The sequence below is a fragment of the Vipera berus genome, assembly GCF_964194415.1.
Source record: "Vipera berus genome assembly, chromosome: 15".
NCBI classification, from domain to species: domain Eukaryota; kingdom Metazoa; phylum Chordata; class Lepidosauria; order Squamata; family Viperidae; genus Vipera; species Vipera berus.
The window spans coordinates 10,679,989-10,813,869 of NC_138218.1; the positions used below are offsets into that span (position 1 = coordinate 10,679,989).

Here is a 133,881-nt window from a genome sequence, read left to right on the forward strand (position 1 = left end):
AACTTTAGACCCCCGAAAGTAAAAAAAAAAAAAGCTCTTCAATTAACTCCACCGCCCTGCAGAGGGGAAGAGGGGGCAGCAGAATGGAAATCTTGATTTTGCACCCACCAAGGTGGGGTCAGAAAAAGAGGGGTGCCCATAGTTTGTGGGAAGCAAACCACCGTTTGTTTAGTGACCATTCGCAGTTACAATGGCACTGGAAAAAAATACGACTTTTTTCCCCACTTGCATCCCCAGGGTCGCATGATCAAAATTCAGACGCTTGGCAACTGACTTGTACTTACCACCGTCACAGTATCATGTGATCTCCTTTTGTGACCATCTGACAGTCAACGGGGGAAGGCAGATTCCCTTAACCACAACCTTGTTGCTAACTTAATAACTGCAGCGATCCAATTAACAACCGGGGCAAGAAATGTAAAATGTGTGTGTGTGTGTGTGGGAACGTGACAACTGTCTCACTTAGCAACATAAATGTTGAGCCTAATTGTTGGTCCTAAGTCAAGGACTTCCTTTAACAGGTTGCACAGTCCTGGGCGATTCAGCAAAGCCAATCTTATAAATGATATGCTGTCCCTAAACAAATGAAAGCCCCAGAAAAAGAAGAGAGGGGAACAAAAGAATAAAACACGTGTTGATCTGTGTAACAAAAATAAATAAAACGTTTTATTGATCTACACTCTTCGTGTTTATGTTTCAGTGCCCCTGAAGGACAACCGGACAGCTTTGATCACCTGGGTCATTGCAAACCTGCAAGCATCCTCTCCTGACCGCCCCCCAGCACTCCCCCAAATTCGGCTTTGTTTTGTGCAAGGACACACCACAATTCCCTCGATTATTGCGTTTTATTGCACACACACACACACACATCCCTTTTGATGTAGGATGCCGCTGCTTCGTTTTTAATGCAAAAAGCCGGATTCAGATTATTAGACCTTCTCGGAGCAGGAGACAGAAGCGTCCACTAGGGGCGCAAGGGAATCGACGTTGCCCGGCGCCTGCGCCCTTTCCTCCCGCGAAGGGGCGTGGCCTCGGCGCCTCCTTTCCCCACTCTGGGCCTTTCTCCCCGCCCGCCGCTTATGGCGCCCCGGAAGCGGAAGTGCGCGTCCCCCTCCCCCGTCCCTCAAGCAGGCAGGTTACGCTTCCGGGTGCTGCTGGCTGAGAGGAATCGGCGGCGGCGCTGGCGGCGGCCGGGGGGAAAGCTGCACTCGGGCCAGGGCCGAGCTCCCTCCGGCGGTCCCGCCATGTGAGGAGACCCCGACGCCCCTCAGGTGAGGCGGCCGCTGTCAGGCGCATCCCGGCGGCTTTTCGGCGCGGGCGCTGCGGGCTGGGTCCGGTCCCGGAATGGCGCCCGAAACCCCCGTCCGGTTAGACGGGCCAGGCTCCCCTCCCGGGAGGCCCCTTTTCTTTTCTTTCTTCGCGTTTCTGTCCCGCCTTTACGGCTTTAGAAGTAACTCGAGGCAGCTAATAGAGTTGACACGGCTTCCTCCTGCTCTTTGCGGGTCCCCCCCCCAACAACAACATCAACAACGACCCTGTGAGGTGGGCCTGGCCCAAAGTCACCCAGACGGCTTCCGCGCCTAAAACGGGACTAGAACACCCAGCCTCCTGGCGATTGGCTCGAAGTCACCCAGAATGGAAGCCTGCTGATTTTCCCCCCCCCCCCCCATAAAAGCTGCATTCCTGATTTTTACAGCCGTTTATGGTGCTGGTTTTTTTTTCCAGGGTGTGGTTGGATGGCTCTGTTGGATGGCTTTCCTTATGCTTTTTAATAACGTACAGGTGGGTCCTTGACTTAGAGCCCCGGTTGAGCACCAGGTCTCTGCTGTCAAGTGAAACATTTGTTAAGTCAGCTTTGCCCCCGTTTTACGACCTTGCTTGCCGCAGTTGTTAAGTGAATCGCAGTAGTTGCTAAGTTAGTAACCCGGTTTGCTCAGCGAAACAGGGACGCGGTGGCTCGGTGGGTTAGGACGCTGAGCTTGTCGATCAGAAGGTCGGCAGTTTGGCGGGTCGAATCCCGAGTGCCGCGTAGCAGAGTGAGCGCCTGTCACGCGTCCCAGCTTCTGCCAACCTAGCAGTTCGAAAGCACATAAAAATGCAAGTAGAAAAATAGGGACCACTCCAGTGGGAAGGTAACAGCGTTCCGTGCGCCTTTGGCGTCTAGTCATGCCGGCCACATGACCACGGAGACGTCCCCAGACAAGCGCTGGCTCTTCGGCTTTGAAACGGAGATGAGCACCGGCCCCTAGAGTCGGAAACAACTAGCACGCGTGTGCAGGAGAACCTTTACCTTACTTGCTCGGCGAAACTGTCTTCCCCATTGACTTGGCTTGTCAGAAAGTTGCAAAAGGGGATCGCCCCACCCCAGGACATTGCAGCCGTCGTAAACACGAGTTGGTTGCCAAAGCGTCTGAATTTTGATCACGTGACTACGGAGACGCTGCAACGGTCGTAAAGTGTGAAAAATGCTCATGGTTCACTTTTTTCAGTGCTGCTGTAACTTAGAGCAGTAGCTAAATGAACTGTTACAAATGCTGTGGAGAGCAATTCGGTGACTGTGTTGATGTTTTCAATGTAAGAAAGTTTCAATGTATTTTTTAAGTTGATCAATATTATTAAACTTTAAACATACGTTGAATCTTATTCACATAAAAACATCAACACAGAACATGGATAATTGTGGATAAGCCATCTGGATTAATAGTGCCGGTCTCCTTTTTATGTCTTAGCCGTTTTGCAAGTGCAAAAATAACTTGTGCATATAATAGCTTACAAGAACTAGCTTCAGAAAACCCACCACCCCTTCTCCTTTGTCCTGTGGAGGTGATTCTTTTACGTGGTGACTCGCAAGTACCATTTTGAGGTTTGGTTTATGGATTCTGCCTGTACTGACGTGTGTAGCCGGGATAGGTTCTCTGTTTTATAGGCATTTCTTCAGAAAAGGTATTTACTTTTTTTTTTTTTTTTTTTTTTATTGAAAAGTTTTAAAATACAGTTTTCCTTTAAACCCCCCCCCTTCCCCCTCCCTCCTCCCCTCCCTACCTCCCCCCTATCCCCCCCCTCCCCCTCTCCCTCCTCCCTCCCCTGCCTCCCCCCCCTACTTCCCCTCCTCCCCCCCTCCCCCCCCCCCCGACTTCCCAGAGCAAAATACAAGGTATATATCTAAAAAGCAATCATGAACAATCATATACTAACAATTATAAACTCTAAAATCCATCACTCTCTAGCTTATATAGAGTAAACCAATCCTTAATAATACTAAATGTGTATAAAGAACTAAAATAAAAGAAAACTAGCGTCATTCCCATCTATGTTCTTCCACAATTCACTATTTCCTAAACATATTCTCATTTACACATCACAAACACCTATCCCTATTAACCTCTCTAGCCAAAATAGGCTATAATAGATAGTTCTTACACAAATTAACCCACATTAACCCACAAAACTTTCTTCCTCTTCCTCTGTAATAAATTGTCCATTAATTCCAAATTAAAGATTCTGTTACCATACATATCATCCCAAAACTCTTAAAAACACAACTACCACTTGACTATCAGTATGTTGTGGAAGTTCCATAGATTTCTACTAGACCTATTTTCTTTTCTTTTTTGAGCGTTTTAAGGCAGCACGCGTCACCCTCTGTTCTCTAGGATCATCCAAAAGAGTTGCATCTTGATCTCCTCCTGTACCATTCTCGTCTATCTGTCCATCTTCATCCTCTTGATGTTCTCCTTCTCCAGATCCCTCTGCAGCTTCCAAAAGTGTTGATGGGGTTACTTTTAAGACATTGTTGTAAAAATCATGCGCTTGCTTCACAGTACCCAAACAGTACCTTTTGCCTTCATACAAGAAGCTCAACCCAGCTGGGATCTCCCATCTGAACCTTATATCCCTTTGCTTGAGCTCTTGCACAAGAAATATAAAGTCCTTCCTTCTCTTTAAAATCTTTGGAGGAATTTCTTTTAGAACCAAAACTTCTTGACCAGCAATCACAACTTTAGTATCATAGGCAGTTTGTATAACTTCATCTCTAATTTCCCTTTTTACAAAATAAACCACCACATCTCTAGGCAACTTTCTCTGTTTAGCAATCCACGAGTTCACACGAAACACTTTGTCCATGCCTTGTTTTATTTCAGATGCTGGATGGTTCAAAACATCAACACAGAACATGGATAATTGTGGATAAGCCATCTGGATTAATAGTGCCGGTCTCCTTTTTATGTCTTAGCCGTTTTGCAAGTGCAAAAATAACTTGTGCATATAATAGCTTACAAGAACTAGCTTCAGAAAACCCACCACCCCTTCTCCTTTGTCCTGTGGAGGTGATTCTTTTACGTGGTGACTCGCAAGTACCATTTTGAGGTTTGGTTTATGGATTCTGCCTGTACTGACGTGTGTAGCCGGGATAGGTTCTCTGTTTTATAGGCATTTCTTCAGAAAAGGTATTTACTGACTTGTAAAATATGTGCACATTTAAATAGAAACAAGGGACATCTGTTCAAGGTTGCTTTATCTACTGTGAACCTTGATTTGTTCAGGCAGTCTCTGCAAAGCCGAAATGGCCTGTTATGAAACCCTTCCTCCACTCTAAAGTTTTATATATAAAGTTTTATATATGCTGCTTTTTAGATGTATTAAGATTCTGGGGAATTACAGTGAAAGACAGCTGGAGGCCTCCCCTTGGAGAGGCTGCTAATGTATGCTTCGTTAGAAAGCGAGGTGGCCAGAATAAAAATGAGATCATCTTTAAAAAAAAAAAAAACTCATGATTCAGATAGATGAGGGTGCACCCAACGTTGAAAGATGAGAGAAGGATTTAAATTCCATCCCAATTCGTAAGTTTCCTATCGCTGATTATCAGCAGCACGAGCCAAGTCGTATCCTCCAGTGGCTCGGCAGAGGAAATTATTGCCAATTTTTTTTTATTTATCTCTGGCACATTTTATTTTATTTTAAAGGGGTTGCTTTTTTTGTGTGAAAGGAAGCACCCTTGTTAGCGTTATGGAACGGTTTGGGAAAAACCTGTTCCTACCTGCAACACAGCGACATACGTTATACTTCTGTCAAATAAGATGGTTCAAATCGTTGAGAAATTTTGTTTTGGAGCCTCAAGAAGGAAGGAAGTTGCAAGGTTCCTTGCCTCTTAATGTTGCATGACCTGCTAGTATACATCAACAGTACTTGGGGTCAGCTGCCCGTACAGTCTTCTTTCAGATGGCAGATTCCATCCCTCCTTGTTCTCTGTTCTCTATCCATCTTTCTTTCTTTTTGGGCCATTTGTAATGTATTCCCACTGAGTTGTGCGGCCAGCGCAACTTCTAATGGGTTTAATTCCCAGTAGTTGAAGAAGAGAATGTGCTAATTTGAGGGTGTGTGAGGAGTTCTGGGTCCTGCGGGAAAACTCATGCCCATCTTCTCTGTCGGAGATTGCAGCATCAAATTGTAGCTCCTCATCCAGCCACTCGGTGTGAAGGGGATTAATCCCACCCCACTTCTCGCACTTTCAAATGTGCCTTGTCTCCTAGATGTAATTTTGCTGTTTTGAATCCTGGGTAAACTTGGTGGCTTCCCACCTCTTGTATTTTTATGCTCATCAACTTGCAGATCATATGCAGTGCAAAGTTAAAAAAAAATTCGCATCCCTGGCAACAAATGGCTGGTGGGTGGGTTGTGTGTGTTTTGTGTTGTTTTTTTCCAATCCCTCCCCAAGCGGCCTCGTGCATTTTAAACCCTGATTCGCGAATGCTCCTTTTGTGTCCTTTTCCAGGTTACATTTTGGGCCGGGCGACATGGACAGCAGCAGCTTCATCCAGTTCGACGTTCCTGAATACAGCAGCAGCGTCCTGAGCCAGCTAAATGAACTCCGCCTGCAGGGCAAGCTCTGCGACATCATCGTGCACATTCAGGGCCAGCCCTTCCGAGCTCACAAAGCTGTTTTAGCCGCCAGCTCCCCCTACTTCCGTGACCATTCGGCATTAAACACCATGAGTGGCCTGTCAATCTCCGTCATCAAAAACCCCAGCGTCTTCGAGCAGCTGCTTTCCTTTTGCTACACTGGACGGATGTCTCTGCAGCTGAAGGACGTGGTGAGTTTTCTGACGGCCGCCAGCTTCCTCCAGATGCAGTGTGTCATTGACAAATGCACCCAGATCCTGGAAAGCATCCATTCGAAAATCAGCGTCGGGGAAGTCGACTCGGTCACGATCGGGGCCGAAGATCCTCTGGAGAACCACAACGGCCTGAAGGAGAGTAGCTATTTTGCCAACCCTGTGGAGATTTCTCCTCCCTACTGTGCGCAGGGGCGTCCGCCGGTTTCAGGGAACGACCTCCGGATGGAAACGGCGCCAACCAGCGCTCTCCGCGGCCGTCTGCAAGAAGAAGGCCACTCGGACCGGGGGAGCAGCGGGAGCGTTTCGGAATACGAGATTCAAGTCGAAGGGGATCACGATCCAGCAGAGCTGATCGTTCGAGAGAGCCCGGCTGCTGAGGTGAAAGTCAAAATGGAAAAATCCGACCGGCCCAGCTGCTCAGACAGCTCTTCGCTTGGCGACGACGGCTACCACACGGAAATGGTCGACGGAGAACAAGTGGTGGCAGTGAACGTCGGGTCCTACGGCTCCGTCTTGCAAAACGCTTTCTCGTATTCCCAGGGATCCTCGCAGCCTGCTACCATCTCTGAATCCTTTGGAAGCCTGAGGAGCTCGGGCAGTTCCAGGTCTATGCTCGGCTCCTACCGAGGCCGCGGGCGACAGAAGCGGATCTCCACCAGCCACTTGCACAGCGACGTGCCCGGCCTCGTGTCGGGAGCCGACGGCGAGCCCTCTGCCCACCCGCCGGGCTACGAGAGCAGCCCCCGGGAGAGGAATTCCCGAGGCCACTGGTACGCCTACAGCGAGCGGCTGATCTGCATCTACTGCGGGAAGTCCTTCAACCAGAAGGGCAGCCTCGACCGGCACATGAGGCTGCACATGGGCATCACCCCCTTCGTGTGCAAGTATTGTGGGAAGAAGTACACCCGCAAGGATCAGCTGGAGTACCACATCCGCGGTCACACCGACGACAAGCCCTTCCGTTGCGAAGTCTGTGGGAAGTGCTTTCCTTTCCAAGGCACCTTGAATCAGCACTTGCGGAAGAACCACCCAGGCGTGGCCGAAATCCGTAGCCGGGTGGAGTCGCCCGACCGAACAGAAGTCTATATGGAGCAGAGAGAGGACGAGGCTTCCGCCGCCGAGACTCTGGATTATACCATGGATGTGCACACCCCCGATTAAAACAAAAAAAAAATGATGCTGTTTCTCCAGGCAACTCGAGCAAAGCACATGGATCAATGCATTTCCTTGTTTCTTTGATCAGTTTCACGAGAGTTATCATTATTATTGCGATTTTCTTTCCTTCCCCCCTCCTAAATTTTAGCCGTTCTCACAGGCGTGGTTGCAGAATAAAAGGCTGTTTTGTTTGCAAAGAGGCAGGGTGAGCTTTACTGCTAATTAAACCGTCTAGGGGAATTAGGTGCTTGCTGATGGTGGGGCGGGCCTTGTTAGCTAAAGATGTGATGACAACATGGATAGTGCCGGGCGATTCACCAACCGACACCTCCTGTCGTGTTTTGGGCAGCCCAGGAGCAGGCAGGCCTCCTTGGTTGCGAGTCTTCTTGTATTCAATAGGACTTATTTCAATTTGGTCGAGGTGGCAGAGCTGGAGAGCTACCAAAAGGAGCCTAACTCTGCCTCTCAAGTCTGCTCGTTTTATTGTGTCATATGACAACATGCGTTGAAGAAGCATTTTTGTTTCTTTTCTTTGTGGAATAACTATTTCAAAAGCTTTGAATTTTATATTATATATGTGTGTGTGTGTGTGTGTGTGTGTGTGTAAATTTTTTAGATTGCTAACAAAGAATTAAAGGGAGACTGATATGCATTTCAAACTTGTTTGTTTTCATCAGTCAGCCATACCCTTCTGAGATTCGAACCTGGGCTGATTGCACATTAGGCAGTTGTTTTAACCTCTAGGCCGCAAGCTATACACACACACACACACACACTTAACCTCTTCTGGTTGGGGAGGCTGAATGTAGAATATCTTAAATATTTTGTTTTTTTTTTTAAAAAAATCCTGCTGATAAGGCTTTCAAACTCGGTTTAAGTCCCCTAGCCTGAATTTTGTTCAAGAAACATTATTCTTGGTTTGTTTTTCCCTTCGTGCAAATACTATGTCCAGAATCAGGCAAAGTATAACTTTTTTTTATTATAGCTTTGCTCCATAGCGTATATAAACCAAATGCCATAAATGTATTAATTTGAAGTGGAGATTATTTGGGGGTTTTCCCCTCCCCCCCTTTGGTCTAGAATCCAAACTGGACAACCTTGGTGCTGACTCCCTTTTTTATAGGAAAAATGTTATATTAGCCAAGACAGAACATAGGATTGTGGTTTTAAATATTTTTTACTCTCCTCGGAATCTACCTTCATTTCGTACTGTAAAGGCAGACCAGGTCAATCACGTGTTACATTAATCCCTCTGGAAAGTTACAGTCAGTTTAACAGTGTATTAAAAAGGATGTTGTATCTGAATCTACAATATTTCAGTGCAGTATTTGTAATGTACCTCTTTGGGTACATCTTATCTTCATACTTAAATGTTTTCAAATGAAACAGTTGATTTTTTTTAACTTTTTTTGTAATGATATTATATGGGAAATGATGAGCAATATGTCCTATTGTATTAGAGATGCTATTTTTAGCATCTCCATAGCTTCAGTGGCTAATCAGTATTTTTCACAGAGAGCCAATAACAAATATCCTGTTTTCTCTGCTTCAGATGCTTGATAACTTTTAAAAGTGGTGCTAACTTTTCTTTTTCCCCTTAGTACAGCGTAGAAAATGTGAACTTTAACTGGTAGTAAAACTTTTTTTTTTAATCCTTCCACTCAGATTTTGCTTTCCTGAAACAGACCTCAAAGAGTATAAGCTGGCAAACTTTACTGTATTAGAAATTCTACACAGCAGGGAAAATAATGGAGCCTGTTCAGTCGTTTCAATGCATATTCCTTTTAAAGTTTGGTGGAATGAGAAGCGTTTTGACCAGGGTTTTCACAAACGCAGGAAACCCTGTGTCAGAAATTGCTCTCCTTGCTGTGTTTATTAGTGGCTGTTTCTGATATGCAGGGCTTCTTAACTAGGTTGAGCAGAACAAAAAAGTGACGTTAAGCTATTAAGGACAAGCCTAAGCAGAGGCTGGAAAAGTAAATGACTAAAACCATTGGTTGGTGCTTGGTCTGAAGGGTGCTCAGGACTCTAGGTTTCTCTCTTTATGTGCCTGTAACCCATGGCAGCACGGCCATGCTATTCCTATTCAACGAAATTAATTGTTTCTATAATCAGTCCAAAATACGCTTCTTGAAGGTGGGGTGGGGGGGGACAGGCAGATGTCTTACATCAGCACCTCTCTGCCAGACCTTGAGAATGCACGACCACTTTGCCAGTTTTCCGGATTTGTATATCCTAGTGCATACTGACATTTCAATCTGAGCCTGTCTGATTCCTTAAAAGCTTCTCGCAACTGTGAATTATTATTTTTTTTCCCCAAGGTGTGGCTTTTCTTGGTGAGGGTTCGCGATCCGCCCTCGTTCTTGCCTAAGGAGCGATGTGAATGTCGTGTGGATTCTGAAGGCTGTAAAACGCGGAAAGCTGTGGCGATGCCGAGGAAAACTAAGACAGCACGACAGGAGGCCTTGGAAATTATCTTTCAAAGGGAGTGCAGGGCAGCCGGGCAGTCTTTTTCCGAATTGCAGGTGTTGGTTGTTTTTTTTAAACAACTGCTGGTTTTGCAGCGGTCGTGAAAAATAGGAAGTTTTTTTTAGACTTTTAAGGAATATATATATATATATATATATATATTAAATGCTTGTTAACTATTTTAGATTACCTTGCTAGGCCCCAAACATGGGAGAAATCTTTATTTCCTGTTTCAGCCTAACCGAAGGCCATCGACAGGCAGTAGTCACAACAGAGAGAGCTCATATTTGTGTAATTTTTTTTAGATTGCTAACAAAGAATTATATATATGTTTTATATATATATGTTATGTTTTAAATGTTTGTTAAGCATTCAGAATACACTTGCTTTAGTCCCAGACACGGGACAAATCTTATTTCCTGTTTCAGCCTAGCCCAAGGCCATCTACAGGCAGTAGCCAAAAAATTTACATACACACACACACACATACATATATGTATATGTATATATGTATGTATATATGAAGATCTTTGGTCATTCGGGTTTTTTTCCCACGTAGAATTGAAGGTATAAGAGCAACGTTTCGACAAAATCTCATCCGTCATCCTCAGGCTGGTGGCTTCAGCTTCCTTCTTCTGGGAGAAGTGTGTGGTAGTGGCTGTTTGTTCCTCTTTTTTAAACTGCCAGAGGGGGTGTGTTCTGTGGGTGGAGGTGTGCTCTGATTGGCTGGGAGGTTAGATCTGTTTTTGTTTTTCCAAATCATTGGACATGATATTATAGAGGGTATCCAAAGCATAGCCAATTATTTCAGAATCTGAATGGTCTGTTTGGAGAACACGTATAAGATGAGACATAGCTTGAATCCCCACTTCCAAACGATATTTCTTTGAAAGAGATTTAAGGGCACGTACAGCATCTGTACGATCATCAAGTAAGGTGGAAGATGCCACTCTATCACATATTTTCTGAATCGTGCCAGCTCCGTGGGCTCTCTCTCTCCCAGCGGTCCTTAGGCCGCGACTCCCCACTAGGTATATATATGTATATGTGTGTGTGTGTATATATATGTATATATATATATATGTAACCTCTTTTAGAAATTCTTCTGTCATCATCTCAAACCAGCCCTTTTATTTCCTTTTTTCCCACTCTAGAAACAACATTGGGATCCAAAGAGCCGCCCCCCCCCCCAAATGAACTTCCATATGTTTATTTCTTTCTTCTCCCTGGGGGCACCAGGAAAAAAAACACTTTCACCCTTCCCTAGGGCTTCTTTGGATCCTAGGCTTCAGTGAGGGCGTACGCGTCCATTCATGTATCCTTTGGATGCTGGTTAAGAGCTAAGCCAATTTTCCAGCCTTTTCACTCAAAGAGCCACACCATTTTGATTGCCTAAGGTTTTCTCAACAAAAGTCCAGCCGGGCAAGTTACTCCTGAACCCTTTGGGGCAAACCTCGGCTGTGGTGCCTTTTAAGCCGGTTGGCTTTACTCCCTAGTAGTCGGGATGAAGGAGGAAAAAGAGAAGGACAATTAGCTTTCTGTTCTGCGTGTAGCCCTCTTCTCGATCTTTCAAAGGCGTAAAATACTGCTTGCTTGCTTGCTTGTTTTTAAGCTGTAAACGTGAGCTGGTTTGAGTTTACCAAAGAGTGATGTATCTAAAATGCTACCTTCTTTTTAATTATGCAGATTTCGTAATCGGAGCATAGTTAGTGGGACTGTTGACAGGCTAAGCGTTAGTTGATCTGATGACCCCCTTCGTTCAAGAGGTTTTTAAGTTCTTTGTATGTTTGCTTGTGTCGATAGCTTGTGTTCCTCTCTCAACTGCCTCCTGGGGTTAAAAATGATCAAGCCATAATATAGTACTGTATAAATCACAGAGCTTCATAGGACATGGGCAGCTGTAGAAAGCTAACCTGTATAAAGTCAACCAACTTATTTTCCAAAAGTTTCACTAGGATTTAAAAGTATGCCTGAAGGCTGCTTCGCCCAAGACCTTAGCCGCCTTGGATTGCGTTGGCAGGGCAGGGTACACATTTATAAAATGAATTATTGTGCTACTTCTGCGTCTTATGTATTGGAGGCAAACATCTTGCAAAGACCAGCTGACCCCAGAGAAGAAAAATATCTAGACGTTTCTAATATTGAGTAACTAACTTCTCACTTCTGTCATAGCGTTGTCCATACCCCCCTTTCCACCCTCCTTACACTGATGTTTCTCGATCTTGGCTGTTTTAAGATGCCTGGACTTCAACTCCCATTATCCCTAGTCAGCATGAATTCTAGGAGTTGAAGTCCAGGCACTTTAAAATGGTCAAGGTTAGAGAAACGCTGCCTTAGAGATGCTTCAGAAACTGTGCCAGCGTCGTTGCATTCAGGGCTGACTATGGTGGCTGCCGTTTGAACCATTCTTGAAGGATTTCAAGAATTTCCAGCTGCTGAAAATTTAAAGACAAACGATTCTACTGATAGAAAAAGAGAATTTTTGTCGCTCAGGGTTGAACTGTGGGGTCGTTGGTGCTCTCCGAGCTTAGTTGTTTCTTTGCAGACGTTTCACCACCCAACTAGGTAACACCATCAGTGCAAGAAGGGACGGACTGTTCTGCGCGAAGCCTCAGCAGCAAAGTAGTCAGAGTGTTGAGCTTTCCAGACACCTGTGATTTTGCCTTTGCATAAAAGGTCAAACCTATTGCGTGAAGCAGCCCTAATGCGTCTTCCTCAGATTTTGCTTTACTTGGAATACTGCACAAACGACAGGCATCAAATCTAGCAGCAGCCCCTAAATTGTGCCTTTTTGCACCGTGTTTTCTTTATAATGGGGGTGCGTACACCTTCTTGCTCTTTTGAAGCTCAGACCTTATCCTCCTCACCTAGGCGCAAAAGCGTGCAGTCAGTTATTTCTTGTGCTGCTGACTTTACAACGTTAAGTTAATCCAGAACTGCAAATTCATTTCACTTATAATAACGTAGAAATTAAGGAAGTCAGTGAGACAGCTGTGTGAAACATTGGGTTACCTGCGTGAAATCATGCAAACTGCTTCACGATTGAGTCTCAATCTACCTTTTTAGCTACATAGACAATGTGAAGAAAATAAACAGTGACGATGTCCTTTGTTTATATATGTTTTAACCTATTTACATACTGTGAAAACAAATTTTTATACTTTTGCTAACCTCGTGGTTTTAAATAGCAACTGAATTTTTGTTTTTCCTAACCAGTTAACTCTTCCATATAATTTCTATTGAGCTTGTAAATAAATTAAGGGAGGGGGGGGAAAAGCTTTGTAAATAAGTGGTTGTTTTTTGTTTGTTTTTTTAAGCAACAGAGCACCTCACAATTGGTTCTGTATTCAAGAATGAATGCTTTTTAGTGACAGGAAGGATAGTTTTAGAAATTTGTCATAAGAAAAGGAGACTTGGGGAATTGCAATAGTCTTCAACCGTTCATGTCTGTCATGCGCGTGTTTCACAGTACAAATTAACTTAGACGTCCTGGCCAAAAAAGGAGATCAGGTTGGCCAAACCTAATCTCATCCTGGACCTCTTCTCTGCTCCATTCTGAAGTGGGACAGAGAAGGAGCTAACAAGTCATACCAGGTATTACCCAACTGCCCAGATTTATTGGGGGTAAAATTCCCCCCATCCCCACCAAGCTTGTACTTGATTGGCTGTGAATCAAGGAAATTGAAGTCCAACACATGGTTGGGGAAGGCTGAGTGTTATCGAGGGCCTTATGTCAGCCTTCTCTTGGTTTGATTTTTTTCCCCCCAAGTCTCTTACAAATTCCCAGGCTAAACGGAATGCGTTAAGAAGACTTTTTTCCCTTCATTCTTAGGTGGAATTACGTTATCCGAAACAGCTTGATCCTGGCTACCATGTAGGAAGACCGCAGGAATATTTTTAGAACAAGGGCTGGGGGAAAAAGTGGTGTGTTTGAGCTTTATCTTTAGACAGATTTCTCTTATTTGAAATAGGCGTTAAGTTTACTGTGACTTCTTTTGTCGTCGTTAATCGGAAGGGCGGGGGGGGTTTCACATTGAAGCCACTGCAAAGGGACTCAGAAATATGCAACACCTAATCTATTTTCTAAGGGAACTCTACCCTTGAATGGTGCTTTTAGACTGGTCAGGGTTATTTATTAAATTTTTTATATATTTTAAAAGTATTTGGGAATTGTGTAAATCCTTTATATAAATATAAATATAAATAAATAAATATATATATGAATCTATATTAGTTCCTAAACTGTATAAACAGCGGAGCAATGCTCGGCCACTGAACCCAGGGTTCGGTGGAGTCATTCAGGATGTTCAGGATCCGTCGTTCATTTAGTTGCTCTGCAGCGATCAGACATCTGCAAAAATTGTATTATGCAAATTTACGGAAGAGGAACATCCCTTGGAGATGTGCTCTCCAGGTAGTCCTTGTCTTACAACCACACTTGGAGGCAGAATTGCCTTCGCTGAACAAGGCGGTTAAGCGCGGCGCGCCCCATTTTATGACCTTTTCCTGGCAGAGTTATTAAGTGACTCACACCGTGGTTAAGAGAATTTGGCTTCCCCCATTGGCTTGTCGGAAGCAAGCTGGGAAGGTCTTAAATGGCGACCACTTGACGACCCAGGGGCTCTGCAACCGTCACGAAAGCATCCTGGTTGCCAGGCACCTGGATTTTAATCACAGGACCCTGGGGACACTGTGACGGTCGTAGGTGGGAGGATCAGTCACCTTTTTTCGGTACCCAAAGGTGTTTTTTTTCAAGAGGCAACTGGACTTTCTTGTTTTTACTTGGAAGATGTTTTGCTTCCCACCCAGGACGGTGGGGAGTCGAAAGATTTATGCTCCCTGCAGACTGCTGGTCATTTGCATTCTTTTAGAAGGCCATTGAAGCCACTTGGAGCTTAGAAATCCTTCCATTCCCCGCCATCCAGTCAGAGCTGAAGAAGCTTCTTGGAGGAGAAGCAAAACGTCTGCAAAGATAAACACCAAAGTCTGGTTGTCCCCTGTGGGACAACCACGACCTGGATGACTTGAGAATCTCCCTCGACATTTTTCTCGCCACCATTGTAATGTCAAGTTGGGTCACTAAGCGAAGGTTGTAAGTCAAGGACTCCCTGTGATTTCTGGTTGTTTTGAAGAGGCAAGGTATGGTAGTATGGTTGGGTCTGTTGGTGGGAATTCGAAAGGGCTCTGGAAGAGAAGCTCCTTGGTTTGAGCATTTTTAAGCAAGCTTTTCTCGAGCCCCGTCAACTGTGCCAACACAACAGATCCCTGGCCTTGTGCAGCTCATCCTGTCCCTTCTCAGAGCCGTTCTAGAACCTGAGCCACACGTTCTAGAACAGGTCAGCAGGCTTGCATGATGTTGGCGCCCTGGCAAGGGTATTTTTTAAGGAAATGCCTATCGGGAACCGCCAGCTTTTGATCTCCTCTTCAGTATTTGAACACTTTGAATGACTTACCTCAGTGTCAATATTTTGCAATATTAAGCCGGTAACCTCACAAACTCCACCACACTTCATCGGTAACATGAAGTAAATGAAGCAGATTGCTCTTAAAGCAACTTAAAACTTGCCATTAAGGATTATTTTATAGCATGAGATATTTTAGAATATTTATTCAAATGATATTTTACTCTTATACTCGGATATACTTCTTTTTTTTTTCTTTTTCTTTTTTTTTGGTTGGTTGGTTGGTTGGTTGATCGGTTGTTTTGTTTTGGGTTTGTCTGGTTTTTTTCCAACTTTGTGACATGAATATTTCAGTGCTGCTTTATTTTATTCTAATGGGTTTTTCGTTCGTTCGTTTCCTTGCTTGTAAATTGCCTTTTTACGGTATAAATAAAAGTCAATGGGAATTGCCGTTTATAAATTAAAATGCTTCTGAAGCGCACATGCTGTCTCCGAGTTTGGATTTATTTTTCAAGAGATGCAGTCTCGATGGGCGGCTCCGTTTAAATCACCCTGGATTCACATGATGGTGTCCTTCTACCTCCACCTGTAGCTAAACCGTGATGGGGCTTGGTTTGGCCTTAGCATGTGGTTTATAAATGCAACTTGGGTGCATGTGCATTATGAGTTCAGTTTGAGACACCCGTTCCCAAATTGGAACACACACACACAGAGAGACAGACAGACAGACAGACATTCCCCATACAGATCTTGGTCACTTGGGGTCAGCTTTATTACATGTTTGGTGATTCAGATCACCCAGTGTTCGTGACCTGGAGAGAAAGGGGTCATATGGCCCAAGCTAAATTCAATTCAGAATTATTTCAAGCATGGATTGGCATTTTTAATGGCGCCTCCTCCAGAACACGATCCATTTAACCCCATTGCCACTTACTCATATTTCTGAGGTCATTTGGCACCAGCTAAGAAGCCTTGCAGGTCCTTTCTTGATTTGCAAAAGGGAAGGGTCTTAACCCTTGTGTCCCTAAATAAAAGCAAGCCCCTTTTAACAGGTGGGGGTTTTCAAATGTCCATCACGGTGGCCCTGATCTCTTCCGGCCAGAGTTGAATAAACCCCGTTTCTGCGTATTTCATTAATTCTTTATCCTAGCTTGTTCAAGGATATGAACTCTAGGCCAAAGGGGAAAGCAAACTTTCCAACTTCAAAGGCTCAGGTTTGGGGGTGGGGGAACTTGGATTTGCAGCTGAACTGATCAGAGGCTTGTTCATAAACCAGTTTAAAAACAAGGCAAAGCCAAGACCTGGATGAATCGTGGAATGGTAGTTTGATTTAGCTGCCATTTGAGAACTTATACAGGAGGGGAAAATCATCCTTTCTCCAGTTAACAAATACTGTGTTTAATTGGATAAATAATAATAATAATAATAATAATTTTATTTATATACCGCCCTTCTCCCGAAGGACTCAGGGCGGTGAACAGGGCAAATGTATAAAATACAAAATGGCCTAGATATTATTATACAGAACACTTATTCTATTCTTAAGCATCAACGTATTTTAAAACGTAGCCTATAACATGTATATAATGGTTTGAATACCTCAAAATGGACTGCATATTTCCATCACACGTGTACCATCGTATTACGTGCTCCTGTACAATTTTATTACTGTTATCCATGTGCTCTAAGCCATAGGCTAAATAAATATGGTAGTTTAATCTGTCTGAAAGGGGTTGCAGACGTATACATGAGTTAGTATATTTTTAATATGAGGATCCATGTGATATTTTTTTTAAAAAAAACTCCCCATGAAAAACATCAGCTTCTAAAGTTGCCCACCTTTTCCCCATCATGGGCACATTTTAAGGGCCAGTGAAGATCCTTTAAACATGGACAAACTCTTATTCTGGGCTTAGGAGATTTCCAGACAGGCCAAATGTCTCTTTTTTTCAAAAGGCAATTGGACATTCTTGGTGGGGGTTTTTTCCTTGAAAACCGCTTCTCATCCAAGACGCTGAAGCACTGCACCGAAGAAGCTTCTTGGATAAGAAGCGACACGTTTTCAAGGTGGGGGGGGGGGAAACAAGAACATCCAGCAGAGATGGCGAAGATTTCGGCTTATTTGAAAGATCATTCGCAAGAACGCTATATTATGGAATGGAGAAAATGGATTGAGTTTATCCAGAACAAGTATAGGGTTAAGAAGTTTTATGTAGCATTCGAATAAGTCTTCTTTCGTTTTTTTTTTCTTTTTTTTTATTCTAGTTTTTTATATATATTTAATATTGTTAAGGTGTGTCTTATCCTATATAAGCTAGAGAGTGATGGATTTTAGAACTTATAGTTGTTAGTATATGGTTGTTTATGGTTGCCTTTTTATATGTATATACCTTGTATTTAGCTCTGGGAAGTCGGGGGGGGGGGGGGAGGGGGAGGGTGGAGGGAGGGAGGTTGGGGGGAGGTAGGGGGGGAGCAGGGAGGGGGAAGGGGGGTTTCTTAAGGGAAAACTGTATTTTAAAACTTTTCAATAAAAAAAGAACATCCAGCTGCTTTTTGAAAAAAAATTAATAGCCTGGCAGGCTATTAATAAACGCCATTCATCACCCGTGTTCTCCCCGGAGGTGGTAGCCTTGCTCAAATTGGCAATCGGGGGTGGGGGTGGGGGGAAACAGGGCCTATTCAAACCCTGAAGGATTGCCAAGTCGGTTGGTGGTTTCCATTTCGTGAATGAGGTTTTAGCCTGGTGCTGTCAGAAGAGCGGGTGACAGGTGACTTAAAAGCAAGGGCACACCTCTGTGTGCTGCTGCCTCAGTGGTAAAGTCATCCGGGATTTATCTCTGGATGCTTTTGAGTTGGCAGGGTTAATGCAACATCTGCGAGTTTGCAGAACCACCATCTCGTGGTGCAAAACGTTTGGTCTTTCATCTCTCCAAGCAAAGCTTTCGTTTGCCCTGAGAAAATGCTGTTTTCCTTTGCTCAGGTGGTGACAAGGCCTAATTTGTTTGTCTTTCTCTTCCGGCCAGGATACGTTTGGGGGGGGAAGAGTGCTGATGTGCCTTCCAAGGAACCACCACCCGCTCTCGGAGACGATCTAGGCCGGACGCATCGTGTTCTGGCTTACCCTTTTTTTTAAGGCTGCGGTTTGGTTAATTTCTCCGCGTTCCCCTAAGAGCTTTCTTATCAGAGGGAGAATCCTGGAGGTTGGGTCCACTGGGTACAAATTGAGTTTAAACCACCGTGTTAGCTTTTCCCATCCTGAGTTGTTCAGACCACAACTTTTATCTCCACAGGATTCAAGACTGGAAAAGAGGTACTGACTCTTTTAAGAGGATTAGAAGATCTTTCTCAGAGAGAGAAAAAATGGTTCCAGATATTGTGAGCGTTTTGCCAATTGAGAACTGTCTTCTCCTCCTCCTCCTCTCTCTTCTCCCCTCCCCTCCTTTCCCCTCCCCTTCTCTCCTTTCCCCTCCTCCCCTCCTCTTCCCTCCCTTCTCTTTTCCCCTGCCCTCCTCTCCCCTTCCCTCCCCTCCCCTTCTTTCCCCTCCCCTTCTCTCCTCTCCTCTCCCCTCCCCTCGAATGATAATCTTCCTTTACATTTTAATTGCACTGACCCAAAAGAAGAATCGGTGGATGGTAATATATATATATATATATATATATATATATATATATATATATATATATATATATATATATATATATATATGTATATATATATATGTATATATATATATGTATATATATATATGTATATGATGTATATGTATATGTATATGTATATGTATATGTATATATATATATATATATATATATATATATATTCATTTTTCCCCTCATGTACCACTAGAGGGAGTAGAGAAATCTACTTCCCCCCCCCCTTCAACCTAATTGCACAGAATTTCACATGGCAACAACCTCATAGGGTATGGGTTGCAAATGGTTTTGTAGCAGTCATCTGCAAAAAAAAACAACAACCCAACAAAAAATGCTTTTTCTCAGCTGCTGAAAAACATGCATTGTTCAGGCAGGAAGCTTGTTTGTCTGCAATTGTTAACGTATAAAGATGTCCTCTGCAATTACATTTGGTTTTCCCTCCCTCCCCTCTTTACAGTAACAGAGAAATAGGTTGGAGATATTTCTTCTTTCCCTCTCTCCCTCCCTCTCCCTCTTCCTCTCTTCCCCCCCCTCTCTCTCCCTCTCCTCCCTGCCTCTCTCCCTATCCCTCTCCCTTCCCTCCCCCCCTTCTTTTTTCTACCAAAAGCTATTTTTCACCCCAGGGTGTGATGGAGGTGAATCGCATAGCTAAAACGCTCATATTTCTTTTCTCAAAATACCTCATTTTGATTGAAAAAAGGATAGCCACTGAGATCCTATTTACTAGGAATGATTGATAGAAGGCATTAAGAGTTTCTTCTGGCTGCTTCCAGAGATGACAGGTGTCCGTAGATGTCCAAGGTACATAAACTGAAAATGGTAACGTCAGATTTTCAATACAACAAACATAACATTGAGCAGACCTATCTCTTCAATAATGGCTCGTGTGAATTATATGATTGTATCAGGGCCCCCTCCCAGTTCTATATTTCACATAACGTGCCCTGAATTTTGAGTACAACTTAAGGATCTCCTTACGGATGGTCAAGAAGACCGTTACACGGATAAAGGTGTCTTCACTAATCAGTCCTCAGTGCAAAACGTCCTACTAAGTGTCTCTCATCTTGTTCCTAGGTCAAAACCTGGATTGGGATCCATCCAAACCATCCGCTTCCCCCTGAAGAGAGAGAACAGCTGAAGAACCAAAACATTTTGCATAGAAAGTGAACATTCAATGGTAGTCATCAGTTGTTCAACTTAAAATAGCTTTATTTCAGTGTCTTGAAGAAGCGTCACCCTACTGCTACATCATGGGTTCTAGGGATCGCTTGCTCTTAATAGAAATTCGTCATAACAGCTAATGAGCTGGCATCTGGTACCTATTGTTGAGGGAACAATACAGCCATGGACTGAAGATCCATTACTTACTTGGCCCTTTATATCAGGGGTGTCCAATCTTGGCAACTTTCAAACTTGTGGACTTCAACTCTCAGAATTCTTCTGCCAGCCACACTGGCTGGGGAATTCTGGGACTTGAAGTCCACAAGTCTTAAAGTTGCCGAGGTAGGACACCCCTGTTTTATATTATGCTGTTTGTCTCAATTTTATCCCGGGAATATAAGCCATACTACATGCCATTCACCAACAGGATGCTTCAATGTGTAGACTTACTCTGAGCCCTTTCAGAATAATGCTGCTACACCCCACAAAATCAGTACAATTATATTTGTACTTTGGGCCCTCATTTAATCCCTTGCCATGTTTGGCAAAAGTTTTGTTGTTTTCAAGCCTTTTCTTATTGTCAAAAAAGGAAAAAAAATCCATTGAGGCACCATTTTTAGGTGTTAACACAGTTCTTGAAATAAGTGTCACTGATCTCATATCACTGTTCTCATTGCACAACATGAAGGCTGTAAAGGTGTTGCTAAAATGGGACAGTTACTAAGAGAGTCTTTTTAACAAGTTCAGAGTCGGGTTCTGTTCTAAGAGTATATAAAGCATCGAGACTCTAATTGATTCACAGCCCTGATTGGGACCGAGACAACCAGGAAGGTGAAAAAGCTAATTAAAAGAGTCCCTCTTTGCAGGTTTCTGTGCAAATCTGAAAAAAATGCATGGCTGCTTTAAAGAGTTGACTCATTGAAGTTAATGTGATTCTTTCCCCCCCCCCCCTTGGCCTGAAAAAAAAAAGATATTTCACTTGATTTTCCTGAATTTGCTCCTTATCACATGGGTAAAGGTTGAAGATAAGAATTGTAATCTGCTGATATTTCATTAAATTATGGATGATCACGTTTTCTTGTTTAACTGCTACCCACGGCGATTTTTATCATATACCAGTCATTAGAGCCACGGTGCTTATTGTTTTATGTCTTCCAAGGTCTTGAAAGGAACACTGGGCCCAATCCAATAAAATGCAGGTCAGTAGCGAGTAAGTAAGTAAGGTTTGACACTTGGGCAAAAAAAAACCAAATGCACAGACAGAGAATAGGTGGGACCTGGCACAGCAGCAGTAATAATAATAATGAGTTGGAAGGGACCTTGGAGGTCATCTAGTCCAACCCCCTGCTCAGGCAGGAAACCCTATACCATTTCAGGCAAATGGCTGTCCAGTCTCTTCTTAAAAACCTCCAGTGTTAGAGCATTCACCGCTTCTGGAGGCAGGTTGTCCCACTGGTTAGTTGTTCTCACTGTCAGGAAGTTTCTCCTTAGTTCCAGGTTGCTTCTCTCCTTGACTAGTTTCCATCTGTTGCTTCTTGTCCTGCTTTCAGGCGCTTTGGAGAATAGCTGGACTCCCTCTTCTTTGGGGCAGCCCCTGAGATATTGGAAGACTGCTATCATGTCACCCCTCACCAGTAACTGAGCCAGGAGTCGTAATGGGCAACCACTTACGTGTGAGACAGCAGTGTGGTGCAGCTGCCAACAGATAACAGATTTGGAAAGGGACCTTGGAGGTCTTCTAGTCCAACCCCGTCAGGGAGAACAATTAATCAGTGGAACGGCTCACCTCCAGAAGTTGTGGGTGCTCCCTCACTGGACGTTTCTAAGAAGAGATTGGATAGGCATTATCCAGAACGGTATAGGACCCACCAACCCTGTTATTTTGTTCCATTGTGTGTGTGTTTGTGTCTGTCCGTTAGTTAATCACCAGTGTCTGAATTGTTACCACCCTGGATCTAACATATCCTTAAGGGGAAAACAAGCAAAAACACAATTAGCTGCACCCTAAAGTCTTTTGGGTTCGATTCACCCTATATTTGGAAGGTTTGGGAACGATTGCACCCAGTGTCTTAGGTTATCCAAGCACACCTTGTCCCCGGAGCTAGGGATGGGTTCGTGGTTATAACTGTAAACTTATAAAAAAAAAGTTGCAAGTTCTCCTCCGCCGGCCTTGTGGCTTCGAAGAGTCTAGCCAAGCGGGAGAGACTTGACAACAGCAGCCCAGCTCCCCTCGACAACATTGTGTGAACCGATAGGGACCTCATTTGTTTTGGGGAAAACATCCTCGGCTCAGATGGAACAATGAGAGGCTTCAGCAGCAAGCAGCGTAAACACAAACCAAGGCAGCGGTGCCAGCTTTCTGCGCAAACCAAACGATAGTGAATACATTTCTGCGCAAGCCAAATTGTAATAAATATGTTCTGCAGGTCGAAGACTTGAAAAAGAATTTGCCCAAACCTGTCAATGAAAAACAAAAAGAAAGAGAAGCACTCGGGGACATAGAAGCAGCTCCTCCCCAAAGATTTCTAAAGCTTCAGTAGAGTGAAGAGATGGGTGGGTATTACATTATTATTATTATTATTATTAATAATAATAATAATAATAATAATAATAATAATAATAATAATAATAATTGTGTGTCTGTGTGTGTAAGTCCCAAAAGATAGTCCCATCCTATCCCAAGCACTCTTGAAGGTATCAGCAGCAACGATGGTATACAGTTGGAAGATCTTTTCACGTGTGATATTATATCATCCGGTTTTTGATCCAGGAACTCTTAATAATATGGTTTGGAAAGCAAAGGCAGAGTTTCAAATCGAAAAGTATGTTCTGGTCAATTGCAAGGCTTAGAAAGTCCATGGTCGTAATGAAATTGAATGAGATAAGAGTAGCAGAGAATCCCAGGTTTCGTGACGTTTTATTATCCATCCTTCTCTCTCTCTCTCTCTCTCTCTCTCTCTCTCTCTCTCTCTCTCTCTCTCTCTCTCTCTCTCTGTCTTTCTCTCTCTCTTTCTCTCTCTCTCTCTCCCCCCTTCTCTCTGTCTGTTTTTCTCTCTCTTTCTCTCTCTCTCTCTCTCTCTCTCTCTCTCTCTCTCTCTCTCTCTCTCTCTCTCTCTCCCTCCCTCCCTCCCTCCCTCTCTCTCCCCACCCCAACCTCCATGAGTAGGAAGGGAATTCCCAGAAATTTCAGGTCTGTGTACTTTAAACCATTCTGCTTTATTATTGCTAATCACATTTCCTGTTTGCTTTATGATAAATAAACGTTCAGCACCTCCCGTCACTGTGTACCTGCCCCAAAGCAGGAAGTATACGTGAATTCCCAGTGAATTCTAGACACAATATTCCTCCATGTTTTATTTTGGTTATATTTTTAATGTTTACTCTCGCCTGAACTATAAGACTTTTTAACATTCAGTTCCCGTGGTTTGATCGTTCCAGATTTTTAATAGTGACCTCTTTCAGTATTGGCTTATTTCTTCATTTTGGTAAAAAGAGCAGCTTTGGGATGGTGAAGGATATTCTATTTATTTATACCAACAGAAACCAACCAACCGAGGTTCATCTGTCATGTGCTGAAAATATATTCAATACAGGAGATGTAGTTGAACAGGATGTCAACACGAAACTAATCTTGGCCATTTGCCCAGGAGATGTCTGCGATTTTATCTGCTCGATGCAAGCAAATCATGTCATTTTTAAGTCAACATTCAGGATTTTGACATTTGTAGATTTCTTTTAAAAAATAATTCTGGGCTACTGACTAATGTCAAAAAAAAAATGTGCACCTATGCTTTGCTTGTTCTTGAACTGGCTCTGCCGACCCTTTTGCTGATTGCCTTCTTCTTCCTTCCTTCCTTCCAGCCTTCCGACCAAGGGGGCCTTCTCCAGAAACCCGGATCTTTGCATCTGGGTTTCTGGAGACAAGGAATGACGGATGGAAGCTGATCAAGGAGAGATTCAACCCAGAAAGACAGTGACAACAATCAACCAATGGAACAGAAGTCGCCTTCAGAAGTTGTGGGAGCTTCTTCACTGGAAGCCTTCAAGAAAAGACTGGACTGCCACCTGTCAGAAATGGTGTAGGTAGGATCTCCTACTTGGGCAGGGGGTTGGACTAGATGACCTCCAAGGTCCCTTCCAACTCTGTTTATTCTATTCTATTCTTCAATTCTATTCTGTTCTATTCCGTATTTTCCTTTCTTTTCTTTTCTATTCCTCCTATTCTATTCTATAATTCTATTCTATATTAAATTCTGTTCTATTCCATTATTTCTATTCTATTCTATTTCTAAATTCTATTCCATTCTGTTCCCTATTTTCTTTTCTATTCCTAAATTCTATTTTCTATCTTCTATTCTATTCTCTCTTCTCTTCTATATCCTATCCTATTTCTATATTCCAATATATTTCTGTATTCTATTCTATTCTGTTGTTGTTGTTGTTGTTAGTTGCGAAGTCGTGTCTGACCCATTGCGACCCTATGGACAATGTTCCTCCAGGCTATTCTATTCTATTCCATAATTCTATTCTATTCTATTCCATAATTCTATTCTATTCTATTCTATTCTATTCTATTCTATTCTATTCTATTCTATTCTATTCTATTCTATTCCATAATTCTATTCCATTCCTTAATTCTATTCTATTCTATTCTATTCTATTCTATTCTATTCTATTCTATTCTATTCTATTCCATTCCTTAATTCTATTCTATTCTATTCTATTCTATTCTATTCTATTCCATTCCATTCCATTCCATTCCATTCCATTCCATTCCATTCCATTCCATTGTTGTTAGTTGCGAAGTCGTGTCCAACCCATCGCGACCCCATGGACAACGTTCCTCCATGCTTTCCTGTCCTCTACCAATTCCATTCCATAATTCTATTCTATTCCATTCCATAATTCTATTCTATTCTATTCCATAATTCTATTCTATTCTATTCTATTCTATTCCATAATTCTATTCTATTCTATTCCATAATTCTATTCTATTCTATTCTATTCTATTCTATTCTATTCTATTCTATTCCATAATTCTATTCTATTGCATTCCATAATTCTATTCTATTCTATTCTATTCCATTCCATAATTCTATTCTATTCTATTCCATAATTCTATTCTATTCTATTCTATTCTATTCTATTCTATTCTATTCCATAATTCTATTCTATTCTATTCTATTCTATTCTATTCTATTCTATTCTATTCTATTCTATTCTATTCTATTCTATTCTATTCCATAATTCTATTCTATTCTATTCTATTCTATTCTATTCCATAATTCTATTCTATTGCATTCCATAATTCTATTCTATTCTATTCTATTCCATTCCATAATTCTATTCTATTCTATTCCATAATTCTATTCTATTCTATTCTATTCTATTCTATTCTATTCTATTCTATTCTATTCTATTCCATAATTCTATTCTATTCTATTCTATTCTATTCTATTCTATTCTATTCCATAATTCTATTCTATTCTATTCTATTCTATTCCATAATTCTATTCTATTCTATTCTATTCTATTCTATTCTATTCTATTCTATTCTATTCCATAATTCTATTCTATTCTATTCTATTCTATTCTATTCTATTCTATTCTATTCTATTCTATTCTATTCTATTCCATAATTCTATTCTATTCTATTCTATTCTATTCTATTCTATTCTATTCTATTCCATAATTCTATTCTATTCTATTCTATTCTATTCTATTCTATTCTATTCTATTCTATTCTATTCCATATTTCTTTCCTATTCTATTCCATCTTCTCTTCTGATTCGACCAACCTCTCAAGAGCGTCTCTCCCTGGCTCGCTGCTCCCCGTCTTCCCGGAGACCCTGGGCATCCCCCCAGCCACCTTGCGCGGAGGACCAGAGCCCCAAGCAGCCCCGCAATCCGCCCAGCCCCTCCCTCCAGCCGCTGCCCACCTGCCCACCCCCCCTCCCCCGCCCCAGCCGGGGCTCAGCAGCCGTGCACCCGAGCCTGGCTGCTGCAAACTGCACGGGGGTGCGCGTGTGCGTGTGCGTGTTGTCCGCGTGGCGCGTGTTTGCGCGCGGGTCCGCGCCTTCCTCCCTCCGCGCCCCCTCCCTCCGCGCCAACGGCCGCCGCTCGCTCGCTCGCTCTTCCGTTCCGTTCCCCCCCTCCCCCGCCAAAGGTTTCTCTCTTGCGCATTCGGGCCTCATTTGCCTCCGCCCGCCCCCCGCGCGCCGCCATTGGCCGGCGCCGGCCGAGCCCGCGCGGGGACTGGGGGGCGGCGCTGTCGCTCCGCGCAGCTGGCGCTTCAAAGCCTCGCCGCCGCCGCCGCCGATTCTCCCCTCCCGAGAGCAGCGCGGGCGGCCTGGGGGCGGCGGCGGCGGCGGCGGAGAAGCCGGCTCCGTCCTTCCCGGGAGGGGCCCGCGCCGGTGGGGGCGGGCAGGGGGCTTCCCTGCCCCGGCCGCCCCTCCCGACCTCCCTCCCTCCGGCAGGTGAGCCGCCTCCCCCTCCCTCCCTGCCTCCCTCCCTCCTGCCCCGCGCTTGACTGACAGGTGGGGAAGGGGGCAATCCCCGCGCGCGGCCCTGCCCCTCCCCGGAGCAGCCTCTTCCCCCCCCCCAGCCACCCCGCCCGGTTGCTCGCCGTCGCTCTCCCCTTCCTGGTTTGCGCGCAGCTTTTGCAGGCGTCTTCGCTGCAGGTCTGTCTCCGCTCGCCCCGGTCCTTCCTCCCCCCCCCGGCCTTCTCTTGCAACCCCCACCCCCACCCGGGACATCCCCTTCCCCTGCTGCCCTCCCGGGGTGGCTCTGCCTTCCCTTTGGCATCCCCGGGATGGAGGGGGGGGAGGAAGACGTCCCACCTCCCTGGAGGAGGGCGCCCCTGGTGGGTTTGAACACTCCCCCCCTCCCCAATGTTTGGAGAGTGGCTTCTGGGTGGGGGAGGGAGGGTATGTGTGGGGAGGGCGGGGGGCGTCACTGGTGGGCTACCTTCTGGATTGCTGTTGTGTGGCGTTGGGTTGGGTTGGGTTGGGTTGGGTTGGGTTGGGTTGGGTTGGCCACACATCTCATCCAAGAGACTCTGGGTGGCTGACAACAGGCCTAATTCCTATTACAGTTATTCTATATTCCAGGGGTTCTCAACCTGTGGTCCACCGACCCCGGGTGGGGGCCCCAATATCATCACAGGGGATCCCCCAGGAAATGTGTTTGAAATCTTGAGTCAAGTCTTGGTGGTCCGTGGCCACACAAGGTTTTTAAAGGGGGTCCGGGGTGAAGAGAAGTTTAGATTGTATTCTTTCTGTTTTTCTTATTTCGGTATTGTGTTGTGAATATTATTTGGCCTTTACGTGTGCTGCATCTGTCTAGGCAGCCAGATCATATGCTTTATTGCTAAGCAGCGCTTGGGGTTCTCAATTTCACCTCTGGCCTTTCTATGCAGCGTTTGGATTATTATTACTTTTTAATTTTTTTTTTTTTAAATGTGATGCATCTAGCTGCCCCATTTACACAAGTGACTCTGGATTCTCGATTTGTGCCTGTATAATAGTTGTATAATAGTTGCAAGCGCAGACTTTGTAGATTTCAAATTAAAGTTTGGGCGGGCAAGGCGTGTTGGTTTAGCTCACTTGGGTTGGTGGGCTTCTGTAGAAAGTGGTCGTGCTGTTTCCTTTGCTTTGATTGGTCCCCCCCCAGCCCGCTCATCCAAACGAGTTTAGTTGGCTTGAATAGCCATAAATGTTATTCTTGCTTTACAGCTAATCCTCGACTTATAACAAGTCATTCAAACTTACAGTGACACTGTCAATTTCATCTGTGGCCTCTCTATGCCGGCTCTTTCTTTCTTTCTTTCTTTCTTTCTTTCTTTCTTTCTTTCTTTCTTTCTTTCTTTCTTTCTTTCTTTCTTTCTTTCTTTCTTTCTTTCTTTCTTTCTTTCTTTCTTTCTTTCTTTCTTTCTTATGTTTATGATTTATATAGCCATCTATTTCCTACAAGTGGCTGTGGGGAGGCTCAGCCAGATGATCTATTTATGTCTGCACGTGTGTAATGTTTGTAATGCAGACTTTCGAGATTTCTGTTGAAAGTCTGGGTAGGTCAGGCATGTTGGCAACTCCCTCTTCTTGGTGGGCTTCTCCAGACAATGGCATTGTTTGTTGGTGTGTTTGTTTGATTTGTGCAGCTCCCCATTTCATCCCAGTGGGTGGTTCACAAAAAGTATTCATGTGATTATTTTCTTTCCCTCTGTTATCTTCGTTTCATCTGTCCAGGCAGCAAGATAGTCTAGAGTCCAATGATTTACAAAGGATTCATATACATGTACATATGTTTACACGTGTTGGTATAGTATTTGCCAGGCATACCACCTAGAGTTCTGTTTAAAGTTTGCGTGGCTGGGGCCCTTGTATAAGACTCTTGGCTTTGTGGATATCTGTCTGGCATCTTTGCAAACCCCAATATCAAATAGACCAGCAAGAAATGTAGCACCCGTTTCCTTTATTAATAAAGAAGCCTTTCTAGATTGTTAATATCGCATGTGGCTTTTGTATGCCCTGTTTTATTTATTTATTTTGGTGATTTACATGGCTGCCCATTTCGTACAAGAGACTGTGGCTGCATAGAACAATATAATACATACAAGCAAGCACTGCGGCACAGTTTCCCAATATTATTATTATTATTATTATTATTATTATTATTATTATTATTATTATTATTATTATTATTATTATTATTATTATTATTTATTATTTATTATTTCTCTATAAACTATATAAGTCTATATCTCCCATAAGAGTTTCTGGCTTCTCAACATCAAATGTGGCCTTCACATCTGCTATTATATATTCACGTGTGGATGCAATGTTGATAACACACATGTTACAGCTGCTTTTGTGCCTTTCTGTATTGTGTGTGTCTCATCTATATATAGAACTCTGTAATAGATGCAGGAAAGCTTCGTAGCACACATCTTTTTTCCTAATTAGCAATTCTGGTTTGTCAATACCAGGCACTGCTTTTATAGGTGGTATTGTGTATTTGTGTGTGTGATGTGGTGCAGACTTTTATAGACTTGTGTGGTGAATTGTTTGCTGTTCTCTTTTATGGGTGCTGCCCCTGTGCATGTAGCACTATTATACACACAAGCAAGGTTTGTGGCACGTGCTTCAAATATCTCCAATTAGTCTTTCCGACTTGTCAACGTGTGCAGCTATACAGGAAATCCTCGGCTTATGCGCACTGTCTAGCCCAAAATTCATGTTGCTAAGTGAGGCATGTGCTATGTGAACGTTGCCCCATTTTACAACCTTTTCTGGCCACACTTTTTAAGTGAATCACTGCACTTCTTACGTTAGTAACACGGTTGTTAAATGAATAAATGGTTCCCCCATTGATTTTGTTTGTCAGATGGTCACCGGTTTTAGTTCTGCTTTAGACATGACAGCTGACTGGGTGACTTTGGGCCAATCGCCCAGAGGTTGGGCGTTCTAGTCCCGCCTTAAGTATGACAGCCAGCTGGATGAGTTTGTCTCAGCCCGGCCCACCTCACAGGGTTGTTGTGAGGAAAACAGGAAGAGGAAGGTGTATTGGATATGTTCCCTGCCTTGAGTTATTTGTAAAAACAATAAAGGCGGAATACAAGTAGATATGTTACAGGTAAACAGATTAGATCATAATATATGATCTAGGCCGCACCTCGTTCCCTGTCCATCCCAATGAGCCCATTTGCCTCCTGGGAACTTTAAAGCTTAAATTGCTTGTTATACGCTTCCTTAGGTGTCCTTTAACTCCATCTCTGTGTGTGGGGGGGGAAAACCCCATTATTTGTTATCTTTTTCTACATTCATGGCTATAGAAAGAGCATCAAGTCAGTTTGCATCTGTTTTATGCACCGGATGCATGGATTTGCATTTTCCTATTTGTTTTCTAACATGACTCTGCAGAGTGCAGGATTGTTATTTCTGCACAATGTTTGCCAGTCAGTCATCTTGACTGTGATACCTTAACTTTTGTATCATTCCGGTGACTAATAGCAATACTGTGTTTCAGCTATTGTTTTCAAGAAGTTTGGGAACAATCTAGAGACAAGCCTAGGAAACAAAAACACAAGATATTTGTTAGGGGGACCGGCAACCTTTTAAAGTGTCAGCTTGAATTCTTTGTTTAGACTAGCGCATAGGAGATCTCTGCTGTTGTACTTACATTTTTATTCCCCTTTCAAGAGTGAAAAATGTGTATGTTGATTAGCGGCATATTCTTAACGGAGGCCTAGAATCAAAGTCACGTGAAGTATTAGTACCGCTTTATAAAGCCTTGGTAAGACCCAACCTGGAATCCTGCATCCAGTTTTGGACACCACATTATAAAAAAAAGATGTTGAGACTTTGGAAAAAGTGCAGAGAAGAGCAACTAAGATGATTAAAGGCCTGGAGACTAAAACATATGAAGAACGGCTGCAGGATTTGGGAATGCAGGGGGAACATGATAGCAATATTCCAATATTTGAGGGGCTGTCACAAAGACGAGGGGGTCAAATTATTCTCCAAAGCACCTGAAGGTAGAACAAGAAACAACGGATGGAAACCAGTTAAGGAGAGAAGCAACCTAGAACTAAGGAGGAATTTCCTGACAGTGAGAACAATTAATCAGTGGAACGACTTGCCACCAGAAATTGTGGGGGCTCTTATCACTGGAGGTGTTTAAGGAGAGATGGGACAGCTATTTGTTCTGAAATGGTTTAGGGTCTTCTGCTTGAGCAGGGGGCTGGACTAGAAGACCTCCACGGTCCCTTCCAAATTTGTTCCAGTTGATTGATTGATTGATTGATTGATTGATTAAGAGGAGCATTTGGAAACAGTAGATCTAGCTGCTTCAACTTGTACTGTTGTTCTGCGATTAATTTTGTGCACATAGATTGCCCTTGACTTACAACGTTCCTTTAGTAACGGCGCTGAAAAATGTGATTTAAAACCGGTCCTCACAACTTAACAACCCCCGTAGCGTCCCATGGTCACCTGATCAAAGTCTGGGCACTTGGCAACTTGCATGGATTTGTAACAGTTGTACCATCCCAGGGTGTCTCATGATCCCCATTTGCAACCTTCCCATCCAATTTCAATGGAGGAAGTTGGATTTGCTGAACAACCACATTGTCCGCTTAACAACCGCAGTGACTCCCTTAACGGCCATGGCAAGAGGGTTGTAAAATTGGGCCCCACTCGCTTCGCATTTGCCCTGTTTAACAGCAGGGCTTCTGATCCCAGTGATGGCCATAAGCCAAGGGCTACTCCCCAGATCACTTTAAAGCATTGAACCTTTTGATGTGTTTCCTTAAGGCAACAGAAATAATTCGAATTTTATTGAATGTGCAGCGGTAGGCTGGTAATGGCTCTAATGGCTGGAATTTAACAGTATTGGACGGTTTGCATGTTTGTGTGTCTGTCGACTGCAGGTTTGAAAAGAAGAAACTCTGGCAGAGCTTCAGTTGTGTTCATTCTTAAGAGACCCAACTGGATGAATCTGTGATGGAAGATGCACTTTCCAGCGTGCTAGAATTCGAATTCAGAACATCCTGAATTCGACTCATCCAAATAACACTTCTTTTACCTTATTTATCGCAAAGCATCTGGAATCGGTTCAGGACAATAGTTTTATATTTCAAATAATAATAATAAAACAAAAAGCAATGGGAGGCAGGGTGTGATAACACATTTCGTTCCAGTGCTTGCTTACAAGAAAGGCTACCTAAGTACAGTTTTTGAAGGGAGCCTTTAATTTAGGGTTTTGTCAATTGCGTGTTTTTTAAGTTGAATGCTTAGCAGTTTGCAGTGGAGGGTCGCTGCCTAAAATAGCATCAGTAGGAGTTACACTGCAGAGCTTCAAATAATCACAACCAGCATTTTGAAATGTGTCTATGCATGAATATATATTTTCTCCTGAGATGGGAGGAAGAGAGGGAGGGAGGGAGGGAAGAAGGAAGGAAGGAAGAAAGGAAGGAAGGAAGGAAGGAAGGAAGGAAGGAGAGGGAGGGAGGGAGGGAGGGAGGGAGGGAGGAAGAAAATGTATATATACTAGTAGGCTTTGATATGTGAAAGAATGGTTGATGTTTGTTGACAAGGCACCTATTTTATAAATGGGGATATTTTATGAATATGAATATCATTATGAATTAATAGTTGTGAATGCAAGGGTGCTAAAACAAGGTGGGGAAGCTGAACATTGTAGATTTTTGCCTGCATTTTGTTTTGTGTACTCTTCCTGTTGTGAGGCAGTGGAATGACGTCAAGATTATCTGTCTTTGAATATAGAGAGTGCTAACTAGAGGCATTGGAGCTGTAAATTTAATACTGGCACGACTGTGATTTGTGAAATAAATTGCCTGCCATGTTGAAGATAAGTTACTTGGTTTGAGTCTGATTGGGAGGCGGGGGGGGGGGGGAGAAAAGGTCCCACATTTGTGCTTTCAGGGTAATGTCTAACATCAAAACAAAACGATGAGTAACCATCACTCATATTACAGAGTGATTGTGCCATTATACACTTTGTATTTGGTTCTGAAGAATTGAGCACATGAAAGGCTAATTATGCGTAGATGGCTCCCTGTTGCAAATATTCTATATTGTGAAATATGAGTACTATCCGGGGAGGTTCACGGTCTGCAGAGCGAGCAAATAAAACAACATGTTATAGCACGATAAATTTTGCAACGGGCAAATGTTATCTCGTGTAAAGGAGCGCCTAAAATACAATGGATCCTAGAACTGTGAAATCTGTCGTTTTGTAAGCAAATATCCGTAAGGCTGAAATTTGAGATAATCTCCCTTGCAGCTGAGTTCGTTTACTTGGAAATCACCAAGGGATTTCGCTTAAGTTTTTCTCAGATAGAGTCGGGACTGCTGTGAGTCAAAACTGGCTTTAAATCGACAGAAATCTACTCATTGGAAAATTCCAGTGGAATTGAGGAGAGTTGTTTAGTTGTGTTTAGAACCAGAATGTAGGAAAGCTCTGTACGACAGCAGTCTTATTTCTTTTGCGGGGAGCTTGTTAAGTTAAACAATGTACAGGTAGTCCCCGACTTACGACAGTTCATTTAGCAACCGTTCAAAGTTACAATGGCACTTGAGAGCTTTTTTTTCACACTTACGACTGTTCCGGCATCCTCCCGGTTACGTTATCAAAATTTGGACGTTTGGCAACTGGCATGTACTTATGTCGGTTGCGGTGTCCTGGGGGGGTGTCACGTGATCCCCTTTTGCTAAGTCGAGGACTATCTGGACTGCAAACGGTGGTGGTTTCCACTCTTCCCCTTCTTTACTATTGACATTCTCAGAGCTCCGGGTGTTACCCTAGCTAGCGCTATAATAATAAAAGGAGATATTGATCATATAGGCTCTTCCTTATGGGATCAATACTTCAAATGCAGCCATTCAGAGTAGTTAGATAGATGGTGCTATCCCTTTGGGTAATATAAATGTAAATTAATTGTCATTTATGGCCGTACGTTACTACACACGTGAGCTTTGCCGCTGCCGTTAAATCAGCCGCAAAATACACAAAGAATGGGTTATACAGATCCAGACATACTTTGCTGAAATTGGTGACTGAGCCCGCCTGGGTTTTTGGTACCCGGTCACCAATGGATGACCTTGGGGGTGAGAAATCAAAGAAGGCCACACCTGGAATCACATGACCCCGGGACACAGCAACGGTCATAAGTATGAACCAGTGGCCAAGCATCTGAACTTTGATCACATGAGCGTCGGAATGCCGCAGAGGCCATAAGCGTGAAAAACAGTGACAAGCCCCTTTTTCCCCCAGTGCCGTCGTAACTTTGAACGATCGCGAGGACTATCTGTGAAGGGTGCCTCAATCTTCCCCTGAAAGTTAAAAATAGGGTAAATGGAATAATAAACTGAAAGGCACCGAGTGTAACATTTTCACAGCCCTGGTTACCCAAAAAAACAACAACCCGCCAGATGTCTGCAGATCAGGCGATTCAGTTCGGCTCGACTAAATAGGAAGATTAGAGAGGATTATTTGAAACCTTTACGCAAGTAAACCATTATTCGGGCACCTGTGCAGCTCGGAAAAGGAGAAACTACTCATGGCTCAGAAGGACTGCCCTTTCTTTGCAGCTGCTCCCACTGTGCTATTCATAGAGAGCTGCTGACACGGGCTGTTGTCATAAATCTCTATTTTTCAAGCTGCGACTGGCGGGCCTGAGGTTGCATTTTTACAGGGGAAAATGCCATACATCAACCCCATCTTATTACCCCGGCCTTAATAATTCCTCAGAAAGCCATTGTGAAAGCAATTGCTTTCTTTTTTTTTTAATTTGGCTGGCTCGCTACGTCATAAATTCTCGCTCGCTCTGACTTCCTTGGCGTTCGAAGCCCAGGTAAGCTGCCAGTTTTTCGATCTCTTCCCAACCTCTGCAAATGTTAAAAACATCCACCTCTAACAACACCGTTACAGATGCCCTCAAACAGCTCTCTTCCCTTTGGACGATGATAGTATACCTATCGGACAATAGATATGTGGCTTGATTAATTAGGCGATTGCTGGCGTAATGTTCGACGCCGGCCTTCTGCAGGAAAAATTCCATAGTTGCGTTTTCTCGTTCCTCGGTTTGCAAATCTAGGCGAAGATGGGCCTCCAGGTAGGCCGTGATCTCACTCTTGCCCACCAGCTCTGTGAAGGCAGAACTAGAATTTGGACCTTCAGATTCTGAATCTGCTGTCTTCCCGTCGAGCTGTTGATCCTGGTGACTGGGGAGAGATTCCAGCTCTTTTGGATCTGATTTGAAGAGCTCCCTACAGACATCAGAAGTGTCCCGCTGGACAACGTTGGTCATCTTCTGGCATAAAGGTTCCCGTGGTTCAGGGACTGGATTGGCGGCATCTCCCTGACTTTGCTCCTCAAGCTTTTCTTGGCTTCCTTCCTTCTGAGATTCTACTATGAGAAACCATTCTTGGTCCCTTTGACTTAGCCATAATCCGGCCATTGCTAGATCATCCGAAGCCGTGTCATAATAATGGTCCGTCTGAGTGACTGTCTCCACGATCTTGGCACCGACCATCAGTAGTTTAGCTATGCTGTCTTCTGTTACCCAAAATTTTTGCTTCAGCTGGACTTTGGGCATCTGGAGAAATTCCTGCCTTGCTTCCATGTTCCTGGAAAACAGCAACATTCTGAAATAAGGTTTTTAATTTTTTTAAGGATTGGGGTTGCTATAGTAAGCAGCCAAGAATGAGGAGAACCAGAGGTTGGTTTTTAGGGATCTTTTTTTGTTACCTTTCCGGCATATGAATGTGTATATATGTATTTAAAATATTTTGTATAGCTGCCCGTTGTGTGTTACTCTCTGGAAGTCTCAAAAACTAATTGAAACAATGGGCAACGAAGGAATACATTTTCGTTTACATTTCTTGGAGTTTTTCTAGCCCTCTATGAAATTTTGGGGGTTTTTTTGCGGAAGTTTCATTACCCAACTAGGGAACATCATCAGTGATATATGAAAGGGAATTAGGCTTTAATTAAGCCTGCTAAGGAAACAACATTTTGTTTTTTTGTTTTTTTGTTTTTTAATGAGAAATCCATAAAAGTACTTGCCAATGGCCACCGTCTTTCCCAAAGCTGACATGCTTCTTTTGTCAGGCAAATTATAAAGTTTACTGACGGTAGTAGCATCATAAGAACAGTTTCTAAGCACGTGAAAAGGAAGACAGCCAGACAAGTGAAAAATGTTGGGCAGATGGATCTTCCAGACACTGAGAAGACAAACAAACTTTGGAGGCCTTAACAAGACTAGATAAGATACAGGACTTTATTTAGATTGGCTTTGCTAAATCTATATTGGCATATTCCTTCAAGTGAGAAGGACTTGTCGAGTGGGCTATAAAGATCAGCCATCAAATCAAGGAACCTTTCAGAAAATAGGTGATATCGGGCTGTTAGAAAAGCTAATTCTCCTTTATAAACATTGAGAAACAAAGTACATAACTGACTAATTTTTATGTCATGGTTATTTTGTCGTGTTTATTCTTCCTGTTCCTGTTGGCCACAAGTTGAGAGCGGGGCTAGGTTCCCATTGAAATAAATATATGAACAAATGGTTTTAAAGTCACCTTACCTTGTCTCTCTCTTCCCAAGATTCAAGAAGGAAGACAACCTTTCGTAATTGTTATTTTTCTTGCCTTAATTCGGGTTTTGTAACTTTTCTTGCTAATGGTCTCCTTCAAAGCAACTTCCGTGTGCCTCGCTTTGTTTACCATGAATGACTGCTTTGAATGACCATGACAACAATGGATGTAGCAACAGCTTGTAACTACTATTAGTAGAAAAGTCATGGGCGATTGAGGTTCTGCCAAGAGTTTTAGACTTCTATAGTTTCCGGTAACTATGCCTTGCTCAATTGGGATGTCACAACAAGCAAAAGCACGCAGGGCCGAACTATTGATTCTTTCGATTTTCAGAGCAGTCGGTATTTAATTCCGGCATTGAGAGCCCAGGTTTCCATAAAATATGCTGATCCCTCAGCGTTATTCCCAACAGATCTGAAGATTGTGAAGAATTCACCCAGGATTCTGAATAGTTATTTTTCTCGCGGAATGTCTGGTAAATAACTCAGCTCCATTCTTACTGATAAATGGGAGACGAAAAATTAATGTGCGTTCCGTGTTTATTCGCACAGACCTTGCAATGTGGTTTGCTAAAAATGTGTTAAGGGAACAAACTTGATGTTCTATTTTTTTTCAGAAAAATCTCCAACCAGGATTGCTTTTTTTTTTTTTGCCCCCCTATGACTGTTCAGCAGCTTCACAAACAGATGGTTGGTAATGTGTTTCTGGCTTGGATTGCTGCAGTTAATGATTGTGAGGATTGACTTGCAAATTATCAATTGTTTACCAAGTAGTCAAGGAGATGGGAACATTAAGGCAGGAAATCTGATCCCGGTTATCGTCCGGTTTTTATAGCAAATTAATAATTTGGTTGGAAAATTTAGTTAAATGCTCTCCTATTGCAGGTGATATTGGGTTAGGCGGTTCTAAGGTGGGAAAACCTAGACCAGGTGTAGCAACAGTTTGATTCCCTATGAAGCGAGTCTTTAATTAATGTGCTGTAGAATTAATTTAAAAGGATGGGTACTTCGTTTCTATGTGTGTGACTTTGAACTGTTTCAGAAAGGCTCGTCCTTCAATTAGAACATAGAATACCAGAGTGGGAAGGGACCTTGGAGGTCATCTAGTCCAACCCCCTGCTCAGGCAGGAAACCCTATAGCGTTTCAGACAAATGGCTATCCAATCTCTTCTTAAAAACTTCCAGTGTTGGAGCATTCGCAACTTCTGGAGGCAGGTTGTTCCACTGGTTAATTGTTCTCACTTTCAGGAAATTTCTCCTTAGTTCTAGGTTGCTTCTCTCATTAATTAGTTTCCATCTGTTGTTTCTTGTCTTGCCTTTTGCTGCTTTGGAAAATAGGTTGACCACCACCCCTTTCTTTGTAGGAGCCCCTCAAATATTGAAAGACTGCTATCATATCTCCCCTAGTCCTTCTTTTCATTAGACTGGACATACCCAATTCCTGTATCCGTTCCTTGTATGCTCATGTAAGTCCAAATTAAAGAATAGCGCAGTTAAAGAAAAAAAGATGCCTCTTTTCTTTAATTCCAAAGCTCAAAAGCATCCATTAAATGTGACTGACTTCTTGTCACTGAATCCATTTTAAAAACAGAGCAGAAGAGTCTTAATACCCAGTAACAGGCGCAAACTGTTCGCACGCTTCTCATAAATTCAGTTTCCAGGAAACCGATGGATCGAGGGAAAAGTTAACTCAGCTTAATAATCAACCGCCTTTATGGTTTGCGCACTCGGCTTCAAATTAAAAGCAAATAAATAAAAGGCACGTCGTTTAAATCAATTTTTCTACGTGGCTGCTAAGAAGCTGAAAAAGATGCAGTTCATCTTCTAGCTTTGGGATATATTTGGAAAAGGGGGTGGTGGTGAAAATAAGGCATGGGCATATCCCCTGAGAGGGACAATAATCTGTTTTGTCTCTAAATTCTGAAAACAAGTGGAGGAATTTTGAAAGAGCGTCTCTGGTGTTGATTCCGTAAGACGTAAACAAGCGTAAAACTCCTTGTACACACAAAGTTTGGAGCAAAAAGCCGATTACACAAGACCTTCAAAGAATTTCGTAGATAGTTGCGCGGGTCCAGGGCGTAGCGGTTCGAAGTGTGTGAGTACGTGCGTATGTTTTCATGTCTTGGTTCTAGAGGAGTGAGAGTTAGCGGCCTTCAATTAATACAGGCAGTCCTCTACTTACAAAAGTTCGTTTAGTGAACGCTCAAAGTTACAACGGCACACTTACAACTGTCGCAGCATCCCCGTGGTCCCGAGTTCAAAACTCGGAGACTTGGCAACTTTTTTCCCCCTCCCCCACTGAAGTGAATATTATTCGGTCTGCCTCTGAGAATTAAGAAGGAAGTGATTTGAATTCCACCAGAGATTGGCTTGTGATGTTAGATGTATATGATAGATAAGCTCTTTGTAGGGTGTCACTTTGCTCAGATGTATAAGAAATATTATAGGCGCCATGTTCTTTCTACAAATACGTCTGATTTTTTTTAAAGAGCCAGTTTTTAAAAAAACACACACAAGCCATGCACACAATAGTTGATGGCGCGTACAATGGTTTACAGAGTATTTTAGGGACAAACAGATATCTGTCCTCTAGGCAACTCACAATGGATGTTGTTGTCTTTTCAGTGCCATTTATAGCTGGCTGCCTGTCTCCAAAAATCCGATATAGTAGTCTTGTTATCCCAGATATTCAGGGGAAGAAAGAAAAAAAAACCTTCTAAGTCGTTTTCTTCTTCTAGTGCCAGTAGACAGCAAAATTTTCACTGCAAGTGATTTATTAAAGACTGAGGTTCAGCAATAATCAGTTATGTTAATTTTGTATCTTGAATTTACTTAATAAATCTGTGCTTCAGGCCAAGTGTTGTTACTGATTTCTTCCTACAACCCAAAGAGAACAGAATAGAAATTCTTTATTGGCCAAGTGTGATTGGACACACAAGGAATTTGTCTCCGTTGCAGAAGCTCTCACTGTACATAGAAACAACAAGAGTAGAGTAGAGTAGAGTAGAGTAGAATAGAATAGAATAGAATAGAATAGAATAGAATAGAATAGAATAGAATAATAATTTATTATCATAAAGCTGGAACTTATGAAAAACTCTTTCAACTTTGCTGCGAACGGCTGTTCTTCTGCCTTTGCAATCTAAGCAAGAGAAAAATGACAGCTCTGTGTTGCATCTTAATTGTCTTTTTCAGAAAAGCCACTTCTGAAAGATGTGCTGCAATGTCTCGCTGGCGTTTAATTGCCCGTACTTAAAACTGAGAAGGAAAATTCATTATGGGTAAGTTTGATTTGTCATGAACGGAAGCAGGAAAGATTTATGAATGTGTAACAAAATCATATAGGGAAGGATTGGAATCTTCCTGAAATAAAGAAACAGTCCTTGACAGACAACTTACTACTTATGGTTTGGTGACTGTTCAAAGTTACAACAACAACTTACTTAACAATTGTCTTGCTTAGCAGTGGAAGCTTTGGGCTCCACTGTGGTCTCAAGTGCAAGCACTTACCTATATCAATATCTGAAATATTTGAATAATGTGTACCTTTTCATATGGGGATCTATATTTTTACATTAATTACTTTAGAAAAATCTACAGACGGAGATCCTTCGCAGCATAGAAAAAGGAAGGATATTTTCAAATTTCATTCTTCTGTGGGTCATTATTAATGACCTTTCTTTGTCAGAAAAGACAATTAAAATTTTGCTCCCAGTGTTTGACCTTGGAGAATAGGGTGTGTTACATTCATGTTTTCTGTTTTACACATCGTTGAAATGTCACAATATTTCTCAGAGAGTGGATTCAGTGGGGCAGGGATGATACGAACGGTCAAGTTCATGAAATGATTTTGAGTTCTGGTATTTTTTGCATTTTCTATTCACTAGATGGCACTGCTGAATAGGTTATGATTCTAGGAACACTGGTACTTTGTATTAATCTTGTAAAATACGGCAAGGATTTGTAAAAACAGATTGGAATTGATTGACTGTGTCAAGAAATGGAAAATGTATGTCTCAAATACTCTATCCTTAGTCACGCTTCCAAAAATCCTTCATATTGTATATCAATATCAATATCTGCCTGTCTGTCTGTCTGTCTGTCTGTCTGTCTATCTATCTATCTATCTATCTATCTATCTATCTATCTATCTATCTATCTATCTATCTATCTATCTATCTATCTATCTGAACATCCAATCTTAGTTGCTACGAGTCTTCTATACTATTTGTCTGAAATGGTATAGGGTTACCTGTCTGAGCAGGGGGTTGGACTAGAAGACCTCCAAGGTCCCTTCCAACTCTATCATTATCATTATTATTCTCTGGGACTGACCAAAAGTTAATGCAAACCCCGGGGGAACTGATAGATATAGCTAAGCAGGCACTCTTGCAAAATTCTGGTAATTATTTGGCAAGGTGTCTGTTTGAATAAACTTCTTTAAAGAAGAAAGAAAAGAGACAAGGTTTGCGTTATGTCGACATTTTCTTTTACCCCCAGATTTTTGTTTATTTTTTTTTAAGAGAAAGACTGGTTTAATCTGGTATCTCGTCAAGGTTTCTCTGCGTATAGGATCCTGCCCTGAAAACAATTGCTTTATCGGGGCGTTTTTCAAAGAAGGCTTATCCCAACAATCCAGAGAAGGCCGTTTTTCAAACAATACCAATTTTGAAGCTTGCGTGACAGATAAGGTGGATATCCTTGCGACTCTCCAGGAGTTGAGCCTTTTAAAAAGCTTTCTGCCGAACGCTGGGGAAAATTTTGTTTGTTCTTGTGCAAACTGGTGCAGTCATTAAGTCCCCTTTGTACTTCCTGGGTTAATTTTATCTTTGGAAGCTACAAGGCTGCATATGGAATTTTCTTTGGCGTTCATGGGATGCCCTATTTGTGAGCCCTCCTGCACCAAAAATGAAAAGGGGAAAAAAAAGCAGACATCCGGGAGCCAAAGGAATACTTAGTAAAGCGGTGATAGAAAATCCATATTTTAAGTTTTTCCATCCTTCCGCTAAGCCAGCTCCAACTTGCCTTCCTATGTCTCCACCATCTCATCAATACGCAGATCCCCAACCTTCCTCCTCCCCTTCATCTCCTCCTCCCCAAATTCGCAACTGTTTGCTCCCTCCTCCGTAATTATTGTTATCGTCCGATGGGTGGACTTTCTAAAGCCAACTTCTTCTCATCCTTGCAGCAGTTCTCCCTTCAACCTATAACATCAGCAGTGGTGGCTGAACTGAAGCTCTTGTATTCCGAGAAGAGAATGTATAAATGGAATGGCCTCATGGCCAACCTGACCGTGACCTCCCCCACTCCAGAGGTACCGTTTCCATTCCGACTCGAAACAAACCATAGTTTAGCTGGGCATCTCTAGCAGACGGTCTAACTATTTAATTTCCTCAGCGGATGTAAGAAGCAGTGCTATCCATGCAACGATTCCATTTGTAAACTTAAAACGGTCTTTAATAGGCCAGTCACAGATTTGGGTGGGAAACATCTCGTTTTTCTTGCCCTGGCAAAGGAGTGTGTGGTCCTTGATGCTCTCTGAGCTTGGTGGATTTATTGCAGACATGTCATTACCAACCTAGGTCAGTGCTGGTAAGGAGTGCAAAGTGCCTACTACACTGATGATGTTACCTAGTTTGGTAATGAAATGTCTGCAAGAAGCTCAGAGAGCACCAAGGACCCCATAGTTACAATTCCTTAAAGTTGAGAAGACGTGTTTTCACTAAAATAAAAATTAGGGACTAGAAGAATTTAACCTCCTGATTTAGCCGGATCCCAGCCGTGTTCCTGAAGTGATGGGTCAGATCCTCTGTAACAGTTTCCTTGAAAGTTCACTATTTAATGTCTTCTGCAATGAAGAATAGATTTTTCTCATGTACTTAGAATATTTCCTCCTAAGTGAACAGGATCTATCCAAGGACGAAGACAGGATTTCCTGCCTTCTCATGTCCTGTCAAAAAGGCTTTTTCGGTGACAGATTTAAAGGCCAAATTGCAAACACTTTTCAGATTAGCTAACTAACAGAACCACACAGCTATGAAACAATTCCAGATGTTGCGGGCGGGGGGGGGGTTGGAGGGAATTCTGTGGTGGTTCTCAGGAGCTGACTTCATGGAGGAAGGCATGTTCCTCATCTGGGCAGCTTGATCCCTTTCATGGGTAGCACTGTGGGAATTAAAACAAACATTTATTTAATCAACACATTTACACATACTGCTTGCTGATCGTTTCTTAAACGTTTAAGAGCGGAAAGGATTTTAAGGAAAATTCTTTTTCATATTATGATTATGATCATGGTCATGGTTTGTTTCATCTATGCCAGGCATGTCAAACTGCCGGCCCGCGGGCCGGATGCATCACGACGAAACCGCGCCCTCCCCATTGCTGGCAATGGGGAAAAAGTAACGATACATTGCGTGACGTTGCGAGTTTGACATGCCTGATCTATGCAAATTTGTAAGTCTTGTAAAATATGTTGGTTTCTTCTTCCTCCTTCTCTTTCTCCTCCTCCTCCTCCTCCTCCTGATAGTTAAGGTCATATGGTGTCCAGTCTTTTAGGCCACAAATTAGGTTAGGAAATTTCTACTGGTTGTCTTTACACACTCAAGTTATAGCAATTAACATCTAATGTCTTGCAGATGGAAATAATTTACTGGGCTCATTTTCTCAAGACAGAGAAATTCTTCACATGTTTGTTCAAAAATAGATGCTGTTGCACACCAGCAGTTCAAAGATAAAGTTCCTAGGACTGCAGGCTGGGTCTGGTTTGAACATCAGTTTTGAATATCTTGGTTTCAAAACAGGACAGAATTATTCTGCATACATATTCACACCGTTATGATTTCTTTCCAATCCGTTTCACTGTGTGATTTTTCAGACAATACATTTAAATAGCTGGGATTTTTTTTATGCATTTCTACATTTAGAAGTAGAAGAAGAAGTTGTTTCTGGGCTGGTTGAACACTGTACAATCTTTAGGAGATCTGATATTTAAAGTACAGCTTCTCCTTAGTAAACCTGTCTAGGATTGCAACCTTGCTTTTTAAATACGTCTAGTTAGATTTGCACATAGCACCATCCAATTCTTCTGCCCTTATTTAATAGTACTGTTGTAAATAAATCTTGCATTGTTAGCGTTTAAATAATCATGTTATCCCTGATATTTTCAACCAAACTCCTTAAGCCTGAACAGCTGCAAAATGGACACAATTTGTCAGCAACTCTGTGGATTTTCTTCTCCCGCCATGGAGAGAAATTGCACAGAACAGATTACGGGATTACCTCCAGCTCCATTTTCTAACCTTCGAGCGCAGATACCTCCGGTAGTGAGTTGAGATTCTTTCTCCCCCTCCTCCTCCTAGGGCAGTAGCAGTTCTGATTCTCTGGAAGGACGGAGTTCAGATTATGCACATAAAAGCTACGATGCTGTCGTGTTTGACGTGCTAAAAGTAACTCCAGAGGAGTTTGCGGTAAGTAAAACGGCCGCTTTTCGATGTATACCAAATAGTAGTAGCCATGAGGGCCAGAATAAGTTCCCATTCAGTGGTTAAAGGAATCGCTGCAGCTGGTTGTAAAAATGGGGCAAAACTCACTTAATAAACGTCTCACTTAGCAACAGAAGCTTTGAGCTCAATTGTGGTCCTAAGAATAGAATAGAATAGAATAGAATAGAATAGAATAGAATAGAATAGAATAGAATAGAATAGAATAGAATAGAATAGAATAGAATAGAATAGAATAGAATAGAATAGAATAGAATAGAGATGAAAGGGACCTTGGAGGTCTTCTAGTCCAGCCCCCTGCTCAAGGGGAGTCGAGGACTGCCTGTACAGAGTTCCAAAAATATTGTAATAATTCCTAAATTAAGTAATTTGGCATGCCCTTTGCCTCCTAGGCAGCCGTAAATAAAGGACATTGTCAGCTGCATTTGAGGATAGGTGAGGAAAATCAAAATGTGCCCTCTTGCCAATTGGTGTCAACTCAAGTTCCTTATTCGGTGCATCACAACAGGCTATGAATTTAGATACCAGAATGGACTTGCCAGTCTTCAGTTTTTTCCCCCCCCAAAGTGTATAATTGTTCTTCCTTTCATTTTTGTCACAGAGTCAGATTACGCTGATGGATATGCCAGTATTTAAAGCTATACAGCCAGAGGTAAGTGCCCTTTTAACACAAGATGCTGCTCTTCGTAAAGAAGAACCCTTAGGCTCCAGTTTGTTAGGTTCTGGGTTTCTTTAAAAAAAGAACAACAGAGGTTCACTCATATCCTAGCACATTATATTCTGATGGAAGAGAATATTTATAGTTGAACGGTGGGGTCCTTAGCGCTCTCTAAGCTTGGTGGTTTTCCTGCAGACGTTCCATTACCCAACTAGGTAACATCCTCAGTGCTAGAAGAGAGTGGAAAGTGCTAGTAGAGAGAGCAAACCTCACTCCCTGCTAGCTCTGATGATGTTACATAGTTTGGTAATGAAACGTCTGCAAGAAAAACAGAGGTGGGGGAAGGAGTCATCCTTGGCGCTCTCTGAGCTGGGTGGTTTTCCTGCAGACGTTTCATTACCCAACTAGGTAACCTCCTCAATCTGCAAGGAAGCCACCAAGGTCGGAGAGCGCCAAGGACACCACATTACATCCTTCGGTTTCACGGAAGTCTCTCTGCCTTCCATTCTTAACATTGCTGCCCTCACAAGCAATTCTCTGGGGCTGACTTTTCATAAACAGCTGCAAGAATTCCAGTTCTCTCCACTGATCCCACCTGGATGATAACGTCTAAATACCAGTTGATTAAGGAGGGACCTTGAGACGGTTCAATTTTCTTGGTTCTCTTCAGAGAGAAAGCTTCATAACCTCGCTGGGTTTGCGTGTGACGTGAAGCTGTCCCAGCATACTTCATTTCACGTGATCTCCAGCCCTGTTCAAAACCGAGTCCTCATCTCTGTCCGATTGTGTGTTGTATACAGTAGCTGTGTTGACTTCACTTATATAATTGCTGGGCTGAAGCGAGCCGGAAAGCAGATGCCACATTTATTTCAACCTCCGCTAGGAGAGCAAGGACTGTATGCCTGTCAAAACATTTGTTATCCAAGCTTCCTAAAATACCCTTTCTATAGGTCCCATATGTTTGACCGCTCAACTAAAATTTGGCAGAAGACAAGGGAAAAAAAGTGGCAGATGTTGTAATACACAAAGGCTGGGTTTTTTTAAAAAAAAATTCACTGAGAAATAGAAGAAATGGTGTTTTTTTTCCTTTCAAATTTCTGGTAAATGTAGCCAGAACATTTGATATATAATTGTTTATCTGTAGTTTAATAGGCAACATATGTACTGTGTCCCCAGACTAATTAGACTGGGGATGATTATGTTGCTCACTTTTCCAGCTGGCTGTTTTAAAACTCTGCCTTGAGTAAAAGCTCTAATCTTCTCGGAAGTATTATTCTTGAGATTGGGTTTTCAGTAGTGATAATCTTGTTGGTCAAACCATGTGATCGAGTGTCAGCAATGTTTGCGAGGAGGAGGAGGAGGAGGAGGAGGAGGAGGAGGAGGAAGAGGTCGTCCTTGGTGCTCTCTGAGCTGGGTTGTTTTCTTGCAGACCTTTCATGACCCAACTAGGTAACATCGTCAGTGCTAGAAGGGCTTGGGGTTTTTCTGTCTGTTTATATTCTACTGGCTTGCTAGGATTGAATTGAATTTAAATTTTATTGAATTTATATACCGCCCTTTCCCGTAGGACTCAGGGCGGTTTACAGGGTACTTAAAACAACAATACAAAAATTAAAAACCATTAAAAAAGATTAAATTAAATCCCTGAAGAAATATAAAAGCCCCAATTAAAACTCTCAGCCTGGGCCAGAAAGCTCGAAGAGCCAGGTCTTCAGGTCCCGGCGAAATGAACGAAGGTCGGGGGCAGTCCTAAGCTCCACGGGCAGCTGGTTCCAAAGGGCAGGCGCACCCACAGAGAAGGCCCTCCCTGTGGGAGCGCACAGGACGATGGGAAATTGACGCTGGCAGCAGGTGTTCCCTTAGATAATCCGGGCCCACGCCATTTAGGGCTTTATAGGTCATCACCAGCACCTTGAATCTCACCCGGAGGGCAACCGGAAGCCAATGCAGCTCGCGGAGTAGAGGTGTTACATGGGAGTATCGGGGAACCCCCATCACAACTTGCGCGGCCACATTCTGCACCAGCTGAAGCCTCTGAGTGGTCCTCAAGGGCAGCCCCATGTAGAGAGCGTTGCAGTAGTCTAAACAGGAGGTCACGAGCGCATGAGTGACTGTGCATAGGGCATCTCGGTCCAGGTAGGGTCGCAACTGGCGCACCAGGCGAACCTGGGCAAAAGCCCCCCTGGTCACGGCTCCTATGTGATCCTTCGTTAGGCTGTGTACTGTTGGCAGTTCCTTGATTGGGGTATGTTTACTTCTTGATTGTCGGTCTGATGTTAATCTTGATGTTAATCTATGCTCATCTGGGTGTTGATTGCTGGCAGGGAGATGTTCTGGTCTTTTTGTTCCCTCTTTGGCTTGCTGTTCGTCTCTTGCACAGGGCGTAGATACTGTTTATGTCTACGTGTCTATTGATGGGCAATTGTCAGAGTGCCAGGCTTCTAGAAATTCCCTAGCATTTTTGGAATTGTAACGTTTGGTGTCTACCAAAGACTTGCTATGACTTCTTGAAGGAATGGCTTGGAAGAAGCTCCTCGTTCTTAAAAGCCGTGATCTTCACATTAAGTTGTGACCTAACTAACTGAAAAAGGGAGAGGACATATTCTTAGATGCTCCTGAATAAATGGCTAAGTTAAGAGAGATCACCTCAAAGTAAACTCTGCAGAATTTATGGAGAATTTAGGGTTGCATCAGCTAAGCTTAGCCACAGAACTACTGTTGATTGAGCCATTTCCAAGGCTTACCCTCGTCTGAATCCATCTGGATCATAATTTGAGCTCCTTGTGTAGTGAAGTGGCTTAGTCCACTCAGAAGATGCTTCCAGTATGACCCTGCTCTTCTGTTTGCCATGTGTGCGGAGACATTTCCCTAGATTTTACCGTCCTCTTCTTTAGCTTTTCCAGTCTTCTACCCTTGTTTATGCAGGCTGGATTAGAGTCTTGGTGGTTCAGAATAGAGAGAATAGAATGGAATGGAATGGAATAGAAGTAGGAATAGAAATAGGAATAGAATAGATGTAGGAGTAGGGACGCAGTGGCTGAGCTTGTCGATCAGATGGTCAGCAGTTTGGCGGGTTGAATCCCGAGTGCCGCGTAGCAGAGTGAGCGCCTGTTACTCGTCCCAGCTTCTGCCAACCTAGCAGTTTGAAAGCACGTAAAAACGCAAGTAGAAAAATAGTCGACTGAACATCTGGCTGTAGCCAAAGAACTGAAATATTGTCATCTTCTTGACCAACAGCCATTTGCCCCTTTCCTTCCCTTTTTCGAAGGATAAGTCAAAATCAGCAGTTTTCACTCAGGCCTTTGACATTTTCTAACGCTTGAACCTACCGACATTCCAAAGAACATAAAACTATGAAGCCCTTTGGGATGTTTTATGACTTTAATGAGTCCAATATGTGCAAACGTGAAGAGATTTCTCTTTGAACCCAAGAAAGCGAACGATGGCAAATTTGTCGGGATTTAATTCCGTGACCCACACTGGCTGCGTTTTGGAGATGACCAACTGCTTAATACAGTTCCTGATTTTTCCCCCCCAGCACAAATAGGTCCAGTTTAACACAGGTTGGTTCTGTCGTACTTTATTCTGAAATACAGTAGATTAAGACGGAAATGTTCTAGATTCGCGGTTCTCAACCTTTTCTTCACCACGGATCTTCTTTAAATACCTTTTGTGGCCATGGACCACCAAGACTTAACTCAAGATTTAAATCATAACATTTCTTCAAGCCTTCGCAGACGCCCCCCCCCAAACCAGTTCAGGCCCACGGGACTAGATGATCAATTTTTAGAACCGAAAAAGTTTTTCCTAGGGCCCTAGGCTGTTCCATGGGATTTGAAAGAGACTCTTTTTGCTTACATAACTCAAATATGTTATTTTAAAATAAACTAATCACCCTCATTGGAAGGAACACAATTGCTGTGATTATTCTTGGACATTTGCTGCTGTTAAAACTGTTGCATTAATCATTGGTAACTCCTGCTATTGTTCACGGGAGAATAATCAGAATAATACACTAAATCTTACTTGGGAAACACGGTCCAACTTCAAAAAAAAAATAAGGATGAAACTTCCAAAGAGAACAACTAGAAAGTGAAAAATCGGCTTTCGTATATATGGGAAGGAAGAGGTTGCTACATTAATAGGTAGTGAAGCAAAGTATCTGTGAAGATCTCGTGTTCATTGACTCAAATAATATTGCTGTGTTAGATGCTCAGGTTGTCTGCCAATCCTCATTCTTTAAAAGAGCACTGGGAAAATTAAAAGCAACTTTGTATGCATTTCCTACGGTAGCGTAATAAGGCTTAAGACCAGATGGCATATACATAAATATACAGCTTTTGTATGTATGTGTGGTTGCATGCGAAGATGATAGATAGATAGATAGATAGATAGATAGATAGATAGATAGATAGATAGGTAGATAGATAGATATGGATGGATGGATGGAGAGACAGGTTGAGTGCATGATAGATAGAATAGATAGATGATAGATGAATAGATAGATGATAGATAGATAGATAGATAGATAGATAGATAGATAGATAGATAGATAGATGATGGTGGGTAGGTGTGTAGATAGATAAATAGATGATAAATCAATAGATGACAGGATGGATGGATGGATGGATGGATGGATAGATGGATATTGTCCTTAACACAGAATAAGGAACTCCCTTTCTTACACATATTGGTAGGTTCTATTAAAATATTAAGAATAATATTAATATTATTGTTCCATTAAAACCTCTTCCTCGTCAATTTAAAATGCATTTTCTGGGCAGAAATACGATTTTTTTTCTTAGTTCATACGGATTGAAATGATCGATGCTTTAACCGATAACTTACATGTTTTTTGTTTCCCCCCCCCCTATTTCTGCTCCTTCTGATTTCATTGACATTGTCACATATAGCAGAAGTAACAATCAATATGCTGTAGAAATGTTTAATGTTTCTTACTTTAATTTTATGAGTATCTTTCCACCTTATATGCTGGGCAGCATATCAATATAATACATGATTATGGTTGTTGGCGGATTCAGCCAGATGTTTAGGCTGGATATGGCATTTTTATCAACATATTATCTTCATCATCATCACCAGCACCAGCACCATTAACTTGGGGAAATTTAGCAGCTTTGTACAGAACGTGTGTTCAGTAAAGCATTTTCTTGCCACTGAAGCTGAGAGAAGAATTATTACCCTGACGGTATCCTAATAAAAACTACAAATCTAATTTCTGTGTCTGTCAGAGGCTTCTCCTTATCTCTGTTTCAGAATAAATAAATGTTTGCAAAAAGATTGTTTGCCACTGCACTCTAATACGAAGCGTAGTACCGGAATACACATCAGAGGCTTTATAGAGTGAAAAATAGCTGAATGGATTTTACAGATATTATTTCTGTTTACTTTCAGCCTCAGCGCATTCAGACCTCGGCAAATTTATTCTCATTACCCTTGTCTTGTTTAGTGAGTGTTTATATAACAAATATTATAGAGTACAAAAAAGACTATAGTGGGCTAAATAAAAATAAACTCATTTAAGTTGCTCGCCTTGTGGCAGTGAATTGCTTAGCTCAGGGGGGCGATAGAAGCAATAAATCTCTTTTCTCATGAGATATCTTTCTTGCAGTAAGTAAGAGGGAGAAGTCGGTCAGTGAAATTTCCCTGGCAAAGCACACAGCAGAGGCACTGTGGGCAAACTGGGTTAGCACCAGCATCAACCTTCAAAGCCAGCTTATTGTAAATTATATGTCAGAGGCAGCAGAAGTAGCTGGTTCTTGGCTACGTCAAGAAATGGCTGGCCAGAAAGATTAGACATTTTATTTGTTTCTTGATTTATAAAGCCCTCCATCTCACAGCTGCGCTTCTTGGCGTGTACGACAACCTGGTCGGTGTGAGTTTGTTCTGTAGTTCTCCACCTCTGGCTTTCAATTGTGGCTCCCACAAACACATCCCCGTATTCTCTTTCTTAGATTCAGGCTGTTAGTAGACATTTTAAGTTTTTTGAAATAAATGGAAGAGCCCATTTTGACTCAACTTTTTACTAAACTCGGTCAATTGAGGCTCAATCCAATCTGATGAAGTTACCTAGTTGGGCAATGAAACGTCCGCAAGAAAACCACCCAGCTCAGAGAGCACCCAGGACCCCACAGTTCAACCCTGAGCTACAAATATTCTCTTTTAAGTCTTTCTTTTCTTCAAAAAACTGACTACAGGTTCTAGGAAGCAGCGAAATGTTTTGTATGCAAGTTCTCATTTTGTTCGGATTATGCAAATTCAGCGCCCTTCCTGTACCGATTCTTCACTGTCTAATAGGGAAGTGAGCCAAAGCAGAACTCATGTCTGTATTGCAGACTTAACTAAACTTAAGTGCCTTTAGCATCACCGTTTAAATTCCACAGGATGGTGCGGAGGAATTTTTTTTATTTCTCTTGGTCTGTCTGTTGTCTCTGACACTGTCAAATGAAATACGTTATTTCTTTTCTTTTTTGGCCGGGGGGGGGAGCCACGAGCATTTTTTTTTAAATTAACACCATGTCGTTATATATATATATATATTTTAGGAACTTGCAAGCTGTGGCTGGAATAAGAAAGAAAAACACATCCTCGCCCCAAATGTTGTTGCCTTTACGAGGAGATTCAACCAGGTAACAGGAATTTTGTTTTGTTTCGAAACGCCCATTGAAAAGAACGTTGCCCCTCCAACAAAAAGCCTTGCCTGTTTGTAAGTTTTGTTTTTTGTTTTGCTTTTAAAAAGGAAAAAAAAAGGAGTATCCGAGGCAATTACTGACATTCTTGTTGTCTGTAAGTTGTCGGAACACTTTCTCCCTTGCTCACACAACCGTGTGTCTGTTTGAAATTTACAGGTGTAGATATTTTTTTTTTTAAAGTAGAGTTTCCTGGCCGGGCTTGAGAATTCTGCAGACTTGTCCTTATTTACGAAATCTGCAGATTTGTGATCAATTATTCAGTTCACTAAAAATCCCAGAAAAGGAAGGAAGGAAGGAAGGAAGGAAGGAAGGAAGGAAGGAAGGAAGGAAGGAAGGAAGGAAGAAAGAAAGAAAGAAAGAAAGAAAGAAAGAAAGAAAGAAAGAAAGAAAGAAAGAAAGAAAGAAAGAAAGAAAGAAAGAAAGAAAGAAAGAAGAAAGGAAGAAGAAAGGAAGAAGAAAGGAAGAAGAAAGGAAGAAAGGAAGGAAGGAAGGAAGGAAGGAAGGAAGGAAGGAAGGAAGGAAGGGCTGAAGTGGTACTGAATCCAGCTGAGCAAACTAATATGAACAGCTATTTTTAATGAGCAGAGGGATATAAATACTGACTTGAAATAGCTCCATTTGTAACTAATTTACATTCTGCATTAGGCACTTAAAGAGCAGTGGGTTTACATTGGTGCTTGTAGTGAACCTAAACAATTAGGATTTGTAGAGGAGTTTGGTATTTTCCCAGGCTGCAAAGCACTTGCATCTCACCTTATTATAAGAAGGCATGCTATTAGGCAGATCAGCTGCCTGAACTATTTAGCGCTGTATTTAATCCACAATTTGCACTTTAAATTGATGCAACCATGCTAGATAATATAACGGCACTCTCCATCCCTGATGATACACAGTTAGTCCTCGGCTTACAACAATTTGTTTAGTGACCGTTTGAAGTTGCAACGGCACCGAAAAAGCGAGTTAACAACCGATCAGAATTCAGGCGCTTGGCAACTGACTCGTATTTATGATGGTTGCAGAAACTTGGGGCTCAAGCGTGGCTGTAAATTGAAGACTGCGCCCATATCACTCTGGCCCCTTTAATTTGGGTTAATTTGGCTACGATTCTCTCTCTCTCTCTCTCTCTCTCTATATATATATATATATATATTTGGTTATTCGGGTTTTTCCCCGCGTAGAACTAAAGGTGTAGGGGCGACGTTTCGACGGAATCCCATCCGTCATCATCAGGCTGGTGGCTTCTGCTTCCTTCTTCTGGGAGAAGCATGTGGCTGTTTGTTCCTCTTTTTTTAAACTGCCAGAGGGGGTGTGTTCTGTGGGTGGAGGTGTGCTCTGATTGGGTGGGGGAGTAAGTGTGTTCTGATTGGGTGGGAGTGTATATATACCAATTTATGCTACCTGCTTTGCCTGTTTTGTTCCATCATCTTAAACAAGGTTTTAGTTTTTTAACTCTTTGAAATTGTCTCATTATTTTAGGTCAGTTTCTGGGTGGTACGAGAAATTTTAACAGCACAGACCTTAAAAATAAGGGCGGAGATCCTCAGCCACTTTGTCAAAATAGCAAAGGTGAGTTTGGGATGTTACATCTTATTCTTTCTCGAAATGTTTTTTCCCCTCTTTTTGGCATCAATCCTGCCTTCTTTGATACTCCTGGGTGGGGGGGGGCGGAGTATATTTTTAGGAACTAGGGAGGATTTATTTCTCTCTTTATGGTGTCCCACCTCAACGCAACCTGATAGGAACTTGACGTGAGGTAAGTTGAGCAGAGAGACAGCAGCTCTTCCAAACTCACCGTTAAAATCTTCCCAGGTCCCAAACTTTACATCAGAGCCACCACACGCACTTTGTTTTTTAAAAAGAATAGAATAGAATAGAATAGAATAGAATAGAATAGAATAGAATAGAATAGAATAGAAGAATAGAATAATAACTTTATTCTCACTTTGAATGTACACTAATCGGCATACATTAAGCCTGGAGATGCTTAAATACCTGAGATGGGAATGCTGAGTTTTCTAATTTGCTTAAAACTCTCTTGAAAAGTCTTCGAAATGAACCGAGTAACGTGATCCTCCGGTTGCTGACATCTGGTCTTTACATTTTGTAAGTTTCACATCAAACTAAGGTCGAGTCTTTTGACTGTTCTGTAATTTACAGTAGGAATCGCAAGCGTCTGGAACAGCAATTATTTTCTTGAATGGTCTGCAGCATTCCCAACCCAGATGGAAAACTGATGGCATTTTGGTCTTTTTTTTCTTCCTTCCCCCCCTCCCTTTCCTCAGAAACTTCTAGAACTGAACAACCTTCATTCTCTCATGTCTGTGGTATCAGCTCTGCAAAGTGCGCCCATTTTCAGGTTGACGAAAACCTGGGCAGTAAGTTATTCTGAATTTTATTTATCTATTTATTTATTTATTGTGCCTATCGCCCCGTCCTAAAAACCCTGCATCTGGGATAGCATCCAAAAAGATCCTTTTATTTTTTTCGCTACATCAGAAATGGGCTAGTGCCAGGTAGTCCTTGACTTACGACCACAGTTGACCCCTTAAAATGCTAAGCAAGACATTTGTTAAGTTAACTTTGCCACATTTTTTAAGTGAATCCCTGCAGTTGTCAAATCAGCAACCTGGTTGTTATCTGACTTCCCCCCCATTGACTTGGCTTGTCAGAAGGATGCCAAAGGGGATCACGTGACCCACCCAGGGCCTGCGACCGTCATAAATATGAATCGGTTGCCAGGTGTCTGAATTTTGATCATGTGACCCTGGGGCTGCTGTAACGGTCATAAGAGTGAAAAACAGTCATAAGTTCCTTTTCCCAGTGCTGTTGTAACTTCAAACAGTCCCTAAACAAACGGTGTTCAGTTGAGAACCACCCGGATAGAAGAAATGTGTATATAAAACGGTCCCTAAATGAAATTTTGTAAGTCGAGGATGACCTGAATTCTGTTTTTCTAAAAGAAGAGCTTCACCTTAGCTTCAGTTCTGGGAGTTGTGACAGAAGCTGAGTTGGAGAACTTTGCCTGCGGTGTTTACAAATACATAAAAATTACGTCCTAATGTTTCATAACCGGCTGGTGGAAACAGCAGCCGTGATTTAAGACAGGATTCGTAAAGCTACTTGCAATCCAGCTGCGCTGAGGAGGTCTTAAGTATTTCATAAATAAAATGAAAATAAATAGAGCCTAGCTCCCTGTTTAATTGCTGTTGCTCAAGGCATGTATATTTGCTTTCGGTCACATTTTCCACTAAACATTACTCACTGTGTTTCTTTGCACAACTCCTCCTGCAGTTTAATTAAATCTCTGCCATGTGACGTAAGTTTGCTTCCCTGCTCCCGGCATTCCAGCTGCTCACGTTAGGGAAAAAAAAAAAAGCTACTGTTGGGGGAAAATGCGTTTTTGTAAGTTCTTGCTGTTTGAAAGACCCACTTCACCTTTAAGTCCCATTTTTCAGAGCCGTTGTAACGTTGAATGGCCTCTCCGTGAACTGATATAAGTCGGGGACCAGTCTGGGACGAATTTGACATCGGCTGACTTGCGGGAATAAGCTCTCTTTAGATGCTTCCTTTAGATGCATCCCACTTTATGTCCATTACTATAGGGAGCCCCTACCGAAAGAGGTTGGGGGTTTAACTATATACACCCACATTTGCTTTTGGTTTTTATTTTTTCTTTGAACCAGTAGCGCACCCTTTGTAACGTGGGAGAAATGTGGTTGCGTTGACAAGATTGACTTCAGGGCTCCGTCGCCCATGCAGGTTAAATTATGTAACTTCTTGCATCCCGGCTAATAGTGACTTACCACTTTATTTAATACACAGGATGGGCACATTAAAAGCCATTGTATAGATAATTACGAGCCATACTGGAAGAGGCGGTGCTGCCTGTTTCCATCCATTGCTTCTTCTCCTTCCCTCAGGTGCTTTGGGGTATAGGTTGACCCCCTCTTCTTCTCTAGGGCAGCTTCCCAAATATTCCTGCAACCGTCTTCCATAGGTTTTAGCCCCCAGACCCCGAATCATCTTTCTTGTTCTTCTCTGCACTCTTTCCAGAGTCTCAACCTCTTTTTTGTATCCTGGTGGCCAGAATTGGACATCAATCAACATGTCAGACTTGAGTCCAATATTTTGGTCACTGCAGTTGGAAGGGACATTCCTTCCTTCCTTCCTTCCTTCCTTCCTTCCTTCCTTCCTTCCTTCCTTCCTTCCTTCCTTCCATAATACACCGTTTAAACTTACAGGATGCTAAACACATCTCGTTTGATTTTTTTGCTAGCCAGGAAGGGGGTTGCGTAAAGAGGGATTTGGGAGCAATTCGGAGTTGGCTAATCTTTTATCTGCATTTTATATTTTCTCAGGGCAGGAAACAATAGATTAGAAGCAAAGTTTCTGTACTTGAAACTGCAGTGTCGGATTTTTATTTTATTTTCTTATTTTTTTTAGTTCTAAGAAATACTGCCCAAAATAGTAAATAAAGAATACGTTTATTGAGTCTGCCGTGGGAGTTTCAAAGTTTTCAGAATCTTTGGAGCAGAATCGTCCCGTTCTTCACTTTGGTGGATTTTGCTTCTGCATCTGTAAACCTACGTTTCTGCAGATCGTATTGTAGGAATTGCATTAAAAAAAAAAGAAGAAGAAGAATGCATCGGGATCATCATGTGCAAATTGGCACAGTAGAGGCAGTTCAAAGTTATAACGGCTCTGGAAAAAAGTGGCTTAAGACCGTTTTTCTAAGTTACCACCTTTGCAGCATCCCCCATGATCACGTGATCAGAATTCAGACGATTGGCAACTGACTCACATTTATGACAGTCACAGCATCCCTGGGTCACATGATCCCTTTTTGCAACCTTCTGTCAAGCCAAGTCAACGGGGAAGCCGGATCCACTTAACAACCTTATTAGCTATCTTAAAAACTGCAGTGATTCACTTAATAGTGGTGGGAAGTGTCATAAAGTGGGGCAAAACTCACTTAACAACATAAATTTTGGGCTCAGTTGTGGTCGTAAGTCAAGGACCATCTGCCCCATCTCTGGCAGCTCTGGTTGAGCTTTTTTTTTTTTCCTTTAAAGGAAAATCCTTCTAACATCTTATGAAATGCATGCTGTTATTGGTTTCCCGAACATTTTTCCAAATGTATACAAAATTAATGCAACATAAGCCATTGATTCAGTTCTGTTTTTAGCTGCGGTGAGTCGTTGTTGCAAAACATTTTCCTAGCGGAAATAAATGGATGCAGCATCAGAAACTTGAGTTAGATTCCTATTATTATTATTCCTTTATTGCAAAACATCAGAAAAGGAAAAATTTCTCTCTTATTGCCATCTATAAAATAGAAAAGTCTGGGAAATGGTTTTTTGTCCGGAAAATTGACTTAACTAATAAGAGCTCTAAGAAAACCCTAAAGTGGTAGTTAGCTGGTCATCGTTTATTGGTTATATTAGCAATATTTTCCCTCACACATTGCAGAAATATTATTTTGGAGAGGACTATCGTAAAAAGATTGTTTAATGTGGTTGCGTTTCTCTTCAAGATGCATTAGGGTATCTTTTCATTTTTCTGTCCTTTTTTTAAACTTTTTTAAAGTCCTAGTGGCCCAGAGGGAGTCCACAAGAGATGTGTTGCTATGGAGTCCTAGTTGCCCTTTCGAGAACCGGTCTAATCGAGGTTAGATACGTTGAGGTCCTGCTTATGTGGACTTGGCCTTAAAAGCTGAGCTCTCGCTGAACCGTTCAAGCCATGGTTTTGACAGCGTGTTGCAGATCCAGCCAAACTTATTTGATAACAGCTTTTTGCGCGGAGAGGGAAAATTGCCTCAACTTAACTGCTGATCATCGGAAACATTCCATTCTTATGACATGAGGTAGCCTTTTTTTAAAAAAAAAAAGAAAAAAAAGAGAGAGAGAGAGATACTTTCCAAGTATAATAAGATGGAGCCCATTCTTCACATCTGGAACCCAGCGAACGATGGCCTCAATTACGGAGAATAAAGAGCTAATAGCATCTTCGGTACAAGGGATAGTTTAATATTTTCCATTGGGTTTCTTAACAGTGTTTGGAAGGAGTTAGATTTATCTGGAAGGGAATAGCTGGCCTGTGGCAGGAAAGAATGACGTCTCCATGCAAGTAATGAATCGGAGTGGCACCTCCTTGGCTAGAAATGTCCATAGCTTGGCAGAATAACAGAATGACAGAGTTGGAAGGGACCTCGGAGGTCTTCTAGTCCAACCCCTCCCCCTCAAGCAGGAGACCCTACTCCATTTCAGACAAAAGGCTGAGCAGTCTTCTTGAAGACCTCCAGCGATGCAGCACCCACAACTTCTGGAGGCAGGTTGTTCCACTGATTAATTGTCCTCAGGATCAGGAAGTTTCTCCTTAATTCCAGGTTGCTTCTCTCCTTGGTTAGTTTCCATCCGTCGCTTCTTGTCCTGCCTTCAGGGGCTTTGGAGAAGAGCTTGACCCCCCCTCTTCTTTGGGGCAGCCCCTCAGATATTGGAAGACTGCTATCATGTTCACCCCCTGGTCCTTCTTTTCACTAGACTGGACACGCCCAATTCCTGCAACCGTTCTTCCTGCGTTTTACCCCCGTCATCTTTGTTGCAAGTTGACATTTCAGTTCGAATCCTAGGCAGTTCGATCAAAACTGTGTGAGAATAAGAACATGGGCCCAGATCTCTCCCCTCTCTTTCTAATCCAGTCTATCTTTTCTCCACCTGTTTCTTTCCCAGGCTCCTGGGCCCTCTTTTCCCCTTTAGCTTCCAGGTCTTTAATTTATGCATATATATATATATATATATTTAAAAAGAATGTTGTTCAGAAGTATCCTAAAGGAACTTGCTCCCTTGCATAAACATTGCCTGACTTCATTGGGAGCCCAGTCAGTGTTCAGCCTCCATTGAAAATTCAGTAGGATTTTGCTAATCTGCAAGCAAGGACCCAATTCTAGCCATTACTGGACTCCTTCCCATCTTATTACTTCATCTCAAGACAATAATAAGAAAAAAACACTCTTCTGTCTCTGTTATTAGCGACAAGGAGCTCAACTGCGTGTCATCTTTTGTTAACAAGGGACGGGAATGGCAACCTTTCAAGTATTTCTCAAAATTAAGTTGGGCGTCACTTTACTCAGAAGGCAACCATCCGACTTTTTCTTTCTTCTCCGATTAGGAAAGAGGATTGAATTAGGGAAGGCGTTCCTTAACTAGGAGCACATGGGACATTTCTCATGCTTTCAACATGTGCGTAACCCGTTTCAGGGCTGGAAAAAAAATATCATTGAAATGAGAGACGTAAACCAATTTTGATTGATCAGGTGTGTAAACTCACCGGGAAGGTTTTCAAGGCAATCTATGTTTTGTTTGGTTTTTCTCGGATTTGTGAGACTGCGCTACAAAGGGAACAAAAGCTCACGTGGCCCCAGGTTTATGTTGTTCAGGGAGACAGTTTTTAAGAGTTTTGGTCCATTTTACGACATTCCTTGCCAGGGTACTTTAACCGAATCATTGCAGTTGTTAAGCTAGCAGTTGTTCAGCGAATCGGGCTTCGCCATTGGCTTTGCTTGTCAGAAGTTTGCAAAAGAATGATCACGTGTCCCCTGGGACACACCGCCACCGTCATAAATACGAGCGTCTGAATTTCGATCACATGACCACAGGGATGCTGCAACGGTCGCTAAGTGTGAAAAAGGGTCCCTTCCAACTCTGATATTCTGTTCTAAATCTCTCGATTGCTTTGCACGGCTCTAGCACGTTGCAAAGAAATAAAATGTAAAGGCAGGTAGGGATGTTTCCCTGCACTTTTAACCCTGTCTAAGGTGTAAACCTCATCCCCCTCTTTGCTTTTATTTCGTCTTCAGCTCTTGAATCGCAAGGACAAGACCACTTTTGAGAAGCTGGACTATTTAATGTCGAAGGAAGACAACTACAAGAGGATGCGGGAATACATCCGATGCTTGAAGATGGTGCCTTGCATTCCTTATTTGGGTAAGCTTTTAAATTGGGGTTTCTCCCCTGCCCCCTTATCTGATTCACTTGAGAACTGTCTTTAAACGGGACAAAGCTCCCTTAACCAATCTCTCACTTAGCAACGTAAAGTCTGGGCCGAGAACTATCTATACCATCCTCGGGATTCTTCCCAGAGAGAGCACAGCACAGGGCATTTAAATGTGTGGGAGGTGATGGCTTGGGTGAGTAAAAATGGGCCTTTGAGATTGTGGATCCATGTTTTTTTTAGCGTATCTTCTCCGTGAAGATCTGTTTGCAAGCTGAATGATTTAAAGTGATATTATCCATTAGACTTTATCGCTGAAAATGGGCAAGGGGGCCTTTGTTAGTTCGTTTCCTGCTGTTTGGCCTGTACGCGATGCTGGCACGTCTCTTAACATGCCGTAGGTGTCTGTGTTTGTTTTGTGCTTTTCTGAACAACTGTTTTTAAGAAATGCTTCCTTTTCTTTACGAAAGCCGCGTCCTTTGAAGATAAAATCCTCATGTTCGTGGTTCAGTGCTCCAATTAAGAGATTTGCTTTCCACCTGAGTGTAAATGGAAAGAAGCGTTGATTTCATTTGAGAAAAATTCGCTTTGCAGCCATCTTCGATTACTTTGCCGCTTTGGGTCGAAAGGAAGCGTAAGGTTCAAGGAAAGCTGGGGGGAACAGTCAGGGTCCACCTACTGCTCCCTTCCTGAAAACCAGTCGGAGATGTGTTGACTTAATTGTTTAATTCTGCTGTTGCATTGATCATGGCAAGGGACAAGAAGAATTCCTGGATTTGCAACAGGAATGGGTTTTTTTTTTTGTTTTAATGCAGAAATCGCAAGGAGAATGTTTAGGAGTCGTTCTGGATAGCAAGATGGGTGGCTTATAAATTTAATAAATAAGGAAGGACTGAGGGGGGTCCTTGGTGCTCTCAGAGCTTGGTTGTTTTCTTGCAGATGTTTCATTACCCAACTAGATAGATAGATAGATAGATAGATAGATAGATAGATAGATAGATTTTTTTTCTGATTTATTAACTTTATTATTTTGAGGGTTTAAGAAGAAGGGAAGATACAGGACAAAAGGCAGAAGCATTTCTTTTCCCACGGATGTATTCTTTACCTCAGCTTCTCCATGTCTTCTATTTGACCTTGACAAAACTCAAGACTTTGAGTTTACCTTTCACCTCTCGCCTGAGCACCTGGTTAACATTTTGTTCCCATTTCCCGGTTTCCCATAATCTTATCTTTTAAAAAAAAAACACACCACGGTCTTCCTTCCCTCAATCGCACTGCAACGTCTTTATTTCAAACACGCCCAAGATTCCGAGTGTTCATCCCTTAGAAAGCCTGTGACACGTTTCAGGTCTTCCTTTGTTTCGACAGGATCTGCTAACAGACATGGCCTGCAGATGTACAGTATGCCAGAAACGCAACAATGCTCCGTCGCTTCTTTCATTTTCGAGGGCTTGTTTGTTTGTCTTTGCGAACTTTCCTTTTAATATCGTTTTTCACTTAAAAGTTGGCCAGGTGCCTCCTCCAGTTATTTGAAAAGCTGAAGAGGTAAATAAATCGGTTTCCAAGAATCACAGTTCAAGCCAGTAGTTGCTTCAGTTTGGGATGGCAGGCTTTGGAAAAATGAACCGGTCTGGAATTAATGAAATAGTAGTCACATCAAAGGATCCCTCCCCCCCTCCCCCTTTTAAGGGGTCTTTTCTGCCTACAGTTTTTACAGTTGGAAGACACAAAAGGGCGGAGAAGCGCTTGACTTTCGTCAAGATTACAAGGTTCACGTTTAGTTGAGTGCAGCACAAATTGTGTGGTTTTAAGGAAGCAGCAATCTCTGGGCATTTTTTTAAATGATGCCAGAAGCTTTTTCAACACCACTAGATAGATAGATAGATAGATAGATAGATAGATAGATAGATAGATAGATAGATAGATAGATAGATAGATAGATAGATAGATAGATAGATAGATAGAATGGATAGTTGGATGGATGGATAGTTGAATGGATAGATGGATGAGATAGATAGAGAGATGATAGATAGATAGATAGATAGATAGATAGATAGATAGATAGATAGATAGATAGATAGATAGATAGATAGATAGATAGATAGATGATAGATAGATGATAGATAGATATAGACAGACAGACAACCATTGTTATTCCATTGATTAAATAATAATGGTAATTATCCATCTCTATCATCTATATCTATCATCTTATCTGTCATCTGTCATCTATCATCTATCAATCTATATCATCTGACATCTATCATATCTATTTATCCATCCATCCATCCATCCATCCATCCATCTCTATAGATCTATTTGTCTGTTTCTCTCTCTGTGTCTCATAATAAAATAATGCATGTTTATATCCAAGTAGCATTTGTTGCTTTTATTACTCATTTGGAGCATTACAGGGTAATCTGATGATATATTAAAATCCCTACTTTCATCTACGTACAAGACAGGCTACCTCATTCCAAAATGTTAATGCACATCGTCCATCAGGAATGAAATAATGAGGTAATAATAACAGTTTTAAAACTTTATGCTTTCCACTGTTCCTAGGAAGTAACGTCTTAAAACAATAAATTTTTGGTGTTTACCTCAGCAGAGTACTAGAATGCAGAAGTTCAAGTTTCTACAATGGACATTACAGAGGGATTTGCATAATTCTCTTTTAATATGTGCATTTGTCCATTATAGCAAAATACAGTGAATAGTGCTGTGTATCATATATCCCTCCAAAGAGTTACAGTCTAATGGCTAATTAAATGAGTTCTGTTCCAGGAGCTATTATTGGCCTTCAATTTAAGGAAGCAGTAAACTTTTAACCCTTTTCTTTTGTTTTTAACGATACCAGAATCTTTTTCACCAGCAGCCCTCCCAAGTTTTTATTCCATTGTCTAGGAAACTCTGTCAGTTGCATGACTGCTCTTTTTATTAGAGAGTGGAGAGTCGTCAAGGGCAACTTAGCTCAGAATCCAGAATTGTCATTTATATTATGAAAACATTTCTGCGGATGATAAAAGTCAGATCTAAGTTATTCCCAAAAGTCTAGGGAGGGAAAAAAACACATTGATACTGCTGAGATAATTGAAAAAAAATAATAATACAAGTTTAGTCAATGTTTGGAGAACGGCCAACGCGTTAAGGAGGAAGAGCAAAGAATTGTTTGTATAAACCACTCGAAATAGTTCATTGCGAAGTTGTGACACTGCCTGCCATCCAGGCAGAGGTGGAAGAATTCCCGATTTGGCATTCCCTTTGCGCAAGACACAGTGGTAGACACAGGCGCCAAGTCTCTGCCACGGATTAAATTAAGAACCGTCCCTTTTAACAGCCTAAGATACCCGCACGGGCTACATAGCTTCAAAGGATATAATTTCCTGTGTCAAATGGCTCTATTATTTACTGTGCAGTTTTGAATATGTGCAGGATTGGAGAGTATAGATAACATAAGTATGTCGATGGCAGGGCGGCTTTCCTTACGCTCTCCGTTTATCTACGGTCCGTGTCATCTGAAAGCGATGGGTGAGTTTCTTTTCCCCCCCTTTTTTCCCCACACAAAGAACGATGACAAACCCCCCCCCTTCCCAAAAAAGCTGCTTGTTTTGGTTCTAGATTGATTCTGGAATAGGACAGCATCCAGGTCTCCTTGTCTAGCAGTCGGTGGTACAATATCTCACATTCTTTGTTGCTGCGTTCCGGAAAACCCACCTAAACAATCGGCACCTCTTGAGAGGACGCTGTCTCCTTCAGTGGAAGGTGTTAGGGTTCGGCCTGATCATCATCACCACTTTTTTCAGGGAGTAGGAGCCCCCCCGGAATTCCGCCCAATAAACGCCATCTTGATAGCGACTCCGGTAGTGGCCTCCTCGGTACCAGACGCCATTGAGGTTGGAGTGTGCGCATGCATTGTACCACCAGCCCCCTTTCTGATAGTGGGCGCAGTTGCCTGAAACAGAAATAAAAGACACCCCGTTTTGAACGGATGGATTTCTCTTACTCTGGCTTTTCAACCAGGTGTACTTTTCCCCTTGCGTCCGTTCTGCTGAATCAAGCCCAGCTCAGAAAACTTGGAAATAGAGACAAGGACTAAATTCTATTCTATTCTGTTCTGTTCTGTTCTGTTCTATTCCTTATTCTATTCCTTATTCTATTCCTTATTCTATTCCATTCCAGATAGTTTCAATGCACATTCTCCCAGAATTCAGTGCAGATTTTTGTACCTGTGTATACATCGTGGTCTCTATCCAGTGTGGTGAATTGTTTTCCATTGTGCCATGTAAAGGAATCTCCCGCATTGCCATTGTATCGGCCCAGTCGCAGCTTGTAGAATTCACTTTCCGGTTCCAGACGGAAGCTGGCATATTCCGCGAAAACTTTCCGTCCCGACCAGTCCTCCATGGTTATCAACAACTTGTAGTTTCCTTGGTTTGTCAGCCAGTAAATGTTTTCCAGCCCCAGCCAATACTCTCCATCGATGTTACCAAACCCTTGCTACATGAAAAAAGAGAGCAATGAATTATCCTCTTAGTACTGATTTTGCCTCTGTCAATACCTTAAGCATTATGGTGTTAGGTGCAAAAGATCAGGATTATACATTACGTTGCAGCACAGAAGTTTTATTCAAGCCTACCACCTACACAGGAATCTTGTCAACTAACTATCAACACTAAACTGGCATTAGATAAGAGTCAATAATAAAACTCAAGAGAGATTGGATTTGGATCGTTTGTGGCAACGTAAGGATTCTAAGCTGATAGCACGTTTAACTCCACCTCCCAGCTCTGCCTGCTCTTCTCTTACATCTGGTGTTCTTTCACTATGAGAAGCAGACCTACAAAATCGAATGCTGAAAGACACCATTATTTGGCCTCACCTTATACGTTTCCCAATTCCTGAAGAAATTGACTGAGCCATCCAAACGCCTTTGAATTACTGTCCAGCCACCGGGATCTTGCCTCTGATCACACCAGACTTGCATCAATCGGTTTGTGTTTTCAGGCTTGACAAGATATATGGAACTGGTCCCGTGGCCATCTTCTAAAGCTTGTAAACAGTCTCGCCAAGGACCTGGTGGAATATAAGAGACACCATATTTCTTTCTTGTAAAGTGCCAGGTCTCAATTCTAGACAGAGTCAAATACGTTTTCTGGCTGATTCTTGTTTCATGAGAACTAAACTTCATTTTACCTTACTAAATTCTGGCATGCTGGTCTCTAAACGTAGACATACAGTCTTGTATTTTATTGTACCCACAACCAGTCGTTCCACTGGTTAATTGTTCTAATTGTCAGGAAGTTTCTCCTTAATTCCAGGTTGCTTCTCTCCTTGATTAGTTTCCATCCATTGTTTCTTGTCTTGCCTGCTGGTTTCTTTGAAAAATAGTTTGATCGCCCTCTTCTCTGTGGCAGCCCCTCAAATACTGGAAGATTGTTATATGTCACCTCAAGTCCTTCTCTTTGTTAGACTAGGCCAGGGGTAGGCAACCTTGGCTCTTTTATGACTCATGGACTTCAACTCCCAGAATTCCTGGGAGTTGAAGTCCATGAGTCATAAAAGAGCTGAGGTTGCCTACCCCTGGACTAGGCGTACCCAATTTCTGCAACCGTTCTTCATCTGTTTTAGCCTTCAGTCCCTAATCATCTTAGTTGCTCTTCTCTGCGCTCTTAACAACCAAGCTCAGAGAGCACCAAAGACCCCACAAACATAATTTTACTGTATATTAAAAAACAAAAAAAAAACCCAAAACAACATGCAACGATTAATCTTCTTAAAAATGTTTCCGAGACGTGTTTTGCTAGCAGTGTAGAAAAGCTGCATTGACGCCGGCTAATTTTACTGTACAGTCAGATGAAGTGTGCAAACATATTTCCTATTTCCTCCTCCCATCGTCCCTCTGTAGAGACCCATTGAGTTGATTTTGGCTCCCGTTATTGCAATTGACAGTTAAACGGCTTTGCCAAAAACAGCATTGGAATAAGAGTTGGCGTAAGACAGTGGTCCCCAACCTTCATGGCTTGGCAGCCCGGAGAGGGGAGGGGGGGGTAGAGGGGAATCGGCCCACCACATGTGCAAATTGAGCTGGGCACGTGTGCACAGGCCTGCCACTTGTGCAAGTTAAGCTGTGTGCATGCGTACCGGCCCGCCAACGGCGCATGTCGAGCTGCACAAGTTCACACTGGCCCGCCGCTTGCACGGCCCGGGGGTTGGGGACCCTTGCCGTAAGGCCCACTCTTGTTCAGAAAGGGAATCTGTTTATGTTTTTGCTCCAAATCTGCTGGTTTTTTATATTTAACTTTTAATCATTTCCCTGTGTGTTTGTGTTAGCTTTATAGACCTTGGTGACAGCTTCAGTGTAAAAAGTCTTCTACTTACGTTCAGATAAATATCCACTTTTCGTTTTTGGAATTTTAGAAGAAAGGCTATAGCTGGCTGGCCAACTAGTGGGAGACCTTCGAATCTTCCCTTTTCTTAAACAATTTGTGTTTGTGTGTGTGTGTTGTGTGTGTGTCTGTCCTTCTGCACATGCTTAAGTTACGCCTTGTACGTAATAAGCTACGCACCACGGGCAGAAGGAAGACCAGGCTGCACATAACAAACATCTTTTTTAAAAAAACCAAAACAAAACATCGTTTCATATATTAATCGTATCTGACTAGATCTGGCAACTGGAGCTGTGGAATCCCTTCTCCGGTCCTGAAGTATTTCTTAAAGACAGAGTTTTCCATCCTTTAAAAAAAACAAACCAGGGGAGAACTGAACTCTTTTTCAGTCTGAAAAAGTTAATTTGTCCTGCTGGTTGAACAAATCGCAAATCAAAGCATGCTTTTTTTTTTAAATCTCCGGAGAGTTTCTCTAATTAAGAAAAAAAAGGCTGTTGATGATTTCATGTAGAAGTTTTGTTTGACTAAGAGTCCTGTTCTCTTTCATCGTCTTTTTAAAAGTGTCTTAGGTAGGGGAGGGGGAAAAAGGGGGGCTTTTAATAGTTGTTTTTTAAGAACTCCACCTCTTTTAAGAATTCTCTCGCATGAGCTTCTCCCACTGTGAATCCCACTTGCCATTCCTTTGGGCTTATTAATTTAATTGTTCAGATTCAATAAAGAGGGCTTGTTTATTTTTCTGAACTGTAATAACCCTTTCTCCTTCCCCCTGACAAGCCCCGTGCAGATTTACTTTTCCCAGATTTAAAAAACTTATGGCAAAACAGCCGATTAAACTATCAGACGGAGGGATGCGGAGGTGTGCTGTGCATGACATTAGAAGAGTAGCTGAGAGGGCTTTTTTTTGTCTTTTCTGGCTGACGAAACGTTCCCAGCGTAGCCTTTAGCTCCAAGGAAGTTTTCCATAATTGAATAAAGGAAAGTACAGCGCTCCATGTATTCCCATCCAAGAGTGGGAGGTAGGCTTCCCCAAGGAGAGGCCAATTACTGCTCATGCTAAGGAGAATGGGAGGTAGACTCAAGGAGGGGAGGGGAGGGAAAGAGGGAGGGAGGGAGGAAGGAAGGAAGGAAGGAAGGAAGGAAGGAAGGACATACAGGTAATCCTCAACTTACAGCAGATGGTTTAGGGACTGTTCAAAGTTACAACAGCACTGAAAGAGGAGACTTATGACCATTTTTCACATTTACAACCATTGCTACGTCCCCAGGGTCACCTGATCAGAATTCAGCCATGTGGCAAATAACTCGTATTTATGACGGTCGCAGCCTCCCCGGGTCACGCGATCCCCTTTTTGCCATTCCCCTGACGAGCAAAGTCAACGGGGAAGAAGCCAGGTTCACGTAACCGCCGTCTGATTAACAACAACCGTAGCGATTCCTTAAAAGAGAGATGGTAAAAGGGGGCAAAACTCATTTCAGCAACCGTCTCGCTTAGCCACGGAAATTGTTGCCAGGGACCACCGTAACGCCAATATCCCCGCAAAACATGCTGGCAACTTTCTGATGTCGTAAGCCAAGGACTAACCTCTACCGTGTACGGTCCGTGCCCGTACTAAAAACCAATGGATTGGCGTACCTGAGGGCTTATCGGTGGACGTCGGGACACTGGTGACGGGCGGCATGGTGGGGAGAGTCGGCGGTAGGACCTTTAAGTTCTGATCGCTCTGGATTTCGTTGGTGGAGATTTGGTTGGTGATGCGGTTGTACGTGGGTGGCTGGTAGACGCGGTTCGGTGGCGGCAGCGGCAGCACCGGCTTGACGGCCGGCATCCTTTGGCAGTGCTCCTCCAGCTGGGCGATCATGATGGACTGGTTGTTGGCGATGGTGACCAGGTGCTGGTATTTGTGCTCCAGGTCTTTGTACTTGTTGGCCAGCTGCAGCATGTCGGCCGTCTGGTTGAGGATCTTGTTCTCCAGCTGGGACAGCTCCAGCGCGTTGTCCCGTTTCCGGATGATCTCGTGCAGCAGCTGCATGTACAGCTGGGTGACGCGAGAGTTCATGTTGCGGCTTTCCTTGCGCAGGAGCTTGACCTCGTTCACGATCCCGCCGTCCACCTCCACCAGCTGCTGCAGGGTCTCTATCTGCCTCTTTTGCTTCAAGAGTTCGTGGTTGAGAAGTTCCAGCTCTTGCTTGTTCACCCTGTGGTCCAGCACGGGGTCGGGCTCTTTGGAGTTGACACAAATGGCCCCGGTTACTTTTTGCTGGGGCACAATGAAGGTGTAAGTGCATTTGTCCTGGGCCTCGCCGGAACGCTTGTATCTGTTTCGGTAAATGAATTCTTGCGTCTTTCCCGCTGCGCGGCTTTCGGCCTCTTCGGGCTTCTGCGCCTTGATTCCCACAGCGGCCATTAGCAGCAAGCAGATGGCCGCCTTCATTGTCCTTATTTCAGAAGGGAAGGTTTTTATTCTCTACCGTAAACACAAAACAAATGGAAGATGGTGAATATCCAGTAGCACCAGACCGAACAGAACAGAACAGTTGGAAGGGACCTTGGAGGTCCCTTGCACAAGCAAGAGACCCTTTACCATTCCAGGCAAATGGTTGTCCAATTTCCTCTTAAAAACCAATCTCTCTCTCTCTCTCTCTCTCTCTCTCTCCCTCTCTCTCTCTCTCTCTCTCTCTCCCTCTCTCTCTCTCTCTCTCTCTCCCTCTCTCCCTCTCTCTCTCTCTCTCTCTCTCTCTCCCTCTCTCTCTCTCTCTCTCTCTCTCTCCCTCTCCCTCTCCCTCTCCCTCTCCCTCTCCCTCCCTCCCTCCCTCCCTCCCTCCCTCTCTCTCTCTCTCTCTCTCTCTCTCCCTCTCCCTCTCCCTCTCCCTCTCTCTCCCTCTCTCTCCCTCTCTCTCTCTCTCTCTCTCTGTCTCTCAAAAAAGGAGAATTTCTGCTCCCAAGTTGTCTTTCCAAAACTCAATGCAAATCTCTCACTCAGCTTCAGATATTAGTGAGAGCCAGCCAAGTTTCACTATGCACATTAAACGGCCTATGAACAAGTAGTCCTTGACCACAATTGAGCCCAAAATTGTATATATTTTTTATTCCTTCAGTGGTGGCTCCAAAGACGCAAAAAACCAAAACAGATAGAAAGTACAGGTTTGTTGAGCCTCCAGGAAAAGTAAATGACTTTCACTAAACTGAAATAGGGGAAGATTCCTGCCTGAGCAGGGGGTTGGACTAGATGATCTCCAAGGTCCCTTCCAACAACATCATTATTATTATTATTATTATTATTATTATTATTATTATTATTATTATTATTATTATTATTATTATTATTATTATTATTAAGATCTGGTGGGTCATAACAAAAACGGTTTCTGGGAAAAATCTCGCCTTTTATAGAGAAGAGGCCTCTTTGCATTCAGTCATTGCTGAATTCTAAAGGCAGTATTTTTCAAATTTGGCCCCATTAGATCTAAACTCCTAGAATTCCCCTAGCTAGCTGGCTGGGCAATTCTGGGAGTTGAAGTCCAGGCAGCTTAAGATTGCCAGGCTTGGGAAAAACACTGTTGTAGATGCTTCGAAGTGCGTTACAATCCTATCTCAGCTTCAAGCTTTGAGGGCTGCCCTTGTCAACCTCTCCAGTTCCCCATCTAATAAGACCGGATGGATGGATGGCATTTTGCGGTTAAATGCAGGAGGTCAGCTCTCCCAAAACTCTGGAGAACAGGGAGGGGAAAAGGCTTGGGCTATGGCAGAGGAAGTCCACTTTTAATGTGCAAGAGGGAACAGAGTAGCCTCACAAGAAACCTTTCTCCCACATCCAACCAGTTAGAGATTGTATAAACAGGAAAAGGAAGCAGAGAGATCACAGCATCCTTTGCCCCAAGGAAGGAGAAATCCCTCTTTTGCTTTGCTTCAGAGAGGCGGTTGGGGTCCACTCTGAACCAGGAGCTTCATTCAACTCTCGTTCTTTCTTTCTTTCTTTTTCTTTCTTTCTTTCTTTCTTTCTTTCTTTCTTTCTTTCTTTCTTTCTTTCTTTCTTTCTTTCTTTCTTTCTTTCTTTCTTTCTTTCTTTCTTCTTCTTTCTTTCTTTCTTTCTTTCTTTCTTTCTTTCTTTCTTTCCTTCCTTCCTTCCTCCTTCCTTTCTTTCTTTCTTTCTTTCTTTCTTTCTTTCTTTCTTTCTTTCTTTCTTTCTTTCTTTCTTTCTTCCTTCCTTCCTTCCTCCTTCCTTTCTTTCTTTTCTTTCTTTCTTTCTTTCTTTCTTTCTTTCTTTCTTTCTTTCTTTCTTTCTTTCTTTCTTTCTTTCTTTCTTTCTTTCTTTCTTTCTTCCTTTCTTCTCTCTCTCTCTCTCTCTCTCTTTCCTTCCTTCCTTCCTTCCTTCCTTCCTTCCTTCCTTTCTTTCTTTCTTTCTTTCTTTCTTTCTTTCTTTCTTTCTTTCTTTCTTTCTTTCTTTCCTCTCTCTCTCTCTTTCCTTCCTTCCTTTCTTTCTTTCTTTCTTTCTTTCTTTCTTTCTTTCTTTCTTTCCTTTCTTCCTTTCTTTCTTCTCCTTCTTTCCTTCTCTCCTCCCTTTCCTCCTTCATCCCATCCTTTCTTTTCCTTCACTTCCTCTTCCCCTTCCCTAGCTTTCCTTTCCTTTTTCTTTCTCTTCCCCTTTCCTTTCCCTTTATCCTTACCCTTCCTTGCTTTTCTACTTTCCTACCTACCTACCTACCTACCTACCTACTGCTCTTCTTGGAGGCTTTTGAAAGCTTTTGCCAATCCTGTGTGAGAGAGCTGGCATGACAGAAAGATTTTTAGAAAACTTTTAAGCCCGCAAGCTGCCTTAACCTGCTCATACGTTCCCATGCTTCTGGTTTATTTTACTTGCTCCGTGGTTTTATATATCCTGCTGCACACATTTATGCATTAAACGTTATTTTTATTCTCCTTGTGCTCTGCCTCCATCATCCTAACGGGAAAGCCAGTTTAAACCGACTCAGAGTATATTAATAAGGCAACAGCCTTCTGCAGTTTTCCCGTTTACAAAAATGTCTTTTTAATCCCCTTCAGCCCTCTAGACAATTCTTCCCCTCACCTTTTTTTAACCCAAGATAATAATCTTTTCTGTAACTTTCCAAAGGGAAATCTGCCCCTTTTCTTTTATTGGGATGAGTATTTTTATTTTTTTTTAGTGATCTCTGCCTGGGTAATTTGGCATCAAAAAATGTTTCGCAATTGCCAGACAGGATCCCAAATGGCTTCCTTAAGTCTTTTGGGTTTTTTCCAGGGCTTTGAACAAAGGCACACAGTTCTTAAAGAAACAGGAATTGCAGCAGAACCCAACAGTCAATAAATCTACTGTATAGAAACTAGAATTCCCAATTTGTGATTAATCTCCAAAGGGGGAAATAATTCCTAATATAAGGTTTTATAAGGTTATAATAAAAGGTTTTTACATTAGGTTCAGGAAGTTCCAGGAAGGACTAGAAGACCTCCAGGGTCCCAGCCCTATTAGTCTATGTTCTATAAATCTGATTACAAGGCGTTCCTTTTCGACACAGGAGAATATGAGCGATACAGGTCCTTTTAACAAGAAGCGCTTACCAAGAAGTCCCGTGTCACCTTTTAAAGCATCAGCATTCAAAACTCTTGAAGACAGCTTGAGCATTTATGGCTAACATTTGGTGCCCCTGGCAGTCTTCCAGATTTCACACTTTACAACTTGTTACACAGACTGTTCAGCCTCAACCTGAAGGTGTCATAAAACGAAAATAGAGTTGTCAGGTCTTTTGTGTTTTTTTTTTGGTCTCCAGACGCTTTTATTTATCCTGGCTGCAATCTCAAGCTGTTCTTATTAAAATTCTTGGACTCACGGTTTTGTCATTTGGGAATGTGATTTTTTAAAAGGTTACAAGGGAAAATCTTCTCCAGCAAAGAGGAATGACCTTTCCATTCAGGAAGATAAAGCACAAAGCTGAGCAGCGTGAGACGAGAAGTGTATACTGTTGGATGCACAGGCAACACAACCACACATGGTGTCCATAGTTGAGTTACAGGACTTTGGCCAAATCCTCCAGATCAGATTCCATTCGCAGTAACCCTGGACGCTGCTTGCTCTCTTGAACAATTCTCTTTCTCATTATGCTTTGGCTCTCTTTATTTAAAGCACATTCGAAAATAACGAATAACAGAATAACAGAGCTGGGAGGGACCTTGGAGGTCATCTAGTCCAACCCACTCCTCAAGCAGGAAGCTCTGTGCCATTCCAGACAAATGGCTGTCCAATCTCTTCTTAAAAAAACTTCCAGCGATGGAGCACCCGCATTTTTAGCTTTTTGAAATAATCCAGAGGATAAACAAGACTACCAAGATCCCTTGGCAGCAAAAGCTTCATGTCCCAATGAATGAAAATATATAAAAGGCCTAGTCTCCAACCATGTGGTATTTCTTCCTGGGGCGTGGGGAAATGAACCAGGGTCTGTATCCATATGTCAACATGCCACATTATAAGACATGTTTTATTTGGGGGAAGGAATGCAAAGTCACAATACTGTAAGATTTCCCGGACAGTGGGGAGAGCCCACAAGTTTCTCTGAAGTTTTAAAACTCATGTATTATACTTGCCTCCTAGTCCTGGATTCTTATCGCCTATATAAACTGATGGTGTTTGGATAACATCTTTTTAGTTTTGGGGGAGAAAAAAGATATTTTAAATGACACCTGGCTGGGGGCTTGGCGACTCTAGTGTAGATTTTGATGGAGCTGCTCTTCCATCCCGCTCAGAAAGATTATATTTATTTATTTGGTTTTGATTACTTATTTATAATTTTTTATAAGCAGCTCAAGGTGGCAAACACCTTCCTGCTTCCATTTTCCCCACAGCAACAACCCTGCGAGGCGGGTTCTGCTGAGAGAAAGGGAAGCTGGTCCAAAGTAACCCAGCCAGCTTCAGATGCTACCTGGCATCAGAATGGTTCAGGATGAATCCTTTGTCCTACCAATTTCTGCTTGCTGAAGATGACACTGATGCTTTGAATTTTTCCTAAGTGACTTTCAGATCTATCCTAAACCTCCCATCGCTGGGAAGTTTGTGAGCAGTCTTTGTTTCTAGACCGAACAAAAATTCCCCAGGGGGGGAAACATCATCATCATCATCATCATCATCATCATCATCATCATCATTATTATTATTATTATTATTATTATTATTATTATTATTATTATTATTATTATTATTATTTTAAAAAAGATAAATTTTCTTGGAATTTGAACTGGAATATTAGATTTGCTCTTTTTTCCCTTCAACCGTGGCCTCATTTTGTTGTCTCTTAAGCTAGCCCTGCTGAAAAGGTCTTAAAAGTTTTTGCATGTATTAGGAGCAGTCATACAGTGTTAGCCTTAAACTTCACCCTTGGCATCTCATGTTAAGACTGTTCCATAAATCATTTCCCAAATATTCAACTCTGCTTAGCTTAGACATGTATTTTGTAAGGCATGGTCACCTGTACAGACAAACACTCTGATTTTTGTTAAATGTTTTCTTAGAGGAACTTTAAGAAAAGCGTGTCAGAGGAAAGTCAAAGCCAGTTTCCTGGACTGTAATGCAATAGTCCTTTCCAAGGAGAGACACATGTTTTAAAGTTTAGTAGCATTTAGAAAAGCAATGCACATTTTATACATCCCACGAAGTAGAACTTCAGAGCTTCAATGTCTTAGGCTGCATTTATAAACAGCAAAACTCATTTTATAGATCCGGTGATTCAGGACTTTGGCATTTCAAAGGCTAAAATTTATAAGCATACGTTCTGAAGTTTTTAAAAAAACGAAACACGAAAGCTAACCGTGCAGAAATCTTAGCATTTGAAAATTCGCCTGGATTTATTTTGCTAAAGAATTCCTCCTCAACCTCCTCCTGTAACCGTTGATGACCCCGAAGGAGAACTTCAGCTCACTGAAAGGCAGCCTTTGTTTTCTAAAGCTATCGTTCCACTGTGCAAAATATTTCAGGACCAACCTGTAACGCCCGATTATCCTGTCGAATGCAGCAGCATTATTATTTAGTTATTTATTTATTTTCATATCCTTACCCTATTTCCCCCTCGGGCGTCTTTCTTCCAGCTTCAAAGTTGCATGTTGCTTGATGGTTGTTGTTGTTGTTTTTTCCCCTTTAAAAATAATAATCAAGAATCCACTGCTAGGTTCATCCCTAGAAATAAGCAATATCACCGGTGCCAAATAAACATAGTCTCCGGCGAGGCGGACCGACTAAGCTTCTCCTGCAGGAAAGGAAAAAAAAAAGTCTGGCATGGGGTGCCGTGTTGGAAAGCAGCACAACACTAACAGGCTGCTGAGGGTTTGCTGACTTCCTTATTGTGGCACTTCGTGTCCCTTTAATCTGGTCGCCGGATCCATCCGTCGCCTCCCAGGCTCTCGGTAGGAGCTGAGGAACAAAAGGCTGCTTTGCTTTTTGCCAGCCTACCAGCTCTTCTTCTGCGCTTCAGGGCTTGAAGTCTCTCAGGCCGTCCTTTCCAGAGGAGCCTGCACAGCTTCCTATATAGCGGCTGCTTTTCTGGCGGAGGATGTAGACAACCCGGAGGAGGGAAGAGATGACAAGCAAGCATGCAGTGTGCAGGCACCAGTTCTGGTTGGGCAACCTCCCTTCAGACCACTACGCCCCCCCCCCTCCGCCTCCCGTCAAGTCAAAGGAGCCACACCGTCAAGGAGAGACCCCCGCAGGCCTCCTTCCAGCAGGGCTGGCTGAAGAAACGAATTTTGCCCAGTGAGGTCACAGCTCAGGAAAAAATTCAAACCGTGTCCGTAGACGCCCTCCACGGCTAGAGTTCGTCAGGGCTGAGAAACTAGAGATGATGACTTAAGGCAGGAGTTTTTGCTAAGGCTTTTTTTTTTTCCCCTCTACCTTCCCTCCCCCCCCACTTTTTTTTTTTTTTTTTTTTGGTGCGGCTTTTGTTCAAGGCAGGATGCAGCAGTTGTGCCGGATGGAGGGTGGGTGGTGGGAGGGAGGGAAGGGGGTTATGTAAGACTTGTTTAAGGACCTGCCTTCCCAAAATCTGGGGGTGAGAGAGAGAGGGGTCCCTGTTTGGCACGCTTGGCATCTGTTTCCCTGAAGGTTTGCAAAAGATGCAGCTTTCCGTTTAAATTGGAAGGTATATATATATATATGGAAGACAGAGAGAGGGAGGGAGGAGGGAGGAAATATAACAGAATAACAGTTGGAAGGGACTTTGGAGGATGGATAGGTAGGTAGGTAGAGAGGTAGGTAGGTAGAGAGGTAGGTAGGATAGATAGACAGATGGATAGACAGATAGACGGGTAGGTGGGGTGGATGGATAGATAGAGAGATAGAGGTAGACAAAGACAGACAGACAGATGATAGCTAGAGTGGATGAATAAAATGGATAGAGAGATGGATGGATAGAGACATAGGATAGATGGATACATGGAAGAGATATTGGCACATGTGGAGATGGAAATATAAAGGTCCTTATAACGATGAGCGTTTATTACAGGCTAAGTCATTGATCCCGTGCTAGAACACGAGCTGATACAAGAAGATACGGATTGGTTGATCTTCGAACAGAAAGCAGACAGTGGGAAAACGATGCCAAATAGTTACTATTTTTTTTCTGAATAAAACCCAAGAAACTAGCGAGTTTCTGCACTTTTGGAATCAACCTGGGGGGCGGGGAGGAAATTATAGTTGAGAACGTTTGGGACATGCAGACTATGTACATAGATAGGTTCCTATGAAACAGGGCGAAGATCTTATAAGGCCATTTTTATAGATTGCTGGCCTATTTTGAAGAATGTCAGGATTAATCATGGAAGGAGAAGGTCCAGCCATTTGGGGGTAGGAAAGAGCCGTCTGCCAAGCAGATGGAATTAATTTTAAACATGCTCAGGAGTCAAATTTGTAGGGTTTACTTTCTAGTAAATCTAGCTAAGCATGGATTATTGTCACGGCGTTCCTGATCTATGGGTACCGGATTCCATCTCCAACAGAAGCTCCAGTTCGCAAGCCGCGAAGAAGACGGGACACCAGGCGAAAAACATTTTTCTTTGGTCTGTTTCGTTCAGGGTCTGCCTTGTGCCAGCTTCTCTTTCCCAAGCGCTGAGCATGAAGCAGACGTTATGCAAGCGTGTCTATTTTCTGAAATAATCTCCAATTGTTTATGTCTTTAACGGTGCTGGCTGGCTAAAGGAATGTATTCGGCGATCCTCACAGAGGTAGAAACTAGAAAAAGGTTTTCAATAGCAATAGCACTTAGAGATAGATAGATAGATAGGCAGAGAGACAGAGAGATAGATGATAGATTGATGATAGATAGATAGATAGATAGATAGATAGATAGATAGATAGATGATAGATAGATAGATAGATAGATGATAGATGGAAGGATGGATGGATGGATGGATGGATGGATGGATGGACGGAGACAGAGATAGATAGATAGATAGATAGATAGATAGATAGATAGGGAGTTTATTGTCATTTTTTACTGTGGGCACAATGGCACACACATTAAAAATGAAATCTAGTTGCTTGCTCTCAAACTGTAAACATACATAACATACATTTAAACATACTATATACCGCTTCACAGTGCTTTACAGCCCTCTCTAAGCGGTTTTGCAGAGTCAACCTATTGCCCCCGACAATCTGGGTCCTCATTTTACCCGACCTTGGAAGGATGGAAGGCTGAATCAACCTTGAGTCAGTCAGGATCGAACTGCCGGCAGCGGGCAATCAGCAGAAGTAGCTTGCAGTACCGCATTCTAACCACTGGGCCACCAGGGCTCAGTAGGTGGCAGTGGTTAAACACGGAGTCAGAGAACATAGAATTATAAGGCTGGAAAGGACCTCGGAAGTCACTGCAGTTGTTAAGTTAGGAGCTCGGTTGTTAAGTGAATCTGGCTTCCCCGTTGATTTTGGTCGCAAAAAGGGATCACATAATCCCAGGACACTGCAATGGTCATAAATGTGATGGTAATATATGAATAACTTATTTTAATTAGACTGAGAATTTTAAGTCTGATTTTTAAGATTTAAATGTTTAATTCTAAGCCTTTAATTAGAGTTGGAATTAAAATGTACGTTAAATGGAATGGCTCTTAAACCTTCTCCAAAGCCAAAGTTCATGTAGCACTAGTTACACTCATACCAAAGTCATTCTTTTGTTCTTTCCATGATGAAATGATGGATCCAAAAAGATATATATGCCCATTCCCACCCACCCACCCCCCCTTTATACAAAATGTCCTTTCAAGCATAATTATTGCCCTGGAAGTGACTCTGGCTTTACTGAAGTTCCTGCAGCTGTTTTGGAACAAAACCCACAGCTAAACAAATGAGGTAAATATAAGTCACCGATGTGCAGATTAAACTACGAAAACTAACTTCAGCTTTATGTTTATATGAAGCATTCTTTTGACATTGTCTAATTGCAAGTACGCAGGGATTATAGTGGTGACTAAGAAGCATATTAATTTTCCCAAACCTTTTAGGGATAGAAAAAAAAATTCCTCCGTGGATGAAGGTTGCTTAAGGCTGATGGAAGTCTTTGAATAGAGTACATTAATTTCTAAAAGGGTGGGGTGGAAAAATGTGAGGTTTTTTTTTTACAGTGGTATCTAGGCACTATTGACAATAGGAGGTATGTAACCATTGGAAGAGGTGAGATTACAAGCCACCCCATTTAAACCATCCTAGTTGTGCTAAACTCAAAAGGGTGGTAGCCAGGCAGATGTTCTAAGATGTATATAAAAAAATTGTGCTTTATAAATGTGGTTGTTGGCCATTTGGGTGTGGATAAATCCAAGGAAAAGCATTTCTTATCCAGATCATTGGAAAATTGAATTCCTGACATGCATATGGTTTCAGATATGACTGCTAATATAATACTATATAACCCCCTCTTATTGTATCATTATTATAATTAATATTATTCTGTTGCTTTGCACATACACTCAGAGCTTCTGCACCGGAGACAAAAGTATTCCTAAGACTTTTGAAAAAGCAAGAACTATTTACACAAGGAGCCGCTTTAAATATACGAAAACGGTCTTCTGCACTTTTTTCCTTCCTAAAGGATGTTGGTTTGTTTTAATTGGCTCCTGCTCTACATAATTCCAGTGTGGTTCATTGAAACTGGAATAACGACCATGTGGTTTCTAGAATAAATTATCTGTACCTTGAAAATAATGTTGGAAGGTAAGATCTGTTGATGTTAAGGCCATTAAAAAAAATTAGCCTTTTCTTCTCTATAGAAGAAAGAGTCCCACTAGCTTAAGATGCTTGAATACGAAGCCGAAATTGGGTGAAATAACCAATACAATTCATTAAAAAGTCAGCCAGTATGAGAGGGTACCAATTTAAATATTATATGGAAAGCAAAGATGGGACTGAAGGATGCTGAATGATCAGCATTTTCCTATATCAACTATCTGCCTTTTTTTTTAAATATTGGCACTCGAAATAGCTATAAAACTGTGGTTGCTTAAACCAAGCTCACATTTTAATGTATGTGAGAAAATGTTTGGAAATAGGAATTAGCATTAGCAATGCCAACCATACACAAAATATTGTGGAAAATATGTCCCATGACCGCAGAGCGTTTCAGTTTGTTGGTTCTGGAGTTTGATTTACTTTTGCCATTCAGAATCACAGAACAGCAGGGCTGGAAGGGACCTTGGAGGTCCTCTAGTCCAACCCCCTGTTCAAGCAGGAGACCCCGTACCATTCCAGAGAAAGGGCTGCCCAATTTCTTCTTGAAAACCTCCAGTGATGGAGCAGCCACAACGTTCCACTGGTTAATTATTCTCACTGGCAGGAAATTTCTCCTTAATTCCAGGTCGCTTCTCTCCTTGATTGGTTTCCATCCATCCATTCATCTTTTCTCTTTCTTTCTGCAGGCCTTTCAAACAGGACCTCAAGAAAAAAGGCAGATGAGATGATAGATAGATGGATGGGTAGACAGACAGACTGACAGACAGACAGACACAGACAGAGATAGAGAAAGACAGACAGAGATAGATGGAGATGGATGGATGGATGGAGATAGACAAGCAGATAGACGGATGGACAGATGGAAATTTTATTAAGTCAATTGACCATAGAAAATAATACCTTCAAAGAAATCCAGTAAACCATATCTATCTATCTATCTATCTATCTATCTATCTATCTATCTATCTATCTATCTATCTATCTCCATCCATCATTCATCCATCAAATCTATCATCTTGTCTGTCTACCCATCCATTATCTATCTATCTATCTATCTATCTATCTATCTATCTATCTATCTATCTATCTATCTATCTCCATCCATCATTCATCCATCAAATCTATCATCTTGTCTGTCTACCCATCCATTATCTATCTATCTATCTATCTATCTATCTATCTATCTATCTATCTATCTCCATCCATCATTCATCCATCAAATCTATCATCTTGTCTGTCTACCCATCCATTATCTATCTATCTATCTATCTATCTATCTATCTATCTATCTATCTATCTATCTATCTATCTATCTATCTATCTCCATCCATCATTCATCCATCAAATCTATCATCTTGTCTGTCTACCCATCCATTATCTATCTATCTATCTATCTATCTATCTATCTATCTATCTATCTATCTATCTATCTATCTCCATCCATCATTCATCCATCAAATCTATCATCTTGTCTGTCTACCCATCCATTATCTATCTATCTATCTATCTATCTATCTATCTATCTATCTATCTATCTATCTATCTATCTATCTATCTCCATCCATCATTCATCCATCAAATCTATCATCTTGTCTGTCTACCCATCCATTATCTATCTATCTATCTATCTATCTATCTATCTATCTATCTATCTATCTATCTATCTATCTATCTATCTATCTATCTATCTCCATCCATCCATTATCTTCTTTCCTTTACATACGTAGTTGCTTCTCTTTACCCTTTTCTAGTTGGGTGCCAGTAGATTAAAGGGAAAAAAAATCCCATCTATTCAAGCTTTTCCAACTTCATTCCATCTGACTACTGGGGTGTCCCTCTGGATCCCACCTTACAGATTCTTGTCAGCTTTGGCAAAACTCCCCCATTAATTTGCCCCCCCCAAAATATCCCCCAATCCTACCAAGATTAATAAGGCTGTTGATTCTTCTCCGCAGGAAAAATTTGCCTTAATCTATGGAACCCTTCATCTAAATTTCTAAATTTCATCTAAAGACAGAGGAGACCACAGAGTTCTTGGCTTCGTATTCTGACTCTTTGCTAAACCTTTGAAGCCTCTGGTTTTGGCAAACTGTTGATGGAGGGCATTTTTGGGGTGGGGGGCTGTGCCGGTCAATCGGAGATTGATAAATGATTCTTTTTTCGGATTCAGCCCTCTTCGAAGTTGCAACCCAACGTGGAAAAGCTTTTAATGAATAATATGCGTTTGAGCCAAAGCTATTCTCAAAGTTATGGTGTTTTTTTCTCATTCTTCTATTAAAACACTAATTTTTTTAAAAAAAAAATTGCTCAAAGAGGGGAATAATTGGCAAAAGGATCACTTTTCCCCCCAGCGGTTTGACTGCATCAATTAGAATACGTCAACTGGATATGTTGGTTAGAGAATTCCAAAGAATGTAGGCCGTTGTAACTTTGAACGGTCACTAAAGTTGAGGACTGCCTGTATTTCGGGGACTGAACAGCATTCAAGCCATTCGTTGTTTAAGGCAGATACGCTGACAGCCCCCAAACCCTAATCACACCTGTTCGGATTTTTGGAGTATGACTAGCCAGCGGCCCAAATTATAAATCGGAGCGAAGCCAGCACTGTTTTCTTCAAGCATTGTAGCCAAGAAAAGAATATTTTTGGCTCATTGGGGCAGCCTCCCTCTTTCAAGTTATGGCTTTCGTGGCAGGTTTTTAACAGGTTTGGAGATTTGCATATTTACCTGGGCACGCATTTCCAGGAGCAGAGAAAAAATAGATTGGGATTATGAGATGGGCCAGTCTAAGAAACCAAAGTCCTACAGTTCAGGATTATTTTTATGCTACAGTAAGAGATGCTTTGCAAGTCTGAATGCGCGTCCCTCTTTCATCTCCAGGCAAACAAAGGAAAGGTTTGTCGGAGATAGTTTTTCCGAATTATTTCCTTGCCCCAGGCTCAAACTTCCCTCCCTCCCTCCTCCTCCTCCTCCTCCTCCTCCTCCACCGCCTCTAACGAGATCACTTTTATGAGAGATCCTGGACTCAAGTGCCCAACCTACAGTGATTCTGGGAAGCTTTAGTGATCATCCCATTGAGAATGTGACGGTCCAGCTACATCCTCCTAGCAGGCTACAAACCCTTCCCTGTTTTGTGGTCATAGATGAAGGCCAATGTCTTGAGTCGTCATGCCTTACCCCCACCCCCACCCCTTCTCAGACACATCAGCCTCTTATCGGATGGAAGTAGAGAAGGGCAGGGATGCGTCCTGGGGTCCCCTCCGGCTGAGAATCGCCTTTAGCAGCCGCCATCTCTGTCTGCGCTCCAGCAACTCCCTCCGTAAGAAGGAAGGCAATTGGTGGGGCCACAGAGGGCCCGAGCCCCCGGCTTCCTTCCTATGAGCCTCGCTCACTAACAAAGACTCACGGGCTGCCCATCCGATAGCCTGGGCGAAGAGTCGTGTCTTGAGCAATCACGGAAAAGGATTTGCCTCGATGGAAAATATTTCTGTCTGTGGAGGCAGCTGCCCGTGAGCTCACTTTCTGGAAAGGTTCCCGGTGGCTTTTTCATCTTAAGGGAATTCTCTCCCTCGCCCACCCCCAAGTCCCGCCCGTTTCCCCACACAGTAGCATGCTGAAGAGCCAGGAGTTCAGAAACCACCCGTGCCAGGCTTTCTTTGGCAGCCCGGCAGGCTCGGCTTTGGCCAAGGCTCCGCGTCAAGCCATTCTGTCTTTCCGAGGGGAACGTAAGAGTTGACACGGCATGTTCTCCTTTTTCAAAACTTCCTCTTTCTGCAAAGTAAACGTGCCTGGCTTAACAGATTCCCCACAGGACAGATCTTCTTGTGGCAAACCCAAGTTAGCAGAAGGACAGAGCTGGGAGGGACCTTGGAGGTCTTCTAGTCCAACCCCTTGCTCAAGCAGGACGGCGGTCCAGTCTCTTCTTAAAAACCTCCAGTGTTGGAGCATTCGCAACTCCTGGAGGCAGGCTGTCCCACTGGTTAACTGTGAGGACTTTTCTCCTTAGTTCTTGGTTGCTTCTCTCCTTGAGTAGTTTCCATCCATTGTTTCTTGGCCTGCCTTCTGGTGCTTTGGAAAATAGCTTGACACCCCACTTCTGTGGGGCAGCCCCTCAAATATTGGAACATTACTATCTTCTGGAAAACAGACCATCATCGGTCTGCCTGAAGTATGTGTTAGTTTGGGTTTTTAAAAGAAAATCTGATCCGCCTTGTTGTGCCCTTTAAGTGGTATCCCTCGTTTGAAGCCATTTCCATCTGTCGACATTTTAGACATTTTAACCGTGCAAACCTCCGATTAAGGCACCTCCCTTTATGGCAGAGCAGTGGAGAGACAAACTCAGCCTTTCCTTTGGAAATGAACCGGAGTTAATTGGTTCAGCTTGGGGAAGCTAATGAAAGCTTCTCAGTGTTTTGACATCGGTGTGGTTTTCGGTCTGGAATCGTTGCCGGTGGAAAGGACCACCGCCCCCTCCCCTATTAAAGGTTGGTGGTTGTGGGCTGCAAAAACGTACGAGAATGTGGAAAAAGGGACTCGGTTAAGATCAGCTGGTAAACCACACAGATGTGCGAATCTGGGTGTTTCCTATCAAAGCCACTATGTCATTTAACAGCAGTAATAAGAAATGCATGTGTATCTGGAAGAGTTAGTAAAAAAAATGTTTAGATGCTTTATTCTGATTTGACTGGACACTTCTTTCTATAGCCAAATTGTTGCAGCCTCACTCTGAATCTTGTAGACAAAAAAGAAGGGGTCAGCCTATTCTCCAAAGCACCTGAAGGCAGGACAAGAAGCAACGGATGGAAACTAAGGAGAAACTTCCTGACAGTTAGAACAATTAACCAGTGGAACAACCTGCCTCCAGAGGTGGTGAATGCTCCAACACTGGAGGTTTTTAGGAAGAGACTGGACAGCCATTTGCCTGAAATGGTATAAGGTTTCCTGCCTGAGCAGGGGGTTGGACTAGATGACCTCCAAGGTCCCTTCCAACTCTGTTATTCCGTATTAGCAAGAAGCTTTGAGGGTGAGGCTGAAAATGTGGGTGTTCCTTGCCTTCCCACTCACTTGGTATGAATTTTTGCCCGCTGTATTCCCAAGCAATGCCATTGTGTGGCACCCACCCACCCCCACCCCCGTTTGAAAGAATACAAGCCTTAATTATGAAAGGTTTAAAAATAGGGATGGCAGCCAGGTTCCAAAAGAGCTGCTCCTTTCATCGCTGTGCATGAAGAGGGCACAGTTCCAATTTGGCAAAAGCATAACGCACCACCAAGCGGGGTGGGGGGGGGACATCCAGAAAAAGCAACAATACAGAAGATTTTCTTAGAGCAAAAACAGCTTAGGGGTGAAAGGAAATTTTACTGATGCAAGGCACACGGAGAAGAGCCCTCACTCTGAATGGAGAAATTTGCCGAAGAATTAAAATGATACTGCGTGGTGATATAAGGCAGAACACGATTGAAGTAGATGAAGCAAACATAGTGTATATAGTTTTATTTTCCTGTTTGGAATGCAAAATTACTTTCTTTTCTTTGAGGCTATAGATAGAGAACCCGAATTGTCATTTTTATTTTAAGATTTATTTCAAGCACTTAGTTATAGGCTGTTCCAGAATGATGTAAGTCCTCAACTTACAACAGTCTGTTTAGTGACCATTCAGAATAACAAACACTGACTTGGGGTCATTTTTTTTACTCTTACCAACGTTGTAGCGCCTTCACGGCAAGAAAGTTGTAAAATGGAGAAGAACTCACTTAACAATTCTCTTATTTAGCAACAGTATGTTGTAGATGACTCCTGTTTTTTTCCCCCCTCCTTGGGAAGTTTTGCAGAACTTTCTTTTACTTACTGCTTTAAGGAGAGAGAGAGAGAGAGAGAGAGAGAGAGAGAGAGAGAGAGAGAGAGAGAGAAAATTCTCCTGTAAAAGGGGGTGTTGGGGGGAAACAACGTAGTTCTGTAAGTCAGCAGAAGATCGGGCAAGATTTAACTTGAGCAAGTCTTGAGCTTGATTGACATCTCCAAATGAGGATGAGTTAACATCCATCCAATAAGGTTTCCAGAAATGTTACTAATAATACTAAATACCGATACCGTAAATGTGGGCTGTTTAGCAACTGTAGCTTCATCTGTTTGGGATTCTGCATTTACTGAAATTTCCTTTTAACGACAGCTGCCTCCAGAACTGGCTACCAATCCTTTCGTTCCCAAATTGTCGGTGCTCAGATTACGTTTCGTCAGGAAGAACGGAGGTTTAAAGACAAGTGTTTAATACTGAGGGTCCTCGATTTGCAGCAGCTTGTTTAGTGACCGTTCAAAGTTGCAGTGGCACCGGGGGAAAAAGGGGACTTGTGACCATTTTTCATACTTATGACAGTTGCAACTTCCCCATGGCCAAGGGATCAAAATCCAGACACTTGGCAACTGACTCATATTTATGACAGTCACAGTGATCCCCTTTTTGCAACCTGCTGACAAGCAAAGTCACTAAGGATGCCTTCAGAGATTTTTTAAGAAGAGATTGGACAGCCATTGGCCCAGGGGGTTGGACTAGAAGACCTCCAAGGTCCCTTCCAACTCTATTAATCTGTTAAATTGGTTGCAACTCTATCGACCAATCTCTCTCTTTCATTTTAGGGATTTATCTGTTGGACTTAATCTACATTGATTCAGCCTATCCAGCTTCCGGCAGCATCATGGAGAACGAACAAAGATCCAATCAAATGAACAACATCCTTCGAATAATTGCTGATTTGCAAGTCTCTTGTAGCTACGGTTGGTAAACCCACCTCCTCACCTGGGCTAACCAACTTAGTAAAATAGTATCAGATGTCTCCCATGTGTAAAAGCTGGCCTTGAGGGTCAATGTTCTAAGACATTTCATTTCCGCCATCTTTTATATGTCATTAGTTTTGTTGACTAGGGATGGGGTGGCTCAGTGGGTTAGGACGCTGAGCTTGTCGATCAGAAGGTCGGCAGTTTGGCGGGTCGAATCCCGAGTGCCGCGTAACAGAGTGAGCGCCTGTTACTCATCCCAGCTTCTGCCAACCTAGCAGTTCGAAAGCACGTAAAAATGCAAGTAGAAAAATAGGGACCACTACGGTGGGAAGGTAACAGCGTTCCGTGTGCCTTTGGCGTCTAGTCATGCCGGCCACGTGACCACGGAGACATCCTCGGACAAGCGCTGGCTCTTCGGCTTTGAAACAGAGATGAGCACCGGCCCCTAGAGTCGGAAACGACTAGCACGCATGTGCGGGGGAACCTTTACCTTTACCTTAGTTTTGTTGACTAGGTTTGCAGATGTTCATATGTGGGTCAGTGGTGAAGGGATATGCTTTCCTTCTCATTTTATGGATAAATTCCGTTGCAGATATTGGATATAACTTTATCAACTATATAAACTTGGCTCTAACATTATCAACTCTATCAACTGTGCAGGCCATTGGTGTAGGCTTCTGTTCTGATTTTAGGAGACTCCATTCATTTTTTCCCAAGTTATATGCTCACCCAGCTGTGAGTTGTTTTACTTTCCCAGACTGATGGGTTTTTTTTAATTTCCACTTAATAACAACAGCACTTAGACTTATCTACCGCTTCACTGGGCTTTACAGCCCTCTCAAAGCGGTTTACAAAGTCAGCGTGTTGCCCCCAACAATCTGGGCCCTCATTTTACCCACCTCAGAAAGATGGAAGGCTGAGTCAACCTTGAGCCGGTCAGGATCGAACTGCTGGCAGTGGGCAGAGTTTAGGTATATAATAGATGGGGGGGAGTTTCAGCTTGTTGCTGCAAAAAATTGCTTTTCTTCGTAACAGTTTTGAGATTTACATACATTTTTTTTTCTTTTTGCTACTGCAGATCACCTTGTAATGTTACCCCACGTGCAAAAATACTTGAAGTCCGTCCGGTATATTGAAGAGCTCCAAAAATTTGTGGAAGACGACAACTACAAGTAAGTACGCTCTCTGCTTGCTTCACTTCAGCTGACTTTATGAGGGGAGGGGGGAATAATCTAGCCATCAACTTGGCGGGGGTTGGGGGACACTTTAAAAAAAATATTTTTGGCAAGGAAATGAGAAGGTGAGTTGTTGTTTTTTAAAAAAAACAAAACAAAAGGTGTCAGAGATCTAAGTGAAATTTCGGTCGGAACTCAATCCGTAAAAGCCAACTTCATTTCCGAAACGAAACTGCGATTATTTCTAAAGGCTTGACATAAAAACAGAGAAGCTTGCTGCTGCATTGACGCTTCGTTTAATTGAAAGTAATCTTGTCAATGAGACAGCTAGGCTAGACCAAAAAAAATCCTTTTTTTTTTTGTTTTAAATTCACCACTAGCTGAATTTTCTGTAGTCATCACATATGGTGTTGTAAGTGATTCATCCTGTCTCACAGTTGTGAGCTGATCTTCATTAAGTTAACTAGAAAAACAAAACAACAAAAAAATCTGGATGGCTTTGTGAGTGGGTGGCTGATGTGTGTGGATGTACATGACACATTTTCACAACCATGGTAAAATTCTCATCACTGGAAATGGAAGCTGTGGCACAAAAACGCTTGGGAAAAGAAAAAAGGCTTGCTCTAAATCCCAGCACAGAAACACTTTGGTGCTTGTCATTTCCTTGGAAAAGAGATGGTCCTCGACATACGACTGCGGTTGGACCCCCAATTTCTGTGGCTAAGTGAGAACAGCTGCCAAGGGACTTTTGCCCCATTTTACAACCACTCTCGCCACCGTTGGGTTTCCTTGTCAGAAGGTCATAAAAGGGGTCCACGTAACCCACCCAGGAACACTGCAACTGTCGTAAGTACCTGCCAGTTGCTAAGCCTCCGAATTTTGATCATGTGACCCTGGGGATGCTGCAGCGGTCATAAGTGGAAAAACAGGAGTTTTCTTCCAGTGCTGCGGTAAGTTTGAATGGTCACTTCAGTGAACTGTTGTAAGTCAAGGACTTCCACTCTGTAATTGTCCCCTACTTTTGAACACTAGTCAAGTTATCACAATTGTGTCCTTCTCTCACCCCCTACCCCCTTTTAATTCTTGGCAAACAGCACAAAACATTGCAAAGTTTTCGCAGAATCTCTCCCCATCTTCATACTTTTCACAGCTGAAACAAACCAAACCAAACCAAACTCAGGCCTTCAGCAGTGAGGTGCCTGTACCAGAATGGCCTGCAATATATCATGTACTCGTCTGGAAGATGAAGAAAATGTAGCCTCAGATGATTTTCAGTGCAGCTCATCGCACGTGGGGGAGGAGGAAGGGCTTAAAATTGCAATTTTTATCAGCATGCTCAGTGGCAGGATGTGCATTTGTCTAACACGTATGTAGACTCTTGTTTCCTTTTTTCCCATCTGTTATATCAATTACTGTGGAGAAGGAGTCTGTGGTTTTATACTCTGAAAAGCTAGACTGCAGACCTTAAGAGGTTTACATCACTTTGAGCCTGATCTGCTGAGCCTGAGATAGATAGATAGATAGATAGATAGATAGATAGATAGATAGATAGATAGATAGATAGATAGATAGATAGATAGATAGATAGATGGATGGATGGATGGATGGATGGATGGATGGATGGATGGATGGACGGACGGACGGACGGACGGACGGACGGACGGACGGACGGACAGACAGACAGACAGATGGATAGTTGTATAGATAGATGATAGATAGATGGATGGATGGATGGATGGATGGATGGATGGATGGATAGTTGGATAGATAGACAGACAAGTTGAGTGCATGATAGATAGATGGATGGATAGATAGATGGATGGATGGATGGTTGGATAGACAGACAGACAGACAGACAGATGGATAGTTGTATAGATAGATGATAGATAGATAGATAGATAGATAGATAGATAGATAGATAGATAGATGGATAGTTGGATAGTTGGATAGATAGATAGACAAGTTGAGTGCATGATAGATAGATAGATAGATGGATAGATAGATGGATAGATGGATGGATGGATGGATAGATAGATAGATAGATAGATAGATAGATAGATAGATAGATAGATAGATAGATGATAGATAGATAGATAGATAGATAGATAGATAGATAGATAGATAGGAGAGAGAAGAGAGATGATTGAAAGAGAGAGAGACTATTTTGCTTTCTCTTCCCGTCTCCTCCAACTATTCCCTTCTTAAGGCACATTTTTTTATTTTTTTCTAGTTTGTTTTTTTTTTAATCTAACTTCTCATTTGTTTGCTTATTTGAGACTGTTGGTTTATCTGTCGGTTATGTTGGCTTGTCATGTTATTGTGGGTGGCGTGCAGGGTCTTACCTGTTGTCAACTTTGCAAGGTGTTGTGTCGGGTTTTTTTAAAAAATTTTCCCTCACAAGGCTTTGTAGGCCTTGCAAGCATTCTTGAGGCCAATAGTGAAATGTGTATAATTGCAGCCGGTGTGAATCTGTGCCTTTTGTGTTGAGGTCTCTAGGCAGAATGCCAGAAGCCACATTGCTTAATTTAATTCTTGGACCGGATTGCACATTCATGCGCGATGTTAAGATTATATATACAGTAGTTTTTCATTAGCTTGGATATTCTGTGTGGAACAGATCATAACAAAGGGGGTTCTCTAAATATTTAGGGCCATGACATAATTCTTGGAAATGAGACAGAACATGAGTAATTTTTTTTCTGTCTGTCTCTCTCTCTCTCTCTCTCTCTCAAACACATTTTAAACCCCGCAGAGGCAATTGCTAGCAACACTGATCTCTGTTTACATGTATTTTCCTAGAGGTCATCCAGCAGTCTTCCTTTTGATCTGAAAGTCCATGTCTCGATTAAATGTGCGCTGATTTCTTTTTTTTTTAAGCAAGATAGAAAGCCGTACATAGGCTCTTAGGAAGTACACAGGGAAGTTTTACAAAAGAGAGAGAGAGAGAGAGAGAGAAAGAATAAGAAAGACAAAAGATAATTTGTCTTGTTTTAACTGCAGGTAGTCCTCCCGTGTCGGAGCACCCACAATTCCTGGTGGCAAGCTGTTCCACTGGCTAACTGTCCTCACAGTTAGGAAGTTTCTCCTTAATTCCAGGTTGCTTCTCTCCTTGATGAGTTTCCATCCATTGCTTTTGTCTTTTTTTGACTTCCTTCTCATCTCCAGCGCTGGGCAAGATATACAGGTGGTCCTCACCTTATGACCACCGATGAGATATGTGCAGATGAGGCTTCAGTAAAGAGATTGTGGCTTATTGTTATTTTCAGAAATCTGACTTGATTTCTAAGACTGGCTTATATACTAAATGTAGCTGGCCGGTTCTGTTTGAGAAGCTTTAGTTTCTCCCTTTCCACCTTAACTGCCCCCTGAACATCTGCAGGACCAATTATCTAGTCCTGCCTATGTAAGCATTGCCTTTTTAAAAAAAAAAATTTTTTGCAATTGTGCTGATCTTGGACCAACCACATCTTTCTTTCCATTGCTTCCACCTTCAGATTCCCAGTTGGACTCCTTTCTTCCCAGCTCTCTAAGATTACCAAGACTCCTTTCCCAAACTAACAACTTCCCTTTGGCTAAGGGCAGGGATCTGCCTCCTTGCAGACCGTTTTCTCAGCAGTCTAGCACTGTCTCAGGTTTCCCACAAGCAAAAGTTGTAATTATTATTATTATTTTTTAAAAAAGTATTGTTATTATTACGGCTTTGCGGTGCGTTCGAGATAACCCAGATGGTTTTGTGTCTAAAGAAGGACTGGAACTCACTGTCTTCTGGTGAATGTCCCAAACTCACCCAGCCAGCTTTTACGCCTACAGAGGAACTAGAACTCACCGTCTCCTGGTGATTAGCCCAGAATCCTCCCAGCTGGCTTTCATGGCTAAGGTGGGACTAGAATTCACTGTCTTCTGGTGATTGACCCAAAGTCACCCAGCTGGCTTTCTTGGCTAAAGCAGGACTAGAATTCACCATCTCCTGGTGAATGGCTCAAAGTCACCCAGCCATCTTTCATGCCTAAGGCAGAACTTAGAACTCGCCATCTCCTGGTTTCTAACCTGGTACCTTAACCACTAGGCATTGAAATAAGCAGAACGTTTTCTGGTCATCACAGCTGTGTGTAGAAGGGATGAATAGTTTATTTATGACGGTCGCAGAGTCCCGGGGTCACGTGATCCCCTTTTGGGACCCTCTGAGAAGCAAAGTGCTAAGCACATTTGATTTGTGCTTAGATTGTAAGCCGCCCTGAGTCTTCGGAGAAGGGCGGGATATAAATGGGATTAAAATAAATTATAAATAAATAAAATAAAGTCAAAGTGGAAGCCGGCTTCCATTAACAACTGGGTTACTCACTGAACAACTGCAGTGATTTGCTTAACAACAATGGCAAGAAGGGTTAAAATGGGGGCAAAACTCACCTAACAACTGTCTTGCTTAGCGACGGGAATTTTGGGGTCAGCTGTGGTTGTAAAGCGAGGACTGTTTGAGGGGAGGAAGACCAGAATGTTAGGATCAACTACAGACTGGTAAAAATTGCCAAACGGTTATTAAGCCGCATGGAAAAAGTTGTTGAATTAATTTCAGGTTGCCAAAATAGAAATGCCCTTTTCCCACCGGTGAGATTGCTTCACACTGAGTATTAATTTCATTTGAAAAGGGGGGTATTTGCCTCGTACGTCTGTGAGTCACGCCGTGTAACTTTTATTTGGTTTGACTGAAATGTCAAACTTACTTTTACTTGAACTCAACACAAGAGTGTGTTTTCCCCTCTTGTAGTTTAAAAATATTCAATTTGAAAAGGGGTTGCTAAAGTCAATCACGGGAGGGGATTTAAAAATACACTCTGATTTCCAAAGCCATACTCTTTCTCTTTCTCTTTCTCTCTCCTTTCTCTCTCTTTTTTTTCTTCTTTCTCTTTTCTTTCTCTTCTCTCTTTTCTTTTTCTCTCTCTTTCTCTTTTCTTTCTCTCTTCCTCTCTCTTGCCTTCCTTCCTGTTTGAGAGGAATGATGAGAATTTATCAGTTCAGACCTCAGCAAATGTGATGTGCTTTATTTAAAGCACACATGCCAGGCGGAGAATCCGGTATGCCATTCTGCTCCACCACGGCAGCTGTCGGGAACCATATTTTACTTCCTTAGCTCTGCAAGTTCGAATGAGTCGAGCCAAATCAAAAATCAGCCTTCTCCATAGGATATTTATTTTTAAAGAGGGTGTGAAGTATGTCCTAAGGCTTTTGAGTGCCATAGGATTTTCTTTTTATGGATCTCAACTTTGGGTGTGCAGTTGCCAAAACGGAACAAAATCAAATAAGTGGAACCAAAGCAGACAAACTTTTATGGCTGCGAGTTCCTTTAAGCCAGATGAACATTTTTTTTTCAGGTTTTTTTTTTCCTTCCAGAAAATGTTGCAGCAGAAATCAAAATGAATGTTTGGCACGCTCTGAACTTTCACTGTTGTTGTTTTGGCTTCTACTCTGGCCAATATATGAGCGATTGTGTGCAATGAATTTTTTTTTTTTAAAAAAAAAGGGAAAAAAGGCGACTGTAAATTCCTTAAATTTCAGGTATTTATTTATTTATTTATTTAATTAAATTTTTATACCGCCCTTCTCCCGAAGGACTCAGGGCGGTGAACAGGGCGTATCTTAAAACTACAAAAGTACAAAAGTTAAAAAAGAATTAAATTATTGCCCACGATAAAAACAATAAAATATATATATAAATATTAAAACCCTAAGTAATTCCCCATCAGGCCAGGCCAGCTTGTTCAAATAAATGGGTCTTTAACCCAAGGTAGCACCTTGAAACAGCTCAGAGCAGCCAAGAATGTGTTCCCGTAAGGGGCCAGAGAGTCGATCTGTAAAATCTGTCTGTGAAGAAAAATCATGGGGTTTTTTTGGGGGGGTGGAAGGATAAATACAAGTCTGGAGTAGAATAGGATAAAAAATATTCCAAAACCAAATGAAGTTAAAAGAGGACCGCGTAACAATCGACTAACAGCCGCTGGCATTAGGAGGAAATTTATCCTTTGAGATTGCGGATTAAAACATTAATGTGAGCCAGCATGAAGACCCTATATACCATGTGCCTCAAAACAGGTTGGGAAAAGTTTTTTAAAAAACCTGTTTGTGTGTGTGTTTGTGTGAAAAACAGTCATAAGTCCCTTTTCTTCCAGTGCTTTTGTAAGTTTGAACGAGCGTGTCCAGGAATAATTCTTCCTATCAGCGGGCGATGAACCGTGGTTCAGATGATGCATAATGCACGTGGGTGAAGGAAAATAAAGCCCGACGCATATTCTATTAAAAACCTTTAATCAAAAGAAAAATATACTGTATATAAACAAAGAAAGCTAACCAACTACATCCTCTCTCAGAGCAGAACAGAAGGAAATGTCCAATTAGAATTGAGCTTTTCGGACGAACTAAAAAAACATGCAGTGACAGATCGCTAAGGGAACTGCTGTAAGTCGAGGACTTGCCTATATTTAGGACTTGGAAACTGATGATTCGTACATTTTAAATGCTGAAACTGACCGGCCAAAGAGCAGCCTTCCTTGCGTGCCTTGCCGCTTGTTAAAATGGCTTCGTAAATAAAGATAAGTTGCTCTGCGACGTTGCGAGAACTCTGCTTAGCTTCACGGAACGAAACTGTCCATAACTTCAGTGAAAATCTATTGTACCCAAAGAATTCCTGAACACATCCAGGCTAAGCTGTATTTCCTGCTTTTCCGCGATAACGCACGAGAGATAAGACGCCTTGTCCCTTTGGCCTCCGCTTAAGCCGGCTGCCGACTTTTCACGCTGTCGTTTTTCTGTTTTTCCAGATTGTCCCTAAGAATCGAGCCGGGAAATAGCTCCCCACGGCTGGTCTCCTCGAAAGAAGACCTGGCAGGTGAGTTTCCAGACGTCGCCCTGCTCTGCCGTTCAGTTTCACAAACTTCCTTCCATCGGGATTCTGGGACGTTTCATTGGGGTTTTCTGCTTTGCGATCACCATCCTGGTTTTTGGTTTTTTGTTTCCCCCCCTACCAAACCATCCAGATGTCTGCTCGGCATGGTTCATTTGGCGACCGTTCGGGGTTGCAACGTCACTGGGAAAAATCACATAGGACCCATAGGACTTTAAGTTTTTCACACTTAAAGACCGTTGCAACGTCCCTGTGGTCGCCATCATCAACCTTCAGGTGCTTGGCAACTGTTTCATATTTGTGACCGTTGCAGTGTCCCAGCGTCATGTGATTTTGGAGGATGGATGGTTTCCACAGACCTTTAGAACAGGACTTCAAGAAAATGGCAGATGATGGGTGGATGGGTAGATAGATTTATATATTTATATATTCTGGAAAAGCAGAGGTTCCCTGATTCCAATATGTTTTAAATGGTATTCCTGGACGAGGAACAAGACCTTCCAAACCAGCAGTTAGAAAAACAGAGGTTCTGCCAATAGGCTTGACACAGTAGGAAAAAGGGATAGGAAAGGGGGGGGGAGAAAACCCCCAGCGAGGTTAGCCACCTCTTTTTGAAAATCCTGGGAGTTGAAGTCCATGAGTCGAGGTTGCCTACCCTTGGGGCCCTAGGCAGTCAGAATAATATATGCACGACTCTTCAGGATTTCTGCTCCTGTTGGAGAGCCTTTTGCGGAGGGCGATAAGTGCAGATCAGACCTTGAATCCCTTCCCACCACCTAGCTCTCACGTACAGCTGTGTAGACACACGCACACCACACTTGAAATGCGTTACAGTCCCAAATGTTTCTGAGACCCTGGGCTCAACCAGAAATAGTTTGGCACCGATATGCATTTTGCAAGCCAAGCCAAGCCTGCCTTCATTCCTGGCCCGCTGACCACGTTGAAATAACCTTGGGTGGCATCCTTTCAGAGCCTCTTTTGTTAGGCTGAATTCTCTGTAACCCACTGACCTGGCCTGGCTACTCTTTAACCACAGCTACATAAAAAGAGCGTAATCCTGGGGCTTAAAAATCCGCTCTTTCACCCACCCACCCCAGACTGCGTGGGGCGCATACATTACCCAGAATATGCAAAACGAATCGATCTTGGCCTCTGGCATTCCAGCAAATACTCGGATTCCTCTGATGGAGGCCGTCTGGACGGCTGCCCCGTGGAAAAATCAATGTTGGCTTGGCCTGCTGTCTAAATCTAGGCCTGCCAGCATGCCAACACTGATCCCACGGTTCATTCCTTCCATCAATTTAATCGAGCAAAAGCTAGCTAGTCTTTGTCGCCCCACAGGTGCTTTAACATTTCGCTTCCCATCCAAGAAGCTTCTTCGGTTCTGAGTGACGTTCAGTCAGAACTGAAGAAGCTTCTTGGGAGAGAAGTGAAATGTTTTCAAAGAACCCCCCCCCCCCCAAAAAGCCTGCCCCATTTTGTTGGTCTGTCAACTACCTACCAGTACTAGGGTAAGCTGTTGCGTCTTGACCTCAACATGCATGAGCCATTTGCAGTAGGGTGAAATATTTGAAATATCTTCTAAAACAATCATAGTAAACACAGTTCAAGATGAGCTTTGCAAGGATGTCTCCATAAAGGTTATTGATTTTATGAGGATATGCTTAAGTGGGCGGGTAACCACACAGTGCAAATATGGGGAGATACAGAGTCTGCCCCATTTGTTGGTCTGTCAACTACTTATTTATACCATAGAATGTACTGGCTTCTTTCTGGCCAATGACAAAGCCAAAAAGTTTTGGCAGTTTAAGGTTTGATCCGGACACAAAATAACTAAAATAAAATGTATGAGGATCTGGGTAGACAGCAATAGCTTCTAAGAAGAAGAATTTGGGGCCCTTGTAGATTAAAACCAGAATCGGTATCAGGTCTGGGTTTGAAAAATTAGCTTTTTTTCTTTCTCAATATTATCCATTCTGCCGGTTTGCTCATAACCAAGTCTTCTTACTCTAGACTTCATATAAATTACCCCTATCATCTACATTGCTGTAGCTGTGTAGTATCCTGCTCCTGTACGTGTGGCAAACCAAACGTAACATACTCTGAGCTCCTGATTTTGTCCTCACTCAGAAGCTTAACGTGGAGCGAGAGAAATCTGTGTAAATATGTCTCTAGAGCAGGCTAAACAAAGCAGAACATGCAAACTGATACGGTTAGCCATGATTCCGAAGGCATTTTTCTCCTTACGTCCAGTTTTGCCACGTTGACAGAAAAAGAGCTATCTTCAAAGGCTGGCGCAATGTAGGGGAAGGGATTTTGATGGATGCTTTGAGATTTAAGAGGCCGTTTATATGATTTGCTCCTAGCTGAGTAGAAATATTTGGACTATGTTCCTTGCATGGCTGATTTTAGGAAGCAATTCTGCATTGCTACGGTGTTTCTCTCCCCACCCCCATTTTTCCCCCCTGTATTGCCGGAGCTATTGTCCGATTGTAATTACTTCGAAGCAAGAAGTCTCACCAATGCCAGCTTTACACTCTCTTCTCCTAGGTCGTCGTCCTTTTGCTTCCTAGATCTGCTTCTTCTGCCCTTCACGGCCTTTGCAAAGGATTCTGTCCTTTCCTCTCCTTACCCAGTTTGTCCCTTTGAAGCTGGCTCTTACATGTAATTTGGGGTTTGCCCTGCTTGACCAGATAATGAATGCATGGAGAGTCAGCGTGTTCAGTGGCCATGAAATGACCAGCAGTTACAGGACCATAAAAATATTGGTTAATTGAATTCAGGACTGCGCATTGCTGTAGATTAAAATGCATCAGCTGTTCAGGCAGAGCGTGATGTGCAACCTGTTGCTGAAAAGAACCAATTCCATAAAAAAGGATTTGACAATCCTTAACAGCAACCCTGTGATTGTTATTTTAGAGTTAGTGGGAGCAGCTTTTGTTGATGTTGTTATACGTTTCATAGACACGTCAGTTCAGTTAACCAATGCAAGGTTAACCAACCAACTGCAACCAATGCAGTTCAGTTAACCAATGCAAGGACTTGCCTTCAGAAGTTGTGGCTTTATCACTGGAGGTTTGTAAGAAAAGACTGGGTCTCCTGAGCAGGGGGTTGGACTAGAAGACCTCCAAGGTCCCTTTCAACTCTATTCTGATTAATTGATTGATTGATTGATTGAAATGGGGTTATATCCTGTTAAATGGGGTTATATCCACGTCTTGAGCAGACAAAAGTGATTCTTAAATCTCTTTATTTTTTAAAAAAAATGTATCTCATCAGTATTATGGAAATAATATGTTTCAGTTAGAAACTTGTAAAATGTAACATTATAGTAGGAAGTCCCCATCCACTGTAGGAGGGTTTGAAACACACACTTTTTCTATTTATGCATGGCTTAATACACGAGTACAAAATTTGTAAATCTGTTTTCCCCTGTCGTTAAAGAGTTTTCTTAGTTACAGAAACGTCAGAAAAAGCTATAATCATTTTTGGAATACAATGTTTTTTGCAATGTTTTTTTTAATCCCTTAAAATAGAAAGCCCTAGCAAGTACCATGACCTTTAATTTTTATACATAAACGGAAAAATATGTTTTGCTCTCCCTCTTAAATTGAATTCAGGAACAGCCAGCAATTATTCCAGTAGCAATTGATTTTGTAACTTCGGTTCCATTCTTGGGGGGGGGGGGGAGAGAGAGAGAGAGAACGGGACGGTAAAATACAAAATTCTTGATATTAAAAATATCTCACTCTGCCAAGGGTGTCCAACTCTGGTAACTATCTTCAACCCAAACCAGCATCCAGCTCACTAAATTGGATCTGGCTGGAAGTATCTCCAAGTATCCAATGCCAATGTCCAAGGATGGGAACCGTTTTGCCCTCTGGCAATTCTGCCTTTCACATCTTGGAGAAAACCCGATGTTTGTCAGCAAGCTGTCCATAAATCAGTCTGGGTGATGAAGCAAGGATACCAGTATTTTTTTTTCAAGCAGCATAATTTGTATTAAGGATGGCTGAGATTTCTTTACCCCATCATCCCCTCGTACTAACTGCTAGTAGAAGTCAGATAACTTGAGGGTCATTTACAGCCCCAGAGGTTTGAAGGCCAGGGGGAAAGGTATATGTCGACCTTATTTAAACTATTCCAGCTGTTCACATTTTCCAGTCAGGATGAGTTCTGTAACGGTTGTTTGGGAACACATACTTCAGCCCTGCTTTCCTTCCCCTGAAAATATTTCACATCCTAATTTAAACCAGAGCAGAAATTGTATAAGATCTTACTTACCCTCTGGAAGTCTTTCGGTTAAGAGGAGTGTTAAAAGACTTTGCCTCACAGCTAACACTTTTTATTTTTATTTTTTATTCTTTCTTTTTTTTTTCTTGGGCGGCGCACAAGAGCTGAAACAATGTGGATTGTATATGCACATCAGTGTAATTCTCGTTGAGGGTTTGGAAAGAGGGGGGGGGAAATAAGCAGTGAAAATAAGGCTAAAGAAGTCATCTCAGGGCTGTGAGTTCGCTTCATCCTAAGTGAAATGAATTGGACAGCCCTTTGTCCTGGAATGGTATAAAGTCCCCTGCATGAGCAGGAGGTTGGACTGGATGACCTCCAAGGTCCCTTCCAACTCAGCTATTCTGTATTCTGTTACTTCCCCCCCCCCCGCCAAAGCCGCAGGCAAGTCTGCAGCCATAAACACATTCTTGTGTTTCCTGGTTCTCTCGGGCGAAACCGTGTGAAACCACACCGCTGTTGAGGCCCCGTAACATCTGCAAGAAAAAGCTTCTTCCCATTGTCCCTTTGTGAATGTTGACAATCAAATTCTTCTCGTCAAGAGAGAGTCAGGAGTGGTTGCAATGAGATGGATGTTGTCCTTGGTATGTCTGGCTCTGTTCTAAAGTTCAAACTAAATCAGAAGTGACTGTTGTTGTTGTTTTTTTGTCTTTGTTTTTTTCCCCAAGGAATTGGGGAAGAATCTTTTCAAAAGAGACAAGAAGTCTCTTTTTGGCCAGTTGGGGGTATTTACTACCCCGATGACGTAATCTGGATGGAACTTCCTTCACTTTGGACCGAAAGGAGAGCGGAGAGCACCCTTTTTCCGTACAAACAATTAGTCTGACATTTAACTCTGCCGTTTACTTTAGAGGTAGCCATGGTTACTGATAAATAGCTTTGTTCTGGGAATGTTTAGTTGCCGATCCTTGACCCAAAGCCAGAATTGTCTCATTCTCTCTTCACATCCTTGATAGCTTCTTCTCAGCTCATTCTCAAATCTCCACCACAAATTTTTCTTCTCCTGCTCCAGGACGCGCGATAGAACAACAAATGGCTTTTGTCATTCTGTCTGGTTTTCTAATCCTGCCCCTTGCAGGTGCCAAACGCTCCTTCCTAGGTCGGCTTACCTTTGTTTTAACTCTGCTCACAAATCAACACTTGCAGAACTGAAGGGAAAGGAGGAAGAGGAGGGCAGATTTGACGTCCTTGGTGCTCTCTGAGATTGACTGTTTTCTTGCAGGAGTTTCGTGACCCAACTAGGTAACATCATCCGTGCTAGAAGTGGGGGCAGTGGGGAATTGTTCTCTTGGTCGTTCCTTGATAGGGTTGGAAGGAAGTCGGTAGGAAGAACTACCAATTCAGCCAAGGCACCAAAACTTCGAACAAACCGAATGGAGCAGAGAAGAGTTGGAATTGGGGAGTCCTTGGTGCTCTCCAGTCTTGGTTGTCTTCTTGCAGACATTTCATGACCCAGCTAGGTGACATCCTCAGTGTTAGAAGTGGGGAGGTTTCGCTCTCTCTGTGACTTGCTCTGTTAGTTTAGGTTGGAGTTGCTTGGTGTTGGCCTAGTATTAATCCTGGTGTTAACCTCTGCTCAGCAATTTCCTTGTAATCCTCCGTTTCATTTTATTAGGGGAAAAAACCTATTGAATTCATCCTTTTCCTACTTTGGTGTTCTGCTAAAGAATTACGCTTTGCTTAAAGCCCGTGAATGATTCTTGCATGGGAAAATGATGCAAAGGAAAGTAACCAAAAGGATCCTTTGGGATGGCCAAACTTCAGGGTCAGCTTTTTCAAATGTTCCTGCCACAATTTTTAAAGTGCAAGCATCAGCTTTTCTGGGTTCCTCTCAAGTCCCCCAATATAAGCCCTTCATAATAATGTTTTGCCTTCTCTGCGTTATTATTTTTTTTTCCACATTTACGTCAGCTCTGTCCTGACAGTAACACGGAGGGCTGATGAAAAGCAAACTGGCTTTTTTTTTTGTATGTAAAAATGATTGAAAAATCATGTGTTCGCGGTAATCATGTCTCCTAGAAGAAGACGAGAGTGGGGGGAAATGTTCCTGGTTTATGCAAAGTATTTTTCCTCTCCGTTCAAACGAAGTGGTTCCCAGAACAATTTACATACAATGTGTAAAAAACGAAAAAGACATGGGGAATTACAGACTTGGGGACAAAAGGGATGAAAGAACAAAAGAAAATATAATCCCCATTGTTTAATGGAGACAGGGCATCCTAGGATGAGCAAGTAGAAAGGAGAAAAAAAAAGTCTTTTGCTTGGGTGGGGTCCTGGCTTTGGTCTCCTTGCTTCTTTTCTTGCAGACGTTTCATTACCCAATTAGGTAACATCAGTTATTTTTACAAATAATTCCAAGTGGAGAAAACTTATCCAATACATCTTCCTCCTATTTTTCCTACGCTAACAACCCCATGAGGGTTTACTTAGCTAAGCCAGGACTAAAACTCACCGTCTCCTGGTGATTGGCCCCAAAGTCACCCAGCTGGCTTTCATGCCTATGGGAGGACTAGAACTCACCGTCTCCTGGTGATTGGCCCCAAAGTCACCCAGCCGGCTTTCATGACTAAGGTAGGAGTAGAACTCACCATCTCCTGGTGATTGGCCCAAAGTCACCCAGCTGGCTTTCATGCCTATGGGAGGACTAGAACTCACCATCTCCTGGTGATTGGCCCAAAGTCACCCGGCTGGCTTTCATGCCTATGGGAGGACTAGAACTCACCGTCTCCTGGTGACTAGTCCAAAATCATCTGGCTGGCTTTCATGCCTAGGGTGAGACTAGAACTCACCGCCTCCTGCTTTCCATCCTGGTGTCTTAACCCCTAGAGTAGACCAAACCAACTCTCCCAAGAATTGTGCAAGAGTCTTCATTTATCCATGGCTCATGCTTGGTCCACAGGGAATGGGCTGAATCGAATCGAACCAAAGAAATTCATTTCCCAAACTTGAAGAAATTACTTCTACTGCAAGAAAAAAAAACCCCACCCATTTCCAATATGTCCTTCGGGTTACACCCCGATCGAGGGGGGACGACCCAGAGCTGCATATTTTGGAAACATATGTGACCTTCTCAGCAGCTACCTCACGCCAAAGTGACTCACGCCTTGTCTTAAATGCTTATTGTTAACCGGGATCAACCGCTCCTTTGATCCCATCCGCACCTGTGTGCGTGAAGGGAGGACGAAAACCGTAGGAGAGCACAGGTCCGTTTGTCTGGCGTCACCCAGGATCTGCAGAATGAGAGGTGCCCCCATTTTTCCCCTCCTGTTTTTCCTCTAGAACCAGCTCCGCGTCTCCCTTCCAAGGGATCTCCTGTTTAGCTTCAGCGTTGATTAAGTCCTACAGACGCAACGGGTCGCTTGGCGGGCGCCCCTGAGCCAAGCGAAGCAGAAAGTTATGAGGAATAAAAAGTGGAAAATATGCTTTTAACAGAAGCCCGTTCCTTCGTTCCCTATTACTATCAACTCAAAACGAAGGCCGGGCTTTTGGCTTCCTACGTATAATATAATATGTTTTTCCTCAACGAGAGGCTAGAAGCTTTCCAGTAGATTCCTGATTCTGCACTAAATGAGTTAATGCTTTCTTGCTTGGTGGACCTGCCTGGGATGAAATAAAAACCTTTTTGAGAAGCAGGCTTGCTGCTGCTTTTCCGGCAGAATCGAACTGAAATTAGGTATCCAGAATATAGATCTCATGAACGGAGGGGGCTGTAAAGGCAGTCCTCGACTTACGACCACAATGGAGCCTGCCCATTCTCGTTGTAAAATGAGGACCACCCGGTACTGCCTTTCTGAATGCTCAAACATCACTTAGTCTTCTCCACAAGCTGAATGTGACAGCATGATTATTTTTCAGAGGTTTGTTTGTTTGTTTTTTACTCAGGAAGAAATCGTATTATGACTGGGTTATTCTATTTTACTTATAGCCATAACACACACACACACACACACACACACACACACGCACGACCTTATAAAGCAAAGTTTTGATGATTAAAAACAATAACTGATTAAAGTAAGAAGCAAAATAGCCTCCAACTTTGGGGGGGCATCATTGGTTAAGCGAAACGTGTTCAGATGTAGACACACACACACACACACACACACACAGACACCCCGCAACCTTCTTAATGCAATCACAACAAAACCAAATGTGGCAGCTTACCTGGAGCTTTTTGTAGAGCAGACCAAAACCGAAGCAGTTTGTGGAATTGGGGAGTTGTGAAATCAGAACGCCAAGATGGACGCCACGTCAGAGGGGTCTGACGTGGCGTCCATCCAAGCGGTCAATCTCCCCACTTCTAAACTCCCTCCACAAAAGGCAGGACCTGGCTTGGGTGGAAGTTTCCTTCTGCCAGCAGAAAAGAAAGTTGGGGAAGTAATTAGAACGAAGAAGCTCTGCTCCTATCGCTCCGCAAATCCAGATCAAAATCTCTCTTCCTAACCTCTAAAATTGTCAACCTCAAGCAGTCACAGTTGCACTGAGGTGGAGACCGTGCTCTCTTCCTCCTCAGCCCCATCTTCTAACTGTTCATTGCACAGCCAGCCAGATGTTCAGAGTGACCATCTGTTGAGTCCTTCCCAAAGACCTGGGATAGGCAGATGTGAATGTGTTAAATTATCGTCACAAGATGTAAGCTGTTCTGAGTAAAGCTGCCTTCCGCAATTGACTGAGGGAGGTTTTGTCAATGACGGTGGTGTTCATTATTAAGTTATTGGTTGCTTTAACGTTTTGTTGGCTTTTAACGCTTGTAAGCCACCCAGAATCACCTGTAGCCGGGATGGGCAGCAAAAGCAAGCAAATTCTAATACATAAACAAATTAAATCAGCCAAAGTGGAGACCAGGACTTTCTTCTAAGAGGAAACAAACGCCAGCAAGAATTTTGAGGAGCCAAATGAGTTTTTGTCAGTATTTCAATTGGCAGCTTGTCACATGAGCCGAGCCAAGTTCCAGCATTTTGCACACAGTGGGAAACATGAAGTATAATTCTCAGGAATTTAGATCAAACTGCATTTCAAACTCTTGTGCCTGTATAGACAGCTGCACCCATTGAGTGAAAGCTTCAGTCTGTTGGCCCCTGGATAAATTGGCTTCAGCAGAGATGATCTTCGGTGGAAGATTCAAAACAAACTCAAACAACACCTAAATATTTAAAAAAATCCTCCGTCTCTTCAAGCTGGATGCCATTAATCTTCTAATTGGGAAGGCAGCTAAACATGCCACTTGGTAAACGAAGCCACTCTTGTTTCATTGCAGTTCATTTCCTTTGCAAGAGGACATTGCTAAGGGTTGTGAGGCTCCATCGAAAGCTGGGCTGTGTCAGGCAGAGAATAACAGTCTGATGGGATTTGAATTTGATGTCTAGCATCGGGTAACCAAACTCACATTTGGAAAGGTGAAAATATTTTTTTTTTAAAAAAACTGACTAAACAGGGGCAACGATGTACCCTTGACTCTCTTTAAAATGGAAATTGAAGCAGAATATCTTCCAGTGGTGACACGTGTCTTCCTCATTTGTGTGTTTACGTGACGCAGTAATTGAACGTGTAGCCCATTGGCACTGAAACCGCCTTCAATTTCCAGAATTGTCATCTGATATTTGAGGGAACACCTGCTGCCAGCATCAAGTTCCCTTTGTCCAGTGCGCTCCCACAGGGAGGGTCTCCTCAGGGTGCCGCCGGTTAAAGACTGCCGGCGGGTAACACCCAGGGGTAGGGCCTTCTCAGTGGGTGCGCCTGCCCTGTGGAACCAGCTGCCTGCGGAGCTTAGGACTGCCCCCACCCTCCGTTCTTTCCGCCGGGACCTGAAGACCTGGCTCTTCGAGCTCTCGGGCCCAGGCTGAGAATATTTTTAATTTTAATTTTAACTGGGTTTTAATTTTCTCAGGGTTCTATTTAATCTCTTTTAATTTGTTTTAACGTTTGTATTGACTGTTTTTTAAATGCCCTGTAAACCGCCCTGAGTCCTTCGGGAAAGGGCGGTATATAAATCTAAATAAAATAAATAAATAAATAAATAAATCTGTCTGGCTCAAATTCCTAGAAAACCTCCTCTCGTTTCCCTCGAGAAGCTGATGCTATGAATTGTTGACTAGCCAGTCGGCTTGCAAATAAACTCAAAGCATATGTTTTTTTTGGGTTTTTTGGTTCAACACCGACGGTCACACCTGAAACCCTGCTTTGTCCGGCCTCGGCATCGTTGGTTTTTTTTTTCCCCATTTATTTTTTTTCTGGATTTGGGGGGCAGGCTATTGCTATCCAAGTGATATGTAACGTAGCTTTCAAGATTGCCGTATATTTCAGTTAATTCAAAGAGATTCTGGAGGCTTTTAAGAAGAGTTTGCACAACTATTTATCTTAAATGTTCTAGGGTTTTCCTGCTTGAGCAGGGGGGTTGGACTGGAAGACCTCAAAGGTCCCTTCCAACTCTGCTATGCTGTAGATATTTCAGGAATAAGAGCGGGGATCCTTCTGGTGGTAGGAAGCAGTGCGAGAACCCCGTGGCCAACTGTGAAACTCCTGGCCCACGCTTGAAACTAAGGGCTTCTTCCAGTTCCCTGCCTGCAAGGTTTAAAAAAAGCCGAGCCTGACGTAAACTGGAAGGAGTCAAACGGGGACCTAGCTTGGAATCGTCAGGCAGCTGCAAAGGGCAGAAGCTTGACTTCCTGAAAAACTTTATTGTCTTCTGCCTGCGTTACAAGAATCTTACCAGACTGCTTGCCTTCCCTGGAAACAACCAGATAAGGCTTCATGGATCTTTGAAGAAGTCAGGCTTCTGCCCTTTGCAGCTGCCTGATGATTCCAAGCTAGGTCCCCGTTTGACTCCTTCCAGTTTCCCAACGTCAACTGCCCTTCTTCTCCATATCATCTTTATCTGTCTCCAGGGATAAGAGAAAGAAAGCAACGGGTCCCTAGCGACGGGCTTCCCGATAACTTAGTTTAGCATTAATTGGTGTCTATTTTGTAGGTCCGTCCGAAGTGTCAGCAGCTGTGAGGTTCAGCAGGAGGCCCACCTGTCCTGACGCCTCGGTAGCAGCCGGCTTGCACACCCCTCCTGTCCCACGACACAGGAAGAGCCACAGCCTCGGAAACAAGTGGGTGCTGCAGTCTGCATTGAAACACGCAGCTTAGTTAGGTCTTTTTAAGGCAGCCATTGAAAACTTGCTGCCACCAGCCACCCCCTCCTTAAGGAAGCTGCCTCCTTTCTCTAAAGACAGTCCTCAGTTTACAACGGCGCCTTTTGGTGACCATTCAGCACTGAAATAGTGGCTTACGACCATTTTTCATGCTTACGATCGTGTGATCAGAATTCAGATCCTTGGGCAATGGGCATGTACCTGTGACGGTTGCAGCATCCCGGGGTTCACATGATCCCCTTTTGCGGCCTTCTGACAAGCAAAGTCAAAGGGGAAGCCAGTTCCACTTACTGACACAACCCCTGCAGTGATTCACTTAACAACTGTGACAAGGAAGGTCATTAAACGGGGCAAAACTCACTGAGCAAAGGTCTCACTCAATAACAGAAATTTTGGCCTCCAATTGTGGGCGTAAGCCGAGGACTGCCTGTAGTTACTTGGCAAGGCTTCTTGTTCCTAGGAACACATTTGTCCCAGAATCCCCTTGTCTGGCCTGGCAGATGTAGTGGCACTTTTTCCCAGGGAAATTTGGCAGAGGCCAGAAGGAACCTCAACTGTCTTTACCACCCCAGTCAGGCCAAGGTTCATCCCACCTTACGGGCGCCATGTTGGCCTAAAAGACGTCAGCCTTTCAGTTAGGAGTTTACGCTGTCAGCTTCGTCTTGCTTCCCCAGCCTTCTTTAGTGATTCCACTCGGATATGAATTCAGGCGGCGGAGCCTTGCAACGTCCACCTCTGTCGAAGTTTGCAATAGTGGCCAATATCTGTAGCTCGGGTGGAGGACGTGGTTGGAGGTTTGTTTCCCGAGCTTGTGGGTCGGGTTTCCGAACGTTTTGTTGCCGGGCTAGGTTGACCTCTTCAGCGGAGATTAGGAGATCCCAACCCACAAGCTCGGAGAACGCAACTTTGCCCTCATTTGTAGAAGTGTTAGAATTTCTGTCATTGGAAGGCTTTCAAGGAGAGATTGGACAACTGTTTGTCCAAGAATGATGGGGGTGGTGGTCTCCTGCTTGAGCTGGGGGTTGGATTAGGAGAGACCTCCAAGGTCCCTTCCAACTCCATTATTCTTTTAGGCAAAGGCCAAAATCTCCCTCTAGATTTGACTTAATATGGGCTAAAAACCAACGTTGGGGGCGACAGATCATTAGAACGGAGTTCTAAGAAGGACTTCGCGACCCTTAAGAACCCCATAAGGTCCGCTGTCCAGGCGGGCAAAAATTGAGCATGAATGGCTGTTACCAGATGACCTAAAAAAATGTTGCCTCTTTTCTCCCCCCCTTCCTTCCTTCCTTCCTTCCTTCCTTCCTTCCTTCCTTCCTTCCTTCCTTCCTTCCTTCTTTTCTCCGTTTTTCCAGTATGATGTGTCAGTTCAGTGTAGTAGAGAGTAAAAGCGCCACGTTCCCAACAGAGAAACAGCGCCACCTGCTGGATGACAGTGTGTTAGAATCTCAGAGCCCCGTCAGGAGCCATCTGTTAAATTCTGTTTTCACCAATGGGGTTTCTCTAGGTAAGTATCCCATATAGTGGCTTTGGGACCTCGGCTTGCCCCTCTTTTCTTTCTTTGGAATCCACAGAGGTGCTCAGAATGGCCACATTGGGAAAATTCAGGTAGCCCTTTGAGTTTGGCAGTTCAATTCTCGCCGGCTCGAGCGTTGTTTAGCGGGCAAGGTGAACGCTTCTAAGAACGATACTCTTAGCAGGAAGGTGTTCTTCAATACTGAATGAAAACACAGAGCTGGCTAGAGATACCTTGTGAAAAAGAGATCCATCCTAGAAGTAAGGAGAAATTTCCTGACAGGGAGAACAGTTAATCAGTGCCACCACTGGAGGTTTTCAACAGATCGAATAACCATTTGTCCAGAATGGTATCAGGTTTCCTGTCTTGAGTAGGGGGTTGGACTAGAGGATCTCTGAGGTCCCTTCCAGCCCTAGGATTCTACATTCTAGAAGGTAGAATTAGCAGGCGAGACCGCCAAGGGAGCTAGGGGTTGAGAGGTCCTTGGGGGGCTTTCATGGCACGCAGTTGGTCTACTGTCGTGTGTGAGTTTCTGATTAAACTACTTGGGAAACACGGAGCGGCCCAAAATGTGGAAATGCGCTATCCTTCCATATCATCTAGTCCATCCATCAATCAATCAATCCCGAATGATGGTCGTGTAGAAAATCCCCTAGACACGCCACATTAACATTTTGGATTAATTTAGCCTTCCTGAACAGGGGTGGCTACCACTGAACAATACATCTAAGCGATAGACAAGCCAAAAATCTAAATTACTCCATTTGAAAAAGAAAAAAAAACATTTGATCGTCCAAGACTCAACTTTAAATTCCCTTCTGGTGAATTTGATGGGATTGCATTGATTTTTTAAAAGACCCTCATTCCATATTCAGATAATCATGGGTGCAAGTAGGACATCTCCTTAATTTTCTGTGACAACAGCCTGTCAGTTCATGTTCTCCATCTCATTTAAAGGAAAATCTAACATCTCTCTGTGGTCTCCTTTTTCTGTGGCCGGAGGGGGTGTGTGTGGATTTTACTGGAAGCCAGATCCAGTTGCGTTAAACTGCAAATTTATTTATTTTCAGTTAGCAGAATTGCCGGAGAACAATCTCCTTCTCTGTGCAAGGCGGCGAAAATAAGGACAACTTTAAAGCTTCCTTAAAATATTTGCCCGCAACTGCAACCTTATGTGGCTCAGCGTTTCATCAGCATGAAACCAAAGATCAGTTCCTAACACAAATCTTTTGGCTTCTGTAAGGGACGTGGAGCGTTTTGAATTGTTTTGAATATTTGCTTTTTGTTTGTTTTGCAGAAAGCAGCGAAAGCTCAGAATTCAGCGAAGAACCCTCATTGGGACTGGAAAGGTGAGGACATAGTTGCATTTCAATTCAGGCTACTGAAGTCCTGGCTAATCTGAATTACGTGAATTCGGATTGTGGGTTTATGCAGATCTAGTTATTGGGAAGAAATGCTGTCCCTCCCAAACCATTTTATTTATCTGTGGCTGTGAATGTACTGTGAATTTCTCAAGGGTTTCTTACGTACATTGCATCCGGCAACAGACTAGATTGTCAAGCGGCATCAAACTTTAGAATAAATATTTCCAAATCTGCTTTAACCAGGGCGCACAATTTCTCATTTACTAGCACCAAAGGTAGTACTGGATTGTCGACAAGAACCCACAATCGCACTCTGCTTCCTTCTCCATCTGTATCTGGGCTCCGGGTGAATCCCCTTTGAGCAGGGTTTTTTTTTGTCATTCTAGATTCATTTCTTATACCAGAATCTCTTTTTTCTGCCCTCTAAAATCTTGACTTCTTCACCGGGATCGACAGGCCTGAATTTGTTGCTGCTGTTGTTGTTTTTTATTAAAATATTGAAATAAAATACCTTTTCGAATTTGAAGACAGGAACCCCATTTTCTGAGACATTTGGAGCCAAAGGTCTGGATTCAAACCTCAGAGGAGAATTAATTGAACTCAAAATATCTGCCTGGTTTATTTTATTTGGCAAGGAATCAGAACTGTGCATGTTTTATATGCAGCATTTGGGCATTTCCAGCAAGGGAGCTAAGTTGGACTGGCATGTCCAGGATTTGGAGGAGAGATTTTTATATGTTTACATTCTCTCGGTTTTCTATTAGGGATTATTGCATTTCTGTACCTATTCGTGTCCATAAGAAATGTACACCTGGTGATATAATCTATCTTGCCACGTATATCCCGTTGTACATGCAAGTGTTAAAGTATTCTTTTTGCCTCTGAACAACGTGCTCCCCTCGTCCAGTTAACAAACACTGTCTTGTCTGCCTTGGCCAGATGTTGCCCGAAGTTGTTTCGATCTCAACAACTGGGCTGGACTTCATTTATTCTTCAAATGCCACACGGTCAAGGCTGGGTGGAGAATAATATTAAAGAACAGTATCATTTGTGGATCAGAGTCTTGATTTCTTCAAAGGGAGGAACCGGTTCTGCTTACGATCAAGGCCGTTGACTGTCCTGGGTTTATTCAGCTATAATCAAACCACTCTTTGCTTTCAATGGGAGATCCCACCCATTGAAACCGATTCTGAACACTCACAATTGTTCTTCTGATTTCTGGTGTGTTTGTTTCCAGGATATTGTTCTCAGCTTTGCACCTGACCTGACCGGGCAAATTTTCTTTCCCACCCTAACTCTAACCCCCAAAAGCTCTCTTATTCCCAAGCTGCTCTTCAAAGTCCTTGTGAAGCTTAGAAAATATTTTTTTTAAAAAAAAAAGAAGGCAAGTCACCAAGAAACAGCTTTCTTCCTTTCTTATGGACATCTGATTCCAATTCCGAATCGAATGCTCGTCTTAGTTCACACCTAGGTGCAAACCGTGAGAACGTGGAACCCGTCGTGAAAGCCGTGATTCTTTTCTTGTGGGTTTAAATTTTTTTTGGGGGGGAGCTGTTGCGATTTTGCATGCTAACTAAAGAACTTAACGTGTGAATTCGTAAACAGGGGTCGGCTGTACGCCACGCTGGGGCCCAACTGGAGGGTGCCAATTCGGAATTCTCCCAGAAGTCGGAGCTGTGTGTACAGGTACAATTAGGTGGTGGGTCTCTCACTCTCTGGACAATGGTGCCAAATCTTATTTTCATCCTCTCTTTTCCCCTTGCTAATTCAGACCTTATTTTCAAAAGCATGGCCATTTTTGTTTTCCCATCTGCACAGTGACTTCCTTCTCATGTTAGCAAGGGGGGGTTGCATTTTTACTCACCTCTGTGCTTTTTACTTCCACGCCTCCAGAGAAGTTTGAATGGCCCTATTTACGTGCAACGTTACACATAAACGTGCTGAGTAGAAATGAAAAGAAAACATCATCGTATTTGAACGAGGCATGGACAGTAAAGATGTGCAGAATCGCTCAGATTTAAGCACACTTAAAACCCTGATGGGTTTTACTCTAGTAGTGGATGCTTTGAATAGCAAACAGTTGCCTTGCAGGTCCAAAGAAACCACAAAGAAACATCTCTCTAAAAGATGGAAGCTACCTACATTAAATTGAAACTCTCATGCTTGGAGGGAGCTTAAGTTTAATTTAGACAGCTTCACCTTTCCGTTTGGATAGGTTTAACTCTCTCGGGAGTACAAGATAATCAACTCGGCCTCAAGTTGATCCTTCTCAGATGCTAAATCAGATCACTAAAACAGGGATCATGTCCCTGCGATGCATTTCGGTCAGCAAAAGCCAGATCTAAAACGTCTCAGTGTGCAATCCCTTCACGCAACAGGAAAGCGAAATAATTTGTTTTTCGCCGGAGTTGAGGCAAGGTGGCGTGCCAGGGCCTTACTTAAATGCTTCCCAAATTGGCATGAAGCTCAGAAATACCGGTATATCTGAATGAAGAATAAAAATGGTAGATGTTGCAATCGTTTGTTCTCCACAACGCCAGTTTGCATATCTTCTTCTATTCCTCTTCTTCTTCTTCATCATCATCCTCATCATCAACAACATTTAATTCTTTGGCTAAACTCCGTTGTTGGCACGGCTTTGAAAATTCCTCAGGGAAGACTTGTGAACTACGTGGAGGAGAAAAGGTCCCCCACCTTTCAAAGGATCCCTCGCTCAAGTCCATTTTCCATTTCAGCCCTTATTTTCTCTACCTTTCCTTCATTCTCTTTTTATCTTTTGAGTAAATATTTTCAAGCCTCTTTGCCAACTTGTATGCGTATTCCTCCCCTTGGCTAGCGTGCTAAAAAATATGATTACTGTTTTACTAATGCAACCACCCACCCGCATTTACGCCGCCCACTGAATTTTGAATCTGCGCTAATGTGTTTAGAAAAATGCGGAGTTTCCCCATCTCACTCGGAATAAATCTTTCAGGGTTTTGGCAAAAGCATGTTGCCGTAAGCGCAAGTTGTTCATCTTTTGGACATCAAAGGACAACCTAGTTGGGTTATGAAATGACTGCAAGGAAACCGCCAAGTTCAAAGAGCAGTAAGGATCCCAGAGGCACTAAAATACCAGTCTTAGAATTCAAAGGCAGTTCTTCAACTGTCCCCGCTTAGAAGAAGACTGATTGCACAAGCCAAAGGTCCCATCAATATCCATTTTGCACGCCATTGTAATGGAAGAATCGTCTAGTCTCCGCTGCTCTTACACACCTGTGTGTTTTTCTTGCTTCAGCCCAGCAGGTGCCTGCAGTTGCAGATCAGGGGCGTCCGTGGGGGTGGTGACCATGGAAGGCCCCCTGAGAAGGAAGACGATGTTGAAGGAAGGCCGGAAACCTACGGTAAGCCCCTCAAGTGTTCTGCCATGGTAGCAAAGCGTGGATGCCCATCGTTTGCCAGGGCAGAAGCGTCCATGGAGGCTACGTTTCCGTTTCAATCAATGGAGCAATGTGGCGGCTCTCCTCCCCTCCTTAATTAAGTTAATGAGACTGAGAAGCTCGATTGTGGGTGGAACCAAAAAATAGCTGCACCAACAGAGGAGAATTTTTGTAGCTCCGGGTTGAAATGAGGAGTCCTTTAGTGCACCACTTGGCTGTTTTCTTGCAGAGCTTCATGGCCAACTTAGGGGACACCATCAGCGCTACCATCTCTGCTAGCACTGATGGTGTTGTCTAGTTGGGTAAGGAAACGTCTGTGAGGAACCAGCCAACCTCAAAGAGGAGCCCTCAAACGTAACCTGTCCTCCTAATGGTACATGAACTTAAGGAGGCTAATGCCTCCTTAAGTAACCCCAGCTGCCTGCAATTAGTGCAGGTTCGAGTCCCACCAGGCTCAAGGTTGACTCAGCCTTCCATCCTTCTGAGGTAGGTAAAATGAGGACCCAGATTGTGTTGGGGGGCAATAAGCTGACTTTGTAATAATGCCGCTTGGGGGGTGTATGAAAGCCCTAATAAGCAGGCATATACATAGAATGAAGGCTACTGCTAAGCACATTGGTTTGTGCTTCTTAGATTGTAAGCCGCCCTGAGTCTTCGGAGAAGGGCGGGATATAAATGGGATTTAAAAAAACAAAAAAACAAACAAACTGAACTTTGATTGACACCCACATGGAGTAAAGCTCTTTCTCTGATAAGCCGTGAGCAAAGACACAGGGACTCTCTCTTTTGTTCCACGTTTCCACTCACAAAAGGAGCGATGGGGACAAGGAGGCCATTGGTGGCTCTTTCCCAACCTTTTGTGTGGTGGGGAACAAACACTCAAAGGGCGTAGAAAAAGCCCCGAAAAATAAAACTCTTAACACACTTTTGGCTGTTTGGCTTTCTCTCTAGGCGTTTCCTTCGTGGCTTCGTTTTGGCCTTGAAGGTTCAAAAATTCCAAAATGGAACTTTTTTTTTTTAATCATTTCCCAGTTTCCGCTTTGAACAGTCACTAAACAAAGCGATGTTAAGTCGAGGACCATCGGTAAGGGGAAAGCTTCCTCTCTTACGGCTCCCTTCTTTCCTTTTCCCAGCTCTCTTCCTGGACCAGATATTGGATTACTCTCTCGGGATCCACTCTGATCTATTTCGGAGCCAAGTCCTTAAGGGGGAGCGAGAGGAAGCACGTAAGCAAAACGAGGCTCATGACGTTATGGGGTGCATACGCTGGAGAGGCTTTCTGCCTCTTCCGGTGGGCGAGACGCCGCGTTGCAGCATCTCCTAGGGCAGGGGTAGGCAACCTCGGCTCTTTTATGACTCGTGGACTCCAACTCCCAGAATTCCTGCTGACTCAGGAACTCTGGGAGTTGAAGTCCATGAGTCATAAAAGAGCCGAGGCTCCCTACCCCTGCCCTAGGGGAAATTCCGACTTCCTGGAGCCCTCTCACCATCTATTCTTCTTTGACTTTCCATTTTGCAGTATAAGTCAACTCCCGGGAAAAAGGTTTCCATCGTGGGCTGGATGGTAGCCCTTCCTGACGATCCTGAACATCCGGATATTTTTCAGCTAAACAACCCGGATAAAGGTAAGCATGTTTAAAGTGGGACTTTATTGCTGAGCAATAAATAAAGTGAAGACCGCGTTTTTGTATTTTATTTTATTTTGAAGAGTCCTAGAAGTTGAGCTGTGGATGAAAGCTCCATGAAAACTTTTCATGAAAGTTAAGCCTCAGTTAAAAGAGGAATGCCTACAGCATATTTTGTAGCTCAGGGTTGAACTGGGGGGGGGGGTCCTTGGTGCTTTTTGAGCTTGGCTGATAACCAACCAAGCTCAGAAAGAAAAGAAGAACTAGGGCAGGGGTAGGCAACCTCGGCTCTTTTATGACTCATGGACTTCAACTCCCAGAATTCCTGAGCCAGCTTGGCTGGCTCAGGAATTCTGGGAGTTGAAGTCCATGAGTCATAAAAGAGCCGAGGTTGCCTACCCCTGGACTAGAGGGTGACATGATAACAGTATTCTAGTATTTGAGGGGCTGCCACAGAGAGGAGGGGGTCACCCTATCCTCCAAAGCACCTGGAAGGCAGGACAAGAAGCAACGGATGGAAACTAATCAAAGAGAGAAGCAACCTGGAACTAAGGAGAAACTTCCTGAAAGTGAGAACAATTAACCAGTGGGACAACCTGCCTCCAGAAGCTCTGAATGCTCCAACACTGGAGGTTTTCAAGAAGAGACTGGACAGCCATTTTGTCTGAAATGGTATACTTGAGCAGGGGTTGGACTAGAAGACCTCCAAGGTCCCTTCCAACTCTTATCATTTTGTTCTTCTGACTTAGGTTCTGAGATCGTCATTGTAAAGATGGGGATATATTTTTACATTTAAGATGCTGTTCTTTATTGCTGTTGTTATCAAATCACAAGGACACTGGTTCTTCTTTTTCTTTTTTTAAACTCTGCAGGCAATGTTTACAAGTTCCAGACCGGCTCCAGGTTTCACGCAATATTGTGGCACAAGCATTTGGATGATGCCTGCAGAAGCAACAGGCCTCAGGTAAGGCCATCTTCTGCTTGGTTTTAGTTTGTAAGCGAAACGGTGGAGATGTGTTATCATTTAACTGGGTTAGAGTGTCTACAAAACCTCCTGAGAAATTTTTTTTACCCAGGTTCATTTGTGCCCATTTCCCAAGGTTGTTAGTGTAGGCTAGGGGTAGGCAACCTCGGCTCTTTTATGACTCATGGACTTCGACTCCCAGAATTCCTGAGTCAGCTCAGGAGTTGAAGTCCATGAGTCATAAAAGAGCCGAGGTTGCCTACCCCTGGTGTAGGCCAATCTCCTCCCAGAAGTAGAGAGGAAAATGAGAAAGAGAATCTAAAACACTGTGGTGTCTCCTGGATGTAGGTGAAGTCCAGGAGATACATGATGTAAACTTTGGATTCTTCACCTTTACAGTAATTAGATATGTTGTTGTTTTCTTCCCTTTCCCAATAACAATTTTTGGGAGTTTCTCTTTTTTAATTCTACTCTTTTTTAATGTAAAGAGTGGTCAAAGCTGTAATAAATAGATTTGATTTTACTTGACTTCTACTTGACATGAGTTAGTTGATTTTTAGTTGACTTGATGTGACTTTGACTTGACTTGATGTGACTTTGACTTGACTTGAGGAGGCTTCTTGCAAGGATCTTCCATCCGCGGACCATTTATCCAGAACTTTTCATTGACCGTTTGCTCTTTCAGGTACCTGCCAACCTTATGTCATTTGAGTAACCGGCTCCGGTGTGCGGTATAACGTCCAGTGCCAAACTTCAAGATGGGAAGATGGGTTCCCATTGAAGCAAGGAGGAAAGAGACTTCAGAGCAAACCAGCTGTCTCCCACAGCGACTTCAGCACTTTTCTACATAACTTGAAAGTAATTATGACACAGCTTCTAGAAACAGAAAGATGAATGTCATCCCTGGGACAGGATCTAACTCACTGCACTGGCGAAGAGAGAGAAAACTTAAGAGATGCAGCCCTCCCCATCACGGGATCCTTGGGTCCTTAACTCTAGATATGGGGGGTCCCAGACAGCTGTGGATCTTTGTCCTGCCACAAACTGTATCTGTCACATCTCTGCAGATTTTTTTTTAACTGCTCTTTTTACAGCCAAGCTGCTTTATGTGACTCAAGAACTTTTAGCCCATGTTGGGTTTACAGTTATTTCTAATGCACAAAACAACAAATGTTTGACAGTGTTAACTTGCTGCAGAGTGTCAATTAGAATAGAACATTGTGAAACAACATTTTTATAACCTTAAGTGCACTGAGCTGCTTTGGCTGCCTCAGAATTATTATTATTATTTTTTGTATCAAACGTAGGGACGCCACCAACGTCCTGACCGAAGCTATTTGGGAAATGTGTATTTTGGCACAAGAAAAACACACACACACACACACACACACACACACACACACAAAAACAAAACTCACCTGTAATTTTTCTGTTTGTATCTCATAATTAATTGTGCTGTATTTTGTGGTGGATGTTTTTGTTTGTTTTTTATTAACTGGAGGTACCCCTAGCAATGAAGGGACTAATTGCTGCTGAAATACACACGATAATTAAGGCTTCTTCTGGATTTACTTCATCCCAAAGGAAAGATCTGCCTTAAATCGTGTGGCTTGGGGGGGCTGACAGGGTCCTGTTTATCCAAAATGTCCCACCGTGCAACCTTCTCCTACATCCCCTAGGGCTGGTTTTAGAACTTCCCAATCCCAGAGAGCATTTGTTGAGGGAAAAGTACTGGTATGGGCTCCAGTTTCTCCTAAAAGGGGGAAAGCCAGTCCCTTTTAACTTGGCCAGAAAGTCAGTGTTCTTTTAAGCGAGGTAGAATAGCTAAAAATGTCCTCATTTCTGGATTCCCCAGCAGCCTTGAGCTGCTTCGTGGCAGCTGAATGAGCCAGCTTCTTAATACAGATGTGGCCAGCCAGCGGTCATTTTGGATAAACAGCGCTCTGCGTGCTCTCAGGGGCAAGCTTGGCTCCCCATCTGGCTGTATCTTGGTTCTCTTCTAAGCCGTGTTTACTTTAAACGTATGCTCAATGTCTCCGCCGTCAACGATTGTAACGTGTTTTGTTTTTTGAAAGTGTCACGCCGTATTGTCTGTCTCCTGTTCCGAAGAGTGAAGGAAGGTAAAGAAACTCTTGGATTTGGACAGGAAATGAAAAAAAAAACAGAAACAACAACAACAAAAAACACACAAAACCACGTCTCAGCCCACCCACCCCCCATATGTTCCCTTCTTCTTTTTTTTTTCCTCATGGTGAAATTGTTGGAAAACTGTGCAGCCAGTTGTGGGTGACAAGTTAGGCAGTTGCCGTAGAATTTCAGGATGGGCAAATAGGTAGGTTGATCATCCCGATGTAGCGTCTGTGATCTGTGCATGCCTGAAAGGTTATTCCTGAGAAGGCATCCTTTGTCTGGATTTTCTATCAGACGTGAAGACCTGTGGATTAATAGCGCCTCGGTATAGGACGGTGTGCCATTCACCTGGAGCCTTTAAAAAGGGCTTTCTCTTACACAATGAGAATTTTTTAAAACAAATCTGGCTTCCAACGCAATTAACCCAGCTAGGGAATTAATTGAGCCCAAATTGCATAAAACACCCCCACCCCCCACCCTTTTACAAGGGTGCTAAATTTCAATATCTTCCTTTATTTTTAAAATAACCTGCGTCAAACGTGCCGAAAAGACAGACAGCAGTCATGCCAAGCAGAAACTTTTCTCTTTTTAAAAAAAAATGACTTGCAACAAAAGGGAATCCTAATTTTTATAACCGAGGGATGAGACTGTTAGCAAGATGCTGGAGGGTGTGGCAGTAGCATTCAAGAAGGAAAAAGAATCGGTACCAAAACGGAAGCTGTTGCAAATCAGGTTTTCAATTGCCCAGAATGAATCCAAGGAGTGGACGAGTGCAATAAAATTAACCTCCCCGTTCCTCTCTTAGAATAAGCACCCTGGTCTGACATGGTAACGAAGAAGTAAATGAAAGTTAAGTGATTAATGGCATCACAGTCCCTTTTCAGTTCAAGAAAGTTTTTTTTTTTAATGAAATCCTTTAGGGAAGGATGCAGTTCCCGTGTTCGTCCCCAATCACACAAAGGCTAAGCAAGTTTGTAATTTGAGTTAGTCTGGACAGAAAGTTCAGGATTTGATTCTCAAATGCTTTGAGAACAAAAAATTGGTTATTGGCTTACTGGGTGAGAAAAAAAAGGGGGGGGACCCACTCTGAAAAATAGCCCTGCTTTAAAGTCTCTTGTTTCCACCAACCTCCCATCGTTTTAGTTCGTCCCTTCCTGTCAAAAGTTTGGAAATCACCAGGGTTGTTTTTTTTATGACTTTGGGAAACATGCGTGTTACGGCACGCCCAGGCAGAGACGCCTGTCTGTGCGTAACGAAAGAGACGTGCAGGTGTTTGCAGAGAGAATGCCCAAACCTTGAAACGTCCCTCTGCAAATCTGCATTTTTGGAATGTAGGAGATTGTTTTCACTTAACTTTCTTTCTTTTTGTTTTTTTTAAGAAAAAAATAATAATAATACAACCAGTGCCACAAAGGCCTGCCACAGCTTTTTGACTTTGGTAGAGCTATAAGCACTGTAGCCCACAGCCCGGGAAAAATGTACAGTAAGGATTTGCGTAATGATGGAGCTTCATTCAGCAATACAAGTAGCTTTGCTGCAAGGTGGTTTGAAAAAGTGAAATAAATGAGTAATAGAACAGTCTCCTCCTCCTCCTCCTCTTCTTCCTTCTTCTCCAGGTTTAAATGGTTAATTGTCCTATGAAAAGCGTGAGGATCCTATTTAGCTGCCTTTTTGTTTTTGTTTTAATTTTGGGTGCATCTTTGACTGAATTAAGGGGTGCATATCGGTAACTGTTTAAAATAGGCTCTCCGCCAGAGAAGACGCCACGCCCTCATCCCCTCGGAGGATGATACGTTCTCGCACGCTCGGTCCAATGATGGCAGGGCCAGTGTATACACAAAAAGAGACTTTGCAGCATCCAGTTCACACTGCACCTCCCTAAAGGTTTGTCTTCTTCACCATCCAGCGAAGTGAAATAGCTCTGGGCAAAGATGCCTTTGGTTGAAGGAGTGCAGGGTGGTGTACGTCTGAACATGTCCATGCTCCAAGGAAGGCTTTTGCCTTTGAAGCCTTGCCCTGTCCAGCCCAGAATAGGTCGCTCTGTGGAACTGACCGCCGTTTAACCATTTTTTTTAAATTTTTTTGAGAATATGGTCCCCGTCGATTTCCACAATGACAATTCGTGTAGTTGTATCGAGGCAACGTTATTTATTCTTAATTTATTCGCTTATGTAAACCTAGTGCCAAAATGCATGGTGGATTGTGTTGTTTTTTTCTCCAAGTAGCACTCGATGGAAGCAGAAACAATAGTATCTGGATTTTCAGCCGTTTTTGCCTTTGTGGTTTAAACTCATTTCTAGACTTCGATTTTGTTTTGTTTGTCCTTTGGTGAGACCTGTTGCACAATTTTAATTTCTCACATCCCTTTTTAGCCATATTCCCAGCAGTCCACTGCATGGCATTTTACTGTATAGGCCTTTTATCTCTCACTCCTTGTGAATTGTCCCCTTCCAAATAAACTACTGAAGTTTTCACCCTCCTGTGGAAGTCTTTTAAGTTCTCTTTATTTGTATTTTTCTTATTTGGCGAAGTATTTTGTTACCTCAGTCTTCTATCGGGTTGCTGTATTTTTCAGCTTGTTACATTGATGATGATTGATAACTGTTTCACTAATTAAAACAAAAACTTTAATGTACAAAAAAGGCTACTTTTTTCCCTTCTTTGTTGTGATCTGGGTGCTCAGTCGTCAAGGTGTACGCTACAGGTAATTCTCACTTTAACGACCGTCAATCCTGGTTCCCAGGCTCCCACGGCTGGTTACGTTGGACTCCGACTGGTTCTTCAAAGTTCCGATTTCGACACTCCACCTGGGACAAACGGTGCAAGGACGGTGCAAGGACGGTGCGAAAGGTCCCTACAGAAAGCCTAATGTAAAGCCTGCGCCCCGAGCTGGTTCTGCCTACAGCATTAGGTCGCCCTGGCATGCTGCCAGGTAATTTTCTAGTTAGAAAAGAGTCAAGGTCGACATAATGCTGCATTCTGATGACTTTATTTATTATTTATTTATTTTTATTACATTTATATCCCGCCCTGAGTCTTCCCCAAAGTGACCTAAATAGCCTGAACTTTTTTTGCCCTCTTTGGGCTAAGGAAATATTAGGGCCTAAAGCCCACTTTGCGGGTTAGAAAAGAGTAAGGTTAAGGTAAGGTGGCATTCAACGGGACTTTAAGGTGATTCTTCTGCATCTTTATTATTAGAAGCCCTGTTATTAATATTAATGCAACAATGGGAGGCCCAGGGGCTGCAGAACAGGCACAGATTTAGGCAAAAAGGCTCTTCGAAATGGGTTTCCTCCTTCTGTGCCTGTTCTGCAGCCCCTGGGCCTCCCATTGTTCCTTTAATATTAATAACAAGGCGTCTAATAATAAAGATGCAGAAGAATCACCTTAAAATCCCATTGAAAAGGTTTATTTCCTGGTCTGGTTGCGGTTCTTACTGCGACCACAGGAGGGCACTCTTTCCAGTCTCATAGATGGCCTCAGTACTATTTGCTAAGGAATCCCTGAAATTTATGTTGCGAATTTGTTGTTATTGTTAGCTGCGTAGTCGTGTCCGACCCATCGCGACCACGCCTCCTGCTCCAGCCAGCCACCTCCTTCTCCGTCGTCCCCTTCTTCTCCTCTCGCCCTCCACCTTTCCCAGCAACCACCGGCATCCAGCCGCCCCCTTAGGGACAGGAAGTCGGCCATGCCGGGAAGGTCGGTACGTAGGGCAGTGGAAGACTACTGCGCATGTCTGACCGGAAGTCGGCCATACCGGGAAGGTCGTTCTGAACAGAAGTGGAAGGACGGCCACGGAGACGGACAGGAAGTTAGCCATGCCGGGGAGGTCGGTGGGGAGGGCAGTGGAGGACTACTACGCATGTCTGACCGGAAGTCGGCCATGCCGGGAAGGTCGTTCTGAACTAAAGTGGAAGGACGGCGACGGAAACGGACAGGAAGTTGGACACGCCGGGGAGTTCAGTGCGTAGGGCAGTGGAGGACTACTGCGCATGTCTGACCGGAAGTCGGCCATGCCGAGAAGGTCGTTCTGAATAGAAGTGGAAGGACGGCGACGGAGACGGACAGGAAGTTAGCCATGCTGGGGAGGTCGGTGGGGAGGGCAGTGGAGGACTACTGCGCATGTCTGACCGGAAGTCGGCCATACCGGGAAGTGTACTCCCCGGGGTGGTTTTTTTTTGTAAACAATAGAACAGTATTTGTAAAAGAGTATTTTGATCTGTTGTGGTCTTTTCTTTTCATCAAGGGGGGAAACTTCTGCTTTCTGTCCTTTACTATATGCTAGACAGCTGGGAATAAGCTTCTTTGGCTCGCTTTAAGCCCTTTCACTAAGTTTCCTTCGGCGGCTCTTCTGCAGCCCCAGCGCCTCTTGGACCAATGTTAATTTTGATAACAAAGCTATTAAAGCAGATAATGAATAACAAGGCTAAAAGGCTCTAAAAAGGCGTTTGTGTGTGTGTGTGTGTGTGTGTGTGTTCGCTATTCCCGTCCCTTAGCGTTAGCACTGCAGTCATCGTAGGCCTTTTTGATGGCCTCAATAAGGGACAGAAAACTCTGCCATCCTGTGGTCAGAGCGTGTATTGCAGCCACGAAAAGAAATAAAACCTTTTAATGGCATTTTCAGATTATTATTCCGCATCTATTCAAGCCATCATCATAGGGCTTTTTAACTCAATTTAAGGCTTCTTCTCTGCCTGTTCTGCAGCCCACGGGCCTCCCATTGCCCTATTAATACTAATAGCAAGGCTTCTAATAATAAAGGTACAGAATCCCATTGAAAAGGTGTATTTCCTTGCGTGGTTGCGATTTATACTTTGACCACTGGAGGGCACACTTTCCTTGCGCCATAGCGTTAGCCTTTGCGATGGCCTCAATACTATTGCTAAAAGACGGGAAACTGTGCCGTCCTGTGGCCGGAGCAGGTATTGCAGCCACAAAAGAAAATAAACCATTTTAATGGTTTTAAGGTTATTATTGTTTATCTTTGTTATTAAAACACTTATTAATAACTCTAGAAGGGCAACGGGAGCCCCAGGGTCTGCAGAATAGGCACAAATGTAGGAAACCTGCTTCAAAAGCCTTAAACCGTGTTAAAAAGGCCTATGGTAGCTTCAAAAGATACAGAAGAATAATGTTCAAATGCTATTAAAAGCTTTATTTCTTTTTGTGGCTGTAATACCGGATGTCACAACAGGACTGCACAGTTTCCCCGTCCCTTAGCAAAAGTGCCCTCCTGTGGTCAAGGCCGGAATAGTGGCCACATAAGGAAACAAACCTTGCCCCAAAGAGGGCAAAAAAGTCAGCCTTTCCCAAGGTATGAAAATTCTGTTGGTTATTTTGGGGCAAAGTCATCAGAATGCAGCCTTACGCCCACCGAACTCTTTTCTAACCCCAAAGTGGGTCAAAAGTCAGGCCCTAGTGTTCTCCTACCCAAAAGAGGGCAAAAAAGTCAGGCTTTACCAAGATAGAACCGGCTATTTTGTTCACTTTGGGCCACTTGAAAAGCCTCTTTTCTTCCTCAAAGAGAACCTGAACAAGCCCTGGTTTGTCCTGAAATCCCAGCGTGAGTTTCTCCCTCCCTCCTCCTCTTCCTTCTTCCCTCAATGCCTGGCTTTCTTCTTTTCCTTTTCCTTCCTTCCTCCTTTCTGCTTCCTTCCTTCTCTTTCCTTTATTCCTCCTTCCTCTCATTCATTCCTTTCTTCCCTCCCTTCATCTTCTTTTTTCTTTTCCTTTCACCCTCAACCATTGTTTGTTTTTTCCTCTTAGTCCCTTTCTTTCTTTCTTTCTTTCTTTCTTTCTTTCTTTCTTTCTTTCTTTCTTTCTTTCTTTCTTTCTTTCTTTCTCTCTTTCTTTCCTCCTTCCCTTCTTAACTTTTTTCTCTCTTTCTTTCTTCCTTTTTACATTTTCTTTCTTTCTTTCTTTCCTTCCTATCATCTTTCTTTTTTCTTTCTTTCTTCCTTTCCTTCCTATCATCTTTCTATTTTTTTTCTTTCCTTCCTTCTCTTTCTATCTTCCCTTTCTTTTCTGTTACTCTTTCCCTCCTTCCTTCCCTGTTTTCTTTTTCTTTCTTTCTATTTCTTTCTTTCCTTCCTTCCATCTCTTCCTTTTTTCTTTCTTTCCTTCTGTCTCCCTTTCTTTCTTTCTTTCTTTCTTTCTTTCTTTCTTTCTTTCTTTCTTTCTTTCTCTCTTTCTTTCCTTCTTCCCTTCTTAACTTTTTTCTCTTTCTTTCTTCCTTTTTACATTTTCTTTCTTTCTTTCCTTCCTATCATATTTCTTTTTTCTTTCTTTCTTCCTTTCCTTCCTATCATCTTTCTATTTTTTTTTCTTTCCTTCCTTCTCTTTCTATCTTCCCTTTCTTTTCTCTTACTTTCTTTCCCTCCTTCCTTCCCTGTTTTCTTTTTCTTTCTTTCTATTTCTTTCTTTCCTTCCTTCCATCTCTTCCTTTTTTCTTTCTTTCCTTCTGTCTCCCTTCCTTTCTTTCTTTCTTTCTTTCTTTCTTTCTTTCTTTCTTTCTTTCTTTCTTTCTTTCTTTCTTTCTTTCTTTCTTTCTTTCTTTCTTTCTTTCTTTCTTTCTTTCTTTCTTTCTTTCTCTCTCTCTCTCTCTCTCTCTCTCTCTCTCTCTTTCTTTCTTTCTTTCTTTCTTTCTTTCTTTATCTTTTTTCTTAATCTTTCTTTCTTTCCTTCCTTCCTTCCTTGAAACAATGCCAGGCAAAAGGCACAAAGGCCAGACTTTCCCCTGGCATAAAGAGGTGATGTCATCCCCTTTGGGGGTAATGCTAACTTGCAATGACATCGCCCCCAAAGGGGACGACATCGCCCCTTTATGCCAAGGGAAAGCCTGGGCTTTCTGCCTTTTGCCTGGCACTCTGCCAAGTATGACGTAATGCTAACTTGCAATGACATCGCCCCCAAAGGGTGATGTCGCCATTTTTAGGGGCGATGTCATTAGAATAAGGCATTACGTCGTCCTTGGCACGGTGCCAAGGTGAAAATACTGGAAATAAAAGGTGATGTCGCCCTCTTTAGGGGCGATGTCATTGGAATAAAGCATTACGTCATCCTTGGCACGGTGCCAAGGGGAAAACCTGGAAATAAAAGGTGATGTCGCCCTCTTTAGCGACGATGTCATTGGAATAAGGCATTACGTCATCCTTGGCACGGTGCCAAGGGGAAAACCTGGAAATAAAAGGTGATGTCGCCCTCTTTAGCGACGATGTCATTGGAATAAGGCATTATGTCATCCTTGGCACGGTGCCAAGGGGAAAATATTGGAAATAAAAGGTGATGTCGCCCTCTTTAGGGGCGATGTCATTGGAATAAAGCATTACGTCATCCTTGGCATGGTGCCAAGTGGAAAACCCTGGAAATAAAAGGTGATGTCGCCATTTTTAGGGGCGATGTCATTGGAATAAGGCATTACGTCATCTTTGGCACGGTGCCAAGGTGAAAATATTGGAAATAAAAGGTGATGTCGCCCACTTTAGGGGCGATGTCATTGAAATAAGGCATTACGTCATCTTTGGCACGGTGCCAAGGTGAAAATATTGGAAATAAAAGGTGATGTCGCCCACTTTAGGGGCGATGTCATTGAAATAAGGCATTACGTCATCTTTGGCACGGTGCCAAGGTGAAAATATTGGAAATAAAAGGTGATGTCGCCCTCTTTAGGTGCGATGTCATTGAAATAAGGCATTACGTCATCTTTGGCACGGTGCCAAGGGGAAAACCAGGAAATAAAAGGTGATGTCGCTCTCTTTAGGGGCGATGTCATTCAAATAAGGCATTACGTAGTCCTTGGCATGGTGCCAAGGTGAAAATATTGGAAATAAAAGGTGATGTCGCCCACTTTAGGGGCGATGTCATTGAAATAAGGCATTACGTCATCTTTGGCACGGTGCCAAGGAGAAAACCTGGAAATAAAAGGCGATGTCGCCCTCTTTAGGGGCGATGTCATTGGAATAAGGCATTACGTCGTCCTTGGCACGGTGCCAAGGTGAAAATATTGGAAATAAAAGGTGATGTCGCCCTCTTTAGGGGCGATGTCATTGATATAAGGCATTACGTCGTCTTTGGCACGGTGCCAAGGGGAAAACCAGGAAATAAAAGGCGATGTCGCCCACTTTAGGGGCGATGTCATTGAAATAAGCATTACGTCATCTTTGGCACGGTGCCAAGGTGAAAATATTGGAAATAAAAGGTGATGTCGCCCTCTTTAGGGGCGATGTCATTGAAATAAGGCATTACGTCATTTTTGGCACGGTGCCAAGGGGAAAACCAGGAAATAAAAGGTGATGTCGCTCTCTTTAGGGGCGATGTCATTCGAATAAGGCATTACGTCGTCCTTGGCACGGTGCCAAGGTGAAAATATTGGAAATAAAAGGTGATGTCGCCCACTTTAGGGGCGATGTCATTCGAATAAGGCATTACGTCGTCCTTGGCACGGTGCCAAGGTGAAAATATTGGAAATAAAAGGTGATGTCGCCCACTTTAGGGGCGATGTCATTGAAATAAGGCATTACGTCATCTTTGGCACGGTGCCAAGGTGAAAATATTGGAAATAAAAGGTGATGTCGCCCACTTTAGGGGCGATGTCATTGAAATAAGCATTACGTCATCTTTGGCACGGTGCCAAGGTGAAAATATTGGAAATAAAAGGTGATGTCGCCCTCTTTAGGGGCGATGTCATTGAAATAAGGCATTACGTCATTTTTGGCACGGTGCCAAGGGGAAAACCAGGAAATAAAAGGTGATGTCGCCTACTTTAGGGGCGATGTCATTGAAATAAGGCATTACGTCGTCTTTGGCACGGTGCCAAGGGGAAAACCAGGAAATAAAAGGTGATGTCGCTCTCTTTAGGGGCGATGTCATTCGAATAAGGCATTACGTCGTCCTTGGCACGGTGCCAAGGTGAAAATATTGGAAATAAAAGGTGATGTCGCCCACTTTAGGGGCGATGTCATTCGAATAAGGCATTACGTCGTCCTTGGCACGGTGCCAAGGTGAAAATATTGGAAATAAAAGGTGATGTCGCCCACTTTAGGGGCGATGTCATTGAAATAAGGCATTACGTCATCTTTGGCACGGTGCCAAGGTGAAAATATTGGAAATAAAAGGTGATGTCGCCCACTTTAGGGGCGATGTCATTGAAATAAGCATTACGTCATCTTTGGCACGGTGCCAAGGTGAAAATATTGGAAATAAAAGGTGATGTCGCCCTCTTTAGGGGCGATGTCATTCGAATAAGGCATTACGTCGTCCTTGGCACGGTGCCAAGGTGAAAATATTGGAAATAAAAGGTGATGTCGCTCTCTTTAGGGGCGATGTCATTGAAATAAGGCATTACGTCATCTTTGGCACGGTGCCAAGGTGAAAATATTGGAAATAAAAGGTGATGTCGCCCTCTTTAGGGGCGATGTCATTGAAATAAGGCATTACGTCATCTTTGGCACGGTGCCAAGGTGAAAATATTGGAAATAAAAGGTGATGTCGCCCTCTTTAGGGGCGATGTCATTGAAATAAGGCATTACGTCATCTTTGGCACGGTGCCAAGGGGAAAATATTGGAAATAAAAGGTGATGTCGCCCACTTTAGGGGCGATGTCATTGAAATAAGGCATTACGTCATCTTTGGCACGGTGCCAAGGTGAAAATATTGGAAATAAAAGGTGATGTCGCCCTCTTTAGGGGCGATGTCATTGAAATAAGGCATTACGTCATTTTTGGCACGGTGCCAAGGGGAAAACCAGGAAATAAAAGGTGATGTCGCCTACTTTAGGGGCGATGTCATTGAAATAAGGCATTACGTCATCTTTGGCACGGTGCCAAGGTGAAAATATTGGAAATAAAAGGTGATGTCGCCCACTTTAGGGGCGATGTCATTGAAATAAGGCATTACGTCGTCTTTGGCACGGTGCCAAGGTGAAAATATTGGAAATAAAAGGTGATGTCGCCCACTTTAGGGGCGATGTCATTGAAATAAGGCATTACGTCATCTTTGGCACGGTGCCAAGGTGAAAATATTGGAAATAAAAGGTGATGTCGCCCTCTTTAGGTGCGATGTCATTGAAATAAGGCATTACGTCATCTTTGGCACGGTGCCAAGGGGAAAACCAGGAAATAAAAGGTGATGTCGCTCTCTTTAGGGGCGATGTCATTCAAATAAGGCATTACGTCGTCCTTGGCATGGTGCCAAGGTGAAAATATTGGAAATAAAAGGTGATGTCGCCCACTTTAGGGGCGATGTCATTGAAATAAGGCATTACGTCATCTTTGGCACGGTGCCAAGGAGAAAACCTGGAAATAAAAGGCGATGTCGCCCTCTTTAGGGGCGATGTCATTGGAATAAGGCATTACGTCGTCCTTGGCACGGTGCCAAGGTGAAAATATTGGAAATAAAAGGTGATGTCGCCCTCTTTAGGGGCGATGTCATTGATATAAGGCATTACGTCGTCTTTGGCACGGTGCCAAGGGGAAAACCAGGAAATAAAAGGCGATGTCGCCCACTTTAGGGGCGATGTCATTGAAATAAGCATTACGTCATCTTTGGCACGGTGCCAAGGTGAAAATATTGGAAATAAAAGGTGATGTCGCCCTCTTTAGGCGACATCACCTTTTATTTCCAATATTTTCACCTTGGCACCGTGCCAAGGACGACGTAATGCCTTATTTCAATGACATCGCCCCTAAAGAGAGCGACATCACCTTTTATTTCCTGGTTTTCCCCTTGGCACCGTGCCAAAGATGACGTAATGCCTTATTTCAATGACATCGCCCCTAAAGAGGGCGACATCACCTTTTATTTCCAATATTTTCACCTTGGCACCGTGCCAAAGATGACGTAATGCCTTATTTCAATGACATCGTCCCTAAAGTGGGCGACATCACCTTTTATTTCCAATATTTTCACCTTGGCACCGTGCCAAAGATGACATAATGCCTTATTTCAATGACATCACCCCTAAAGAGGGTGACATCACCTTTTATTTCCAATATTTTCACCTTGGCACCGTGCCAAAGATGACGTAATGCCTTATTTCAATGACATCGCCCCTAAAGAGGGCGACATCACCTTTTATTTCCAATATTTTCACCTTGGCACCGTGCCAAAGATGACGTAATGCCTTATTTCAATGACATCGCCCCTAAAGTGGGCGACATCACCTTTTATTTCCAATATTTTCACCTTGGCACCGTGCCAAGGACGACGTAATGCCTTATTCGAATGACATCGCCCCTAAAGAGAGCGACATCACCTTTTATTTCCAGGTTTTCCCCTTGGCACCGTGCCAAAGACGACATAATGCCTTATTTCAATGACATCGCCCCTAAAGAGGGCGACATCACCTTTTATTTCCAATATTTTCACCTTGGCACCGTGCCAAGGATGACGTAATGCCTTATTCGAATGACATCGCCCCTAAAGAGAGCGACATCACCTTTTATTTCCAGGTTTTCCCCTTGGCACCGTGCCAAAGACGACATAATGCCTTATTTCAATGACATCGCCCCTAAAGAGGGCGACATCACCTTTTATTTCCAATATTTTCACCTTGGCACCGTGCCAAAGAGGACGTAATGCCTTATTTCAATGACATCGCCCCTAAAGAGGGCGACATCACCTTTTATTTCCAATATTTTCACCTTGGCACCGTGCCAAGGATGACGTAATGCCTTATTCCAATGACATCGCCCCTAAAGAGGGCGACATCACCTTTTATTTCCAATATTTTCACCTTGGCACCGTGCCAAGGACGACGTAATGCAATATTCGAATGACATCACCCCTAAAGAGGGCGACATCACCTTTTATTTCCTGGTTTTCCCCTTGGCACCGTGCCAAGGACGACGTAATGCCTTATTCCAATGACATCGCCCCTAAAGTAGGCGACATCACCTTTTATTTCCTGGTTTTCCCCTTGGCACCGTGCCAAAAATGACGTAATGCCTTATTTCAATGACATCGCCCCTAAAGAGGGCGACATCACCTTTTATTTCCAATATTTTCACCTTGGCACCGTGCCAAAGATGACGTAATGCCTTATTTCAATGACATCGCCCCTAAAGAGGGCGACATCACCTTTTATTTCCAATATTTTCACCTTGGCACCATGCCAAAGATGACGTAATGCCTTATTTCAATGACATCGCCCCTAAAGTGGGCGACATCACCTTTTATTTCCAATATTTTCACCTTGGCACCGTGCCAAGGACGACGTAATGCCTTATTCGAATGACATCGCCCCTAAAGAGAGCGACATCACCTTTTATTTCCTGGTTTTCCCCTTGGCACCGTGCCAAAGACATCGCCTTTTATTTCCTGGTTTTCCTCTTGGCACCGTGCCAAAGATGACGTAATGCCTTATTTCAATGACATCGCCCCTAAAGTGGGCGACATCACCTTTCATTTCCAATATTTTCACCTTGGCACCGTGCCAAGGACGACGTAATGCCTTATTCGAATGACATCGCCCCTAAAGAGAGCGACATCACCTTTTATTTCCTGGTTTTCCCCTTGGCACCGTGCCAAAGATGACGTAATGCCTTATTTCAATGACATCGCCCCTAAAGAGGGCGACATCACCTTTTATTTCCAATATTTTCACCTGGGCACCGTGCCAAAGATGATGTAATGCCTTATTTCAATGACATCGCCCCTAAAGTGGGCAACATCACCTTTTATTTCCAATATTTTCACCTTGGCACCGTGCCAAAGATGACGTAATGCCTTCTTTCAATGACATCGCCCCTAAAGTGGGGGACATCACCTTTTATTTCCAATATTTTCACCTTGGCACCGTGCCAAGGATGACGTAATGCCTTATTCGAATGACATCGCCCCTAAAGAGAGCGACATCACCTTTTATTTCCAGGGTTTTCCACTTGGCACCGTGCCAAGGATGACGTAATGCCTTATTCCAATGACATCGCCCCTAAAGAGGGCGACATCACCTTTTATTTCCAGGTTTTCCCCTTGGCACCGTGCCAAAGACGACGTAATGCCTTATTTCAATGACATCGCCCCTAAAGAGGGCGACATCACCTTTTATTTCCAAGTTTTTCCCTTGGCACCGTGCCAAGGACGACATAATGCCTTATTCGAATGACATCGCCCCTAAAGAGGGCGACATCACCTTTTATTTCCTGGTTTTCCCCTTGGCACCGTTCCAAAGACGACATAATGCCTTATTTCAATGACATCGCCCCTAAAGAGAGCGACATCACCTTTTATTTCCAATATTTTCCCCTTGGCACCGTGCCAAGGACGACGTAATGCCTTATTCCAATGACATCGCCCCTAAAGTAGGCGACATCACCTTTTATTTCCTGGTTTTCCCCTTGGCACCGTGCCAAAAATGACGTAATGCCTTATTTCAATGACATCGCCCCTAAAGAGGGCGACATCACCTTTTATTTCCAATATTTTCACCTTGGCACCGTGCCAAAGATGACGTAATGCCTTATTTCAATGACATCGCCCCTAAAGAGGGCGACATCACCTTTTATTTCCAATATTTTCACCTTGGCACCATGCCAAAGATGACGTAATGCCTTATTTCAATGACATCGCCCCTAAAGTGGGCGACATCACCTTTTATTTCCAATATTTTCACCTTGGCACCGTGCCAAGGACGACGTAATGCCTTATTCGAATGACATCGCCCCTAAAGAGAGCGACATCACCTTTTATTTCCTGGTTTTCCCCTTGGCACCGTGCCAAAGACATCGCCTTTTATTTCCTGGTTTTCCTCTTGGCACCGTGCCAAAGATGACGTAATGCCTTATTTCAATGACATCGCCCCTAAAGTGGGCGACATCACCTTTCATTTCCAATATTTTCACCTTGGCACCGTGCCAAGGACGATGTAATGCCTTATTCGAATGACATCGCCCCTAAAGAGAGCGACATCACCTTTTATTTCCTGGTTTTCCCCTTGGCACCGTGCCAAAGATGACGTAATGCCTTATTTCAATGACATCGCCCCTAAAGAGGGCGACATCACCTTTTATTTCCAATATTTTCACCTGGGCACCGTGCCAAAGATGATGTAATGCCTTATTTCAATGACATCGCCCCTAAAGTGGGCAACATCACCTTTTATTTCCAATATTTTCACCTTGGCACCGTGCCAAAGATGACGTAATGCCTTCTTTCAATGACATCGCCCCTAAAGTGGGGGACATCACCTTTTATTTCCAATATTTTCACCTTGGCACCGTGCCAAGGATGACGTAATGCCTTATTCGAATGACATCGCCCCTAAAGAGAGCGACATCACCTTTTATTTCCAGGGTTTTCCACTTGGCACCGTGCCAAGGATGACGTAATGCCTTATTCCAATGACATCGCCCCTAAAGAGGGCGACATCACCTTTTATTTCCAGGTTTTCCCCTTGGCACCGTGCCAAAGACGACGTAATGCCTTATTTCAATGACATCGCCCCTAAAGAGGGCGACATCACCTTTTATTTCCAAGTTTTTCCCTTGGCACCGTGCCAAGGACGACATAATGCCTTATTCGAATGACATCGCCCCTAAAGAGGGCGACATCACCTTTTATTTCCTGGTTTTCCCCTTGGCACCGTTCCAAAGACGACATAATGCCTTATTTCAATGACATCGCCCCTAAAGAGAGCGACATCACCTTTTATTTCCAATATTTTCCCCTTGGCACCGTGCCAAGGATGACGTAATGCCTTATTCGAATGACATCGCCCCTAAAGAGGGCGACATCACCTTTTATTTCCAGGTTTTCCCCTTGGCACCGTGCCAAGCACGACGTAATGCCTTATTCAAATGACATCGCCCATAAAGAGGGCGACATCACCTTTTATTTCCAATATTTTCACCTTGGCACCGTGCCAAGGACGACGTAATGCCTTATTCCAATGACATCGCCCCTAAAGAGGGCGACATCGCCTTTTATTTCCAGGTTTTCCCCTTGGCACCGTGCCAAAGATGACATAATGCCTTATTTCAATGACATCGCCTCTAAAGAGGGCGACATCACCTTTTATTTCCAATATTTTCACCTTGGCACCATGCCAAAGATGACATAATGCCTTATTTCAATGACATCGCCCCTAAAGTGGGCGACATCACCTTTTATTTCCAATATTTTCACCTTGGCACCGTGACAAGGACGACATAATGCCTTATTTCAATGACATCGCCCCTAAAGAGGGCGACATCACCTTTTATTTCCAATATTTTCACCTTGGCACCGTGCCAAAGACGACGTAATGCCTTATTCGAATGACATCGCCCCTAAAGAGGGCGACATCACCTTTTATTTCCAATATTTTCACCTTGGCACCGTGCCAAGGACGACGTAATGCCTTATTCGAATGACATCGCCCCTAAAGAGGGCGACATCACCTTTTATTTCCAATATTTTCACCTTGGCACCGTGCCAAGGACGACGTAATGCAATATTCGAATGACATCACCCCTAAAGAGGGCGACATCACCTTTTATTTCCTGGTTTTCCCCTTGGCACCGTGCCAAGGACGACGTAATGCCTTATTCCAATGAGATCGCCCCTAAAGTAGGCGACATCACCTTTTATTTCCTGGTTTTCCCCTTGGCACCGTGCCAAAAATGACGTAATGCCTTATTTCAATGACATCGCCCCTAAAGAGGGCGACATCACCTTTTATTTCCAATATTTTCACCTTGGCACCGTGCCAAGGACGACGTAATGCCTTATTCGAATGACATCGCCCCTAAAGAGAGCGACATCACCTTTTATTTCCTGGTTTTCCTCTTGGCACCGTGCCAAAGATGACGTAATGCCTTATTTCAATGACATCGCCCCTAAAGAGGGCGACATCACCTTTTATTTCCAATATTTTCACCTTGGCACCGTGCCAAAGATGACGTAATGCCTTATTTCAATGACATCGCCCCTAAAGAGGGCGACATCACCTTTTATTTCCAATATTTTCACCTTGGCACCATGCCAAAGATGACGTAATGCCTTATTTCAATGACATCGCCCCTAAAGAGGGCGACATCACCTTTTATTTCCAATATTTTCACCTTGGCACCGTGCCAAAGACGACGTAATGCCTTATTTCAATGACATCGCCCCTAAAGTGGGCGACATCACCTTTTATTTCCAATATTTTCACCTTGGCACCGTGCCAAAGATGACGTAATGCCTTCTTTCAATGACATCGCCCCTAAAGTGGGGGACATCACCTTTTATTTCCAATATTTTCACCTTGGCACCGTGCCAAGGATGACGTAATGCCTTATTCGAATGACATCGCCCCTAAAGAGAGCGACATCACCTTTTATTTCCAGGGTTTTCCACTTGGCACCGTGCCAAGGATGACGTAATGCCTTATTCCAATGACATCGCCCCTAAAGAGGGCGACATCACCTTTTATTTCCAGGTTTTCCCCTTGGCACCGTGCCAAAGACGACGTAATGCCTTATTTCAATGACATCGCCCCTAAAGAGGGCGACATCACCTTTTATTTCCAAGTTTTCCCCTTGGCACCGTGCCAAGGACGACATAATGCCTTATTCGAATGACATCGCCCCTAAAGAGGGCGACATCACCTTTTATTTCCTGGTTTTCCCCTTGGCACCGTTCCAAAGACGACATAATGCCTTATTTCAATGACATCGCCCCTAAAGAGAGCGACATCACCTTTTATTTCCAATATTTTCCCCTTGGCACCGTGCCAAGGACGACGTAATGCCTTATTCGAATGACATCGCCCCTAAAGAGGGCGACATCACCTTTTATTTCCAGGTTTTCCCCTTGGCACCGTGCCAAGCACGACGTAATGCCTTATTCAAATGACATCGCCCCTAAAGAGGGCGACATCGCCTTTTATTTCCAGGTTTTCCCCTTGGCACCGTGCCAAAGATGACATAATGCCTTATTTCAATGACATCGCCTCTAAAGAGGGCGACATCACCTTTTATTTCCAATATTTTCACCTTGGCACCATGCCAAAGATGACATAATGCCTTATTTCAATGACATCGCCCCTAAAGTGGGCGACATCACCTTTTATTTCCAATATTTTCACCTTGGCACCGTGACAAGGACGACATAATGCCTTATTTCAATGACATCGCCCCTAAAGAGGGCGACATCACCTTTTATTTCCAATATTTTCCCCTTGGCACCGTGCCAAGGACGACGTAATGCCTTATTCGAATGACATCGCCCCTAAAGAGGGCGACATCACCTTTTATTTCCAATATTTTCACCTTGGCACCGTGCCAAGGACGACGTAATGCCTTATTCCAATGACATCGCCCATAAAGAGGGCGACACCACCTTTTATTTCCAATATTTTCCCCTTGGCACCGTGCCAAGGACGACGTAATGCCTTATTCGAATGACATCGCCCCTAAAGAGAGCAACATCACCTTTTATTTCCAGGTTTTCCCCTTGGCACCGTGCCAAAGATGACGTAATGCCTTATTTCAATGACATCGCCCCTAAAGAGAGCGACATCACCTTTTATTTCCAATATTTTCCCCTTGGCACCGTGCCAAGGACGATGTAATGCCTTATTCGAATGACATCGCCCCTAAAGAGGGCGACATCACCTTTTATTTCCAATATTTTCACCTTGGCACCGTGCCAAGGACGACGTAATGCCTTATTCGAATGACATCGCCCCTAAAGAGGGCGACATCACCTTTTATTTCCAATATTTTCACCTTGGCACCGTGCCAAGGACGACGTAATGCCTTATTCCAATGACATCGCCCATAAAGAGGGCGACACCACCTTTTATTTCCTGGTTTTCCCCTTGGCACCGTGCCAAAGACGACGTAATGCCTTATTTCAATGACATCGCCCCTAAAGAGAGCGACATCACCTTTTATTTCCCATTTTTTCCCCTTGGCACCGTGCCAAGGACGACATAATGCCTTATTAGAATAACATCGCCCATAAAGAGGGTGACATCACCTTTTATTTCCAATATTTTCACCTTGGCACCGTGCCAAAGACGACGTAATGCCTTATTCCAATGACATCGCCCCTAAAGAGGGCGACATCACCTTTTATTTCCAGGTTTTCCCCTTGGCACCGTGCCAAGCACGACGTAATGCCTTATTCCAATAACATCGCCCCTAAAGAGGGCGACATCACCTTTTTTTTCCCTTTTTCCCCTTGGCACCGTGCCAAGGACGACGTAATGCCTTATTCGAATGACATCGCCCCTAAAGAGGGCGACATCACCTTTTATTTCCAATATTTTCACCTTGGCACCATGCCAAAGATGACGTAATGCCTTATTTCAATGACATCGCCCCTAAAGTGGGCGACATCACCTTTTATTTCCAATATTTTCACCTTGGCACCGTGACAAGGACGACATAATGCCTTATTTCAATGACATCGCCCCTAAAGTGGGCGACATCACCTTTTATTTCCAATATTTACACCTTGGCACCATGCCAAAGATGACATAATGCCTTATTCCAATGACATCGCCCCTAAAGAGGGCGACATCACCTTTTATTTCCAATATTTTCCCCTTGGCACCGTGCCAAGGACGACGTAATGCCTTATTCGAATGACATCGCCCCTAAAGAGGGCGACATCACCTTTTATTTCCAATATTTTCACCTTGGCACCATGCCAAAGATGACGTAATGCCTTATTTCAATGACATCGCCCCTAAAGTGGGCGACATCACCTTTTACTTCCAATATTTTCACCTTGGCACCGTGCCAAAGACGACGTAATGCAATATTCAAATGACATCGCCCCTAAAGAGGGCGACATCACCTTTTATTTCCAGGGTTTTCCACTTGGCACCGTGCCAAGGATGACGTAATGCCTTATTCCAATGACATCGCCCCTAATAGGGCGACATCACCTTTTATTTCCAGGTTTTCCCCTTGGCACCGTGCCAAAGACGATATAATGCCTTATTTCAATGACATCGCCCCTAAAGAGGGCGACATCACCTTTTATTTCCAAGTTTTCCCCTTGGCACCGTGCCAAAGACGACATAATGCCTTATTTCAATGACATCGCCCCTAAAGAGAGCGACATCACCTTTTATTTCCTGGTTTTC

At 43.0% G+C, this 133,881-nt stretch overlaps 3 protein-coding genes across 8 annotated transcripts; 2 read left to right on the top strand and 1 right to left on the bottom strand.

The window, feature by feature from the left end:
• The first annotated feature begins 1,145 nt into the window (after positions 1-1,145).
• Positions 1,146-9,063, top strand: ZBTB34 (zinc finger and BTB domain containing 34). The gene is made up of 2 exons (XM_081339951.1): positions 1,146-1,271; positions 5,774-9,063. The coding sequence occupies exon 2, from the start codon at positions 5,796-5,798 to the stop codon at positions 7,275-7,277; it is 1,482 nt and encodes a 493-aa protein (XP_081196077.1). The 5' UTR covers positions 1,146-1,271; positions 5,774-5,795; the 3' UTR covers positions 7,278-9,063.
• A 17,263-nt stretch (positions 9,064-26,326) lies between these two features.
• Positions 26,327-117,320, top strand: RALGPS1 (Ral GEF with PH domain and SH3 binding motif 1). 5 transcript variants are annotated; one of them, XM_081339946.1, is made up of 21 exons: positions 26,327-26,433; positions 39,267-39,352; positions 41,260-41,385; positions 43,433-43,540; positions 44,175-44,225; positions 50,798-50,881; positions 52,421-52,510; positions 53,227-53,319; positions 58,800-58,926; positions 84,170-84,307; positions 85,389-85,482; positions 92,298-92,365; positions 103,638-103,764; positions 105,162-105,313; positions 106,620-106,671; positions 108,292-108,372; positions 109,964-110,069; positions 111,239-111,331; positions 111,625-111,730; positions 112,603-112,694; positions 113,380-117,320. In XM_081339946.1, the coding sequence occupies exons 3-21, from the start codon at positions 41,329-41,331 to the stop codon at positions 113,407-113,409; spliced, it is 1,749 nt and encodes a 582-aa protein (XP_081196072.1). In that variant the 5' UTR covers positions 26,327-26,433; positions 39,267-39,352; positions 41,260-41,328; the 3' UTR covers positions 113,410-117,320. The 5 variants fall into 5 exon arrangements, 4 of the variants coding, with proteins under 4 accessions (XP_081196072.1, XP_081196075.1, XP_081196073.1 ...); XM_081339947.1 differs by lacking the exon at positions 26,327-26,433 and adding an exon at positions 26,616-26,637; XM_081339948.1 differs by lacking the exon at positions 26,327-26,433 and adding an exon at positions 36,615-36,761.
• Positions 61,309-74,039, bottom strand: ANGPTL2 (angiopoietin like 2). Of its 2 annotated transcripts, none has more exons than XM_081339865.1 (5): positions 73,381-74,039; positions 66,956-67,787; positions 63,816-64,009; positions 63,163-63,433; positions 61,309-62,888 (listed from the first exon to the last, which is right to left on the bottom strand). In XM_081339865.1, exons 2-5 carry the CDS (start codon positions 67,752-67,754, stop codon positions 62,689-62,691), a joined length of 1,464 nt encoding a protein of 487 aa, XP_081195991.1. In that variant the 5' UTR covers positions 67,755-67,787; positions 73,381-74,039; the 3' UTR covers positions 61,309-62,688. The 2 variants fall into 2 exon arrangements, with proteins under 2 accessions (XP_081195991.1, XP_081195992.1); XM_081339866.1 differs by lacking the exon at positions 73,381-74,039 and adding an exon at positions 70,898-71,319.
• Positions 117,321-133,881: the final 16,561 nt, after the last annotated feature.

Excerpts from the sequence above, each read along its gene's own strand:
- ZBTB34 (XM_081339951.1), top strand. The coding sequence starts at position 5,796 with ATGGACAGCAGCAGCTTCATCCAGTTCGACGTTCCTGAATACAGCAGC.
- RALGPS1 (XM_081339946.1), top strand. The coding sequence starts at position 41,329 with ATGTATAAATGGAATGGCCTCATGGCCAACCTGACCGTGACCTCCCCC. Across the intron at positions 43,541-44,174 it reads TAACTCCAGAGGAGTTTGCG|AGTCAGATTACGCTGATGGA; the intron begins GTAAGTAAAACG and ends TTTTTGTCACAG. Across the intron at positions 85,483-92,297 it reads GTGGAAGACGACAACTACAA|ATTGTCCCTAAGAATCGAGC; the intron begins GTAAGTACGCTC and ends CTGTTTTTCCAG.
- ANGPTL2 (XM_081339865.1), bottom strand. The coding sequence starts at position 67,754 with ATGAAGGCGGCCATCTGCTTGCTGCTAATGGCCGCTGTGGGAATCAAG. Across the intron at positions 64,010-66,955 it reads GTCCACCGATAAGCCCTCAG|GTCCTTGGCGAGACTGTTTA; the intron begins GTACGCCAATCC and ends ATATTCCACCAG. Across the intron at positions 63,434-63,815 it reads GGAATTGGGAAACGTATAAG|CAAGGGTTTGGTAACATCGA; the intron begins GTGAGGCCAAAT and ends TTTTTCATGTAG.